Source organism: Electrona antarctica, assembly GCF_951216825.1.
Source record: "Electrona antarctica genome assembly, chromosome: 5".
NCBI lineage: Eukaryota > Metazoa > Chordata > Actinopteri > Myctophiformes > Myctophidae > Electrona > Electrona antarctica.
Window position 1 is genome coordinate 37,117,184 of NC_136810.1, and position 135,978 is coordinate 37,253,161.

General features: G+C 42.7%; 8 protein-coding genes across 18 annotated transcripts in view; 5 read left to right on the forward strand and 3 right to left on the reverse strand.

Annotated features, from left to right (window-relative positions):
* Window positions 1–5,799, forward strand: part of wash1 (WAS protein family homolog 1) — a gene marked incomplete at its 5' end in the record, with an annotated part of 11,240 nt that extends 5,441 nt beyond the window's left edge. For 2 of the 3 annotated variants that reach the window (XM_079501967.1, XM_079501966.1), the window contains 6 exons: window positions 2,437–2,572; window positions 2,713–2,911; window positions 3,053–3,229; window positions 3,555–3,707; window positions 4,500–4,571; window positions 5,377–5,799. In XM_079501967.1, coding sequence (XP_079358093.1) covers window positions 2,437–2,572; window positions 2,713–2,911; window positions 3,053–3,229; window positions 3,555–3,707; window positions 4,500–4,571; window positions 5,377–5,522 — 883 coding nt within the window. In that variant the 3' untranslated portion in view covers window positions 5,523–5,799. The remainder of the gene's footprint in view (window positions 1–2,436; window positions 2,573–2,712; window positions 2,912–3,052; window positions 3,230–3,554; window positions 3,708–4,499; window positions 4,572–5,376) is intronic. The other variant, XM_079501968.1, reaches the window with a different exon arrangement.
* Window positions 5,800–5,982: 183 nt separating this feature from the next.
* ddx11 (DEAD/H (Asp-Glu-Ala-Asp/His) box helicase 11) lies at window positions 5,983–18,591 on the reverse strand. 4 transcript variants are annotated; one of them, XM_079501964.1, is made up of 29 exons: window positions 18,471–18,591; window positions 17,965–18,121; window positions 17,636–17,860; window positions 17,320–17,406; window positions 16,594–16,730; window positions 16,358–16,415; window positions 15,971–16,078; window positions 15,475–15,562; window positions 14,872–15,077; window positions 14,502–14,576; window positions 14,070–14,147; window positions 13,861–13,907; window positions 13,542–13,621; window positions 13,372–13,413; window positions 13,194–13,261; window positions 13,038–13,076; window positions 12,768–12,921; window positions 11,423–11,557; window positions 11,105–11,217; window positions 10,939–11,011; window positions 10,585–10,688; window positions 9,823–9,972; window positions 9,388–9,456; window positions 9,189–9,289; window positions 8,275–8,359; window positions 8,101–8,176; window positions 7,203–7,357; window positions 7,046–7,099; window positions 5,983–6,875 (listed from the first exon to the last, which is right to left on the reverse strand). In XM_079501964.1, exons 2-28 carry the CDS (start codon window positions 18,097–18,099, stop codon window positions 7,064–7,066), a joined length of 2,724 nt encoding a protein of 907 aa, XP_079358090.1. In that variant the 5' UTR covers window positions 18,100–18,121; window positions 18,471–18,591; the 3' UTR covers window positions 5,983–6,875; window positions 7,046–7,063. The 4 variants fall into 4 exon arrangements, with proteins under 4 accessions (XP_079358090.1, XP_079358088.1, XP_079358089.1 ...); XM_079501962.1 differs by having other exon boundaries at window positions 5,983–7,099; XM_079501963.1 differs by lacking the exon at window positions 18,471–18,591 and adding an exon at window positions 18,259–18,292 and having other exon boundaries at window positions 5,983–7,099.
* Window positions 18,592–19,039: 448 nt separating this feature from the next.
* fkbp4 (FKBP prolyl isomerase 4) lies at window positions 19,040–30,136 on the forward strand. Its single transcript, XM_079500552.1, has 11 exons — window positions 19,040–19,591; window positions 20,197–20,341; window positions 20,451–20,593; window positions 21,585–21,705; window positions 24,733–24,889; window positions 25,846–25,936; window positions 26,015–26,098; window positions 26,204–26,389; window positions 26,958–27,101; window positions 27,525–27,620; window positions 28,412–30,136. Exons 1-11 carry the CDS (start codon window positions 19,499–19,501, stop codon window positions 28,484–28,486), a joined length of 1,335 nt encoding a protein of 444 aa, XP_079356678.1. The 5' UTR covers window positions 19,040–19,498; the 3' UTR covers window positions 28,487–30,136.
* An 8,305-nt stretch (window positions 30,137–38,441) lies between these two features.
* Window positions 38,442–63,409, forward strand: b4galnt3b (beta-1,4-N-acetyl-galactosaminyl transferase 3b). The gene is made up of 20 exons (XM_079500473.1): window positions 38,442–38,820; window positions 44,739–44,791; window positions 45,069–45,152; window positions 47,167–47,262; window positions 47,644–47,734; window positions 48,722–48,822; window positions 49,123–49,190; window positions 54,382–54,460; window positions 54,606–54,672; window positions 55,424–55,558; window positions 56,624–56,733; window positions 57,474–57,574; window positions 58,265–58,332; window positions 58,761–60,024; window positions 60,143–60,402; window positions 60,722–60,875; window positions 61,181–61,253; window positions 61,367–61,520; window positions 62,002–62,128; window positions 63,277–63,409. The coding sequence occupies exons 1-20, from the start codon at window positions 38,691–38,693 to the stop codon at window positions 63,392–63,394; spliced, it is 3,333 nt and encodes a 1,110-aa protein (XP_079356599.1). The 5' UTR covers window positions 38,442–38,690; the 3' UTR covers window positions 63,395–63,409.
* Window positions 63,410–72,709: 9,300 nt separating this feature from the next.
* On the reverse strand, window positions 72,710–77,260 carry tnni1c (troponin I, skeletal, slow c; the record flags this gene model as incomplete). Its single annotated transcript, XM_079502305.1, has 8 exons — window positions 77,036–77,260; window positions 76,850–76,892; window positions 76,544–76,582; window positions 74,662–74,703; window positions 73,875–74,006; window positions 73,213–73,302; window positions 72,913–73,092; window positions 72,710–72,805 (listed from the first exon to the last, which is right to left on the reverse strand). The coding sequence occupies exons 1-8, from the start codon at window positions 77,086–77,088 to the stop codon at window positions 72,710–72,712; spliced, it is 675 nt and encodes a 224-aa protein (XP_079358431.1). The 5' UTR covers window positions 77,089–77,260.
* Window positions 77,261–79,955: 2,695 nt separating this feature from the next.
* Window positions 79,956–119,639, forward strand: c2cd5 (C2 calcium dependent domain containing 5). 6 transcript variants are annotated; one of them, XM_079501336.1, is made up of 29 exons: window positions 79,956–80,235; window positions 80,862–80,970; window positions 81,071–81,157; window positions 81,543–81,714; window positions 81,822–81,917; window positions 82,335–82,490; window positions 83,576–83,825; window positions 85,686–85,849; window positions 87,044–87,100; window positions 87,637–87,725; window positions 91,213–91,321; window positions 101,617–101,731; window positions 104,070–104,168; window positions 104,258–104,369; window positions 104,557–104,636; window positions 104,957–105,143; window positions 106,083–106,268; window positions 106,813–106,857; window positions 108,823–108,963; window positions 109,610–109,735; window positions 109,887–109,985; window positions 110,322–110,411; window positions 110,521–110,599; window positions 113,025–113,117; window positions 113,901–113,933; window positions 114,267–114,368; window positions 115,600–115,793; window positions 116,595–116,741; window positions 117,170–119,639. In XM_079501336.1, exons 2-29 carry the CDS (start codon window positions 80,881–80,883, stop codon window positions 117,299–117,301), a joined length of 3,330 nt encoding a protein of 1,109 aa, XP_079357462.1. In that variant the 5' UTR covers window positions 79,956–80,235; window positions 80,862–80,880; the 3' UTR covers window positions 117,302–119,639. The 6 variants fall into 6 exon arrangements, with proteins under 6 accessions (XP_079357462.1, XP_079357461.1, XP_079357466.1 ...); XM_079501335.1 differs by having other exon boundaries at window positions 106,083–106,247; window positions 114,267–114,392; XM_079501340.1 differs by having other exon boundaries at window positions 106,083–106,247.
* Window positions 119,640–123,233: 3,594 nt separating this feature from the next.
* lmf2a (lipase maturation factor 2a) lies at window positions 123,234–132,460 on the forward strand. Its single transcript, XM_079500834.1, has 14 exons — window positions 123,234–123,526; window positions 124,237–124,490; window positions 124,724–124,752; window positions 125,046–125,239; window positions 125,957–126,135; window positions 126,298–126,436; window positions 127,057–127,185; window positions 127,742–127,847; window positions 127,954–128,050; window positions 128,370–128,552; window positions 128,733–128,901; window positions 129,969–130,080; window positions 130,943–131,051; window positions 131,166–132,460. Exons 1-14 carry the CDS (start codon window positions 123,436–123,438, stop codon window positions 131,643–131,645), a joined length of 2,271 nt encoding a protein of 756 aa, XP_079356960.1. The 5' UTR covers window positions 123,234–123,435; the 3' UTR covers window positions 131,646–132,460.
* A 228-nt stretch (window positions 132,461–132,688) lies between these two features.
* miox (myo-inositol oxygenase) overlaps window positions 132,689–135,978 on the reverse strand; it is a gene marked incomplete at both ends in the record, with an annotated part of 3,867 nt that continues 577 nt past the window's right edge. Inside the window, 7 exons of the mRNA XM_079501452.1 lie at window positions 132,689–132,797; window positions 132,887–132,999; window positions 133,228–133,277; window positions 133,466–133,533; window positions 133,934–134,043; window positions 134,298–134,365; window positions 135,155–135,317. Of these exons, the coding sequence (XP_079357578.1) occupies window positions 132,689–132,797; window positions 132,887–132,999; window positions 133,228–133,277; window positions 133,466–133,533; window positions 133,934–134,043; window positions 134,298–134,365; window positions 135,155–135,317 (681 nt within the window). The remainder of the gene's footprint in view (window positions 132,798–132,886; window positions 133,000–133,227; window positions 133,278–133,465; window positions 133,534–133,933; window positions 134,044–134,297; window positions 134,366–135,154; window positions 135,318–135,978) is intronic.

Sequence of the window (135,978 nt, forward strand, 5' to 3'; positions counted from 1 at the left end):
TATTGGGATTAAAATTTGCCTCCAATAAGAGCATTCTTTTTGCTAGAGTACACTAGTCTGTTAAGCTGGGATATTGTTTACCCCACTCCACACCCTCTTACTGCGAACCTGAACTTGATACATGGAAAACGTGATTACAAAAGTATTGCACTCTCTGACAGAGGTAATGTGAAGCTCTGGGCTGCAGCGAGTATAGCAGAGGTGATGTTTGAAAGTGACCTTCACGTGGTCTGTGACTGGTTTCCTCACCATGGATCCCGTGCATGGTCTGACACGAAACTACAAGGATGATTGTTATAAACATTGCCATTCGCCAAAACCATTCAAAATGCAAATCAAATTGGACTGGACGGAAATGACTGACGTTATCTTGCTCTCGGCGGTTGATATGAACCGGTGAATTGGAGATGAAGTCTCACAGGTGCGATATTTCAGGTTTTTAGGTTTTATTTATTAGCATGTAAAACAAATTAAAAACAGAAGAAAGATACATACATGATAATATTGTGCAGGAGAAGTTAGAAGCCAAAAGGCTTATTGAGAACTTCCCCTAAGACACGGGTCTCTATTTTGATGTCACTAATTAACGCCAGACGCTAGTTCTTAGCCCATGAATTAAGACCTGAGTCACCCGAGGCAGATTATATAAATGCCTTCTAAGCCAGTGGTTCTCAAACATTTTAGTGTCAAAGACCCCCAAATTGATATACTATATTTGGCCACGGACTGTGAGCTGCTATTTTTGAGTAGCCAATGCTGGTGGTGGTGTGGCCAGTGCTGTTGGACGGTAAAATGTGACCAAGCCCAGAAACGTATCTGCTGGTCGAAAACGTTGACCAACCACAAGCCTCTTATTTAATTGAATTGAAATATTATACCCCTTCTAGCATGTTGAGGTTTAAAGTTGAGAGATAGAGAAAGTGTTGAGAAATATAAAGGAGAGTAGAACAACGAGTTCTTTCATTTAAGTGTTGCACATTGTTTATATCGGCCATTCTACCGAATCGGTTCAAATTCAGAGTTGGAAATTGTGTGAAATTTGTATGCTATTTTGGAAAAACTTTTACCATATTCATGTTGCACCAGATCTAAGGGACACATATATATATTTGTCTTCTTTTTTTTATCCTTTATTTACCCAGGGTAGTAGCTGAGCACAAGTGCTCATGTTCAGCAACGCCCTGCACATAGAAACACACTGATGAACTGATGTACATGGATAGAAACATCACAATGTATGTGTTTCGGTAGTGACACTCCTTAAAACCACACACTGATTTTCAGACATTGGAAGACATTAATTTCAGACTGAAGTAAACTAGCTACTCATCATTTGGCCATGATGAACTTCTTGGTGAAGAGTGTGGGGGTGTGGCTTAAACCAGGCTCCATCTATGGACTTAAGCTCTTTCTGTTTCGGTAGTGACATGAAAACATGGGACAGCATTTTTTTATATAAAGTTTTTTAATTTAAAATAAATCTACAAAATCTATTTCATTATTTCAACTTCCCTATAAAATAAATCAAATGGGTGTATTAAAAACAATTTTTAGGAAAGTACTTTTTTCATTAATTAAAATGTAGGGGTTAGAGGTTGGGACAGCCACCTTCCAATAGGAAGTGACATATAAAGGATGTTTTTTTTATATATTTAATTTTATATTATCTCAATTAATGTATTGTGATTAATTAGACCATACTATGACTATGATTACTACAGTGTCTGAATGAATACTAAATGTGTTTTTCATTGTGGGACTGCAATTGTAACCGATTCGGTAGAATCATATAATTCACGAGGTGGTTAGAAACCTAAAATTACACTCAGCATTTTTATGTACCTTTTTTATAATTAAATAAATACATTTAATGGACATTGCAGTTCATGGTTTGTTGTATTCGTTATCAGTAGTTTATAACGGTAGATTTTATGGCAAATCATAATATACTAGAGCGGTGCCCGTGGGGCCTCTACAGCGGTGCCCGTGGGGCACTGGTCTACCCAGATATTATGTGTTGGAGCCTCTACAGCGGTACCCGTTGGGCACTGGCCTACTTGGAACGATGCAAGTTGGAAATGCATGCCCCACCCAGATATTATGTCCGTGTCCCTTTTATGCCCATATATGGAGTTCTTTGTCAGGCATGCCCAAATATGGAGTCTGGTCCGGGCAGAGGCCTTTTGTGGCGGCTCAACACCGGGTACTGCACTCCCTGTGGTGGTGTGGAACGCGTGTGTTGAATTTGAAGTCGGTGGGGCGAACAGTTCTCGAGTTACGTGGATTACTCGTACAAACGTACAGAGACTTGGTGCATTTATAGTTAGATATTTGTACATTTGGGCCACACCAAAATTCTCTTTTGGGTCTCGAGCTGAAACTCTATGCTAGAGGACACATTACGTTTAATTTTATTTGATTTCAACCTTTTTGAAGATATAAGAAGTACGTGTTCCTGGATCCTCTGGCAGGAGCCGTGACTAAAACGCAAAACACTCTGGAGACGGAGAAAGCGGAGAAACCATTTGATGCCCCCTTGTCCATCACAAAGAGAGAACAGCTGGAGAGACAGGTTCCTCAAGCACCCCACCCCCTCCCTATCAACTACACCATTAACTGAATACTGAATTAATTGCATTTTATATGAACAGAATAGTCTGTGCTAACTTGTGGTCTTAATGATTTAACCGGTCACCCTCACACCACTGACAGACGGCGGAGAGCTACTTTTACGTACCAGATCTGGGCCAGGTGCCAGAGATAGACGTTCCATCCTACCTGCCTGACCTGCCGGGCATAGCGGACGACCTGTCTTACAGCGCTGATCTGGGGCCAGGCTTTGCTCCCTCAGGAACCACACACAACATCCCTGAGCTGCCCTCCTTCTCCGGGGAGGAGAGCAACGGGCCTGGTAAACCAATTTATTTTCAGTGGAAACACTCACATTCACACTCACATTAGGCCGGATACACTTGTATTTAGGTTTCCTTCTCGTTTGTGGTTTATTCGTTGACATACTCTCCGCCTGTTCTTCCGTTCGTCTGCATTCTAGGATCTCGTTTCCAGGCCGAAGCTCCACCCCCTCCCCCACCTCCACCTCCTCCGCCTCCCCCCCCTGAACCCACCTTTACCCCCACGACCACTTCCCCCGGGGTGCCCCCTCCACCGCCGCCTCCTCCTCCTCCTCCCACGGCCAGCCCTGCTGAAGTCAGCCGAGGGCCAGGCTCAGGTATGACACACATACACACATTCTATATGCCGGTCATACATAATTCATGCCTTACACAAAAGAAGAATTAACTTGACCTTAACGAAATGTAAAGCGTGATTGTGTGCATACATTACACACACACACACACACAGTCGATATAACCCAGGGAACCTGTGTCTCTGCCTGTGAGATATAGCTGCCTGGATCAAGTCAAGCCTGGATGTTCACATTCACACTGCTAGGCTGACAATAATTGTCCTTGAAGGGTGAGAACCCTTCACCGCCCTGTAGGCAGGCCTCTCCTCTCTTTGACCCTGACTCTCCCCGACTGACCCAACCGCAGGATCCGTCTCTGGAGCGTCCAACGAGGTCGGCCAGCCGTCGGATGGCCGTGCCAGCCTGCTGGAGTCCATCCGCAACGCTGGCGGCAAGGCCCAGCTACGCAATGTCAAAGTACGCAAGCTGGAGAAGAAGAAGCAGAAGGAACAGGAGCAAGGTGACTGTGTTTGCTAGCATTGAGCACGACTGCTCAAATACAATTTCTGTTCATTTCACCCACCACCCAAGTATTGAGCTGTGAGCCTCATCATGTATGTTATCTAGTTTACTCTGGTGTGAATGTATGTTCTGTTATGTCACATGATGCAAATGTGTTGTGTGTGTCTGATCAGATAAGACACAACTACTTTTTTCAGTATTCCTGTCTTATGTTGGGTGGGGTGAGGTAATAATTGAGGTGAGGTAATAATTGAGGTGAGGTAATAATTGTAAATTCTTTACTCTACCCCACAATTGGCAATTAATTGTCATCTGATTACAATTCTGATGCTAAACAGACACAGGATACGTTGAGTTGAACAGTCCTATTTTGCTTTCACCTATAACTGGTTATTGTGTAGTACAGAGGCACGGCCTGTTAAGTCACATCTCGGTACACCTCGCTTTGATTCACAGTGTGCTCAGCATCAGAACAGCCCATATCTCCCTGATGATCTCTTTCATAAATACTAATAATAATGCAGCAACTGAACACTTTACAGTACACCGTCCCCATAATATTTTCTGGTGGGCTGGGACAGGTCACGTCCTAACATTTCACTTTTGGGGAGCGGAGAGCCGTTACGTGCCAGGGCTGACATCTTAATTAGCAAAACATAACAGGAGCTGTGTAATTAATGCACTCCGCTGCAAAGCACAGGCCTCAGGAGGTCTCGGGAACAGGAGTTGGAGAGTTATACAACCTGATTGCATGTTTTATAATTTACAAGTGACAATCTCTCTCTCTCAGCAGTGGGAGCAGCAGCCAGTGGTGGAGACTTTATGTCCGATCTCTTCAATAAGCTGGCCATGCGTAGGAAAGGTGAGCATCCGCTTTAAAATAGGAATACTGTATTCAGATACTGCTGAGTCAGGGAACTACACATTTTCTGTATAACATCCTATTCTTACCATGCGTACAGTATACCCTAGACACATCATCCATTCTTTCCATACATATACTGTCATGTATAATATCCTTTATATTCTTACTGTGCATATATCGTAGCGGATAACATACTCTCTACTCTTATCATGCTTAATCCATTAAGACCTGGAATGCATCTATGTTGCCATAGCGTTTAACCACTTTAACCATTATTTTACCGTGCTATGAGCTTGTAGATCTGCCATTTTAGAAAAATCATGAAAAAGTGTGCAAATCTTTGAATATATATTCTTTCAAATTTTTGCTTCTGGGGGTCCCTGGAAAATATTTTGAGATGGGGGTCTGTGGCCAAATACATATCATTCTGGGGGTCCTTGACATGAAAATGTTTGAGAACCACTAACAAACTCTGCAACAAAAGTTTGGAAACTTAAGTTTGGTCCATTATTTCTCCACTTTAATAATACCAATTGGTATTGTATTTTATATCATTTTAATCGTTGATTAGTCACCTTTACAACGAGGTAGATTGTAAGAATCGGGCCTTCATGGAATGAACGATTAATCAACGATTAAAATGATAGAACATACAATACCAATTGGTATTATTAAAGTGGAGAAATAATGGACCAAAGTTAAGTTTCCAAACTTTTGTTGCTGAGTTTAGAAACTGGATTTAGAAGATTTGTAGAATCGGGTCCTCAGGGCTTCAATAGAACATCCTCTGTACTCTTTCCAGGTATCTCTGGCAAGGGTCCAGGCGGGGAGTCAGCTGAAGCGCCCAGCGGCACCGGCAGTGCGTTTGCCCGCATGTCAGACGTCATCCCGCCTCTCCCTGCCCCCACAGCCGATCGCATGGAGGATGAGGCAGACTGGGAAGCTTAAGCCACTGATCGATTTTGATGCTGAAGGGGACTTGTATTTCCTCAGATCTAGCAGCCTGTATACATTAATCATGAACACTGCCTCGAGTACCAGCAGACTGTATTGGTGGTCAAATATAGGCAAGATCAGGCCAGATGATGCCTTGAATGAACTTTATATGTACAGAAAATCCTGACACTAGACTGAACATTAAGTGCAGTGTCAAGGGTCTACCTACCAACTATTGTTAAAAGTTACATTAACTGTTTCATTGGAATAAACCAAGAGCAAGAAACCATTGGGTTATGTTTCCATGTACAGCATATGGAAGGTTTATATTGGTATGTGCCAGTGGAAATGGTTGAAACAACTTGACTGGTATTGTCTGAATTGGTTTATAGAACCTATTAATTGTGTAATGTATTTGCTAAAATGGGTAGGTTAGTTTTGTCATTCAACTTGTGCCAAACAAATATGTACTTGGAAAAACAACAAAGGGTACATGCCATGGTTACATTTTATTATTTTAAACTGAACTGAAAGACTGTACAGAGATTGCACAATGGGATGAAACCACTTTCTTGTGAAGGGTTTAACTCCAGCCTCTTTGATATCTGCTATAATCCAGCAAATGCAGCCTAAAGCGTTGTATTTCACCTTTGAAGGTATTTCTGTGATGCTTAACATGACAGAAATCAAGCCTCAGGGAGCCAGTCATTGAACTGCAAAATACATTTTTAAATCCATCATTAAACCGGTGTGCTGTTCAGTGCTGCCATCCCTAATAGGTAGAAAGTAATGGCAACACTATACTAGGAGAACTGGACACAGGTTGCCTAAATGGTGGCTTTAGATTTTGCACTTAATTGACCGTAATAGTCCCTCCAGCTTATTTTCCGATATACAGTATTAAACAGCTGAGTCATATCCTTTACAGTAGGACCACTTATTAAACTGCTGAGTCATATATTTTATAGTAGGACCACTTATTAAACTGCCGAGTCATATATTTTACAGTAGGACCACTTATTTCTCTATCGGGTACACCCTGTCCTTCACAAATTGTACATAAAATAAATCAATATAATTTTGTGATAGTTCTTCTCACAAATGCAAAAGGATGTACATAACTACTCCAAACGAAGTGGCACAATCTCAACTGGGTTCCACAGTCACACACAGATTCTCTAATCATATTATTGCTGTCAGTCAAACTGTTTTTCTTAAATTGATGCCCTACTTTGTCGTACAAAAAGATCGAATCTACAAGCTCAATGCGTTAGGATGTGATGCCTTGTAAGCTTGTAGATCTATTTCAGATTCTAAAGAATGAACAAGGGCTTGTGAGTCACAAGTTGTGACAAATGTTGGATCAATTGGAACACAGGTTCTTTTTTTCCATTTCCTGATGTCAAATATATAGTACATTTTTATCATTATGCATTCCCAGTCTATCCTCACTTGATCCTGACATGGCACGGCTTATGTGCCACTTAACTGGGAAGTTTCCTCCTCACTCAAAGCTTAAACTTGTGATGAGTTGAAATTCAATGGCTCTCGAACTATGCCTGCTGCTGTTTTCTCTTGTCCATGAAGAACTGAGCAAAGAACACAAAAGAAAGAAGAAATGTTAAATGAACCCATCATCTGTCATAAGTAATGCATTGTTTGCCGTTTACATACAGTGCTCGTGGCCCTCACCTTTCGCAAACTGGCGAACGCAGGTCCGAATGCTGTGTGCGTTCTGACTTGAGCTCGGATCCAGCTGGGGAGTTTGGAGAGAGTCGCAGGCCGAGAGTAACGCTTGTCACACAACACGACGGCGGCGTAGTCACCGCGGTGACGGATCGCTCTCCCTGTGGAAACCAGGAGGTGAAGTGTGTGTTAACCCATTTAGGACGGGAACGCATCTGTGTCGCTTTAGCGTTTAATCACTTTAACCATTATTTAAAACTTTAGCTGTTGAAGTAGCAGATCTACAAGCTCTTAGCATGCCACGCTATACGAGCATGTAGATCTGCTGTTTTTGAAAAATCTTGAAAATGTGACGCAAATCTTTGAATATATGCTTTCACAGCTGGGGGTCGGCACTCGGCAGCCAATTACATGTCATTTCTCGGGTCTCGGGTCTTAATGCTTGTTAATACTTACTTAATACATTACATTATTTATAGTTTATGACGGTGGTTCTCAACCTGTGGCACATGACTTTGGGGCGTCGTCAGATGACAGTGGTTCTAAACCTGTGGCACATGACTTTGGGGGGGGGGGGGGGGGGGGTCGCCAGATGACAGTGAAGTGACAATTTAAGGACATTTAAGACCTTTTTAATAAGCAAAAGAAAAAAACATGGCATCAAACATTGGCCAAATTGTCAATATAAGAAAGAGCCAAACTACAAGCTCAGATTTTTGTGAAGAAAAGTATTGAGAGATTTGGAAAAAAGTGATTAAAACTAAGAAAAGACCTTAATACGATGTCCAAAATCATATTGTACGTTATATTGTGATTATGTACTAGCAGTTTTCAGTTGTCTGCCTAGAGGTGAGCCCCTGGTTATTGACTAGTAATACATTACACCATTATTATTATTAGTTACCTATGGATTGATTGACTGCCTTCATGCAAAGGTTTTCTATTAGGGATTGGCCGGGGCTCCTCCCACCAGTGTGAGGCTGAAATACAAGAACACAAAGTCAGCTACGTCTAAATATGGAATCGGCAGTGGTTCCAAGCAGTGAGAATGAGCTTGAAAGAAGACAGGCAGGTTTACCAGGTGCTTGTCCAGATAGGACATCTTCTCCTGTAATTCTGGAGACTTTATGTTGGGATACGGCATTCCCACCATCACTATACACCTGCCATCATGTGGGCACACACACAGAGGTTATTAGATCATGGGGGGGACGGGGGGGGGGGGACGAGACTACTTGCCTTTGCGACACAAAAAGGAATAAATTACATACATAAAAACATGAAGACAAGAGCGAAACGGGGTCGAAATGTTGATTCCTGATCCCTTAATGATTCCTGATGAAGACCCGGAGGGGTCGAAACGTTGATTCCTGATCCCTTAATGATTCCTGATGAAGACCCGGAGGGATCGAAACGTTGATTCCTGATCCCTTAATAAAATTGATGGGAGCTTAAAGAACGGTGTGCAGACTTCCTACCTTCTTCCTGTATGTATATTTTTGTCCTGCACCCGTCGACATTTTTTAGATGTGCGTGCTTCCCGTGTGGATGTTCTCTCAGATTCTTATTCATGATGAATGATTCTGCCAAAGTCAATCAATCTTTCCCTCAAGCGTAACGTCAATTGATTCTTTCAAATTTGTATCCCACAATTTTGCAACCCATTTTTTCACCCAGTGTCAATTGATTCTGTTAAAAGCGGTGGGGCGAACGGCTTTCGAGTTACGTGGATTACACATGTACAGAGACTTGGTGCATTTAGGTTCTCGAGTTACGTGGATTACACACGTACAGAGACTTGGTGCATTTATAGATAGATAAACATAGAAACAGGCTGAGAAGGACAAACAGAGTAACAAAAACAAAAAATACTAAAAACCAACAACAAACAATTATTTATCTTAGCGTGTCTACCCATGTACTGTGTGTACAACCCTCCAACACTGATTTATAAGCAACAGTGTACGGCGTGTTACACATACTGTACAGTACCTGCCAAGTTCATCTGAGAAATTGATGCCCTCGCTCATCTTTCCTCCAACCACAGAAAACAGCAATGCTCCCGACAGTCCACTGCCATCCACAGCACACCTCTAACCAAACATGGGATGGAGGGTAAGCACGGTGAGGATATGATCACTTGTGCCCAGGTGGCAGATACTGTAGTAGATATTATTAGATTTATTTTCACCTGGATGCAGCGGGAGAACTCGCTCAGCACCTGTTCCACCTGACTGGCCTTCTTTGGCTCCTGAAATATCTGAACAGACACGCAAACTGATCTCAATCCAGTCATACTGGCTACAGTTCATAGTGCCTGTTACAGTTAAGTCAGTAACAACCCTAAACATTAACCACTTAAACTCTATTTTACTTAACTAATGCTGTACCGAAACGCAACATTAGTTGCCCAGGGTCGGCTATGTACTTGGTTCACGCTTTCCCCAGCCTCTGCACCAAATCTCGGAAAATAGCCGATCTGCCAGCTCACACGACGCATTGTGAGCTTTAAGATCTGTATTTTCAGCAATTGTTCCCCCCAGAATAGGGTTCAAGTGGTTACGTCTCAATTTGAGTCTAAGTTTGGTTTATTTAGTTATTGGGTTTGCATCCTGTCTTGTCCTACCTTCTTCTTGCTGGACAGGCGGGCGAGGACTCCACTGGTCTCCCAGTGTGCTGTAATCCTCCTGGAGTACTCGTACGAGGGGAAAAAGCACACCACACCGCCTGGAACCACGTTACACAAGTTGGAGAGGACACGGCCCGTCTCGTCCATCTGTCAAACAAAAAAAAACAGATGCTAGAGCATTTAGCTAGTCTGTTTTCAGTGGTGAGAAAAGTACTCAAACGTTTAACTTAGTAAAAGTACTAATACTGAATACTAATACTAATTTAGAAATACTCTGTTACAAGTAAAAGTCCGGAATTCAACATATACTTGAGTACAAAAGTATTCCCATCAAAATATACTTAAAGTACCACAAGTAAAATTATTCATTATGAAACTTGAAATGTCTCATTTCAAGTTTTCAATTTTAAAATAATCTTTTGAAAATAGCCGATCTACGAGTGAGTGAATGAGTGAGTGAGTGAGTGAGTGAGTGAGTGAGTGAGTGCACTCGCTTCGAATGTTATCAACTGATAATCACCAGTATGTTCTTATCAAGGTCATGCAATGCAGCCAGTATGAACATTTCCACATACTGCCTACCGCGAGTAGGCGACTAGGAAATACGGAAGTGAAATTTTGCTGCCGAGGCGAAAATATCATGAAACTGACTTACAGTACATGACCGGTGGGAATTATGTGGCCGGTTAAGACTGGTTAGATTTAGCCGTTACGATTAGTAATAGTCGGACAACATCCGAAGCCGCTAGTGAGTGTTACCATCCGTGGTGCATCTCTGTTCTGGTAGGTAAACTCCAGCTCCTGGCCAGATGGTCCACTACACAGCACCAGGGGTAGAATGTTCTCAGGAGGGATCACATGCCCTACAGACAGACAGAGCAACAGATGAGTACAGCCTGCAATGGGCTACAGATCAAGAAAAAGGCTGTGCCAAGCTTTTCAACATTTTTTGTTAATAAATAAATCATACAGAACTAATACAATGTTAAGTGTTAACAATTGCCCAAATCTGCATTTTGAACACTCAATTAACATAAAATTATATATATATATATTTATTTTTTTGGCAGCTCAGCTACCGCTCAATTTAGTGTTTTCCAGGTGGCCACTCACCACAGGAAAACTCAGTGATGCGCTCCTCTCCCACTCCAGCTGAAAACAGCAGCTCCTGTTTGAAGTCTGACACCTGCACAAGCATTGATTTATTTCTTTATATTTACAAACTGACACACCGTGAAAGAGCTGTTTATCTGCTGTAAGAGGAATCCAATTTACTCACAGGCTGCATGGTTCCTCCGGCGACGATGACTGCCCTGCACTCTTTGAGCACTTGGGCAAAATAGACAGCTGGATTCAACAGCAGGAACTTGATGCTGCTCTCTGACAACGTGCCTAAGAAAGCGAAAACATAAACATAAGACTGTAGCCTGTATTGTGCCGTTTCAGATGTTTATACGGTAGTTTGGTTTTTATCTTCTTCATCTTATAAAGTGGAGAGGAGTTAGCCTGGCTAATAAGCCAGACCGAATCAGCCGTTGGCAAAACACACGACAGTGTGATTTGAGTCTGGCTTATTAGCCAGGCTAGAGAGGAGTACCTTGTGTGTTCACCACCACTCTGCCATCAGTGTTGCTGTTGGTGAGAGCCATGAGGAAGCCCTCCACCTGCATCATAGGAGACGCCGACACCACCTTCTCTGCCTCTAACGACCCCTGCTGGTCTGCTGGAGGAACTGCACACATAAGAATAGACGGTATGTAAAAAGAGGACTAGTCCGGAGCCAGTCAGACACATGGTAAGACATGTCTATCCCAGAACGTTGGTGGGATTCATAATCACGCGTCAAGGCAAAGGAGCAGTGTTCTTACATCAGGAAGTTTTAGTTTTAGTCCTGCTACCAACAGGGCTCTAAGGATGGAAATGTTGGGGTGACTGTCCAACACTTTAAATCAGTGGCTTTTCATTTCAAGGGCCATACTTTATTCAGCATTTGAGCCATGGACCACCATTTGATGAGATTTAACCTTTCAGACCCAAAATATGAATATTTTGTTGTCATTGAGTACGATTTTGTCCACAATTTCATGCTGTATTGATGTGGTTAATAGGAGCGATAACAGGCAAATGATTAAAAAAAAATATATATTTTACATTCTCTAATTGTGTAGACATCTTGTAAATTAAATGATGCAGATGTTTAACAGCTTAAAATAATAACTTTGATTCTTTCTTTAAGCCTCACTAAAAAGGCACAGGGCACCACTTGAGTGTAGTTGGGTGTCTGGAGAAGCAAGGCCGCTAGGCTAGTGGGGACTCTTATTTGTATTTTTCAATGTTTTGCTTATTATTATTTTTAGACGATAATATAATGTCAAAATCAATGAAGTACAAATTATAGTAGTGCTCTAATATCTGAATCCAAACATCTTCAAATATAAATTCACCCAGCAGCCAAAAGTCAAAACAATACGTTTTAATTTCATAATATGTAACTAAAGGGATAGTTCACCCCCAAATAAAATGACTTTTTTTCTATCGATTACTCACCCCATGATATTTTTTTGTTATTGTCGCATCCCTAAGCCAATAATTTGATGACCAGTTCCCTATCTTCCCTATGGAGACACAAAGGAGATTATTTGTGTCTCCATAGGGAGCCAGTGTTGGTCATCACATAAACAAAGACGACAAAAAAGAAATTGAATTCCAGTATCCATGGGATGAGTAATCGATAGAATTAGATAGTTTTGGGGTAAACTATCCCTTTAAGTCACATTTTTGTGCAGTTGTAAATAACACAATAGAAACTTCTGCATGATGCATCACTAACTGAAATTATTGCCGATTGATTAATAAATTGGTTATTCAACTGTATATTATTATATCCTCCAAATGTCTTGACCACGCGCAACATGCCCTAGAAAGATAATAATTGCACAGACCTGTAGAGCTCTGGTTGCTCTGTAGAGTTTGGAGGTATCGGCCGAGACCCTCAGTGCGTCGGTTCTCTTTGGTGGAGCTGGGTGCAGGAGAAGGGGTGTGGGTGCTGTGCACGGTCACGCCCGTCCCTGCGTACTTTTCCACAAAACCAGACAACTACAGAGACAAGAACGCATGAGTGATGCAACATTTCATCTTGAGGCATAATCACACACATTTAAAGGTCACGTTGCCAACATCGGAAACAAATGCAGAAACATTCTCCACTTAACTTTTCTGCTGATCATGCTCTTCTCAAAGTATTTCTGCAGCTTTAGTGGGAATATAAGAATCAATAGAGGAGACAAGACAAAATACATGTTTATGTGGTTGTCCTGTGGCATGGAACTGCAGTTATAAATAGTCATTATTGTTGTTATGCTGGTTACCTTGAACATGTTGATATTGTCGATTTGGGCTTTGAAGAGGAAGTTGTTAATAGTAAGCATCACTGCTCCTGTAGGGACAGGGAGAACACTTTCAACTGGACGTGTGTGTGTGTGTGTGTGCGTGTGCGTGAGTGCGTGCGTGCATGTGTGCATGCGTGCGTGCGTGCGTAATGCAGACCTGGTTGTGTTGTCTGGCGCTGTGGATTCTGCCTCACCGTACCTGTGTAATTACAGTAGTATGTGACCATAAATGTCACATGGTCAACAATTATAGTGACATTTGGTGAACAATGAGCAGAAACCAACAATGAGCTGAAACCATAACAACTGTAACCCAAACACACTCACCTCCCAGTACACGGACAAAGCCCTCAAGGACAAACACAATCTGTTTAATGTACATCAGGTTCTTGGCCTTCAATCTGCTCCTGATTGCACACACACACACACACACACACACACACACACACACACACACACACACACACACACACACACACACACACACACACACACACACACACACACACACACACACACACACACACACACACACACACACACACACACACACACACACACACACACACACACACACACAGCATTAACAGTCAGTGTAGGGTGATGTTTACTATGTGAATGCATCTGTTTTTCTGTCCCCACTCACTTGTAGCGTTCTTGATATTGAGTGAGCTGAGAATGGGCACGACAAAGCTGCAGAAAAGACAATCTTTTAGCTTATAGTATCCTAATTTGACATCTTACACAAGGTGTGTGTGTGTTTGTGTGTGTGTGTGTGTGTGTGTGTGTGTGTGTGTGTGTGTGTGTGTGTGTGTGTGTGTGTGTGTGCGCTGTGTGTGTGTGTTGTATACACACCTGTGCTCCTGTGAGTTCTGTGCTGTGTATACAAGAAAGAGTGTCACTGAGGTTGTGCGCTTCATCTATGATCAGCACCTGTTAAACAAGACCATCATTATGGACCAATAAGACCAGAAGCATTCGACTCACAAGCACACAAAATAGTACACACCTTCGTCCATGTCTGTAAAATAATTAAAAATACATTCAAATATGTTCCTTAATAAGAAAGCAATGCAATTGTATTGATAAAGAAACATCTGAATGAACAGTGGACTGTAATTGTGACTTTGTTCAGTCATATACATTTGCTAATTAGACAGAAAACTCTTAGATTTGAATCGGGGGGAAACAACACTGAACCAAACAAATAATTTCCGCCAACAATTACTACCGTAGTCGTTAGTAGACGATTAATATAAATCCATTCTACGGACAGAACATTCACACCTGTCCCTTGAGCTGAATCCCTGATGCCCGCCTTGTGCCTTCATGAAGCACCATCTGGTACGGCAACACCACCAGCTAACACACACACACACACACACACACACACACACACACACACACACACACACACACACACACACACACACACACACACACACACACACACACACACACACACACACACACACACACACACACACACACACACACACACACACACACACACACACACACACATTTCAACAGCACTTGAAAAGATGTGTAGTGTACACCGTAATGTATTTTATGGAATAATTCAAGTTTATAGAAGCCGTTTTTTTTATTAGAATTCTGTTTTCAATACAATCCAGTGCCTGTGGTGTTACAGTACCTGGGCGGGGGGGATGGCGAGGCGTGAAGCATAGTAAGGACATGCGTGGTTTTTCTTGCCCAGAGTTAACAGATGCTCTATGTCATGCACTGCACCCAGTACTTCATCCCTCAGGTGCTGAAGTGACGTGGCCCCGACGTAGGGACACACACTCTTGGCAGGCCCACGTTTACGTTTCGCACCCTCCTCCTGATGTTGCTGCTTCTCTGTGGGATCGAAGAATATAGTCTGCTTGGATTCCGGCAAAACACTTGATAAGCTGCTTCGCGGCTGGGGAACTCACTTCAGTAACATTGGGTATCCGTTTGTGAGCAGATGTTACGTTATTGTGCTCTTGCCAAATTTAAGACAGCAGGTAGAGTAGCTCTGGTAGAGGTGTGGTTAGTGGTATCTGTCAAAGTGAGCCACTTAAAAAAAGGGGACTCTGTGAACAACTTAAACTTGACCCATTGCACTTTTACAGGGTACCACACTAGCTGTGTGGTACCCTGTTTAAGTGTGGGACTTTGATGCTTGAATGTCACAGTATATTTATTATTTAAGCCAGTTTATCACACAGCACTAAACCAAGCAGACAAAGTTCTCCATTTTCTGGACTCTCACCATGTTTGTTCTTCTGCATCTCCATGCAGCGGTCATTAATGCGCTGAGTGCTGCCCAGGCTAAGCACTTCCTTGTTGATGCACAGATTCTACAAAAGAAAACACACACACACACACACACACAAGAAAGTGGTTAACTGTTGCAGCCATATTGACTTCAGTCCATTTATGCTACTCAATCGATTATTTTATTAAAATATTTTCTTTTCTAAGACTGTAAATGTAGAATCTGTATGTATGTCTGTATGTCTGTATGATGAATTCCTGTTCTGTCTATAGAAGTGTCTATTTGTACGTCTCTAAATGTTTTGATGATTTTAACATGGTGGACCCTATTGGAAACAAGTGTAATGCTTAATTGGGTCGTCCACTCACAGTTAACAACCTTTGTATTGAGTTTGTGCTTGAAATGTACTGTAATTCTGCAAACTGTTAATAAATTCTTCAATCAATCAATCAATCAATGTGCAGTCACTATTCACTAACATATACTTTACCTGCCGTGAGCCCAGTGTGACAAGACTTATGTCCTTGCTGAAGGGGCTCTTTTGAACCTCATGGACAAACTGCGCCAGTTGGGAGTGAGTGCGACTGCAGTAGTAGATCTGACAACATGACCACACACAGAGTTTTACATCCATGCATTATACACAACGCTCATTGCCTTTGGACCTATACTTGAGAGTAAGTGACAACTGACAAACCAATTCTCGCTTAGCCAGACGATCAGAAATTTCTCTCTAAATTCAATGAATGGAATAAAACTGGGTGGAAACTAGTTGGGGGGAAAAAAACAGTCATAATATAAAAAGAAACCAGACATAATCAGAACGGAGAACTCTGATAGTCTGGCTACGCGAGACTAGTGACAGATGCGAGCTCACCTTTGTCACGTGTTCTTCAACAAGGTCTGCATCGTCATCATCTTCACCTGCATAAAATCTGTTGATGCGGGGAAAAATAAATGCTACAAAAATGTCCTAATCTAAAATAAATTATAATAAATGCCCTCATATAAAATATATGTTCATAAAAGTTCTCATAGCCTGCCCCTTAATAAATTACAATCCTTACTCTGCTGGTAGCAGATTACTGACACCTATTACTGGCCTCTCCTTACTTGCTCTTGGTTTTTGACTCATCGTCGCTCTCGTAATCTGCAATGATAAGCTCTTCCTCCTCTGGGTCTCCTGTCGCCTCCGTCGGGCCCTGTTTGCTGAGCTGGAGCAACTTGAACGCCTCATCCTCTTCACAGCTCTACACACCGACGCACACACGCAAACATGTGCTGATATGATGTGAACCAAATCATGACAATCGAGATGGGTAAGCTTTAAGTTATTTATTGGTTGAGCCGTGCAAAGCTGTACAATACATGATAATTCTAAGATCTATCGCAAGTCAGCTCTGGATTGACATCTTCAGAGATCCATTTAACTGACTGGTTGTCTCTTCCCACTCGGACATGTTGACCATTCATAAAGTAGCTCACTATTCTTGCTACCTTTAATATCTGTAAACAAGATGTGACTTTCCTGTCTATTAGGGTTGCTGACCTTTAGCCATTGCGATGGCTGGACATATCATGTCTGTCTTCATGTTTCAATTTGTCTTAATATTGCCTTACTAACTGACTATTGACTGACTACTGACTATTCAATGGGCAGTGGACAACTCTCAGTTCTGTCTAGGCAATACAGTATGTTTCTGACTTCATATGAAATGTTCACAGTATTAGCATAAACGCATAATGTATAATAACTGATAATTCTTATCAGTACAAACCCACGTCAGTTGCTGTAGTGTTGTAGGGCTTCATAAAGCAGCAGTGTGCGTGACACCTCACCTTTCTTTTCCCTGCATACTTGAGTTGAACATTGTTCCGGATCAGTTGTAAGCGTTCCTCCCGCTTCTGCCTTTTAATTTCATCCTCCTAATGTGTTACACACACACACCGCGCGCGTGGCACGCAGGCACGCAGTCAGGCACGCAGTCACACACGCAGTCACACACACACACACACACACACACACACACACACACACACACACACACACACACACACACAGTCCAGGCTATAATACAGTGAAGTATAATTCGCAGGGATACAAATGGGTGTCACATCACATCTAAAACTCCCTGGTGCTAAACACTCACTCTACCTTTAGTTTGGACACCAAGTCCCGCTCTTCCTTCTTCTGCACAAAGTCTGTGATCCAGTCGGGCTCTGCCGAGGAGGTCTGAGAGGAAACTGTGGAAGAGGAATTTGTAGAAGTGGGGAGGGCTGTTTCTTCTCTCTGTAGCAGAGCGGCTGTCTCCCGTATTCTCCTCTCTTCATAATCTCTTAGCCAGCTCAGTGCTCCACATATCAGACTCAGAGACTTGCCCTGGAATTACACGCAGGTTTGTATCTAGACTCCATCTATCAAAAACATACCAAATTCCCACACGGGCATTTATGATAATGTTATTACTTATTACACATACACACCGTTCCAGTAGGACTCTCAAAGATGCCAACCTTGCCCTGTTCAAGTGTGCCATACAGGGCTTTCATAAAGTCTTCCTGGATGGTATATGGTTGGTAGGGAAATGGAAACTGGGGGCTGTCATTACCATCCTCCATCCCAATGAACGGAGAAGTGTACCTATAGTGGAGATGATACAACATTGGACTTTGGAGTGAGTAAATCTAACACTTTAGGAATGTATTTAACTTAAGGTCAGACTGCGCAATCTTCATGTAGAATAGTAATGTTACGCTGATTCAACAATACATGATTACCGGTATTATAAAAGAGCCTTCATCAAGTTGAGCTATAACCTTAACCTAGCTAACGTCCCCACTATAAAAAATTTCATCTCGATGCTAATGCTAAACCATTCAAAACCAACGGTATCCCATGATGACAGTTCCGATCAGCGGATCAGGTATCAAGGCAAGCAATGCGTATAGCAATGAGTTAACAACGATACGATATGTATCTATATACTCACCCAAATATTTTTTTAAATGCACTTTCTTTGTCTAGTATTTTTTTTACAATAATTGTTCAGTCAGTGTTCAACAAGCGCGCCAACACACATCAACAAACCCAGAAACTGTCCAATGAGAAGCCACACAACTCATGGAGCTGCATGTTTTATCACACCGACCGCTCCGTATATGTTACAGTGCAGTGCATAGTTATAAATTAATCTACCTGTGTAGTGTGTAGTGTATGTAATATGACCTCTTCTCCTCCTCCTGGCGTTTAAATATATGGCTATTTACGCTCAATTCAATCTGACATAGTAGTTAACATAAATCAAGTTAGTGGCGTGGTTTAATGGTTTTACTGCATCACCTCGTAGCCCCTTTCGGAACCCAGAACCCTGTATACTTTGTTTTTGTATAATTACCAAGGAAGATAATTAGATAATAAGAGGACACATTCGCAATTTCGCATGTGCCTGCCGTATGGAAGTAATACTGCCGGGTACGCGTCGTTTGAGCGCCGCCCGCCCGGGGCATGTGAGTCGGCATAAGCACCGCCACCACGCTCCTCTCCTCCCCGTGGATCCTCCCCCCATGTCTGGAAAGTTCTGTGCCCTTCCTTCCTTCAAGCAGCAGCAGGCTGGCTAGCAGCAGGCGGATGGATTTAGAAGTCCCTTAATCAGCAAGCAGACTAGAGCAACGTGGATCTCTTGTCAGCTTCAGCTAGAAGACACTAGAAGGCTGTGACTGACTGGAGCATGTGCTGATCAGTGATTTATAAACGACGCTAGCGGCAGCAACAAAAAGTGTGTGTGTGTGTGTGTGCGTTCATCCACTAGTAACAGTGGAGTAAACTAACTGTTGATACTAGACAGCTAACGCCAGTTAGCCACTATAGCTGAGGACTGCTTGTGCATTAGTAGTGGTTGGCAACCGGTAACGTTTAACAAGCGTTTAGTTTCATTTATATTTGTGGCACAGTCAGTCTCACGGATCGAAGCCCGCGAGAGAGGAACGGGTTTTTTGTTCCACCACAATCCGAACGGCAATGACTGCAGAGGAACAGACAAGTGAAGGACAACACAGCATCCCCATGGAGGGAGAGGATATCACGCCGAAGAAAGATGGGGGTGTTTTGAAGGTAAATGCACTTGGCATTGCCCTTTAATCGCTACCCTGCGGAATGCTTTTCATGTTGGCTGGCTGTTTGTTACTGGCCTATTATAATTTCTGGCTAAGCTAACGCTAGCACCGGGGTGCTAAACAAGCTCGTAAAGCTGTACACATGCACCCCAGCTAGGTTAGCGCTAGTCGCTAGCATACTACTATCATGAAAACACGTGTTCATTCATAGTTTCGCCACGCTATTTCATTAGAAAATATCCCGGTTGAAGTTATACTTGTTCAGTTTGCAATTTGACATTCGATATCTGCCCAGGACACACACTATCCAATGCCTATCTGATCACTATCAGTTACCCAGCTTCCTCATAATTCTAGAAGGCTGAGGAATCAGTCGTGCAACACACACACGCACGCACACAGTCTCACACACACACACACACACACACTACCCCGTATTGATCTCTTGAACACGCCATGGAGTGGAACAAAAACAATAACCCTATTAATTAATCTGGAGAATGAATATTAATGCTAGTTATATTGAGTGAATTAAGCGTGTATTACTGTAGAAAAGTGTCATCATTGTTTGTTTACTCTCTTCCTCTTTCTGTCTTTCTCCAGCTGGCGAAAAGGGAAGGAACAGGCACAGAGCTGCCTATGACAGGTGACAAAGTGTTTGTACACTATGTGGGCACACTTCTCGACGGAACTCCATTCGACTCGAGCAGGGACAGGGGGGAGAAGTTCTCTTTTGAGTTGGGCAAAGGTTAGTTCATGCCGTTGACCCAAACACCAACACCTCTCTATCGCCTAATTGTATGCATTGTGTGTTCACGCCCACCACCTATACATTCTTCTTTGTGTTTGCACTGCAGGCCAAGTAATAAAAGCATGGGATATTGGTGTAGCCACGATGAAAGTGGGAGAGCTGAGTCAACTTATTTGTAAGCCAGAGTATGCTTATGGATCTGCAGGCAGTCCGCCCAAGATACCTCCCAACGCCACACTTGTGTTCCAGGTAAGACCGATCGGTTTACGATATGCTACATTACAGCTTCTCGTTTGTATACATTGTGCTTTACCACGGTGGTGGAGTCGGTAGAGATGTCGCCTCACAGCTAGAAGGTCCTGCGTTCGATTCCCGCTGGGGATGCTGTGGGTGCCGGGGGTGTGTTCTCCTCCGCGTCATCAGTGCCCATACCCTGGGTGGGGTTGGCAAAAGGGCCTTTCTGTGTGGAGTTTGCATGTCCTCCCCATGTCCCCTAGGGTCACAAAATACATTGTTGCTGTCCGGAGGAAACCTCATAACTCAATTTTTGAGGTTTTTGATTTTTTTTTTCCATAAATCAGTGCTATTGAACACCCTTTATGTCTGTGTGTTTTGAAAATATTGAACCAATGGAAAGTAACGCACGGGACAAAACCTCTTAACTCCATTGGGCCCTCAAACTATCTGCTTAAACAGCTAACTCCACCACCTCCGGACAGCAGAGACATGCAGTAATCCTGGTCTCTATACTGCCTCCCCCTGGTCAGCCGGGGCACCTGATGGAGGGGAAAGAAACCGGTTGGAATAACGTGTTGTGTTCATTCCACATGATACATCCAACCGGGGAAACTTGGCTACATCCAACCGGGGAAACCCTGTCGGGTGAAAAGAAGCGGCTTGGACTCCTCATGCATTGAAGAAAGCATGAGGTCAGACCGTTGCTCTCCCCAGGTTGGCAGAGGGAGTGTAGCGCCCAGGATTACATTTGAAACTGGGTGGAAAAAAAACTGTTGCAAAAATTGATAAAAAAAAAAAAAAAGAACCATGAACCCTGGCCTGGCCTCTATTTTATCATTATAGGTAAAAAAAGAAAATAGCAGACATACAACCTCACAACGTGTCTCATCACAACACGTTATGAGCTTGTAGAGGTGCTATTTTCATTGTACGACCGTGTCAGGCTTAAGTGGTTGGTGCACTGCATGCGTTAATTTTTTCCTCATTCTGATACATATTACAGGTAGAGCTGTTTGAGTTCCATGGGGAAGATATTACCGAGGAAGAGAATGGTGGAATCATTCGTCGTATTGTCACCAAAGGCGAGGGCTACAACAAGCCCAATGAAGGAGCTTCTGTTGAAGGTAGCCATCCACACAACTAGAGCTGCACCCAACCATTCTTAACAATTATTGTGTTCATTATTTAATTGAATAATCAAGAAACATATATATATATATATATATATATATATTAAGGCTGTCAAAATTATCACGTTAACAGCGTTAATCAATTGCGTTAAAATATTTTAACGCATGCACGGTCTTGACCCGCAGTGTTGTCCCTGAACTTGTGTGAACATCAGTCTCTTGACAGTTCACACTTCATACAACAGTGTCCCAGATTTCCATAGTCTTCTAGGCTAAAACACACCCTAAACAGGCCTTAATATAAGGCGGATAAAATGCCAATCTGTCCCATCTCCTGACAACAAATTAAACGCAATCACATTCTGATGCGCGCAGCTCAGAGTCACAACTCTATGATGATGTGCATGCCGCTCGCGCTGATCCAAGACGCAGAAGTAGAACATGTCGTCATGTCTAGACCCAAAAACAGAGGTAAACTTGAAGTTGTTTGATTAAACACAACCATAGTGTATAATTAGCTTAGCTTATTATTTCTGCATCGAGTAGTGCTGTGTAACGTCGCCTCGGCCAACAAAACACAGCTCTCAAGTGGTTGAAGTGAAGCCTGACTTGTGCTTCATCGTACGATGTGTTGCATGCTGAGAATGGTTGATCTGCAAGCTCACAACCCGTCGCACCCGGAACACGTTGTGAGCTTGTACATCGGCTATTTGCAGGTACGCGGAAATATTCAGGATGTGAGACGTTTAGAAACTTTTGCCTTCACAATAAAAGCATTTCAGCTTTCACAAGTTGAAAAGAGCTATTATTACAGTATCAGCATATATGGGCATATTTCACATAGCCCATATATGATGAGACAGAAGCAAAGTGGAAATGGATTAGGCCTACTGATTCGGTGGAATTGCACATTGCAAAGGGAAGAGTGGGCACCTCAGTGTTAAATTGGCTTTTTTTTCCTCCAAAATGTAAAATAAATAAGGAATTAATTTGTGTAATGGATGGACATATTGGAAGAATTTCTAGATACTAAATAGTTCGAATGGTGACTAATCATAATTTTGAAGCTGTGATTAATCTGATTAAAACCTTTAATCATTTGGCAGCCCATATATATATATATATATATATATATATATATATATATATATCTCTAAAGGTCCCTTCAGACTGGTGTGTTTTTCAGATGTATTTTTATTTTATTTTTCCTCAGTGTTATTTTACAACAGTGTTGTGCAAAAAGAGTGACGTTGGCACATAAAAACAAGGCAGCTCATGTGTTGGTGATGTGACACGTGAGGATATATGGCTGTTTCTTTTTTAAGACATTTTGCAATAGTAGGCTGCAGCCAGAGGCTGTGGCTATTTAGGGGTGCTTGGCATGGAAAAGTTTGGGAACCCCTGGCATGGCTGTCATTGAAACAGATTATTATTCATGTAAGACTAGACATAAATGTAAAGCAGCTTTACTTATTTTCAGACATGGAGACATGACTACAATCATATTTGAAATCAGGTCCTCGTGACTCACAAGGAGCTTATAGTTGTCTGTGCATTAGCTGGCTGTGTCACCACTCACCAGGCATCCCCATTACAATCTTATTGGATAATTCAATGTCTCCCAACACTAGGAGACTTTTATCACCTGTTTACAGCTGTTGAAGTAGCATATATCTTTCTTGGCCGTGTGTGAGTATAAAGCTACATATGCCTAATGTATCATCTGTAGTACATACGAAAAATAACTAGTGGGTACATTGCGATAACGGCGCCTGTAAAAGAACCCAGTGTGAAGTCACTCGAGGGGCGCTCTTATCATCATACATCATCTCATTTCGGCCAATGAGAATTTGCGTCCTCACCTTCGTCTGTGTTTACACAAACACTCAAAACTGGCCATTCATTGTTTGTTAGGACAAACACTCAATACTGCCATTCATTGTCAATGGCTGGCATTCATTGTTTGTGTTAGGACAATGTTTGTGCTTACACCAACCCTCAAAGCTGGTCATTAGAGGGTCTAGTGCCCCTCAAATATGGTCATTCATCCGTGCAATCGCCAATGCGCTATCCCGTCGCAAGTCAGCCCAACCCTAGTTACGTTAAAAATATACAGGCAACTGATGCGTTATTGCATGTGGTCTCTGGCCATGCATTTAGTAATGTAGGAATTGTTGATTTAAAAAAATTATAATCTTTCCACTACTTGAGAAACTGTGAACTGAATGACCTGATCGTAATCATTTACTGACAAGTTGGAGGTCAAGAAATTCTACAGAAAAGGCGAGTTACAAGAGGGGGAAGAGCACTCGACACACACACAGTAACGTCTAGTCCCCGACACACACGGGCTGCTTCCATGTTACCCTCACTTTACATCCTAACTATTACTCAAAGTATAATTTTAACACTATATATTTTACTGTGTAGTTTGTGAATTGAACACATTGATAAAGTTCCCGGCCTGCTGCGGTTAACAGTGCAGTTTGAACACCAAACACAGCAAATTAAAAATGCAACAATGACACAATTTCACCCAATCGCACAAGTCTACTGAACTACAGATGTGAATGCGACCTTAATGTGAGTTCACTAATCAAAACAATAAGAACAGTAATGAATGTATTTATAAAAGTGCAGATGCTTATGCTACTACACATTTTCAACAAGTGCAATAAGTTTGGGTAATAGCAGCCATAGTATATATTGTACAGTATATTGTCACAGTCGGGACGGAAACCTTGTATTATGTTTAGTCACAAGCTCTTGTTAATAGATAGATAGGCATCCATATGTCCATTATATGGGGGCAAAAGAACAAAAGTAAAATATTGAGAATATATGGTTTCTTCCTGTTGGAGACGATATCACATCGTTGGTATGTTTATTTTTTATAAAATGTGCAAATAATATATATATATATATATATATATAATGATCCAAGACGCAGAAGTCTTGGGTTCAGAATTTGTTCTGTTTCAGTCCCTAACTTCCATTGCTTTTCTAATTTTCCTTTTGTAGTGGTTGTTCAGGGGACTTACGAGGGCCGGGTGTTTGACGAGAGAGAGATGAAGTTTGACATTGGAGACGGAGAGGGCCTGGGTTTGCCAACCGGAGTTGAGAAAGCCATCATGGCCATGGAACAGGGAGAGGAGTCCCTATTCACTATTAAGCCCAAGTATGCTCAGTGTATTATGCTAATTACTAGAATTAACCATTTTCTCCTAACTTTGGGTGCCTGATGGCCCCAAGATATATATATTTTCACAAAATCCTGTATTTTTTTGTCGTTTTAGCACTATGATATAGATAGCATAGGAGTGGGTGGTGTTTTCTGGACCCACTGAAAACTCCCAATTATGTTTTCCCATAGAGAGAAAATTAATATTTAATTATATACTGTCAGTAGAAGGAAACCACCTAACTCCATGTTTGAGGTTTTTGATATATTTTATTTTTTGTTGCATAAATCAGTGCTATTGAACACCCTTTGTGTTGTTTTGAAAATATTGAACCAGTGAAAAGTAGTAAAAAGTGCTTTGGGCAAAACCTCTTAACTCCATTGGACCCTCAAACTGTCTGCCACCTCTCCCGCTCTCGTGGAAGTATGGTAATTGACAATATATAAAGTCACAACACCAATTTTTATGCGGCAGTATTGCTTTGTTAATTTCCTGAAAAATTTGTTATTTTTCAAGTGGTTTCTGTCGGGAAGAAACCACTTACTCCAAAATGTTAATAATAAATACCCTTTGTTTAGCGGTTTTCATTTTTTCACAGAATCCAGGATCCTGGATGTCTTGATACTAGGCTTAAAATTATTGATATAAATATTTTAGTAAATCTCTATGGGAAGAATGAATGGCCGGTTTTTCAGTGGGTCCAGAAAACCACGCCCACTGCTATGCTCTCTATAACATGTTATTATTTTATTGGGATTTAATTTAGCTTTAAGGGAAATGCTAATAAATGTTGTTATAATTAACATTAATGCGAATATCCCTTTAATACTTAAAGAGATATTGCACTTAAAAATGTATCATCTACTCTGGCTTTTGAGAACATCCCAGGCAGTTCTTTTTTATGTTTATTTAATAATTTATTAAATTTTATTTTCTATTTTCTTGTTCACAGGTATGGCTTTGGAAAAGCAGGACGTGCAGGGTACAAAATTCCTGGTGAAGCTATATTGGAGTACAGGATCCAGCTGACTAAATTTGAGAAGGTGCGTTGCAATTACATCTCCGCTTCAGTCAACTGATGAACACAAACTGCTCAGACTAAATTATTTTCTGTCCTTTAGTCCAAGGAAGCATGGGAGATGAGCACGCTAGAGAAACTGGAACAAAGTGCCATCGTCAAAGAGAAGGGAACACAATACTTTAAGGTATGTGGTTGTGTGTTTAAAAGATGCAGACCGTAATAAATACTGAGCAATTTCAAGACCATGTGTATTTTGTGTGTGTGTGTGTGTGTGTGTGTGTGTGTTTAGGATGGGAAGTACAAGCAGGCATCAGTGGCATACAAGAGGATTGTGTCATGGCTGGAACACGAGTCTGCTTTGTTGCCAGACGATGAGCCGATAGCCAAAGCACTGCGACTGGCTGCGCATCTGAACCTGGCCATGTGCTACCTCAAAATGCAGGAGCCAAGTCAAGCTCTGGAGAACTGTGACAAGGTAACGCCTGAGAGCTAAATCCAGGGAAATATTGTAAAGGTTTAAAGATATCGGACAATGCATTTATAATTGAGGTTAGAAGCCCTCTTACACAGATACAATTCAGAACATATTTATTTTTTCAAATGGTGTTTTAAGTACCAATCTGTGAGGTAGGTATGTTATAACTAGTATGTATATAACTAGGTTGACAATGTTGGTACATTTGAAGCTATTGTATTTCAGATATTGTTGAAATTGCGTCTGTCGAGGGAGGGAGACAATTAATGCTTATGTTTCAGCCTTGATAAGCTAAACACAGATGGTTCATCAATGCATTCATAATAATAATATATATACGATTTATATAGCGCTTTTCAAGGTACCCAAAGTCGCTTTACAGAACAGAAGTCAATTCTATTAGATTTTATTAGAAAACTAGTTAAAAGGTTAAAAAACTAGAAAACAAAATCAATCTGTCTCTCCTTGTTTCCCGTCTCTCTTCTGTGTACTATCAATAAAGGCAGCAGAAGCCCCAAAAGATATTTTAAAAAGAAGTGTGTACCCAACGCTTTGTACCCAACTGTAGGCTCTGGATCTGGATGAATCCAACGAGAAGGCTCTATTCCGAAGGGGAGAGTCACGGTTTGCCATGAAAGAGTTTGAACGAGCAAGAGGTGACTTCCAGCGAGTCGTTCAGCTGTATCCGGCCAACAAAGCAGCCAAGAGTCAGGTGAAACACACCGAGCCTTTAAATACGATGCAGGGTCAATTCATCTAGGACAGTGGTTTTCAACCCTTTTCATATCAAGGCCCATTATTTATTGTGCATTTGAGCCACGGACCACCATTTGATGACATTTAGCCTCTCACCCAAGACGTAAAATATCAATTCTTCTACAATCACTGTGTAGACTTCTTGGAAAGATTTTAAACAATGTTTAACTCTTGAGAGTAAAATGAAACCAAATGGATCTATTAGGGACCATTTGGTTACCAACTCTATCATTTAGCTGGAACCCCCTCAAGGACCACTGGTGGTCACCGGACCACTGGTTGAAAACCACTGATCTTATCTAGGAATGTAGAGTGAATACTGAATTTAATGAATGAACAGCAAAACTCATGACATGTCATATATTCCCTATCCCGTCAGGTTGCTCTTTGTCAGAAACAGATCAAGGAGCAGCATGAGAAGGATAAGCGCCTCTATGCCAACATGTTCCAGAAGTTTGCTGAGGCAGATGCCAAGGTGAGACTTGACTGTCCTTTTTAGTTCTCTACAGCAACCATAAGGGGGCAGGATAACCATCATATTGGCAAGGCAGACAAAAGGAACTGTGAGGTGACAACTGCCCAAGAGGAAAATTAGCAAGAGAGGCCAACTTTGCTTTACTTCGAGACTGTATCTGCGTGAGGTGGGCGGTGACGTTATTAGGAGACAGGAAGAATGTTGGAGTCTATTCATTTCCAATGGGAGAGTGAACGTGAACACGGCTTATGAACCATTCCTTAACTCCATGGTCACTAAACTAAATACTGGACCCAATCATCACAAGGCACACAATATTTACAATATATTCATAGTAAAATGGCTTCTTTTAGCGAGACAAATCAGGAGAAAATCTACTTTGTTAATGACATTTCTTTATCCCAGCAACATACTCTCGCAAGATTTGAGATGAGTCCGGAAGCCTCTCTCTGTCCATCTGCAATTTGACGGACAACACATAGGGGTCTCTGGCCCCATATTTAAGATGACAATATGTGAAATGAATGGATATTAAAAGTCAAATAAAATGTGTGTTCCAATGCTTAATAATATAATTTTCCATAATTGTCTTAGACTCTTGGTTGATGGGGGGTCGGGTGGAGAAGCAAACCATGCCTACTATATTTAGGAGACCATTTGTAGGCTTTGTGTACCATTTCACCTATAGTGGCTCCAATGAAGATGGCCCATCTTCATAAATAGACCATCTTTGCAACTGCTAATGTGTGACTTCCTGTCTTTCCTTCTTCCCCTTCTCTTTTGATGGACAGAAAGAGGAAGGCAAGGATGAGGTGAAAGACACCATTGGCAGCATGGACGTTGAGAACGGTGGAGCACAGGAGTAGATGTTTCAGATGCTGATCTGACTGTGTTACAGTCTGTATTTACTTCAGACTTTATAACTTCAGCCATTTTGTGTTTTTAAGGTGTGATTGTCTGTGTGAGAATGAGTGTACCAATGAGAGCACTGACTTCGCTGGCTTTCTCTTGCTGTTTCCACACTAAGGCATCTAGGCGCGGCAATTTTACGCTCAGAGCAGGCATCTCTTCTTGGTTTTTAGACAGCTGGTGGATGGAAATGAAGCTCCACCCATGCGGCTGAATGCCGCGACGCCCAGATTCCCGAAACGCTTGCCTCCGCGGCATTCAGCCGCACGGGTGGGGCTTCATTTCCATCCACCAGCTGTCTAAAAACCAGGAAGAGCCTGCTCTGAGTGGAAAATTGCCACGCCTAGACGTTTAAGTGTGGAAACAGCTTATGTCTCTCTGCTTTCGCCATAGCAGCTGGCTGGCTGGGCGGGACTTCTCTAACTGGTGGCTACCCTAAAGGGGAGGGGGTTGTGGCGCAAGTGTGTTAGCCAACCCTAACCCTGTGTATCCATCCAATCCACAGCTTGGAGCTGTGCATGTGTTTTCACTGCTTGTCTGTAAGATGTGTGTTAAAAAAAAAAGGAAAATAAAAATCGACCCTCATCCCTCACCCGTCAAGGGCTAGATTCACCTTGCACTCCCCCCTGCCCCCTCTTGTCTGTGTTCTCTCTCCTCCTCTCCTGATGAACCTGTTCAGCACCAATTAAGATGGCTTTACGTGTGTTATGTGTTGAGTTTTGAATGATAGGGTGCCTGTCTTAAAAGTATGTAAGTAGCAGCACTGCAGACATGAGATGTTGGCCTGGTAAACCCCTCAGAGTTCAAGCTTCTTTCTTCGACCTAAGTGGAGTTGCACCACTATAGCAGCCAGGATAACAAGACTGTTCCTCTTCACTTTTATAATTACCCTGTTTTTTTTGTTTTGTTAGTTTCTTTTTCATATTTTTTGTGCTTGTAATTTCTGTATTAATTAATGTTATGAATACAACAATGAATTACCTAACTGGAAAATGTGTGTGAAAGCAAGTAAGCTTCTCCTGGGCATACTAAAAAAATAACTAAAGTAAATGAGTTCACTTTTAGTCTTTGCTGTAAAGAAATATTGAAATAATGATGTGCACATAAAGAATATCGGACCCACCACTCTAAGCTCTAAACTAGAAGGAAATAAGGGCTCTAATTCATTTGGAGTCGCCAAGACAACTGGAAGGCAGGTTCACCTGTCTTAACTTAAACATGAATTACTTAATTGAGCATTATTGGAGCTTTTTAGCAGAGGTTCAGGAGCAGGACCACACCTCCAATCAAGTCACTTCCAGTCACCTGTAAATGCTCACCTAACCCTCTTTGATATCACATTCATTCATTTTGTTTTATTTCAATAAATCTGTTGACCACATTCTGATTGAAGGTGTGGTCCTTGCTAGTGCATTTGTAGTTTAAACTTAAGTTTTGATCATGTTGGCTTTAGCAACTTAGAGGAAGTGTTTGGGGACTAATTTGAAACAGACCAGGCAAAGTGGGGTGGATTTGTAGTGTATACTAGTTCTTTGTTGGAATGGTCACTCCTTGCCCTGACTGAAGGATCCAAAATATAACTAATAAAATGCATCAATTTGACTTGATTTGTTTGTTTTGGCCTTTTCTTGACTTCAGTCAGTTGTGTTTAGTTTCTGGCTGTGTCCCTCTGTAATTTTAGTTAACAGACATCTCATATTTTACTTTGAAACAAATGTACCCATTAACTGCCTCTTTTTAGACGAGTAGCTGCCTTTGTGGTTCATACACCTACAAAGTGTATTGATTTGTCTAACTTTTTGATCAAAACATGCTGATGCGAATATTAAATTGGAAAGTAGGACCCATGGCAGAGTTAACTTTGGGGTTGTTTGATGTTCATAACCTCTGGTTGCCAGGAAGCACCTGGCCTATTGTAGGCCTACTGTCCCTCCTGGATTGTGTCGATGTGTTCTATCCCAGGGCCATCGGTGTCAGTTTACGGATGAGAGCTCTTGCGTAATTAGGGTTTCATGCTGCACTGTTTAACTCTATTTTTGTATTTTGTTTTTAAAAAGCTTATAGTATAAGGTTATGGTTATAGATTAGATGGAACGAAAAAATGGTTGAATTCGAAATCTAGTCCTTGGATATACATTTATCTTATCTCATCGTATTGCTTCTACAGAGACAATAAAAACATTTTAACTGCATGTCCTGAGTGTTGTAGATCGCAGATGAGTAAGCCATGATGGGACCGAGGCTAGTTGCAGATGCTTTCCTTAGCTAGGGAGGCTAATTGAGGGGCCAAATGTAATTGAGGGGCCAAATGTCGTTTTTTGCAAAACTTGGCTATAGTAGAGGGCTATGCCAAACGGTGAAGACGCGAAGACCACAACCATTGGCCAAAGGGTGGTGCTATAGCACTCAATTGAAAATGCAAACTTTTCGTTTCTTTTGACCTCTGACCTTTTAGATCACCCACAATTTTGAATTATGAATAATTTCTTCTGTTGGCACTCCAGGGCAAACTGTGCTTGTTTTTTAACGAAATGCGGCAATATGGTCGAGGGCTATGTCACCCTGCTTAGACAGGAAGCCCATAACTCATGAAATGTTTAACTTCAATAAACTGCATCTCCTCACGAGGAACAAATGTGGTATGGGCATTGGGGACCTGTGACCCTTAGATCTCCCACCATTTTGAATTTCATGAAAAACAGTTCAAATCTATCTACTCCTGGGATTTTTTAGCAAAATGTCCAAAACTTTCTACACATGAACTTTAGACCAATATCGAATGAAAATGTTGGGCTTTTGTTTTTAAGTTTAAAAATTAAGCTTTTAGTTTTATTATTTTATTTTCTATTTTTATTATTTTGCCACTAACATACATGCACATCTGTCTGTCTCTGTCTGTCTGTCTGTCTGTGGTGCAAACAGCTGCAATACCGCTGGGTGACCTAAAGTGGCACTGTTGAGCAGCCTAAAAGGGCCATTCACACTGACCTCACTGTGGCCTGTTCACAAAGGGAGTGCTCTCTATAAACTAGAAGACATGGTGCCTGGCTGCCTTGTCTTGATCTAACTGAGACTGAAAAATGCAGTGAGCTTGTGGTAACCAGCTTGTGGTAGAAAAAAGGTATGTATAATGTACATGCGAAATATCTATCTTCATTTTTCATACATACCAAACTATATACGATCCGCAGTCCGCACAAACTATGGAATGAACTAACCTCGTTACCAGTTATCTTCGGTCTGATAAAGTTTGAAATATAATTATTAACTAGAAAAAGTGCCCTTCTGGGCACAGGTCTCCACCAGGAGGATAGGACTGTGTGAGATGTTTGACAAAATGTTTAGGAGTAATATAAACATGTTTGCCTTTGATGGCAATTGGATGATTTGAGGCATTTTGTTCCAAAAATGTGTTTTTGTGTTGCAAAAATCAACCTGTTGGTGGCGCTATAACAGGCCAATGTGAAAAGGGTGGGATATATTCCTCAGCCTAGTAAGAAAATGTGTGAAAGATTTCACGTAAATTGCATGCTGCGTTCATGATTTAAGGCTTTTGTTCAAAACGGGGCAATCTTGCAAACTGTGAAAGCCAATTATAGCCAATCAGGATGGAATATGAAATATCGGACAGATCCGACTTGAGCACATGACCATAGAGATACTGTGTAACGATTTGTGAGATTTTTGGACAGAATCTGGAGGAGTAATATCAAAAAATGTGTTTTACAAAAGTCGGCCTCCTGGTGGCGCTATAAAAGGCAGATGCGGAAAATGCAGGTCAAAGGTTTGTCCTTGGCCTCTAGGGAGTGTGCATGCAACGTTTCACGCAGATCGGTGCAGTTTTAGGTAAAAAAATTGAAAAGCTGCCTCATGGTGGCGCTATAACAGGCCGTTCTGGAAAATGCGGGGCAGAGGTTCATCGTTGGCATCCAGGGAGTGTGTGTGCAAAGTTTGGCATCGACCGGGTTAACGGTGCCGGAGATTAGCTGGTAACAGACGGACGGAAGGACACACACACACACGGACACACGGACACACACACGGACAGAGTGCAAAACATACTCTCTCCCCATGCCTTCGGCCTGGTGGAGACAATTAAGTGTCTAAACCTGAAGTACAGCTCTACATGTTATCCAGCCTATTGGAACTTGCTGTACGTCTTGTACACTTGGTTAAAAACTTTATAGTTGATTCTGCCCTTTCCTGAGGTGCAGTGTCCAAAAAACCATCTACATCCAAAGACAAATATGTTCTTCTCAACTGATTCGTACCATGCTGACTCCATCATCAAGGTCCTATCCTCGCCCATTCCCTCATTGATTTGTGTATTGTGCTGTGGCTTCTCCCAGCAGTACAGTATATCTGTAACACGGAAGCTGATAGTGACTTCAAACTATTCCTGGCAAATAATATGACAAAACCTGTGGGGGGGAGCAAGGCATTAGGCATCTCAGCTGGAGAAATGTGGAACAGTGGTGGATGGCAAAGCGTATCTGTAGACTCTGAATGCAATGTGTATATTGAAACGTATAGGGGTGGATTGGCCACGGGACGTTCCAGGCATATGCCCGGTGGGCCGGTCTGGGCCAAATGTTAAATTAGTTGTCTGGTGGTTGTGTATCATTTATGTTGTACTGTAAATGTGGTAGTGTTAAGGGCTTGTATTTCAAGTATTTGTATGGGCCTCGACCCGAAAGGTATCTGTGCGTTGGTTGTGGTGGGCCAGTCTGGGCCAAATTCCGTGCATCATGCAGCCCTGCATGATGCACTTTTAAGCCTCACCATGTGCTTTTTAATTTAACAATGGGAACCATGTTTGTCTGAAGTTGGTCAAGCATGAGAAGAAACTGACAATATAAATTCATTGTGTGCTATAGTACAACTGATACAAGGGAAGCTGGGAAGCTGGAAGTACCTTCACTAAAAACGCCGGGACAACGCTCCACACGTCCCAAACTCTTCTCCCTTCTGGCTCCAAAACTATGGAATGCACTTCCCATTGCAATCAGAACTGCAGCCTCACTCCCAATCTTCCGCCGTAGTCTGAAAACCCACCTTTTCAGACTCCATCATGGCCCGTAGCACTTGCCCTATAGCCCCTTAGATAGCACTTTATGTAGACTTAGATAGCATTTTATACAATACAGACTTATAGCATGTTACGTAGACAGCACTAGAATTGCATTTTATGTAGTCATAGCACTTTATAGTACATATGTATAGTATAATATAGTAGCCTATAGTATGTATAGTTTATATATAGTTTCATTATATAGATACTCCACTGTTACGTTCTTAGCTTACCGGTACACGTTTCATGATAACTACTTTTTATGTATGTGATGTATGCCATGCTTTTTGTTATTGCTTAATGTAAGTCGCTCTGGATTAAGAGCGTCTGCTAAATGCCTAAATTGTAAATTGTATACAGGTGACCACATGTGAGTACGGCCACGGAGCCGACTTGGGGACCCAACGCAGCTCCTCCAAGGAAAACAAACAAATGAACGGAGCTGAACGTGAATCCCCCCCACCGCCCACCCCTTTTTTTCCCTCACTGTATATGTTTCTTTTCCCTTTTTACCTCCTTTATGATGAATTCCTGTTCTGTCCTTTGTCTATATAGAAGTGTCTATTTGTACGTCTCTAAATGTTTTTGATGAATTGAACATTGTGGACCCTATTGGAAACAAGTGTAATGCTTAATTGGGTCGTCCACTCACAGTTAACAGCCTTTGTATTGAGTTTGTGCTTGAAATGTACTGTAATTCTGCAAACTGTTAATAAATCTTTTCAATCAATCAATCAAAAACCATGAGGTGCTGTCAAATCAGGAGTAGACAGTCACTTGTTCTCTACCTCAGGCTCCTCAGCCAATACTGCTTTGCCAAGCTGGTGTACATGTCACTCAGCTGTGGTGAGATCGCTTGCCTTTCAAGTTACACCGGTATTTTCTTTATGCTCCTTTTTTCCAAGTTCAATGTGACATAGCTCTGTTTAGGGCTCCAGACTAACATTTTTCACCAACGTCCCGGAACCGTCCCAAAATACAATTTGAACCGTCCCAAAGTGAATGTATACAGTCCCATTTATTTTTGAGTGGTGCAACCACTCCCTTACAGAGCTATATGTGTATGGCTGCCTGGGTGCCTGCCTGGGTGGGTATGAGCACGAAAATAGCATGGTTGTTTTTCACCACCTGTGCGCAACCTAACACGCACACAAACACACACATTAACTGTATATATGATGATTTTGGGTGTGCCAGTACAGTACAGTACAGTACAGTACAGTACAGTACAGTACAGTACAGTACAGTACAGTACAGTACAGTACAGTACAGTACAGTACAGTACAGTACAGTACAGGGACCCCCACACGGTAACTCTGTCATTTCTCAACCGTTTTGGACGTGGGGCGGCTTGCCGGAATCTGTCCGGCCCCCTTGGCACGTTCCTGCGGGTCTGGATGTTCCGAGGACCCCCCGGGGACTCCCCGGGGACCCCCGGAGACCTGCATGGTAACTGTCATTTCTCTACCGTTTCGGACGTGGGGTGGCTCGCTGGAACCGAGCCGGCACCCTGGCCGTGGTCCTGTGGGTCTGGAACTTCCAGGGACCCCCACACGGAGTTGCACCACTCACTTCACACTGGTGTGATTTTTCTTTTTTTTATGTCATTCTAACCATTCATACTAATGTGAGGGCAGAACATATAACAGTTATTTAAAGACTTCCAGCATTGCTTTGAAAGTTGCAAGGAATCATAATAGGTATCAAGGTATCATAAATGCATCAATCCTTGAAGTAAATGCCTTCTTTAGAGGGGTAACATTTTGGAGGGGTCGCCAGTTGCATTTCTGAATATGTGCAAAGTAATGAAAATCTGAATAAAAATATAAATCCATGTTTTCTAAGTTCATATTTTAGTAAAAGCACAGTCACAATACAGAATATTTAGGTAATTAGTAGGTAAAAGCTTTCGGATGCACACGTCTGTGTGTGGGGCACTGAAAACTTAGTTTTTCACTGACATGCATCAGAACCTCAGGCTCAGACACATAGGGCCGATCAATACACAGCCTCAACTTGCCCACTGTGATCTTCTCACTTGCGGGTCAAAGTTGTCATTGTGGGGTGTTAGGGTAACACCCCCGGTGTTAGGTGTGTGATATCTTTGTATGGATCTGCTTACCTACAGCAGGATGCAATGCCACCCCATTGTTCCATCCACCGTCCACAGGCTGTTGAGAGGCTTTCCACACGAGGACGGCTCGGGCTGTTCCCCGCGCAAGTTTGTGAACGATATAAAACTGAGAGCCACTGTTTCATGTACAGTATTAATTTGCAACAGTTTCCTTAATCCTTACATATATTAACTTTTGGCTGTTGTCATATGAAAATTGTACATCTCCTTGTACTGCAGCCCTGAGCCTGTGTGAATGGTCCGTCTCTGTCTGTTCTTTTCTCTCGTTTTATTTTATTTATTTATTGTTTTATAAAAATGTTCTGCTGCAACATTTATGCGGCGCTGATAGTCTCATACTGCCCGTAGGTGCGCACAATATGCACATTTTCAGTGCAAAAACTCCTCTAGTCCCGAAACTGTCCCGGCTGAGATCAATTTAAGTCCCAAATATATATATTTTATAGTCCCTGGGACGTAGGGACCCCCTTAGTCTGGAGCCTTGTTTTACACATTGCTGTAACTGTACATTTCTTCGTTTTTAATTGTTTTTATTTTGACACTTGCTTGGCAACCTCCCTTTCTCGAGGAGGTCCAGTGAATGGAATTGAATTGAACTGAATATTGGTTCAGTGTGTTGCAGTTGCTTGAGCACACTTTGACACACAGCCAAGAGTAACTGGGGATCGAACAGGAAACATATATGATTCCAAGACAGCCGCTCTACCTCCAGAGCCACTGCTGCCCCGGTTGATGATGGAGAGATTCTTAATGATGATTCTTTGTATTGCTTACGGCTTATCATGCTAGATGAATATAGTAGAACTTTCATTGTTATTTTGACTTATTGAGTTAATTTACCTTGATTCCAGAGTATGTGGATCATATAGTTTGTAATGTAGACAGATCATGATGTAATTATACAGTGATGTGATTATATGTACCTTTTAAATATTTTTCAAATCATGACAATAACCCTCTCAATCAATTCCTCCTCATGCAAAAATCATTTGTCTCTATATATGTACAAAGGCTACTTTTCAGTTTTCATTGGACAATTGACAATAGTTTGAGTTGGGAACATCAATCTTCATATGACCACCGCGCTCTGACTATAGGTGCACCACCCGTTCAAAACATATCAAATTGAAACAGATGGACAAACGTTTCAGCTATCCAGCCTCATCAGTGTGACACTGATGAAGACACTGATGTGACACTGATGAAGGCTGGATAGCCGAAACGTTTGTCCATCTGTTTCAAATATGAAATAAACTATTTGAACTGCAGTCTTGGTGTGTGCGACCCACTACCCTTTATTTTGAGTTGGGAACATCAACATTTGTTTATCTTGTGGATTACACAAATGTAAGTGAAGAATATATCCATGGGGACTACAACTTCCACCAGACTATGTTGGAATGCAACCATGCTGTGAACTCTCAAAGGTTCCTGTCCTCTGCTCTGTTTTGGTTCATTTTTGTGCCAGTAAAAATGTCAGTGTCTCCCAAGTTGTGGATTCTACCACACCCCCCACAGTTGTGTTGACATGTTTGACAGCATGGCACTCATTCACACATTTAGCTTGCACTTATTGGTCAGCTGCTGTATCAGTCCTATAGGGCCAATGATATTATTTAGTTATGATCACTCTCTGCCCCGCCCCACCCGGGGTAAATAATTGGCTGGGTATGTGACGAAAATTCATTATACACAGATGTTGTTATAGCAGTGAGTTGTCTGCTTACAGACTACATTTTAATAAAACTGAATGGGCATGGGGACTATATCTGATGTCTGATGACATTAATGCATACAGAAGGATATACAATTGAACGACAATGGTGTTGACTAATGGCAATATGCTGTGTGGAGCTGCTGATGATGATCATGTTGCAAAATGTAGGCTATGGCATGCAGGCTATGGGTTAAAAAAAACCCAGATAGGCCTAGTTTGATCTGAGTTATTGAATATGAGATGAGATTATGATTTACAACTTAATATCTATGTCATAACATGTGCCTAAAGGTTTTGTGGAAAAACACAGCTTAGTCTATTAATACATCAAAATTATCCAACAGTCAGACCATAATGAAAGTATACAATAACTTTAAAAAACTGAGTCATATACTGAGTCATATACTGAGTCATATAGCCTAATCAGACAAGTTGATTCTTTCATTGCTTTGCAAGCATCGTGACAGAAATTAATCTAGCCATTGGCCCCTTACTGTAAGCATTGCATAGGTCTACAGTAAAGGTCAAGGACTAGACTAGATTCATGTCAGACTTCCTCCAACCTACAAGTTCCCACATCATCACCACCACCACAGCACCACTTCTTCTTGTGTGTATGACTCATTTCCATACTGTCATACAGTGTACAGTATGACACAGACACACCGTGTGAAAACAAATCAGCTATATCAAGTTACTGCCAAATGGGACGGGTGAAGTGGGGCCCGGTTGAATATTGAATAACAATGGCTCGGAATTAAGACCAAGCTCTCCCTTTTACCTGTTACAAGGTAAATCAGTTGTAATGGCTGGTGGTAATGGGTGCGGCCATGTCTAACCCCTCCTCTAAAGCCTAAAGCTCCTCAGTCCCTCGACAGAGAGAGGGGGAGAAAGAAGGGTGAGTGATTCCTCTGGGCACTGCTGCAGCTTATTCACTTGTTTGTGCCGCCTGTGCGCTGAGGCGAGACGAGTGCATGGGTCATTGCGGTGGCAGGACGACAAGGCTCGATCCTTCTGGCAAACCCCGTTCAAAGTTTTAGATGATCGGAGGGTGTTTCGTTTGGATTTACCACTTTTTCACGATGGAAGAAGGATTACTTGTGCAGCGATGAGAGCTACAGGTTTTGCGCCCACATTACCAGAGTAGCGGGATACGGGTTCCACTCGTCGGTCCGTCCTGCGTGACAAAGCGGCCACCCGAATGAATGCGCCCGGAGATCTCGCTGCTGCAGAACGAAAATGATCACCTCGTTTTTCCCCCTGAAGAAACTACGACGCAGTGGCAAATGGCTCCTCTTTGTGGCAATTCTGGTGTTTGGGGCTTTCGCCGTGTACCAGGAGTTTGCACGGACTACTACTACACACACCCGTAAGTTGTGGTGGCCAGCAGCAGCAGCCGCTGACCAGCAAGCATCAGCTTGTGTGCTTTATTTATAATTCAACAGACACATGCGTTGCTTATTAAGCAATAAGCAACGCATGTGTCTGCTGAATTATATTCAAGCAATGCTTAATCACCATGTTAATAATATTTGATGCGATTGTGAATAATCGTACTGTTACATGATATCAACGTGGATGCCGGCAGGCAGTCGCAGTGGAAAACATGATAGCCTCTTAACAGGTGAAGCAACAGGTTGGTTGCTTATCCGGAAGCCTTGGGGATACTGTGTGTGTGTGTGTGTCAGTGTGTGTGTGTGTGTGTGTGTGTGAGAGAGTGTGTGTGAGGGAGTGTGTGTGAGAGAGTCAGAGTGATACTTTGATGGGGGAAGGGGCCATGGGGTCAGATCACAAGTTTTTACACTCAGAAGGATGTGTAGATTCACACTGTCTCTCCAAACTTCCTGTCCTCACCAGTCTCTGCCACATCTACACCTCCTAGGCTCCTACCATTCCTCTCACACCCCAGTAGAACAGCAAAATGACACCACACTGCCATTAAACAAAGGGACAACAAATTGTCCGGAGTGTGTGCGTGTGCTACTGTGCTCGCGTGCATGTGTGTGTGATTGAGTAAACAACAAAAACATGATGCACACACACACATTGACACACACACACACACACACACACTCACACACACACACACACACACACACACACACACTAACACACATTGACACACATACTGTATTACATTGAGAACAGAGCCTGACGTGTAAACACATGCCATTGTTAAGGACCTACATTACAGGCCTAACCTATTTACACACAATCCGCACACACACACACACACACACACACACACACACACACACACACACACACACACACACACACACACATTCCTGGCCTATAGCCCCCTCATCACAATGAGGCTTTTCTCAAGACTCTACATACCCCCAGAAAAGGAAAGAGGAGAGGTGTGTGTGTGTGTGTGTGTGTGTGTGTGTGTGTGTGCGCGCGCACGCTCGTGCGTGCGCGCGCGCGTGTGCGTGTGTGTATGTATGTATGTATTATATATAAGCTTAGAGTTTGTAAAAGAAGTGTGTCAACTCTGTCTAGTTTCCAGGAATGCAGAAGTAGAATACCAACGAATGACATAATAATGATGATGGTAGTAGTAGTAGTAGTAGTAGTAATAACAATAATAATAATAATAATAATAATAATAATAATTATTATTATTATTATTATTTAGTATTAGTATTTTCTCAAAATGTGTGTAAACACAGACCAGGTGGCAGGTACAGTATTTACTTACAAGTGAAGAGTACTGCCAAGGCAGACAACCTGGAACACTCCAGGTTAGGGAAACAAATCCTTATACTGTAGGTGCCAGGCTCGATGATGCATAATAGAATGAAGAAAATGCCAGCACTCAATATATGTCCTTTTTCACATGATATTTTTTATAGAGGGACAGACAGTAGACTGACAGGAAATGGGGAGAGAGATGGGGGGTGACATGCAGTAAAGGCCGTCGGGATCGGGAGTCGAACCCGCGGCACACTGCCACACTTGGGCTACCGGCCAAGGTGCCTGGACCACTGAGCCACGGCCCAGGCCGAGTGCTGGCATCTTCTTCTTATTTCTTAATAATAATAATAATAATTATTATTATTATTATTATTACTACTACTACTACCATCATCATTATATTCACTTTTCCACAAGACTGCCTTGGTCTCATCCTTTTTTGCATTTACTTACTCTGTTACATCATTTACCTTTTGGAAAGGGTTCAGTCCACACACATGGATTAGTGCCAACATATTTTTAAGGTAAATCATAGTTCTCAACCAGTTGCACTTGAAGAACTGTTTTTTTTCTCACTCTACTCATGTAGTGTTGTACCGTACTTTCTACTTTGATGACACTGATAAAACATATAGTCCTATACAGTGCATGATACGTACGTACGCCAGTGGTTCTCAACCTGTGGGTCTATCCCCCAGGGAGATCCCCACATGATTTTGGACCTTTTTAATACCTAAATAGAAGGAAGAAAGAAAATAAATGAAAAAAGGACATTGCTGCATCAAAGGTAATCAACAAACTAATACTATAAAAACTGGTCAAACATTGTCCAGTTTTCTTTTTCTTAAATAATATAAGAAAAGGGTTTTTCTTTTTATAGTTCATCTACGAGCTCTGAGCTTGTTATTTTTCAAAATGTTTATCTGTGCTAAAAAAAAGAATTGCATGGATGCACCTGGGATGTATCCTCAGTGATGTATCCAGGTCTAGCAACATCATACCCCTTACTCGGGTGATCCAGCTGGGGTGATCAAGTCCCGACTTACATTCCAGTAGCTACCCTCGATCATTCCCATTAGGGAAAAACCAGGGACACACAATCCGCTGCTCCAGAACTACTGGGCGGGCCATCCGGCGCGTGGAGGGACTAGGCACTGTGGGTTGACTCCTGGCCGGGCACCGCCTACGCCTCACCAGGTCCACTCCTGCCCTCACCAGGTGCAGCCAGGACCTGTGCGTTGCACCAGATTCCCAACACCAGACACTTCATTCGGGAGTGGTGGATTCTGCAGGCTCCACCGGCAGGGAAACGGTGCCGCAGGCTCCACTTGTGGCTTTAATGGCCCTTCTAAAGGCCTCACATGGGTTTTTTGGGCTTCCTCCTCACGGCGGACACAGGCTGGGGCGCTAACCCACACTCTTAAATAATATAAGAAAGGGGTTTTTCTTTTTTTAATAGCTATAGCTCTGAGCTTGTAGATTGGCTATTTTTCAAACTAAATGTAATCTGAGAACCCCTAGGTTGCAGACTTTTCATGTTTCTATTTCATTCTAAATTTGACCACTTTAGTCTTGAACACTCTAGCTATATACTTCATGGTATATCAAAAAGAGAATATAGTTACATTACATTACATTGCGTTGTGAACTAGTTTGGCTACTAGATTGGCTATTTTTTGCACAATTTGAATTGTAATTCACCTATTTTATCTAAAGTTCGCCTATTTTGGCTGAATTATTGCCTCTTGTGCCCAGAATAGGGACGCTAGGGTTCATCCATGTGGTTAACTACATCCGACGCACCTGTCCTTTGTAGGTGTGCAGAAGGACTTTTTCGTATAGTTAACTACACTGTAAAATTGTCTGTTGATTTAGTAGTGTACACATTTTGAACTAAACTCCCAGGTTTTGGCTGTGTGAGCCAAGCTGCATGCACTGTCTGTCAGCACCACACAGTGTTGCATGAAGTGGGTGAAGAGGAGAGGAATGAAGCAGTGTGAGCGGGAGATGAATCAGGTGCAGTACTTAGTTTAGACATTACTTGGTTTAGACTAGTCTAGTAGTCATTGGTCATTAGTCCTACAACTACAACCTATCTCCAACCCTCACCCACCCCGATGAATCTCCTCTCAGTTAAAAATATCTCTGTTTTTCCTTTTCTCAACCACCGCTCTAGAATTACTGTGTGTTTCCAAAATTGGCCCTGTGTCACAAGGGAGTATACATTTGAGGATCTCCACCCATGTGATAATGACAGACTTCCAGACCACCAGTACTTTGGTGTTTCAACCATAGCACACACACTCTCATATGCACTCCACACACACACACACACACACACACACACACACACACACACACACAGCTGTGCTAGAAACTGCATTGCGCAGTGTGTAATTTAAAAAATGACAGAAGGGAATTGAAAAAAGTAAACTTATGTATCTCCTGACAGTCAGTGTGTGTCTGTATGGTTTAGGATCTGCCAGGCTATGTCTGCCAATACCATTTCAAGAATAGCAGAAACTTTCCAGCCATACAGACTAAGCCCAGGCTAGGTAGCCGTGGCTGAGTGAGTTGGGTTACATCTTGCTGACAGCAGCAGTGCAGCACAGAGGCTTAGAACAGTGCACGGTTTCCAGTAGCACTTTATAGCCAAAGCCATGGAAGGAAGGCTGATACATTTCTGCAAAAAGTTATTATTTGATTGTCATCATGAATTTCATTTGAACCAAAGTATTCAGAACTGGATTGTAATTGTTACACATTTCTTCTTTCTTCTGGACTAGTTGTTTCAAGAGGTTACCAGATAGCATAAGTGATCCATGTATTTGTCAGAGAGCGTCGACCACCTAAATTATGGATTTTCCTGTGGGAAATAATGCAGTGTGTGTGTGTGTGTGTGTGTGTGTGTGTGTGTGTGTGTGTGTGTGTGTGTGTGTGTGTGTGTGTGTGTGTGTGTGTGTGTGTGTGTGTTCAGTGGAACATTAAACATAAATGTATGTCAAAAAAGTGTCATGTCACTTGATAAAAATGAAATGAAATGCACCTTTCACAGACATCAGAGTCACAAAGTGCTGAAAAATTGCATTTCTGTCACACGAAGGGACATGGATGGATGGTATGCAGATGCAAAATATATTGCATATTATGGAGTATGGACCACTGATTACTTCTGTAGCTTTACTGCTGAAGCTGAACATGTAATCATTGTTGAGTTGATGACCGCATCTGTAACAATGAAGTAGGTCTCAGTATAGTATTGAGACACATTAGTAGGCTATTCTTTCACACTAGTATAGACACGTGAACGTGATGTGAAAAAAAATAATTTCAGTAGGATGGTAGGACAATTATCATTCATTGAAGGCTTTAGGTCTGTGTATTACTGTATTTACTATTTACTAGATGTGTAGCAGAAGGGTGGCCAACCTTTCTTTGGTAGCATTTTGAGACTCCAGTTTGTCATTAGTCATTACCAGGCTATGTCATATGTTTGTGCAGGACTAGCCTCTCCCTTTCTAAACCCTTTATTTTACTATGATTGTTCACCTACCATGCAAATCAGAAACAAATCAGAATGCAATGCAAATGCCCAGAACTTCACACTGCAGGAAAAGTCTATGTAAATATGGATTTTATTTTATTTATTTATTTATTTTGACATTTCATTAGAAGAGGATAGGCCCCTTGAGTAGCAGCGACTCGTTTCCGAGGGGGTCCTCATATATTAGCCATGCATTCGTTGTTGCGTGAACAGTGAATGCTTACATATCGTCTTATTTATTCACAAGAAAATGGCATCGGATCAACATTTTACGGTAACAGATTAACATTACTGTCAATGAGAACCAAGCAGCGAACAAATTTCTATAGTCCCGCTGGGATTCACCAACAGTTTGGGGAGAGAGTTGGCTCAGAACACAGAAGGTGTGTTGCTGGCGTGCCTTGTTCGTACACAGCCATTCTATGAACTGTCCGGACCCAGACCCAGTCTCCTTACCAAAGACTGTGTCCGGACCAGGACCCAGTCTCCTTACCAAAGACTGTGTCCGGACCCGGACCCAGTCTCCTTACCAAAGACTGTGTCCGGACCCGGACCCAGACCCAGTCTCCTTACCAAAGACTGTGTCCGGACCCAGACCCAGTCTCCTTACCAAAGACTGTGTCCGGACCAGGACCCAGTCTCCTTACCAAACACTGTGTCCGGACCCAGACCCAGTCTCCTTACCAAAGACCCATTAGTTTACTCTGGCCCCCACAGCATATCTTTCATGTGCTGCATATATTTATATAGTTTTATTTTCTTGTTTCTCTTATTTTTGTTTTCCTCTGTTTTAATTTTCTTTCTCTTTTCTTGCCTGTCTGTATATTATATGCTTTGTAAAGCACTTTGGTTCGACCTTGGTTGGAAATGTGCTATACAAATAAAGTTTGATTTGATTTGACAAATCAGCACAAGCGTATCACCATCACCATTTTATCACTCCCCTCTACCATTACAAATAAAGACTGACTTTATCTCGGCACCGTCACTGCATTCGGGAATTTCAGATTGAGTTCTGACTGAGTGTTTTCTGTTATCCTAAGGTGTGAATTCTTCACGTGAAGGAAGCATCTGGAGGAGGCCCGCATCAGAAGTGGTAAGGATAGACAGGGAAAGAAGTAGATCACATTAGATGATCAGATCAGAAGGAATATACTGTATATGTCAATCATTTATTTTCGTATGTATGCTGGAGAGAATCAACACAATAAAGTTACGTTAATAGATCTGTATCAGAGCAGACATACAACATACACACATAGCACACATACATAAAGTATGAACAGTAAGTTTATTGTTTATTGTCATATGCATTGAAAAGTTGTGCATTCCAATGCAATGAAATACATGAGTTTTGCTTGCGTGTTTTCCAGGCTGGAGGGGACTACCAACCTGATTCAGGGGAGGATTCAGCTTCTTGGCGTTCTAGCTATACTCCACAAGCTTGGAAACCAGAGGTGTGTGTGTGTGTGTGTGTGTGTGTGTGTGTGTGTGTGTGTGTGTGTGTGTGTGTGTGTGTGTGTGTGTGTGTGTGTGTGTGTGTGTGTGTGTGTGTGTGTGTGTGTGTGTGTGTGTGTGTGTGTGTGTGTGTGTGTGTGTGTGTGTGTGTGTGTGTGCCATCAAAAGCTCAGCTCGTCTCACCTCTGCTGAACTCTAAATAACCTGTTCGGGCTTGCCCAGTTCCCTTCTGTGTCTGTGTGTATCCTTAGTATGTGCTGGAGCGGCATTTATTTCTCTGCATTGGAGTCATCATGTTTCCACTATATTAAGAGGGCCTGCTCAGGGCTCATGTTAGCTGCTAGCTCCTCTTGTTTCATGTTTAGGGTGGTTGTCAGTTGTCACAAGTGTGTCTCTGTCCTTAAAGAGCCAGTCTAGTTTAACCTACTCCCAGCATTATGACTAATTGTGATGCAAGGAGAAAAGCAAAAAACATAAAACAAAAACATCAACCAACAGCATACATGATTTAAGTTATATGCTCTTAATATGCAACTACCGGTAAGTCAGGCATCAAACTTTTGATATAACGTGATGTAAATTTTATATGCGGCGATGCCAGGCTAGTAAAATACATCCCTATTTTTAATTGTGTTGTTGATGAAATTACTGATACAATTCTGCTCAGAGATCCAGCTTATAGTTCCCCATGCCTGCATTTAGTAAAAGATTCAATACTAAGGACTCAGTACAAGACCTGGCACCAAACGGTGTTCCTCATCTTGTTACACAAGCGCCCTTTGAGCTATCCTCAGAAAGCTTCGGATGCATAGTGAGGCGAAAGGCTTGTTAAATAATTACAGCTGCACTCCTCAGTGCCTGTGAAGATTTCTTAGTCATCATTTACAGCCCTCCCCTTCACCCCCCTGTTTTGGACTGGAGCCACGGTTTACCTAATGCTTAACTGGCTTGTGATGACAACAGTTAATTGGAGGCACTCTACAACTCTGGTTATACCAAACTTTGGCTCTGACCTACTCCGCTCTAACCTCGCCCACCAGGCTTTCCACCACCTCGGAGGAAAGCCTGGTCTCTGTTTCATTTTGGTATATGATCCGCTCGGGAGCGGAGGATATCGTTACGTCATGTTGTAGTATTGTTTTGTAGTCGACAGGCAGGAACTACAAACACGAACATCCTTTTCCCTCAAACCGGAAGAATAACAATAAAAGCTCTCGTAGCCTGCAGCTTTTATTGAGAAAAATAGGTTTGAGGGAAAAGGAAGTTCGGGTTTGTTGTTCCTGCCTGTCGACTACAAAACAATACTACAACATGACGTAACGATATCATCCGCTCCCGCCCGGATCATATACCGAAATGAAATGGTGCCCAGGCTAACTCCGCTCTGGGTCTCCTACAATCAACACACACACATGCGCGCACGCACGCACGCACGCACGCACGCACCCACGCACGCACGCACGCACACACACACACACGCGCGCGCGCACACACACACACACACACACACACACACACACAGTCAAGTCACTGAGGTGTAGATTTACAGGGCATCTGGGCTTCTCCTGAAATTCAAGTGTTTGTTTGTTTTGGTCTGTGTGGATGGTCCAGTGTTTCCTCGAGACCTTTTAAGAGAGTGGTGTGGATGGCAACAGGGTAGTGGGGTCCAGTTTCACCCCATATTCTGTTTCTGTCAATTTATTCATGACCTTAAAGTACCTTTTTATTCTGTTGCTTATTATTTCAAATTATTCGATTTTTGTGTGTGATATTATGAACCTTACTTCACTATTAAATTTCCCTTTATATCACAAAACAGCTAATTTCTTGTGTAAGCTCTTTGAAATCATTTAATATTTGGAACGCAAGGGATTTTAGAGCAAGTGTGAAGACGATTGGATGAACGGTTCTTGAGATATGAGAAGGACACAGACTCCAAAACTCCTGGAATTTATAGATAGCTAATAATAATTATTATTAATACTTATTATTTTAATGCCTTTTGTCTCGCAGTTCCAGGGACAGGCCAACCTGCATGTGTTTGAGGACTGGTGTGGCAGCTCTACGGCTCAACTTCGCAACAACCTGCACTACCCACTGTACCCCCACGTGAGTCAGACCAAACACAGACATGCCACAGTTTGCATTAGAAGACAATAGACATTTCCCCACATTTCAACACGGTATAGAAGTCATACGCATAACATTTGTCTCTGTCACGAACACACATTGCTCAGAGATAAGACTACCATTTGTCAGGGGGAAATGCTAAGTACGATTGGTGCCTGCTGCGAAACATAGCTTGCTTGTGAACTCTGACCGGCCCCACCTCTTACACACGCTCACGCTCACACAAACAGACTGTTGTGCTGGCTGGGACCTGCATTCTGCACCCACATGCTAGATCCTGATGTCCCTTGAGATACATTTTCACTCAGAGCAGCAGACTTCATGATAAAACTTTGTCTGTTTTCCTCTTCCATCCTCCAGTCCAGAACAACGGTGCAGAAGTTGGCGGTCTCTCCTCAGTGGACTAACTACGGCCTGAGGATCTTTGGCTACCTGCATCCGTACACCGATGGTACTTTGGTTCCTTGCTTCTCTTTTGTTTGCTTTTTTTCTGCTCCACTCATCATAGTATACACCACATGTTTCATTCCCAATCTATGTTTCTTTCAGTTCAATGCAATTCAAAGATGTTTGTTGGCATTGTTGATAAACCAATACATTATTGAAATAATTAGAGGTGCTACGATCAGGTTTTTTGGGACCGATCCCGATCACCGATTGTTTTTCTCATGATCAGCCGATACCGATCTTGTGTGTAACGGGAAACTTTTAATATTTCCAATTTTATTATAGCCTATTATATAGCCTAAAACTGTTCCTGTGTGTGTGTGGCAAGGAAGGGGAGAATGTTTAGGCCTGTCACAAAGATGCAAAATGATATTATACTATATATCTCATTGACTTTTATACCACTGAAATGGTATAAAAGATCAGTTTCTCCAGATCAGTTAAATTGCAGATCACCGATCTAGTCATTTGGAGAGAAAATAGTCCGATGGCTGATCGATCGGAGCACCTCTAGAAATAATTCATATCACGATTTCCCCAGTGGACCCAATAAAGATCTTATCTTAATATGTTTACTATATAGAATATGAATGAATGTGGAAACATTACAGAGAAACTGCTTCCTCAAATCTCAGAAGTGGCAGATCTACCGGTATTCATTGTGTTGAAACAAACAGTGGTTTGTGTCAACACAAGGCCCATAAACATCTGCCCTGTCATTGCTTCAGTCGCTCAAACCACCCTTTACTGTCTCTCACAATCTCTCACTGTGTCTGTGTCTGTGTCTGTGTCCTGTGTCTGTGTCTGTGTCCTGTGTCTGTGTCCTTTACTGTCTCTCACAATCTCTCACTGTGTCTGTGTCTGTGTCTGTGTCCTTTACTGTCTCTCACAATCTCTCACTGTGTCTGTGTCTGTGTCTGTGTCTGTGTCTGTGTCTGTGTCTGTGTCTGTGTCCTTTACTGTCTCTCACTATCTCTCACTGTGTCTGTAGGAGAGTTTGTTTTCGCTGTGAGCTCGGATGACAACTCAGAGTTCTGGCTCAGCCACGACGATTCCCCCCTGAACTTGCAACTCTTGTCCTGGGTGGGCAAGGTATGTGCATGTCCTCCAAGTCTATCCATAATACTGCTACACTGGTACACTGCCAGACAGCATCTGATTATATTTGTATTTGGATCAACACTTTTATCTGCAGGGTGTGGCATAGTTATATTTATCTGTCTATCCCTAGCTGCCAGGACGTTGGGCACCATTAACGACGTGTGTGTGTGTGTGTGTGTGTGTGTGTGTGTGTGTGTGTGTGTGTGTGTGTGTGTGTGTGTGTGTGTGTGTGTGTGTGTGTGTGTGTGTGTGCGTGTGCGTGTGCGTGTGCGTGTGTGTGTACCTTTTTAGGCTGGCACTGAATGGACAGCCCCTGGCGAGTTTGAGAAGTATGCCAGTCAAACCTCTACACCAATTTTGTGAGTTTGCAGTTCATGTCAATTACAGATTAGCCTTCAACATTGTATATAATTATATATGTAATCTCTCAAGACAGAATTTCTATTTGGAATGAACATCTGTCCGCACGATTGTTAGATAGTTGGATATTAAGCTCATAGGGGCTGATGATTATTGAGATCATTATTTTTTTACCAAATGGTTTCCCAGATTGGTAGTGTAATATAAAGGGGTACAATTTACAATTTACAATTTAGGCATTTAGCAGACGCTCTTAATCCAGAGCGATTTACAATAGGCAAGAACAAAAAGCATGGGAATACATCACATATGTAACAAAATGCATTTATCGCGAAACATGCGTAAGCTAAGACCGTGACTAGAACATATCTATATAATGACACTATACATATAAACTATAACTAGAACATATCTATATAATGACACTATACATATAAACTACACATATGTGCTATACTATGCTGTACATATATACTATGAAGTGCTATGACTACATACAATGCACTTATTGTGCTGTCTACATGACATGCTATAAGTCTGTTTCAAATGCTATATAAGTCTAAGAAGTGCTGTCTAAGGGGGTAGGGTAAGTGCTATGGGCCATGATGGAGTCTGAAAAGGTGGGTTTTCAGACTACGGCGGAAGATCGGGAGTGATGCTGCAGTTCTGATTGCAACGGGAAGTGCATTCCACAGTTTTGGGGCCAGAAGGTAGTGAGAGGAAATATGATGAAATATGAAATATGATGAATCCATATAATGTTGTGTGGTTCTGGCCAAATATGTACTTTGAAATGCAGGACAAGTGGCAACATGAATGAGGTAGATTGTCATACCTTCCTGATGTTCTGATTTTGGCACTGAGCCATCACACACGCATACACACACACAGACACACATACACAGGCACACACGTGCACACACACTACCACAGACACACTCGTGCTAATTTGACGAAGATAAATGCTTGTACAAGATGTTGGCTTGAGTCTGACGGCTTGAGGAATCCTGTCACTAAATGGAGAGAGAGAGAGAGAGAGAGAGAGAGAGAGAGAGAGAGAGAGAGAGAGAGAGAGAGAGAGAGAGAGATAAATAGAAATGAAGGGAGACCAGGGGCCCGTTCCACGAAACTTGGATTAGAGATTAAACCGGGATTTAACAGATATCCTGGCTTAATATATCCTGGATCAGCGATTAACCGGTTTCATGAAAGCTGGTTAATCTTGCCAGATTAAGTTAACCAGTTAACCTGGATATTTTGAGGCTTGATTCGGTTTCATGAAAGTGATGCTACATTAGTTACCATGGAAACTAATGCTTTGGACTTAGCCTGCTCCGGACCAGGCTAACAGCCAGGTTTAACCTAATCCTGATGTCTTTACTGTTCATTAAGCAGTCAAACTGATCACAAACCAATGATGTTTTCCACACTTATTCAATTATTATAGGTTTATGTTGCCTTATTTTTATCGGTCTGAGTTAAAGGACTAATTTAAGCACTATATAAAATCAAAAAAACAAAATCTATAGGCTGCACAACATCATGACAGCTTGTGAGCTTGTAGATCAGCTGCTTTTGGTGAATGTTCCCCAGAATAGGTTTGCTGTCGTGCAAGTGTACGTTTAAGAAGAATTATTATATTATATTATATTATATTATATTATATTATATTATATTATATTATATTATATTATATTATATTATATTATATTATATTATATATTTTTTTTTGTAAAAGTGAAAACCACTAAATATTACCATTACTCATTGTTTTACAACATATTACCATTGTAACGTTTCACCCACTATTGAACCCATGACCCACAGTTCAACAGTCTTCCCCAAAGGTAGCTCCCTCAGAGGAGGGAGTTATGGCCAAATATCACAATGCGACAATATCATTATGCTTACAATATTAAGAATTCTGTTTTAAGTTAATAGTAGTGGTAAAATGTAAACTATATTTTTGGGGTAGTTAATCATTCAGTCTATCCACTGTTGAGAGTATGTTCTCTCTTTAATTACAGCAGCAGTATTTATTTTAGAAGCTTAAGTCCTTGTATCAGTAAGTCTTGAATAGATTAGTAATGATACTGAGATATACAGAAGGGGGCAGTAATGCAACTATTAATGATGCAAACTGCCATAATACCCCATGAAGAAGAAGGATCAGTAAATCTGTGTTCCACCAAATGGGTCTAGAAACAAAAAGCCAGGCTCTGCATTCAGCCAGGCTTTATGATCCTGGCTCGATAAATCCGCCCATTCTAAGCCTCGCTTGGCTTTAGTGGAACAGAATAAACCAGGCTGTAAAGACCAGGATTTAAAAAGCCTGGTTTTGGCCTAAATCCTGGATTAGTTAATCCAAGTTTCGTGGAACAGGCCCCAGGAAGAGAGGTGAGGTGAAACCAGGCAACAGTGACAGGAAAGTTGGACAAGGTGTTGGAGAGAAAGTGGTAGAGAGGGAAGGCAGGTTTCAGGGACAAGTTTGTGGCCTCAGCTGGCAGATTGGTGACACAGCCAGGAGGGGATCATGTGTTAGTGTTGCAAGAGAATGTGCTCAACACTAAGATCTCTGGTTAACTAACACAGGATATTTACTGTGACCAATGTTTTGAATACCTATATACAAAAAATAATAAGGGTACAGATGTGCCGTTTGAGAACTTCACGTCCTGCCGTTGACAATTCAGTAGATTGTCAGGGCATTGTGGGAACATTTGCCAAGGTGTTATATGTTAATTCTATTCAGATTCCCTGAAAAGATAGAGTTTCTCTGCTGGCACTTATTTTCAATAGCAAAGCAGTAGAATTAGCAAGGCTAATCAGTGAATACAATCTGCAGGGAAAACATGCATTTTCAGACATTTTTTTAATAGTTCACCTTACTAGCTGATGTACATCGACACGTTGTAAGCTTGTAGACTGGCTATTTTAACTATTCAAAAATGTTTTTCAAAATAGGTATAAAAAAAAGTAGTTTAGGGATAAGGAGTCTAGCATGGAGGAAAATATAGCCCAAGGATTGCAACAATATTAATGGCAATACTTTTTTTTACCAGCTGCGAAGCAGGCTGGTCTGCTTTCTATCAGGTTGGTAGTGGCAACTTATCATTGCATTGGCTGCCGTAGTCACCTAGTGGCAACTTATAGGTGCCGTAGTCACCTATCTTTCTGATTGGCTGCCTCGTCTCTAGGCAACCAGACACTTTTTGCTTCTAGTCGACCTCTCAGCCAATGGGATAGTATTGCATTGCAGCCAGCTGTTGCAACAACCCACTAGTAACACTAGTTATTTCACCCACAATTCTGCAGATATAATAAAGCAGCTGGTAATTATGACTATGTCATCAATTCTTGTTTTATATAATTTGTTTTAACCAAATAAGCCTTCATCTTACAACAGTGTCACACAAAAATAGCGTTGTAGATCTGCTATTGTTGCCATTTCTAAAAAAAATAATGTTCACCCCCCCCAATTGATTCTTTTAAATTAACATTGATTATTCATTTTTTAATATAATAAATTAGTTTGATTAACTGTTGCACCCTACAGGGTTTATATTTGCCTTTCTTTTCTCAAAATGAGGTTGGCCAGGCCATTCCACGGTATGTTGTTTTTATTGAGATAGACATTATGAAGGGGGGGGGGGGGGGGGGGGGGGAGCATTGACGAGGTACAGGTAGAGGAGTGTTCTGTCGCATAAAACAGGGAGATGAATCTAATGAATATTATTGCAAGTAGGATAACTGACTGTAGTATTAATAATGTGCAGCCAGGGAGCAGTGTAATACCCAAGCAATTATGTTTGTTTATATATAGTTTTTCAAATAGTTTTCCCTTTGTCTTTGTCCTTCAAGTCATTTTTGGGGTAAACTACCGCTTTAATGTTTTCTGTGCTCTGGTGAGAAAGTGTTGGGAGAAGAGACAGAAAAAACGTCCCCCCCCCCCCTGCAATCTCAGTCACTGGCATGTGATTGTCAATAGTCGTAAAGTTGAGCGTGGGCCTGTTGAGTGCAGCAGAAGCAAACCTTTGTGCCACTGCCTACGCCTTCTGTCTGCCAACCATGTGCCAACTGGTTTAAACAAGCTTTGAATCAGAATTGTAATTGCTACTAAATTGAATAATGTGGATCTCTGTATTCATGTGGGAACATTCAGTTGTGGCTCTTATGTGGTTCTCAGCCTTCATGTGGCCAGCCTATCATCTATGACATATTTATGATGTATCTATGATGTATATGACTCCATATAAGGATTCAGTCTGATCTGAGCCCCATTGGCTTCCGTTATCACATTTTATTAAAGTGAATTATTTCAAAAAAATCACACCCGTGTGAACTGAGTGGTGCAAGGTCTTATATAGCCTGATCAGCTGTGGTCTGACGTAATGTCAGTGACCATAGTAACCATGGTAACCATTCTTGTGGGCCCCACGTACAGGTACACACAAACATGGATACAAACAAACTAAGCTGGTTGTTGGAGTGGTTTGCACCACTCAAAAAGTATCAAACATTTTTTTGAGTGGTGCTAACCGCTCCAACCTGTGGCTTTGTGTGCATTTCTGCCCTCCCATGACGTCATGTGTGTATGTCTCTTTCCCCTGTGACGTCCTGTATCAATACATGTGGCAAATCAAATACATCATCACCATACATCATCATCATGATAAAAGGCACACAAGTGTTGATTCTATTTTTCTAGTGTGCAAATGAAACGTTTGAGCCGAGGGTGGTGCAAGCGTCACTGGCCATGGAGAGAGCAAAACTAGTAGCATTCATCCTCTGCAGAGCAAGAAGGTGGCGGTGCACACATTGCATGGCAATCCAGTCATCTGTTTGTGTTGGGTGGATGGACTGACCGACCGATCTGGGGCTAAAAAAAGAGAGGCTTTACACTTTAACAATTGAGAAGAGCAGCAAACAAAAGCTGTGTTGTCGTGGCAACCACTTCTTAGTCCAATTAACAACTGTTACAGTTTGCTATGGTGACATGCCGTTTAATGTATCATGAACGTTGGTTTAGAACAGTGATTAAACTGTTGACTGGGACCGTGTTTGAGGTATCCTGATATCAGACATTAACAGACACCTGCCAGCCAAATGAGTATTTTCAGTGACCATGTTATAATAAAACATGTCATTTGCAGAGCTCATATTAACTTAACTAATATTGCCCACCAACAGGCTGTCTGCCCAGAAGAGGTACTTCTTTGAAGTGATTCTCAAACAGAATGACCGAGGGACAGACCACGTGGCAGTAGCTGTGAGTATTTCAGACAACTGCATCATATTCCTTGCTTCCCCTCATCATGCAATTACTGTTGCAGCGACTGTACTGTAATCCTTGGTGTTGATTTAACTGTGAGAGTGTACAAGTGTAACCCTCGTATTTGTTTTTGTTTACACAGTGGCATCTCAAACATGATGGTCTGAGGTTTATGGTTATTGAATCCAAGCACATCTCTCTCTACACTAGTAAGTACACACACATGCAAGGTTCAAGGTTGTGCTGGTTTAAATTAAACTGAGCCCAGTATGTCAAGTTGTCAACATATTTTGATTTCAGACCATATATCAGTTATTACTACACTAGGGGCCCTATTTTCGCCAGTGCCTTACCCCTTAACTTCTTTGCCTTTTTTATTTTTTTATTTTTTATTTTGACAAACGTTTTTGAATAGTTCAAATAGCTGATCTACAAGCTCACAACATGTTGATGTAGATCGGCTAGTTGAATAATTTTAAAATATTTTTCAAAATAGTCAAAAAAAGGCAAAGGGATAAGGGGTAAGTTACTGATGAAAATAGGGCCCATCGTGTTCAATGTTGCATTGTCACAACACAAGCCGAAGTGGTTTACCCATAATTAACCACAACATTTGTGAGAAACATAGTTTTTCACATGCTGACACACCCACAAGTGTTGGTTCCTATTTGAAATGTGATCACCCATGTCCATGTGTTTCCTAGAAATCTAGAGCGTTCGTTCCTGGCACTGCTATTCAAAATCAGGTCACCTATTATTATTATAACTATTACCTGCTATAAGTAATCAGATCAGTTCCTGCTGTCATGGAGGAGGTGTGTGATAGTATTGTATCCAAAGTCGGATATCAGCCTTAACTGCCAATCTTTCAGTACCAGAGGCATGCCAATGGTTGGTTTTGTGGCTCAGTCTGTGCCAAGTCTCTTGGCCTCATGATAACCCTGTGGCTTCTTCCCACAGACGAGACTGCCTTGTTGATGAGCGACGTGGCACACATACCTCAGACAGCTGCCAGTCACACGTCTACTCTGGGCGGGCCACTCGGCGTCGAGGCTGACATGCTGAAGGATGACCCTCGAGATACCTTCTACCACGGTAAGGCCATGTTCTGAAGTGTTGTTCTGCTACGTCTGCTACAACTACCACACTTTACAGTGACAGATTGGCTGGCAGTGAGTTTATAGGCATACAAAAGACAAATAAAAATACCGGTACAACTACAGTTCTCCATCGTGCACTAAAGGTGTAGGAACCAACTCGCAGTCAAATGTGATTAGCTTTGGCCCCGGGCGGCTGCCATAGCCATCTGGGCACCTGACAGCGCGTTGCGGGTTCGACTCACGCTCCCGACGACCTTTGCTGCGTGTCACCCCCCATCTCTCTCCTCATTTCCTGTCAACCTACTAGCCTAGTAGCCAAAAAGTGAACCCGGACATGTTGAGTACAACAAGGTTTTATGTTAGAAATGTTTAGTATGGGTCCCCAGCATGTAGAAACTGCCGGATGCTAACTTGCATATGTTGAGCAATTTTCATAATTGGCATAATATGTGACCATACCATTAACAACCTATAGAAGGCAAAATATTCAAAATTTCATCATGCTTTATCTAGCATGTGATGTGTCAAACTAGGGGGTTTTCATGACGCTGAATCCATTCCAAGCATTAGTTTTATATATTATGCCAATTAGGAAAATTGTTCAACATATGCAAGTTAGCATCCGGCAGTTTCTACATGCTGGGGATCCATACTAAACATTTCTAACATAAAACCTTGGTGTACTCAACATGTCCGGGTTCACAATGGGGCTCTATGGGCTGGCTACTAGACTATACTGTAAATCTATCAATAAAAAACAGGCTCCACCAAAATAAAGGAAAAAAAAGTGATTACCGGTAGGTTGTCTTTGAGACCCCTTGTAGTGATGTTGCACTATAAATAAATCAAACACTGAAACTCGTACAGTACCACAGGCTCACTACAAGAGAGCCAGTCAAGAGAGTGACAGACAGACAGACAGACAGACAGGAAGAGAAAATAAACCACAGTGTAAGAGAGGTATCTACACAGACAAACACTTTGTGGTTAAAGCATGCAACGTGCTCGCTTAAATGCATGCAATCATCTCTTCTCTGTTTGTGTTTTGTTGTGTGTGCAGTTCCCTTCATCAAAAACAAGTACCTACAAGGCGTGTTGCCTGACTGCTCCTACAATCCCAGTTACATCATCAAAGGCTTCCCTCTTATGCGGTACCAGGGATTGCAGTTCGTAAGTACTCTTCTTAAACCACTGTTCAACTTTACTCCCTGGGCCTGCCCTTAAATGAGAGTTCCGCACAATCCCGTTTTTTTTACAGAATTGTGATGATAATGTATATGAACCCCTGTTAGTGGCGAAAAAAAGAAAAATATTTATATATATAACGACGTAAAGCATAAGCAGGAAGCAATATGGCCACAAGTTATTCCCCACAACAACAGATGGAAAGATAAAATAATACTTTTCGTGCGATTGAAGAAGAGATCTAGCATTTGACCGGCCGTGCATGGAGTTGTTGTTTTTTTTTTGTTTGTTTTTTTCAGTGATCAATGGATTATCATCATCATATTACAGTAAGAAAACGGCTTGGGCGGAATTCGCCTTTAACTAGCTGAGACTAAACTAATGCTAACCTTATGCGCTCACCCTAACCCTGAATATGTTTTAAATATGTTAAATGACCTCAGAACAAGTTGAATTATTTCTGGTTTCAATAACCTCATGAGGATACCACACCCTGCTGCTTTCTCTTTTACCTGTACAGTACCCTGAATCTCAATGTTTACATCCTGGGCCTTTGTTCCCTTTTGTTGTCACAGGCTAATCCTCATGAGCAGAACACCTAGCTCGTATTACACGGCCACTTAGGGCTCATCTCTTTGTATTATCCACTAGTGTCATGTATCAATTATGTATTATAGTGTGTTGATTCTATTCTGTTTTTTGTTTTGTTTTGCTTTTTTACCCAGATCCACATGTCCTACATTTACCCAAATGACTACACCCGACTCACGCACATGGAGACGGAGAACAGCTGCTTCTACCACGAGAGCCCTTACTACCTGGAGAGGTGATTCCTCAGTCAGGGGGGAGTGGGTGGAGGGTGCAAGGATAACAATGTCCTAAGAGTTATTATGATAAACATTTGTATGTTTGAGAGCGCACAATCATTGTTTATTAGCCATCCATGGCTGTGAGTGAGTGAGGTAGTTCATATTCTGGGGCAGAGGCATAGTGTGTGATTTATTATGTTGGTTACTGTTTTCGTAGTCTAAATGAAATTTGAGTCCTGGCTGGGAACCAGTTCACAGCACTGATATACAGTAAGGGCAAAGATGGCTGTGCACTGTGTGCAGTTATTCCTAGTTTTGCCAATAGAGGGTGCTGCTTGATCACATGTACAGTAATCTGGGAACTGTGGCTGGGAAGTTGGGAACCCATCTGCAAAAAAAGGAAATAACAGCACCTGTCTATTATCTGTTCTTGAGAGATTACATAGTACAGAGGTTCTGCTGTGCAAAAGGCTGGTATAGTTTCTATTTCTATATTATTTACATTCTATAAAAAAAGATGCACTTAAGATATCCTTACAATAATTATCTAGCTTATGTTGACTTATGAGTAAATTATAATTGATAAGAATGCCGTTATTGATTTTCTGTATAATGATGTATATTTTTATTTTCGAACCTCAGGCATATAGAACTGCTCCAATGTAATTTTTACAAAGTCAAACCAGTTTACTGTTGTCTTTCTCCAGATATGGATTCTCTAGATACATAAGACTGGACCATCCAGAAAGGCTGGAGACAGAGGACAGAGTTATGGGTAGGCAGCACACAAAGCCAACACAGCATACCGGTAGGCTTCTCATCCATAGTCCATACTTTTACAGGTTCATTAAATTGCAGAAATATTAACTGACATTTTTTGTATTTGTTTAATAGATAATTATTATCATTTCATTCATATCATTAGAAACATAGAAATGTCTACAGTTTTAAATGTGCAAAAAAATGTATCTCATATGTAGTAGTTATGGTAGACTACAATAACCATAGTCCCCTCCTCTGCAAATAGAAAATGTCAACATTCCAACCAAACACAAAAACGCTAATATAGCACAACCTCTCTCTCTCTCTCTCTCTCTCTCTCTCTCTCTCTAACTCTCTAACTCTCTCTAACTCTCTCACACACACAATCCCTCCCTCTGTCTCTCGCTCTCTGGCACCCTTGCCAAATCTGTTGAAATTTAGATTTTGGTTTCCAGCGCAATGACATGCTGGAAGAAGATGAAGAGGGGGAAGTGATCCCCCGTGGTGACGCAGCCAAACCGCGGCCGGCGTTGGACGACGGCATTCTGCAAGACTACGGCGACGACTATGATGACTATATCCGGAATCGCAAGCGCAAGCTCTTCTCTTTAGGCGAACAGGGAGCCGTAGGTGCAAACAAGAACACTTCTAATACACGCTCACGTAAGAGGAAGAAGGGAAGAGGCATAAGCCTGAAGAGAGGAGATGTCTCAGATCTCCGACTGGAGAAAAAGGCATCCGCAGTGGTAACCTTGGTACCCAACAGGCTCCGGGAACAGAATGGGAAAGACTGGGCGCTAGAGAAGCAGGTGTTGCCAGCAGTACAGATCAAACAACCAGCAGCACGTAGACCGATCAAGAGACGGAAGGTCAGGCAAGGGGTGACAGATGTCAGACCAAAACAGAGGAACTCAGGGCCACCGGTGGAGAAGGAGCGACCCAGACCAGAAGTGGGAGGGCACGCCCGGGTAAAAGAAAGCCCCACGGACCCGTCACAGCAGCCCCAGGTGCATTCTGAACAGAGTCTCACCCAGAAGCCTGTACAAGGAAGTGAAGACAACCAAGTGCAGAGGCCGAAATACGTACAAACCCAAGTGCCAGACCAGGTTGATTCCTTCCCCAACAAGGGCACAGTCAACCAGCAACGGAGCTACATGAACCGGACTATAGAACTCCAGCCAGCCGTCACCAGGAACTCCACCTCTACACCGAAACTACAGCCGAACCAGCAGGAGGAAGTGAACCGGATGAACCTCAGGGAGCTGGAGATGCAGCTGAACGTGCCTTTACCGCTGGAGAGGGACAATGCCATCCACAAAGCTAGAATGACCACCAAGGACAGAGTCGTGGCCAGAGAATGGCTGGACACCGGAGGAGAGGAGGAGGAGGAGTCAGACAAGAAGGGAGAGGCGAGAAAGAAGAATGGCAGGGAGGGCGAGAAAGACCCTGTGTGGGACACTGGAAGAGAGATCGATGGAGGCGATGAGGAGGAGATGGAGAACTACGAGATTTCACCTCCTCCGGTGTTTGACCCCACGGTCAACTGGAGGCAGACCTTTCATGTCAACCACCTGGATCTACAGTCGCTGCGGTCCGATTGGATAGACCTCCGCTGCAATGTCTCGGGCAACATCATCCTTTCCTCCAGCGAAGTTCAACTCCTCGTCAACGCCTTCATGGAGAAACTCAACCTCAAGCACCACGGGTACGTGCTTTTTTCCGTCACTAAATATGTCTTTAAGAAACATAATTTTATTCGTGGGCAGCATGTCTTTTCTATGGACTTGCAAACAGTAGCCATTTGTGTTCCTCTCTCCTTCCAGGCGGTTCTCTCTTGTTCGGGTCATTAATGTGGAGAAGAGAGCCGACGCGGTCCAGGGCAACCGGTACCTCCTGGAGCTGGAGCTGAAGGACCTGAATGGCCAGCTGCTCCGTCTGTCGCGCTACATCTACGTTCTGATTCGCCGCAAAAGGAAGCGCTCCAGGGAGTTCATGCTTAAGCGCTCTGTCCCCGAAACGGTACTCTGTAACCCGGTGGGCCTTCATTGGAACCCTCTTGCTACCGTGCATTTCATAGTGCCAGGTAATATACACACACACACACTTGTGCACACATTTGTTTTAGTTGATTTGCAATTCAATACACTGGGGAAACTTTGCTTTTTAGAATGAATGACTTAAATTTATAAAAACAAAGAAAACACTATTATATAACACAATAAAAGGAACACACATACAAAGTAAGCTCTACTAACACTCGAAGGTTCAACCTTTCCAGTCACTGAACTACCCAGTCTGTATCTCTGTTAAGATTCAGAGATGTTTTTTGTGTCCTTCTCTTTACTGACTTATTATCAGGTTTTTTTTAACATAAGGATTATTTTCCCCCACATGTGTCTCAGTGAAGAACCAGGCCCGCTGGGTAAAGCAGCTGATCGTAGACATGGAGACTTTGTACAGAGAGACAGGAGACGCCAACTTTAACCTCATCATCACCGACTACAACAGCACAGATATGGACGTGGAGCAAGCTCTGCAAGCCTCCACACTCCCTAGGTACTATTTGTTGGATTTGTCTTCGAATCAGTTTAGCGTATATGCATCACCTATATCCATATGACTGACTGAGAGACTGTGTGTGTGTGTGTGTGTGTGTGTGTGTGTGTGTGTGTGTGTGTGTGTGTGTGTGTGTGTGTGTGTGTGTGTGTGTGTGTGTGTGTGTGTGTGTGTGTGTGTGTGTGTGTGTGTGTGTGTGTGTGTGTGTGTGTGTGTGTGTGTGTGTGTGTGTGTGTGTGTGTGTGTGTGTGTGTGTGTGTGTGTGTGTGTGTGTGTGTGTGCGCGTTTGACGGGTGCTCTTCCAGGCACCAGTATGTGAAGCTGAGCGGGAACTTTGAGCGCTCTGCTGGGCTACAGGCAGGCATCAACCTCATCACTGTGAGTGTCACATCATTACAGGCATCAAACCTGGGCCTTTAATCAAGCACTGACACGAGATACATTGTATTTCATCCCTATACCTACCCTCCGTCTCTCCCTCTGTCTTATAGGAAGACCACAGCATTGTGTTTCTGTGCGACCTGCACATCCACTTTCCTCCCTCTATCATAGACACCATCAGGAAACACTGTGTGGAGGGCCACTTGGCCTTTGCCCCCATAGTGATGAGACTGGACTGTGGTGCTACACCGAGGCAGCCCCGAGGTACTGACACACGCCATGAGAATACTAATACTGCGTGCAGCATCTCACTATTCAGTGTTTCTCAAAGTGTGCATCCCCCTTGAGGGGGTTCTAAGGCGTCCCCAGCTAAATCACTTTAATTACTCCTGTGTGTGTGTGTGTGTGTGTGTGTGTGTGTGTGTGTGTGTGTGTGTGTGTGTGTGTGTGTGTGTGTGTGTGTGTGTGTGTGTGTGTGTGTGTGTGTGTGTGTGTGTGTGTGTGTGTGTGTGTGTGTGTGTGTGTGTGTGTGTGTGTATATACACATACATATATATATATATATATATATATATATATATATACATAATTAACGACACAAATCTTGTATGGGGGTCCATGACACAAAATATTTTCAGTGTGTGGCCAAATACATTAATTTGGCGGTCCATGACATGAAGAAGTTTGAGAACCACTGCACTACATACAGTAAGTGCACACACTTATAAAAAGCATCATGTTGCAGGTTACTGGGAAGTCAATGGCTTTGGCCTGCTGGGGCTCTACAAGACCGATTTAGATGCCGCCGGAGGCATGAACACCAGGGAGTTCACGGACCGCTGGGGAGGAGAGGACTGGGAGTTACTGGACAGGTAAAGGGCCTGGATATTTGAATGCAATGCAACACACCGGATATAGTTTTGAGTTGTTTTTTTTCATTCCATTAGTTCATTACATGTTGCCTGTATTAGTCTGTGTTTTGAAAAGGGATTGAGCATCGACGGGGGCAAAGCTGGGAGTGATACAACATAGGGGAGGCACGGGACAGAATGCTCTGGGTGTGATGCAGCCGTTCATTAGCAGCAGGCGTACATGTGATCTACAACTACTGATGAAGTGGATTGAAACAATAGGCCTGTCACAATAGTTACATAATCGCCTAATCGCAATTATTTGAGATAATCGCCACCACGAGAATTCCATGCTAGAAGGCATTACCTTTATTTGTAGTTGTTACATCCCCAACAAAGACGTCCAGGTGTTATTTTGTGCAAAAGTGCATTATTGGCTATTTCCCCTAATATAAGCCCTCAATGGGGGTTGGGTTTTTGTGCTAATTTGCTTATTTCCATCGAAATAAGTAGTAAAGTGTGCCGCTTGGGATACTATTTACATTATGAAGAGAGGATATATAAAAAAATATATATTTTTGAACACCCCATAGCCCCATTCAATTCAATGCAATTCAATGCAATTCATTGCGGGCTTATGGTAGGGGAAATAGCCAATAACGCTTTTGCACAAAATAACACCTGGACATCTTTGGTGGGGACGTAACAACTACAAATAAAGGTAAGAAAGCCTTCTAGTATGGAATTCTCCTTTAATGCGGCCCGCAGGTTAATTCCGGAATATTGATATATTATTGATTTGTGCTGTTACAATTTCAAACATGCAAACATGACCCGCGTTTATTACTTCAGTCCATATTATGCTTTGTCATTGGTCGATTTGCCTGTCTACTTCCTGATTGGTTAGTCATTTCGACCGGGTTTTTTTTCGACCAATGACAAAGCTTCTAGGAACATATTTGAATGCAGATTGTGGCCCCTAGATGTGTGGAGACTACATTTTTAGGGGCGTTTTTAGTGTCAAAAAATAAAATTGAAAAAGGTCATTAAAATGTTGACATATTATTGCTTATAGCAGCTTTAATTGCAATTATTTGTATGACAATTTTAATCCTTCAAGTAAAATGCCATGGTTGGGACCAGCTGATCAGAACTCTCTCTCACTCTAGGCTTCTCCAGTCGGGTTTGGAGGTTGAGAGGATCTTCCTGAGGAACTTCTTTCATCACTACCACTCCAAGCGTGGAATGTGGAACCGGCGCACACAGTCCGACTCCGACTCCAGGTAACCCTGCATTCGTGTCTACCTTGACCATTGCCATGGCCACGGTGAACAGAGCACTTTAAAAAAGAAAATGGAAAAAAGGAAACCCTACCATTCTAATTGACGGTAATGCCTCTGGACCGACTGAGAATGCGGGATCGGATGTTGTCTCCAGTCCGTTGAGTTCTCCGAGATGGCGGCTCCAGCCGCAAGTGGAAAACATAGTGTTGAACGCATAGAAGATACTACTGACTAACCGTCACTGCTATGCTGAGATTAATTTGTGCAAGACCGTCAAGACGTTACCAATGTAACTCTGGATGTACTACTGAGTACTATTAAAGTACTGGCAGATATTTGCCATCGACTACACAGTGCTGTGTCTGACGATACTACTGCGAACTCTTGCTGAGTGGAGCTGTGAGGATGTGCACTAAATGCTGCTGTATCATTCATCCAAAGAAATATACTCTCCAAGACGCCAGATACCTACAGTACTGCTATTGCTCGCTTACACACACACACACACACACACACACACACACACACACACACACACACACACACACACACACACACACACACACACACACACACACACACACAAGCACAAGCACAAGCACAAGCACATACTGAAGATAGATATATACACTCCAACCAACCTGAAACTGAAACTGGAGAACTGAGATTTTTAGGTCTTGTCGACATAATTACCATTATGTCTATTTCATTGTTATGTATGAATTGTGTCATATATCATAAATGATGGAAGCCTTATATTTATTACTCCTATGACAATAGGGTTGTTTTTTATGTTACTCTAAATGAGAAAAAATACTGTAGTGTAGACATACCTCGGCTCTCCCGACTGAGGATTTCCATGTCTTTACATCAGAACTCGAAGTTAATTGTGCCTTCTGCAAAACATGGACTAAAGTTTTGCCCTGTTAGACTGGAAGAACAGCATCGCACTGCACAGCGAGATATTATGGACACCTTGAGGTGTTGACAATGATGACAGTTGGATTAAGACAGATAGACCTTAATCAGATAACAATAAGATGCCGTTTTTTTATTAATAACATTTCAGCAGATTTCTCTTCTCTGAGGGGTGTGGAGTTCAATGGTGCAACCCGGATGTGAATCTGTTCACTTCCGTTTTGACCAGGAAGTTGTCGCAGAGACTTGAAACTCTGACTAACCCCCCATTTTTGACAATAACTGACCATTGCTCTGATTGGCGCATTTGAAGGCTGCGTAGCGGCCTTTAAATCTAGTTGTGTAAACCGCCGCTGTCCAAAAATAATGAATGAATGAGTTAAACCCTGCTCTTGGATTATTTGACAATTTTGCTCCGAAGGTAACTCCATTCCAGTTCATTCATGAAGCCATTTGTTCTTTTCCACTAGTCTTTATCCAGGTCTGTGGCACCACCAGCCCCAAGTATTCATACTGTTCAGACCTTTTTGAATTTGTAGGTTTGCTATCAAAAGATCCTGTCCTGATAAACACTCAAGCTTTTGTGCCTTCCCTAGTTTTATGTCAGATTGTAGGTTCACAGAAAGGCAGTACTCCTGTCACTCCATCTCTTTGCACTCTTTTATAAAGTAAAACAGGAAGGTTTTAAATAAGCCGCTTTTTGTTTTTAATTTTACTTCTCAAGTTGCCCAGTCCCATAATAGGAAATGCTGTTCTGAATGTTGAAATAATATAAAAGAGAATGAAAATAGCATTGTGTTGCTAGTTGTGAAGAAAATGAGATCTCGTGTATTTATCAAATTGTTTTTATTGTTACTGTTATTTAAGTCTCGTGGCAGCTTTCTCTGAATATTCACATTCCTCTCTATTATTTGTTTTCTCAGATTCATGGGTAATCGCAGTAAGCCAAATCATTTTAGTTGACAAAACACTACTCATTTAGGCTTGTCTCAAGTTTTGTCTGCAGCTGAACATTCTGATTGAAGTTAGCCTGAAAGTGGTATCATCTCATGAGCTCTACAAACAAACCTAACAAACAAACAAAAGTCAGTACAGTATGTCTGCACCGTAGCACAGAAGTCAGAACTGTCCCATCGGGTTTGGAGTTCTGCTCTGAGACTCTCAGTCAGTGTGTGTACCGCATGTAATGCCTGACATTTGGTTGTGCACCGGTGCAGTGCACTGAAAATAGCTGATCTGCAAGATCACAAAGCTTGTAGATCTTCTATTTTCGGTGCACGACATCGCCGTGCAACCACGTATAAATCACCCTTATATGGTTTTCCATCACATTTGCCTTTAGATTCAATAAAGCCCTTTATGGGCTATTTGAAAGCTCATGCTGCTATGAACATTCTGTAGTGTTTTTTTTGTGATTTGTTTGTTTGTTTTGTCCTCCCTATTGCCTTCATAAACCAAAGTATTCGGGGTTCTGCAATCTACGATTTATAATATCTCAAAGGATTTATGTTTTCTTCTATTGTATTTATTTATTTAGTTCACGGGCTCATCACTGTATGATCTGTGTGTCTTGTCTCTGTCAACACTTCAGTTCAAAGGGTTGATGTTGAGCTCTCTGCAAGAAAGAGTGCCTCTCTTCTCTTTTTATATACAGTATATGTTTTCTTTTACAGAGTTGTGCTTTGATTTCAATGCTCTTGGTTCTATATCTTTCATCTTAATTCTCTCGGTCACCCATTGCCTTTCATGAGATGTACGTCATCCCTCTCTGTGTAAGGGGGATAATCTCACTGCCTCTGCCTACTGTACGTGTTATGGTTTAGGTGTCTTTCTTCTCTCAGGGAAAGCTATTTCACTCCGCTGCCTTGATGAATCTGAGAAATAAATGACTCTTAAAAAATCATATTGTTTCATTCCATCACTTTGTCCATTTTTACATAGACCCTTACATACGGTATATGTAAAGTTAAAATAGTACATAGCACAGTTGCCAACGGCTTATTAAATTGTGTGTGTGTGTGTGTGTGTGTGTGTGTGTGTGTGTGTGTGTGTGTGTGTGTGTGTGTGTGTGTGTTTGTTTAGTCACAAGTCATAATGTGTAATTCATTTTAGTAGTCTTTTTAGTGACACCTACTGGTAGCTCCATGTCATCTTGAAACATTTGTCAGAAACGATTTATTCTCCTTAAGATGAAACAGCGCTCCTTTAAGGTATCAGTGGCAGACACACAAATAAAGGTAGTGTTTATATTAATCGTGTTATAGAGAAGTTGTTGAAAACACAATAGTTTTTGTGAAAAATATTGAAAGATTATTTTATATATTATTTATTATATTATTTTAATTGAAAAGGTACGGTATGACTGAACTTGAAGTGATTGTCATTCTGAATTGATTGTCATTCTGTTTTCATAGATTTAATTTTTAACTGCACAAATTCATTAAAAAGAGCAGAGCTCATCACACAAAAAAGAAAACAACTTGTTTTTACTTTTACTGTAATTATACAACAGAGACAGAAATGAGGATTAACAGTTGACAAACAATCAAGACAGTTACTGACATGGCACTGTCTGCAACAACACATTCATGGTTTGAGACTTTGAGTGACAAGTTATTGATCAGCTCTGGAGGCTGATGCATGTTGACTGAGGCTGGCCAAGTCCTGGGCCACTCTCCTCAGCTTCATACTGCTGTCCGCAGGCTGCAGCATGGCCTTGAGGCTGCTCCAGAACAGCCTGCGCTTCTGCTCCTCCGCTGGCCACTCCAGGTAGGTCTGCAGCCTCAGGAGCCTCTGCAGACACAGAAACCTTTTGGGCAGGGAGTTGACAGGGATGGGCTCCAGCAGCACAAACACCATAGAGTCTCGTTGCTCGCTCAGGGCCTGGTGCTGAGAAAAGAACAGCTCGTATTTGCACCATTCACTTTGCACAAAGTTCTGAGACAGCACAAAGATTGTCTTGTAGCTTGCTTCCACACCGTTGATGATGTTGTCAATGATCCAGTGGCCGGGGACAAAGTCACGCTCATGAATGCAGAGGCTGAAGTGTGCTCTCTCCAGGTGGGGTATAAGCTGGGACTCCACCCAATAGCTGTCCTTCTGACTGTAGGAGATGAAGGCATGGTATTGTAAGTTGGCTTGGAGGAGGTGCTCTGTCTCGTTCCGGCCCCGGCGCTTAACATTCAACCACATCCACAGCATACGCAGGTACCAAGCTCCACCCACAGTGCGGATTGCGGAATAGCAATAGCAGAGCAGCACATACACACACAACCATGGGCAGAAACACAGCCATCATGGGATCACAGGACAATCTGCCTGGGTGAAAGTCTTTCAGTGGTGTTCCATACAAACTGACCGGAGATGCGCATGTGTAGTCAGAAGGCCAGTCCAATAACAGTGACTTATCGAAACTGCTCAGAAACCAGTAAAGCTTACAGTCACAAATGAAAGGGTTTTTTCCAGCTTTGAGTCTCTTCAGTTTCGGCAGTCCTGTGAAGGATTCTTTGTGGAGAGAGTTTATGCTGTTGTTATCCAAGTGCAGTTCTTCCAGGTTTAAATTGAGTTTTAGAGGCAAATGGGTGATTTTGTTAAAGCTCAGAAAGAGGGCTTTCAGATTCTTCAGAGACCCAAGTGTTTGGTTGAGACTGTCAATTGTATTCATTGACAGGTTGAGACTAAGGAAGTGTGGAGAGAGGTGATGAAACACATGATTGTCTAATTGATTCTCACTCAGAGAAACGTGTGTGTGATACTTGAGGGCCAAGAGGGTTTCTCCTTCGGTATGATTCTGTTGGCACTGAGGTCTAGACACTCTAAATGCTTCATCTGATGGGTGTTTTTGGCAATAACGTCCAAATGATTAAAGCTGTGGGATTAGTTTTCTGAGAGCTGGGAAAATGGGGCCTGGCCCGCTGTCGACTGTCAGAATACTTTATATAAGACAGGGAAGAGATTACATTTACATTGACTAAAAGCTTTGGCAAACCTTCCTGATAGGAATTGGAAATGAAACCTTCCAAATGTATGGCCCTTAAGTTTGGAGTCTTGAATCCTGGAATGTCTTTGATCACAACAGGGCTATCCTCTTCGTATAAGATGTCTTTAAAGAACACTGAATCAATTGAAGAATTTAAAATGTCAGGAATAAGCTTTGAGAATAACGAGCTTCTCAAATCGGAATTAGTGAGAGTAAATTTCCTCAGGTCACTCATGTATTTCAGCTCCTCAAATGGATCCACACCTGAAAGGTTGCAGAGGTGTGGATGCACTAAGGTCAAATGAACCACATTGCTGCCACGTAGATCTCGCAGGATGTCTTGCAGCACTGTGGGTTTTTTACAGAAAGACATGTTCAAGGTGAGCTCTTGAAGCGAAGTCAGCTGAGATATGGAAACAGCTTGATACTCTTCCATCTCAGCTCCAGAACCCAGATACAGCATCTTCAGAGGAGACGATCTCACAGCAGAGAAGTCTTTATTCTTTATAGACACGACGATCGGACTTCCCAGAGACAGATAGGACAGATTGTGAAGGCTGCTGTAGCTGGTCCCAAGGCTGTAAGATGCATAGTAATTTCCTGATATGTCCAAGACGCTCAGGGACGGCAGAACACCCAGATCAGGCAGAACATTAAGCGTATCGGAGAACAGGTGTAGTATCCGGAGGCTGGGATTGTCCTGAAAGGTCTGGGCTTGGATGGAGTTCAGATGGTTGTTGCTGAGGCTGAGTAAGTGGAGGTCATGGAGGTTGTGCAGGTCTCCTCTGTCTAAGGAGGTGATGCTGTTGAAGGAGAGATCCAGGGAGCATGTTTCTTTCGGCAGGTCTCCAGGAACTCTAGTGAGGTTGCAGTGGGAGAGGTAGGCACTGGTCTCTCTGATGGCACCACACGACATCTCCAGATATCTTGGTATCACCTCTGATCTTAAAGCAACAAGCAGCGGCAAAAGAGCGGTGAAGAAAGAAGTGGCAGCCTCCCAATAAACTGTAGGATTTCCTGCTCGTTTCTCTTTATATCACTACAACTCTGCATGTTCATAAATCACAGAAGACACGTGTCTTTGTCAGTTTTTGTCACACGTCTTTGTCAGTTGTGTGGCTTCTATAGTGTGACCCATAAAGCAGGTAATAAAATTATTTCTATAATGATTTACTACTGTTAACATTACCTCCACTGCACTAACTAAGAATGCACCATGTTCATCTTAGATTTACATTATGGACCTGGTACAGTATTAGCTAGTTTCTTAGTTTCTTCACAATAAACTGCTTCTGTACACCGTATTACCGGCCATGACCACCTTTTACAAACTATTGTGGGTAGGGAGCCCCATATCAAGTGGTTCTTTTAATTCATATTTCGCTTCAGTGTCTCGCTATGGGATAGCGCCCTCACAGAAGCATTACATAATAAACTCCCAGACAATTTGATTGGCTGGGTCTGACCGCCTGATCTGCATGGCCCTGCCCGTCTCACTCTGTGACACCTGGGAGCAGTGTGGTTGACCCTGCCACCCTGCTGCAGGGCTCCATGACCGAGCAGTTCAAGGCGGCAGGAGTCGGGACACACACACACACACCATCGCTCGACATGATCCAGAGGCTCTACAACGAGACCCTCCAGCTGTCCAAGTCTGCAATGGAGCTCATGGGGCGAGCCATGGTCCACCACAGGGGTTCTCAACATGGGGGTCGCGACCCCTCGGGGGGTCCCCAAATTATAAAAAAAAGGTTTTTTTGCAACTGAATGTCTGGAAAAGATTTTATATAGTACACATGCATAAACTTTCCTTAATGATTATATCTGGTTTCAGTATTTATTTATGATGTAATTTCTCTATTATTAAGGTTATTGTATAGCGGTCAATTTGTATTGGTTGTGGGGGTCGCGAGACATGGCCAAAGCATTTTTGGGGGTCCTCCTCCTCAGGGTCCTCCTCAGCCAAAAACATTGAGAACGACAATGTCTCGGGAACCGAGAGGACGTCCGTCCTGTACCAACCCATCCTCCAGGAAGGCCTGTTTAGTGTCGCCATGGCCATAATGACCAGTCGCTGGGAGGAGAGGGAAAAGAGAGGGAGAGGCACTATAAATGTGTCTCCCAACCAGGAGAACACATCAGTCCTCCTCTACCTCTCACTGCACCTACGCCCAAACAACCGTGCCACGTGGACGGTTCAGGACACCGGTGGCAGCGAGGGCCCCTCCACCAAGCCAGGCCAGCCCCCGTTGTGCGGCAGGAACCGAGGTGGAGGCCTCCGCAGGGCCGACAATAAGAAACGCCTGGGCACATAGTTAGGACCACAGTGCCTAGGAGAGACGCTGGACACCGTCTCTCCCACCACTCCCTCTCAGCCAAGTTCTGGACACCGGGTGGAATGTAATGGCCACGGGCCTCACACTCGGCAGCTGGAGGAAAGGTTCACAGATACGTTGTAGAAATGTAAATAGTGTGACTGTTTTTGTACCTCCTGTATTGTTCCTGTTGTTTAAATTAAAAAAATTGGAACAAAACCAGAACCAAATGGGCATGAGCCCACAGCCATGGGGTTCGAGCAGACGCCCCATGGCTTGCAGTCCAACAGCATTCAGAATGTTTTCTGTAAAGGGACATTCCTAAGGGAACTTGGGAAGGCGTTATCTATCCCTACCATACAAAGCAAATGACTATAGTAAATAACACTGTTTCATAGTCATAGGAAGAATGAGGAAAACTACATTTGAACCACAATATTTCTGCGTTTGCGGTTTCATAAAACTTGGTCAATAGAATAGTGTAATTTCTTATCTTCAAACAGTCTCAAAATACCAAGATTTACATACTAAAATAAAATGTTATTTCTCATTCATATGGAGAAGAATGGAAGTCACACTGATCTGTAGTTCCCAGTATAAAGTTTTTATTAAGGCGACTACTGGAAGCTACAGATCAGAGTGTGGACTCTACTTCTCACTATTAGACACACAAATCAAACAAGGTCGCAAGGTCTTTCTTCGGAAATCCTTTTGGACCAAATGCCTGACTGCATCTTGTGCTGTTTGCATTTTTATATTGTCTAATAAAATATTCAATCAATCAATCAGAAATGTGACTCTGTTTGTCTCAACAATTGACACAGAATTCCTCAACAATAGTATTTTTGAATACAATAATTACCATTCACTTCAAGGTGCTCCATACAGTATGAGTTTAGGCTTGACTGTTCAAATGCCTTCATGGGACACATACACACATGTACATACAGTAGGCCTACATGTCATGCATGCACAGATGTATGGCAACACTTGTGTATTCTTCAAAGGTTTTCTGACACTGTCCTGTCCGTCCAAGTAACCAGAAAAGGAAAAACCCCGCCCAGTAGGGGAGTGGTAAGAAATGCCCTCCCCATCCCCTCCCATATTTCTCAGAGATATAGCTGAGGGCTGATTTTACCCAACACACACGCACTGTGTGTGTGCGTGTGTGTGACTGTGCGTGTGCGCACGTGCGTGTGATGTCCCTCCAAGGACAGTAACCAGCTAAGGGTGTGTGTGTGCGCGTGTGTGTGTACGTGCATGTGTGCAAGGCAAGCGTGCATGCGTGTGATGTCCCTCCAAGGACAGTAACCAGCTAAGGGTGTGTGTGTGTGTGTGTGTGTGTGTGTGTGTGTGTGCAGGCGTGCGGGTGGGTGGTTTGGGTGGCTGCTCACTGTTTATTCTTGGAGTGGAATTTGTTCCAGTGAATAATAAAGACAAACATATCTTGGCTCCTACAGTAATACCTCTAAGTACAAAGACAAAGGCATTGAAATACTATACACAAATAACCTACCGTACCGTCTCTCTTGTTGTATGTTTATAGGTCTGTGCCAATTGTTGATTTCTCCAAATAACTGCTGGCTGTTATTTGCCGTGTACTGTATGTATTCACACCCTTTTGAGTAGATATGCTCCTTTTGAAACTGTCTGTTACCATACATTATGTTGATTATCTATATGTCTCACCAATGGAAATGTGAAATTCAACTTGCAACTCACTCAACGTTCACTCACTCTGGTATCTGGGGAAAAAGGTTGTTGATCCATCATACAGTCACTGTGTGAGTAAAGAATGAATGGAGTGGAATCAAAACTTACACATTTTATTGCATTTCTATACATGAGAGCACCTAAATATTCATGTAAAAATATTCTCTGTAAAAAGAGAGATCAGCTGCAATATGCAGCAACAAGTTTACTGCACAAACATGGACACATCAATTCTAACACTTTCTGCTAAACATCCTGATTTTAAGTTCCTTGACTGGCCTCATATTTCAGCTCTAATTTCCTGTCAAACCAAACGACATGTTCTCTTCTACTTTCTTTGTCATCCCGACCTCTTCTGTACATGGTGACAGACGCAGTGGTGAGTCTCATTACCCTAAACACCACTGGCATCAAACATCTTCTTCCTGCCCTCCATGCCGGACATGGCCTCCACATTCTTACGCCAGTCATTCACCTCATTGGTCAGCTCCTGAACACCAGAAAATCCCACATTAAATTGAACAAAAAACACGTATCTGGCAGAGTTTGTGTTTCATTAGTTTAGCTAGCTGTGTGTCTGCTCATGTGAGGGCCTACCTCATGTTTGATGTCCTCCTTCTTGACAGACTTGAGATTAGCTTTGAGGTCCATGACGCCCTTGTGTTTGGAGCCCAGCAGAGCTCTCATCATCTCATCGGCAGACACCCTCACCTTCCTCAGAGCAGGCTTCTTGAACTTCCCTCCTAGGTCATGTATTTTCAGCTTCAAATCACGGATCTATACATGGATAAGAAAACATATAATATTTCAAACTTCATTGTGGAAATAGAAACTTGGTTCATTTTGGTGCCACGGTATACACCAATAGTCCACAAAGTATATTACAGGCATACATACATCTTTGTTGTTCTTCAGAACTTTGGCCTCACAGTCATAGCGCTCCTCATCCACCGCGTCAGTCTGTGCATGGATCTGCTTACACAGTTTCTAGGAGAGAAACACAAACCACAGCAACGGTAGCCCTTAGGATAATGCATAAACAATCCACAATGTTGGTAAATGTCTGTGATTGGTAACCGTGAGAGCCAGGGAACTAGAGGTATTTGGTTGCATACTCAAGTTATATGAGGTTGTATCTCTTTGCTTGCTTGTAAATCAACACTCTGAGCTTCACTTCCTCCCAATAGTTTTGGGGCAGCGGTGGCCTAAGGGTTAGAGGAGCGCCCTTGTTGCCGAAAGGTTGCCGGTTCAATTCCCCGGACGGGCAGGAGAAATATGGGTGGGGAAGTGATTGTCATCACTCGCCCAACACCGCTGAAGTGCCCTTGAGCAAGGCACTGAACCCCCAAATGCTCCCCCTGGAGCTGCTTAGTGGCCAACAGTATAAGACTGTGGTTGTACTGGTCAGCTCCCAGGTTTTAATGTGTGTGTGCGTGTGTGTGTGTGTGTGTGTGTTTCTATGTGCAGGGCGTTGCTGAAAATGAGCACCTGTGCTCAGCTACTTCCCTGGGTAAATAAAGAATAAAAAAATAATGGTTGTTTTAGTTTGTGTCGCTCACTTGCAGCTCGTCAATTTTCAGCCCAGACAGCTGCAGTGGTGCAACCTTTTCTCCCAGGTAACGAACTTTCTCGTCTTCTCTCGACACTTTCTCTGCCTCCAGCTCTTCCACTGCGCGGGTGAGCAGGAGGATCTGGGGAATGCAAAAAAAAGGAGACATGGAGATATTGTAGGCCACAGAAAAATTCAAAATCAGAGGGCCTAAGATTTTGATGCTAATATATTTCCTGGAGGATTCCTTTTCCATCAACTTGAGGTTTACTGATAATTTGTTGTCGAAGTATAACTTTGCCTTTAGCACTACTTGTTTCTCCCCCAAATATGTACAGATTGACTTGACATCGTCTTTGTCTATTGTATTATCTTGCCTTGCACTAAATGTGTGGCCTTTGTCACACAATTTGTCATGTGTTCAATTTCATCCAAGTATATAAATAAGGGTTATGTTGACAGTGCCCACACTATTGTCACCAAGTTCAAGGTTCAAGGTCGTACTTTATTGTTACATCTTGTGTACAGCTACATAAGAGTCAAACTTATTTTGGTTTGGTTTCCTTCAAACAATGCAGCAACATAGACAATAACAACAGTAGAATAGTGATTTAAACGTAAAAATAGTGTTTTCCCTTTGTGTGCAAATAAAGTGATTCTGATTCTGATAAGAAATACATTTACTGTGAACATATCATTAACCATTACAGGCTACTTCTTAGTTTGTAAATGCACACTTTAAACAGAAGTCATAAACACTTACAGTCTACTTTAAATGTTACTGTGTTTTTCTTTACCTTCAGTGAGAGCTTGCGGGAGGCTGAAATCTTGGATTTTGGCTAAAATGGTAACGACAAAATTGATTAAACCAAAACCACACTGTTTACAGTTGATGTCATTTGAAAATGGAATACATTCAGGTTCAGAGAAGGGCTACTAAATTAATACCAGTGTCATATGAAGAAAGGTTAAGACACTTACAGTTACCAACGTTAGTGTACAGGAGGCACAGAGCAGATATGATCGAGATCTATAAACTTGTTCACCAGATATATGACTTTACAGCCGAGCAGGTATGAGTTAAGGGGGAATTCTCTTAAACTCTTACCACTAAATTGTCATTCAGAAAAGAGAAAGAATTTCTTTACACTTAGAGCTGTCAGAGCATGGAATAAACTTCCGGAGGAAGTGGTCCAGGCTCCAGGCCCGGTTCTTCCTACAGGCCGACGAAGCAGCAGCTTCGAGCTGCTGTTTTTTTTTAACATTTTTTTTTTTTTTTTTTTAACTCTGTCCCAACTCTGTCTGCCCAGTGTCCCCCCAGTGCCCCCCCAGTGCCTCCCCAGTACCTCCCCAGTGTCTCCCCAGTGCCAGTGTCCCGCCAGTGCCTCCACAGAGCCTCCCCAGTGTCCCCACAGTGCCTCCCCAATGGACCCCCAGTGCCTCCACAGTGTCCCCACTGTGTCCCCAGTGCCTCCACAGTGTCTCCTCATTTTTTGGGACAGAGTAAAAAAACAAAAAACAAAACACTTTTTTTATTTTTTTATTTTTTGAGGGGGGGGGGGGGGGGGGGTGGGGGGGAGCACCGGCCCTGCCAGGCTCCCTCAGTCAACACTTTTAAGAATAGACTTTTGGTCAACAAAAGATTTTTTGTATAACTATAGGGCTGGCTTGTAAGGTCATAAACTGGTAAATACGGGACTTGAAACTGTATTATGTATAGATAGATAGAAAACAAAGAGCGGGTCTACATGAACTTTTTTTTTTTTTTTAAGTGTAAAAAAAAAGAAAAAGAAAAATATGAATGTATATGTATGTACTGGAAATCTTTTCAATAAATTTCAATTTCAATAAATGTATTTTCCTATACTATAGTTTACAATTGGATTTGATGTTTGAAATAAATGGTAAAACGGTGCATTTATATTTATCCAAGGTGTATAGATTGTGCATTACATTCACCCATTCACACACACATTCACACACCAATGGCAGATGAAACCATGCAAGGCACCAACCTGCACATCGGGAGCAATTAGGGGTTCAGCGTCTTGCTCAAGGACACTTCGACACCAACTGTTATTGGCAGCAGTTTTCTTTGCCATGCATCTTTTTGTAAGTAACAGACATATTAGGAACAACCAACCTACATGCTCGCATTTGGCCACATCATTCAATTAAGTACAATATCTCACTTACATGTGAAAATAATATCAAGTTATGTTGAGCCATACAATTTTGTGAACTCAACAACATAGGAACTCTCAAAGTTAACTTTACAGATATGATGTAATCATCTCATTGTTAACAAAAGTTTAAAAAATATAAAATTGGTTTAATTATCAGCATTGTTTGATGCTTGATTTAATATAATGCACAAGTCAATTAAGAAGACAGATTTTCCATTCAATCTCGTATATAGAGATACTTATGTATTTATCATTGTATTTTGTTTGTTTGGATCCTAGTACATTTTTAAAGAAATAATTACCACAGATTTAATCTCTAGTGTTTATATATTTTCAGTATAAGGGCTATACACTTCAAATCATGCAAACAATACAGCAGCTGTGATCAGTGAAGTGGAATAGCCAACACAATCCATATGAACCGAAAGGAAAACGCTACCAGTTGTAAGTTGTAACATTAGAATGAAAATGTGATTCAAAGCGATTACACTACCTTGGGTTCTGACTTGGGATGCATGGGCTTTGGTTCACCCTGAGAAGGAAGGAATAAAGAGAGGTATAAGCTATAAAAACAGTCTAGGTTTGTGTTTTCAGTCACCTTCAGTCGGTCTACTACTAGATTATATAAGAAGAACTCAAGACATGCATGTTAAAACTCACATCATCACTGTAGGACCATGAAGAGAAATCAAAGGAAAAAGAGGAAAGTGCAAAGCGGAAAAAAGATCATCTTTAGAGATCAAAATCACAACAATCGAATCAATGAGTGAAATTGTGAACAATAAAACATAATACTTACTCTGCCATTGTTGAAGCTTTGAGAGAATTGTCTGTTAACTGTACTGCAGGAAACAAAAAACAAGCATACAAAAAAAAGAAAGAACAATGAATGTTGCTGCCAGGGAATAAATCAACCCAAAAAAGTGCTGCAGTAATCGTTACATTGATGCATTGAATGATGATAACAAATGTAACATAACCTGACCTGAGTTGTGCTTCAGATGTCTTTATTACTTCAGTAGACTTTTTAACTGCCATGGGTTTTTATATGGCTCATCTTACACCACCAGTCATAAATCATGCCGGTCACATGATTCTTCTATTATTCTTCTATTGCAGTGAAGGTTCTGATTAATACTGAGAAAAATATCCCATTAAAGAAGGCCACAGAATGAAATAGGTTTCAATCTGTGAATAAAAAACATTTGTCTAATGTTCAGACAAGAAATCCAAACAACAAATAACGTAGTGTGTGTGTGTGTGTGTGTGTGTGTGTGTGTGTGTGTGTGTGTGTGTGTGTGTGTGTGTGTGTGTGTGTGTGTGTGTGTGTGTGTGTGTGCGTGTGTGTGTGTGTGAGAGAGAGAGAGAGAGAGAGAGAGAGAGAGAGAGAGAGCTTAGCGGCCAAGTTTTGGGGTGTATGGGTGTTCCACAGCAGATGTCATTGTGCTATTTATTGAGTAACCTTTGTACTGCTATGTCTGTCTTCCACACAATGCTCAAGTGCTGCCATTGTTAAACAGGAGCTGCTGCAGTGCTGTTTGCACTGGGTTCGGGTGAGGTTTTTGCAATAATAAAAAATGAATTGCAATAATTTGATGCCAAATTCACAAGCAAAGTTATATCAAATACAAAGCATAAAGGAGAAGATCACTTATAAACTTGGTGTTTTATTGTTGTTTAATTATAGCCTCTATAACTACTAGCCTAGAATAAAGCCTAAATAGTCTATAACTACTGAGATACTACTGAATGACATGGTCAAGAGTTCCAAATCCAAAAACCATTTTTGCAACCTATATCATGGCTATGTATATACTTACAGTATATATTTGCATTGGGATGTGTATGATATATTTTTGCATGGAACATGTGTTTGAAATTATATGCCCTTTCTAGTGGTGACATGAGGATAATCCTTAGGTCAGACTGCACTCTGGATACTTTAAAAAACCTGCTCTTCTGTCTCCTTCTCTCTAGGCTCAGGCAGGGGGAAAGTGGCTGGTTCGATCCAGGGCTCTCCCAGAGTTAGTGTCGATGTGTCCTTGAGCAAGACTCTGAATCCCTAATTGCTCCTGATGTGCAGGTTTGCCTTGCATGGTTTCCTCTGCCATCGGTGTGTGTGTGTGTGTGTGTGACTGTGTGTGTGTGCGTGCGTGCGTGCGTGCGTGCGTGCGTGCGTGCGTGTGTGAATGGGTGAATGTAATAGGCCTACACATAACACAATCTATGTAAAGCACTTTGGATTAAAGTGGTATATGAATGTACCACTTACCATTTACGTAGTACGGAGCCCCTGAATGGCCATGCATTCAAAATATATTTGATCTTGTCCGTACAAGATAATATCTCGTTCGTACAAGATATTATCTTGTACGTACAAGATATTATCTTGTCCGTACAAGATCATTATTATCTTGTACGGACAAGATAATAATTAGCCTATCTTGTACGGACAAGATCTTGTAGCCTACGTACAAGATAATATCTTGTCCGTACAAGTTAAATATATTTTGAATGCATGGCCATTCAGGGGCTCCGTAATACGGGACCCAAAGCGTATTCACTATATTTTGCCATGACAATTTAGTTTAAGGTGTTTAAGGTCTCCTTTGACCTGCTGCATTTCTCATGAGAGTGATGACACTTTTAATAAGCTGGCCTCCATAAACAAAATGTAGTTTCTTCAGTCACACTTGGCTCCAGACAGGATGCAACTGATCTTCTTTCATTGGTCTGTATCCATTTTAGGATCAACCCGGCCTCCCCCCTGTCCTTCTATACAATCTAGTGTTTACAAATTCCAGAGTATCAGAAAGACTAGAACAGGGGTGGGATCATTGCTTAATTTGGGCAATACTCTGTAGCATTTAAAGTAGGTAAAAGTAAATTAATTCAATATTGCTTCCTCAATGGGAAATTACAACACAAACACAATAGTGTTGTAATACATAATAGTAATGTTTTAACCTTCAGACAGAATGGAACATTGTTATGGCCACTCAAAAGTGGAGCCCTAACCTTGTCCTTGACTGATGCCAGTAGAGGGAGGCTATGGATATTTGTGCTATGGTATGCACTGCTCAAAATGCCAGCCTATCGTCTCACTTTCTCCCCTGGGACAAAGGAGCAGGTGACAATCTCTGGACTCAGTGATTTAATTCACACAAATCCACTTGGCAGAAGAGGGCTCAGCAGCAGGGGACAGGGGCAACAGGGGACAGGGGCAACAGGGGTTGGGGAGAAATGTCTTTCTCACTTATAGTTCATACCATACCTTAACCAGCTTGGTCACCAAGGTTAAGGTATGGTATGAAGTGAGAAACTGTAAATAACTTTTTTTTGTCCATGGGACAAATTGTAGGCCTATATTATGTGTTAATGTTATATGCATATGTGCCTTTATTTTATTTTTTATCTCACCCACAGTAGACCACAGACAGCTGTAGTCCGACGACTCCGACCCACCCACACATTTGAGCATCAAACTCCTATGCACATTGCACAGGTCATGATGCGCATGCCCTACCAATCAACACCGGGAGAGAGAGGGGGGTAGTCAAGATCCTATCACTTGGACTCGGAGGGATTTCCGCGCTATGATTGGCCAACAACAGATTGCCATGGCTAGGAAACCAATGTTGTACTTGTAAGTAAATTAAAGTAATGCAGATGTATCCTGTTTTTGGCTTTTCTGTGCGACATCTATGAAGAATAGCTTATCTACCTCTAATATTACGAGATATTAACTGTAAACAAACGCTGAAACTGATTCCTTCATAAAGTTGACAGCCAATTACGTTGCCTGACGAATTCGGGCTATGGGATCTAACCATAGAGTATGGGATCCTAACCTCTTGCATCACGAGCCTTCTCAAGCTAGCAACTAGCCGTTGGTCTGATGTCAACTGAAAGGCACCCATGACCGGCTAAACGTGCCATAAATTAGCTGTTCAGTTTGTAATGTTAGCTAGCTGTACAGCCATAACAGCGTTTAAAGGTAGAGGGCATTGGCAGTAAATAACAGGCCGTTTATTTATGTATTTGTTTTAATTTTGGGGCACATCTCTCCTGGTTCCGTCTTCTGTTATGGGGAGATACTCGGAGGACAGACGGGCGCGCTGTCAGCAATGTCTGACTGAAAGCACCCTGACGGATGACTTGTGACTGAGTGACTTTGCAGCAGCGGTAAGGATGGATGGAAGTAGATGCAGCAGCAGTGACACATTGAGCATGTTGCGCCAACACCACACCAGTTAACCATTAGCTACTATTTAGACATATGAAAACATGGCCGTTCAGGGTAATGATGATGAGACGAACACACTGACTGACTGCAATGCAGTGTAATGAGCTTTTCCTGCTGCTAGCGAGCCATGTGTTGCAGTTGCTAACATTAGCCTCTTCACTAAATGCTGACTGACAGCCTCTGATGTTTACTAGGCTAACTGGCATGTTAACTGTCCAGTTCGTACTAGAGCCGATTAGCTATTTAAGTTGCTCACATAAAGCTAACGTAATAGCTAGTTGTTGAGACGGCGTGAAGTGCGTCTCTGTGTGTCTTGATTGGATCACAGCCCTCCATTCTGTCAGCAGCATATGTTGCCACCTAACCAAGTGCCCCCCGACTGTTGATGTTATGTTAGTCTCTGGCTAACCAGCAGCACTGCAGCAATACTTGTCATTTAACATAAACATTCCGATGCATTATGGTGATGGCATTCATTGCCTTTATTTCCCCCCCCCCTTCCCCACTGTTACATGTACATCTAATAAAGTATTCAATCAATCAATCAACCAATGTATTTTTACAGATCAACTTAAAATTGAATCATGCCAGGAAAGTTGAAGGCGAAAATTGTGGCAGGGCGCCACTTGCCAGTAATGGACAGAGCCAGTGACCTCACTGATGCTTTTGTAGAGGTGGGTTAATAACATGTGTGTTACTAGAAAGAAATGGTTGCTTTGTCTAAATGAAACTACGTGCTGGTTCTCTTTGCTATTAATGAATTGTATCTTCCAGGTCAAGTTTGGGAACGTAACGTTTAAAACAGACGTTTATCCCAAATCCCTCAACCCACAGTGGAACTCCGAGTGGTTTAAATTTGAGGTAAACTGTCTTGAGCTTTGCTCTGTCTGCATACAAGGTGCTTGTTGTGATATAACATGATTGAAGCTTTTGTTGCTTTATTTATTTATTCTATAACAGATTACACCGTGAGTGAATAACGTGTGTGTGTGTGTGTGTGTGTGTAACGCCCGGGATTCTAACTCGGGTCTCCCCTGTGAAAGTCCAATATCTTAACCACTAGACCAAAGGGATAACCCTATGGACCGGGGGAGATATTAGACTTTTAAGTCCTCAGGCTGAGGTCGTGAGCCACTTTACTACACATGCCTTAGCACTCCCTCCCCGCACCTGTCTCCTGTTGTTTTATTCCTCTTTATGTAATCATTATACTTCACGACTCCCTCCTGCGCTGCCTTCGCTATAGGTTGACGATGAAGACCTGCAGGATGAGCCGTTGCAGATCACCGTGTTGGACCATGACACCTACAGTGCCAACGATGCCATAGGGAAGGTGTACATCGACATTGACCCGCTGTTGTGCAGTGAGGCCGCCTCTGTCATCTCAGGCTGGTTCCCCATCTATGACACCATTCACGGTACAAGAACAAACCCATAATCTAACCATTGTTATCATCATATAGCCATCATCATCTGTCGGTTCCTGATTATGAATGTGGCGGCTGCCTGTCTCTTTTGCTGCCAGGTATCCGAGGGGAGATCAACGTGCTGGTGAAAGTGGACCTTTTCAATGACTTGAACCGTTTCCGCCAGTCCTCCTGTGGGGTCAAGTTCTTTTGCAGTGAGTCAGACACTCCTTTCCGTACACATACTGTAACTACTACTACGGTAGTGTTTGTGAATTGATGTGCAATAAGCACAAGTGATATTGACAGATAAACCTTTGATTATAAAATAGTTCAGGAATCATTTACTGTTTTGGAATGAAACCCTTACATATTATTTACAGACCAAATGTTGAACTGAACCATTGATACTTGAGTTCACTGGCTTCCCACATTGCATTGAGAATAGCATGCACATAACACAAAGCATAGTCCATGTCATGGAAACAATCCATAGCACATTGATAAGTATGAAATCCACTGGGGACAATGCATTGTGCATATATACAGAGTAGCACATTTACACTAAGTAGGCTTTTATTATGTCAAGTGATTTGATGTTCATGGCATTTGTGCCACTTGTTTTGTATTAGCTACATGTGTTCCGCGCTGCTACCGGGCAGCGCTGGTCCATGGGTTTGTGGAGGAGCTGGTGGTGAATGAGGATCCAGAGTACCAGTGGATCGACCGCATCCGAACGCCCCGAGCTTCCAATGAGGCCCGCCAAAGACTCATCTCTCTCATGTCTGGTAGGCTCAGCAAATCACAGTCCACATCCACAACACCAGAGGGAGTTCAACAAACCATGTGCAACCCAGATTCAGCACTAACAAGGGACTAAATTAATTTAGCTTTGATGCCACAAAAATGTGGAACGCATGTCATTAAGACATGCGAATACCTTGACTCCTTCAAAACTGCTCTCAAAGGGCACCTACGGACGGCTGAAATTCGAAACCGACCCTCGTAAAATCTGAATCCCCACCCACCCCTTTTCCCCCTCACTGTATATGTTTTTTTCCCCTTTTTACCTCCTCTATGATGACTTCTTGTTTTTGGCTATATAGAAGTGTATATTTGTACGTCTCTAAATGTTATGATGAATTGAACATGGTGGACCCTATTGTAAACAAGTGTAATGCTTTATGGTGTCGTCCACAGTTAACAGTTAACATATTTTACCCGATATAATAAATTCCATAAAAAATACTTAATACAAAATTGAAGCTGATAAACGGGTACTCTTACCTGACTGGATGAAATTAGCAACCCACCAGAAAATGTATTTTCAGTTTATTATAGAGCTGGGGAGACCCATGTTATTGAACTCTATATATATATATATAGCATGAGTACTACCTAAAAATATCACGTGCACTACCTTAGAAGGTAGAAATTTGAATTGTGCAATTCTAATAATAATATCTCAGATTTACAGTATATAGTGCAGTACTCAAATTTGCTTTACATTGGGGAGAGAAGAAAAAAACTCCACATCCCCATCAATGCTTCATGGGAAAACGGTCTGTACTGATGCAGCGTTTCCATCCAGCATATTTGGCCGATTATATTAATAACCGCTGTAAATATGGTTTGTCCATATTATCATATCTGGGGTGTGGCCTGGTTGAGTGAAAAGTATTCCAAATGTTTATGACATATGTTTCCGCTAGACAGAAAGGTATTTTTTGTTGAGTGACCGGGTATTGACCAGAGCATATTTGAGATGCTTGAATTTGGACGGGTTGGCTAGCTTTTGTCAGTGGCCATAGGGCGTAGGCAGTAGGCACTATAAAGGCGCTATATAAATGCACCATTTGCCATTTATCATTAGGGGAGCTGCAGAGGAAGATCGGTGTGAAGGTGTTGGAGATGGGCGGCAACGCAGTGGTGGGCTACCTGCAGTGCTTCGACCTGGAGGGAGAGTCTGGCATAGTGGTCCGGGCCATAGGCACCGCCTGCACACTGGACAAACTCAGCTCTGGGACTGCCCCCAACAGCGCCCCCAACAGCAACACACACATGCATCCTAACACAGCACCCGCATCCAACGCCTGTAATTCCCCCTCTAAGGACTGCAAGGAGTGAGTATGATCCAGCAACACCAAGGCATGGGCCATTGCATCTTATGTGTGTTTGAGTAGCATTGATGTGTGTGTGTATATATATTATGTGTATCTATTCCTTGTATTAAGTCCTGTGTGTGTCTCAGTATCTTTGGATCTGCATGTCCACTGCACTGTTACATTACGCAACTAACCGCGCAGTCGCGCACACGTCTGTATCCTGAGACACACAGTCCTACACACAGACATTCCCCTCCCCACCTCCCCCCCTTCCCTTCCCTGTCTGCCTCTCTCGCTCTGATTGCTCTTGCATGGCTCTTTGCTCTGCATGATCAGACACTGCGTTAATATTTTAGTTGTCGTTTGCCTTTGAGCCTTCTACCATCTGTGAAACTCTTTCTAGTCACAGCGTGATTATTCGATACCATACCACTGGATTAGTTTTTGTGAACTTAGTCCAGCTAACGTAGGTCAAACTAGAGGTGCCCAGGGCATGTGCACCTCTGCAGAGCTTAGTTTGAATATTTTGTTTGTGCATCAGTGTGTTTGAGATGGCGTGCATGAATCGGAGACGGGAGTTCTTCAGCCGAGAGCTGCTGTGCATGAGTTTGTTGTTGTAAATGAATGGCTTTAATTCGACTAACAGCCGAGGCAGTTAAAAAGACAAGCTATATCTTTTCGTCTTCTTCTCTATACTTTGTTGCAAAGTGCAGTGTGTTGTGTTGTGATGTGATGTGTGTCTGTGTGTGTGTGTTTCTCTCTCTCTTCCTCTCCGGCTACTGCTGCGTTTGGATTGGTTCGTTTCTTGCTACCCGTGTCCCAATTTGGTACTCTCTCTCTTCCCCTCGGCGTGCTGATTGGCCCAGGTCCCCCCTGGCCCACGGATGTCGCTCCACCCACAACAGCCCTGTGCACTCGGCCTGCAGCGCCCAGAGGCTGTCCCAGAACTTCTCTGTCTCTGTTCCCACTCTCATCTTCACTGGTATGCAGAGACAGGGAAGGGTAACGGTTTAGCCAGCCAAGGATGTTACTGTTAGTCAGAGCAACCAGGAGAGCAGTCTTAAAATATTGACACTGGCTGTTGACAGACACAGGCATGCTGTAGAAACAGAGATCTCGTAGCAACGTTTTGTGACAAAGAAGAGAAATGGGCTCTTGTCCGGACTTACCGGTGTGAGGTATTAAAAAGGCATGGACAACCCCCAACCCCCTCTCCCCCTGACCTACCCAAAACCCACAGAGTCATGATACAACAAGCCCCATATGCCCCAGCCTCTACTATTTCAGCGGTCCTCCTGTACTGTGTGTACTTTAGACACTTAACTCCGATCCAGCGTGGTAGATCATCTGCATTTTCCGGTGGTTTCTTGAAGGATAGGAGAGGGGGATCTTTTTGCCCTAAAGAAGGGTCTGCGATATCCATATGGCCACAGTGGCCTGGTCTGGCTTCACCCTACTGGGACACATGCTTCTGTTCATCCTCCCTCTTGTGTTCACTGATCCACCCCTTCTTTTTGTGTGCGCTTTCTTTCTGTTTTTTGCCACAATGCTTTTTTCGTCTTGATTTGTTACCTTGGTTGATTGTTTGTTTTTTGTGTACAGTACATTTTTGTTTTTATGTTTTTTTTTTTTTACTTCATACAGTTGTCTTTTTGTTTTGCAGCCCAGCCAACTGTAGCACCTCAAACACATGTCAGATACGGCAAACAAGTCACACATACCCTAAAACTATATACCTAACCTCACAACTACACAACTACACACACACACACACACACACACACACACACACACACACACACACACAGAGGGCGAGGTGGTGGTGACTGACGTGTGCATGTGTGTATATGTATATATGTGTGTGTTCTCCCCTGGCAGGCCGGTGTTCAGTGAGGACCTCCCCTCATCCTCTGGCCCCACCACCCCTTTCAGAGCCCTCCCCACCTCCTCCTCCCCTCCCCCCTTCTCTCCCTCCGGCTCCAAGCCATGCAGCCGCCAGTCCTCCTCATCAGACACTGAACTCAGTCTGACGCCCAAGACGGGTAAGATGCCCACCCCCACAGCCCCTCCCCCCCATCATCCCTCCCAACCACACACACCTTGTTTACCAAATCTCACTGTGGTGCTGCTCCCTGGTTGTGGTTGTCCAACCTATGATTTCCAGTCTCATACATTTTTCACACTTTGTATATATTATTTTTTTTACGTGGCGTGTATTCTTGGTTTGCTCCAGCCTCCCACCATTTCGTCAGTGGCCTCATGTGTCTTCATCAGAGCTATATTGGCTTTTGTTTGGCCCAACACCATTGTATATGAATGCTTGTGTATTACTACACTCTGTCGCTAGGGCTTTTCTCGTTAAACCTGCACGCTGGTAGGGACGTGTGCACGCCAGTGAGTCCTTATCCTGAAAAGGAGGTTCAGCATGCTCTTGCAACCCCCAGTCTAGGCTAAAATGCTTTCATATTGTAATTGCCAAAACACAACGGGATGGCAGTGAATCAGAAGAAATGCTTCTACTGATACCAGGCAACGCAATGTGATATTCTTATTGTATTATCGAACGGAACCGCGCCCCCCAATAAAAGCTAGCAATTCTGTACAGTCGCTGTAGTAAGAAGACACACTGGGTCTCTAATGGTTTATTCCCCTCCACACCTAGAAGCACTGTGTCTCAAAAGGGCCCATTGTCAATCTGTCACTTCATCATTAGCAGCACTTATGGTTAATGATTGGAGAAAGGGACGCTTGCTCAAACTTTGTTCCCAAGGACAACCTGTCAACACATTAACCCAGTTCAGCCTCAAACGCCAATACAGTGCCTGCTGAATAAGGAAAGGACCCCCATACACATACACTTTATCTACCGCCATCATTTCCAGAAGGCATATCCAGCAGCCCCGACTGCCCCTCTTTTGTTCTGCTTCCGGAATGATTCTCGCCCTTGTGAACTTGTGACTCTATTTTCCCCCTTCTCTGTTTCTTCCTTAGCCTCTTGCTTTTCATCTCTCCTTCCCTTTCTATTCTATAATTTCCTCTGCTTGCTCACAACATTTCTTAACTCTATCTGCATATCTCTATTATCTCCTGTGTCCTTTCTCATCTTCTCACCTCCCCTGTCTTTAGACCCCCCCCCCCCCCTTTTTTTTTTCTTCCTATCCCCTCCTCACAATTCCTCTCCCTTTGTATTCTCCTTCTCTCATTTCCGTTTCTCTCCTTTGCTCACTTTCCATCAGTCTCTTTGCTGAGAAAGAGCGTGTCCTTCAGTGAGGACCTGCAGCTGGCATCCTCCGGTACAGTAGGACCGCTGTGTGCGTCAAGCCATCACAACCCAATTGCACATTTTGAAAAGAGTTCCTTGTTGCAGTGCAATAATCAATACCTCTAACAAGGAGGGTGGCTGAAAAAGAGGATTAATAATGTGATGATTTGCAACTTTATTGGTGTGAACTCTATGGTTCGGGAGTAGCGACACTAACCCACTCCTGTCCTGTTGCTCTGCCCCTGACGTGAATCTAATCTATACTACAAACAATCTGACCTGGAATCCTACTGACACGTCTCTACTCCCGGCATGATGTGGTTGGATGCGTTTTGTTAGGCATGTCCAGATCTTAGGCATATTTTATACTATATCTTTAGGCAGTGTAGAAGAATGCAGGGAGGGTAGACTAGTCGATAGACAAAGATATTTATTGGTACAAGCATAGGAACACTAACATCGACGATCTTACATGCATGAATTTTCTAAAAGAGTTCCTGTAAGCAGTGTCATAGTCAGCTGCGCTTTGTGTGTGAGGTGATTGAAGTGGCTCTCTTGTGTGATCAGGAATGGGAAGTGGGGGCAGTGCTGGGAAGGAGGCGGGGCCTCTGAAGACGCTCCTCAGACAACAAACGCAGACGGCTCTGGAACAGAGGGTATGACACACACGCACGCACGCACACACACACACACACACACACACACACACACACACACACACACACACACACACACACACACACACACACACACACACACACACACACACACATAGGGAGTGATGATTCTGCCCATGACATTTCCTTAATTGTAATGGGATTACCATATGATACACTGTTATCCACAGAATCAAGCACGGCTATTTAAGACGACTACTTAATCTGTGCTCAACTGCAAACTCACTAATAGTTCTGAAATTCTTATATGGACAGAGATTGTGCGACTGTGCGTGGGCGAATGTGTGTGCATCTACATTAAGAGCGAATAATCCCTATTTTTCTGTCCTCTCAATCATTGGTGCTACTCAGGGAGCGTCCTCCTCTGGTTTGTTATTAAACACTGCGGTATGTCTCGGCAGACACACTGCTGTGAACATTCTCTGATTCTCTCTCTCTCTCTCTCTTGCCACTTGTCCCCCTTACATCTTCACCGGCTGACAGCCACACACAGTCACGCTCAACTCCTCAGCCCTCCCTCTTTCCCTGGGTGTTTGTAGATCCAAGATGGGCGTGGGGGTTGAGCAACATGGCAACACGTAACCTTTTGCTTCCTGGTTGCTTTGCACCCCACCTCACTCCAAAAGATCCACAAACCTTTTAATTGGGGTGGTTGGGAGTTAGAAGTTGGTCCCCTCAGCTTGGGAGGGGTGTAAGTGTGTGTGTGTGTTGTGTATGCTTTTGTTGAATGCCTTCCTCTACTTGACGGAACTAATTTAACACTCTTTTGGGTGCCTCCCTGTCAACAATGCTTACCAGCACGCTTATCATTTCACCATTGTCTTTTCTTCCCAAGTCTAACAACGACAGTAGCTATAGGCTTCCTGGCACAAATGGTAACTCTGGAGAGAAAGGAGGACTACTGTAGTTCTACCTTCTCTCAACCTGCTTGATCCAGGCAGTTCATACTGTATAAATACATCCATACACTTGCATGGCTAAAAAACCCACAAACGAGTTATTCCTCAGACAGCTGTCTGGTTCTTTGCAGTCCTAGATGTTTATTACTTGGAGTGCATAGAAACCAGTCCTGGATGTTTTTAACTTGGAGTGCATAGAAACGCATCTCGGGCTTCATTCATAAAAAGTTATTGAATTTATGCTTAAACTTAATGTTAAGATGATTCCTCATGATACACTTAGCCTGACTCATACAAAACACTTGAGAGGCAGTGCCACGATTTCGTTACTTTTTCGGTTTTGAATGCGCCAATGAAGTTGACATTGCACCCAGTGTGGATAATATGTGCAAAGAAGTTCTCTTCCTTGTGTATTTTTGTTTGCATTTTGTATGCTGCAAGCTTCTCTGTCAAACTTGTGACGCAACCAAGGTCACATACTGACACTGTATACCTCGTATCACATTCATATTAACATAACGTCATCCAAAATAACAGAATGTTTTGCCGCATGTGAATGTGCCTCAAAATCCAGTAAATGAAGAGAATGAGGAATGTCTTAATTATCTGTGTACTCAAAGCATGTAAAGCACTTGTTGCAGCTCATCTAACAGTGTGTTTAAAAACATAGCTATTGCTCGCTCCTGGACAGTTGATGAGCAAGTTGAGCATGCATAGCCACATATCATATATGATCATAATCTATGATCAGCACCAGATTCTGAATGTTTACCTCGCCATACAACGTATACACTGCACACTGAACGGTAACCGGAGAACCTGCCGCTTTTCCGACTCGCCGCGGTTTAGTGCATTTTAGTTTTACTTCACCTTTATTTAAATTGCATTGAATTGAGAGAGAGGATAGTTGTTTAGAGTTTACACTAGATGAAGTACGAATGCTAAAGTAAGTATAAACACCAAAGTACCGAAACAATGTAATTCATTAGTAAGCAATATTCTGAAATATCATTGGTACTATCATTGGTATTCACATACATTCATCATTATCTAGCTGACCATTTAATTGATCACTTTGGAAATGAACTATAACATATGTGGGTTTGACATACTATACTGATGAAGACAGCATGTTAGCATAACGATGAAGACATTGAAACTTTCTCTCCACTTGGTTGGTAAACCGGCGAGTTCTCCGTTATTCCACTGAACAGGCTGTACGCCTATACAAAACGAGATGGGGAAATAGAAGTGACTTAAAAACAACCCACGTAGTTATACTAAAGATGAAATGTGATCTTAAGACCATTTTATGAATGAGGCCCCTGGACATGGTTTATATATTCCCAACTCTCCTTGTCTTCTGTGTGAATGCATGGACTTGTCTTGCACATCTGACTGGAGATGATAGACCAGCTGCCCCATTAGCATGAAAGTCTGAATTCTGGAACTCAGCCAGGACCAGGAGCCAGTTGCACCACCTCACACTAAAGGTGGCCTTACACTAGCCGATAATCGGGCATTTTTGACGCTCGGGGGGTGCCCGTCTCAATCGGGCACCCCCTGCGCGCGATCGGGATCGGCCCGATCAACATCAAGAATGTTTGATATTTGCTCGGCCCCGCTCCGATTATCCTGTAGTGTGTGGTGCTGTCAGATTTCAAATGCCCGATTATCGGCTAGTGTAAGGCCACCTTAAGTTCAAACTTAGCCTACTTATAGCTCTTAAATGACTTAAGTCAAGCCATTTAAGCTATAACTAGGCTAAGTTTGAGTCAAGCCATTTATTTCTTCAGTTTCAGTCCGTACCCTTCATATCTCTTTTTTAATGCTTTAGTTCCAGGTTACACTTTTCCCATTTGATAAACTTAGGCTACAGTGGAGCAAGTGGAGTAGTCTTGGTTGCATGGGAATGTTCAGTAGTACCATTCCACTCAACCCTTGATGCACGTGGGCCTTTTTCCTCATTTAGGGATAATGTAACTCCACCTTGCTCTTAATCATACAGCATTGCTGATTTTGTTTTGCATTTTGACAAGACAAAATGACTTAATTTGTATATTGTATTTGACATGCTTGTAGATCTAAGACATTGGTGTTCAAGTGACTAGACACTTTGTTTTTCAAATAGACAAAGGACATTGGCTGGAGCCTACTCACTTTTGAGCCTTAAGGAACATTTTTCAACATTTTCCACACCTCCAAAACCGATAAAAGATACATCCCAAAAAAGCTTTTTTCTGTCTTTTTTCCCCAACGAGTTAGATGTGTATTAGGCTGGTGAACTATACTAGTAAATTAGCACACACATATGACATTCAAAATAGCTATTCAATCAACACAAATGAAAAACAACATGAGAACAGATGTGTTGGGCTTAGGTATTCTGCCAATGTAATGTCGGTTGTCATGAAATATGCCAGAGAATTAGATGAACTCCTGTTCTCTGAAGAAACCCCTTTTAGGCAGGGAGACAGAGTAGATCTCTGCTAAAGCACTGATGTTGACCCCTTACAATAATATGATATGAATATATAATATGTGGTGTTGGACATTTCTGTCTACAGGAATTCCCCTTCTTCACCTTGACATCATTTCCGCCTGGCTTCCTCGTTCATGTCGGTGGAGTGGTCAGCGCTCGCTCCGTCAAACTGCTGGACCGCATACACAACCCTGGTGAGTCAACGCAAACAACACAGCCTCACTAGGTGGCTGGTCCATTTACCTAGGAGGTCTGGAGCAAGTGAAAGTTGTTCCTAGTTCCACATTCAATGTACAGTAGCACATAAATTATCTGTCTGGAGCAAGTGAAAGTTGTTCCTAGTTCCACATTCAATGTACAGTAGCACATAAATTATCTGTCTGGAGCAAGTGAAAGTTGTTCCTAGTTCCACATTCAATGTACAGTAGCACATAAATTATCTGTCTGGAGCAAGTGAAAGTTGTTCCTAGTTCCACATTCAATGTACAGTAGCACATAAATTATCTGTCTGGAGCAGTTGAAAGTTGTTCCTAGTTCCACATTCAATGTAGCACCTAAATTATCTGTCTGGCAAAAAACAGTTGGCACTGCTGTAGCAGAAAACTATAATTTTTGGACAGTATAGTTTGGAAGTAGACATGGGCAACTTCCACCGCATGTGACCGACTAGCATTTATTTATGTCGTCACTCAACTGTATGTGCCATTGTGCCATTATGTGGTATAGCTGTCTTTTGTGTCAAATATTGCATACTATGGTGCTGCCCTCTGGAGGTCAGGTGTGGTAGGAGTGCATGGCTCTGGTTCGCTGCTGCTTCTGCTGTGTTGTGTCATTGGCTGCAGGTGGTGCTCTGATGAGGTCCTACATGTGGTGTCTCTAAATGCCTTTTCCAGTGGAATGCCATAATATTGCTGGATAATAACTGTGCCTAAATTGCCAGCATAGGCAGTGGAGAGCCATTCCCACATTGCCCCTTTATGTGTAAATGCCATCATGTCACTGTTCCCACATTAGATGAATGTTTGTAACAGGTATAATATGTAATGCTTGGCATTTGAGGATGATTAAAACATGTAATTGGGATGAAAAAAATAACATACCAATTCTGCAGGCTCGCAGACTGACTAATTTAACTCTGCTATGAACACAAAGCACAAAGTGCTACTTGTATAACACCTGGAAATGCAAACTTGCATCGTAGTTACTCCATGAAAGTAAAAAATATCTTATGGACCAGTAGTATGAGGCATTTTGTCAACAATTTTGCAACAACAGTATGCTCACATAACTACTGTAACGGTTTCCTTATGATGCTACCGGTAAACGGATGCTTTTCATTCCCAATCCAGCTGCAGAAGAACATTTGTGGTAATAAGTCATGGTAGAGAGTTTGGTGGTGTGAAATGTACCGGCATTTTAAATCTGCGCCACTACCACTTCAGAGTGAACATTTCCAACAGATTACTGGCTTTATATGTGAGTGGGAAATGGGTTTTAGTGTCTACTGCGGCCCTGTTTGGTACAGTAGGGTTCATCATTCCTGTCTTGAAATCCAACTGTTGCTATTATTATTCAGGCTTTTATTAAAGACTTCCATTAAAGCTAGCAGGACATTTTCATGTGACGTTAAGCGCTTGTCTTGAGCAAGAATTAGGAGTTAGCTCAGTAACATTTGCATGATAATAGACTAAACACTGATACACAACAATCCCCCATACCTGGACAACAGACAAAAGTACCCATTAATAGGTTGTCATGCTCTTGAGACCATATTTTATGGAGAATGCTGTGAAGGGGTTGTGCTGATGGATGGGCTGGGTTCAAATGAGCAGGGTTTTTTTCAGGGATGAACAGTGATGGCCACTGAAAATCAGTTCATTCTGTGCCCATTCTTCTCCCTGAGATCCATGGATTTGACCAAAAGTATGGCCTCTGCTGCCTTCTTTTTAACCCACACACTCCTGTTTCTCTTGCATAGTTGCCACTCCCTAATCCCAAATGGCAGGTTTGGCTAGTTACCACTCCGTGATGTGTATATACAATCTACAACAGTTTTAGGATAATTTACGATTCCGTCCGTATCAGTACATAACTCGGACGGCGCTGAGTCGACTCTAGTGGACTTCGCACCGTTCGGCACGGAGGCTCGCTCGCCTGCGGGCTGCGGCTCGCTCGGCGGTGTTTCTCGACGATGCTCAAGTCCGCTCGAGACGGCGCGCCTCCGTCGTTCTGTTTTTTGCCCTGGGACGACAAATGCAACCTTAATCCTAATAATTTGCGATGCATTTAGATAAGATAAATAAACGGCGTCGTGACGGGTTTCGATCCTGAGGCGCTGGGATTGGAAGTCTAATGCTTAATGTTTACATGTCACGGTGCCATCTGGTATTACAGGGTTTGGGGAGTTATTTTCCTCGCAATGTGTAAGGTCAAGTTTAGTCGCTTGTCTGCCACACTTTTCAGCCGTGAGGTCTTATTTTGAAGAGCCCAAAAGCTGATTCAGCAAACTGGAAGTAAAAATATTTCATTTCCGGGGCAGCCGCTAGTTACTTTCGCTTTCATCAGAAGCGCTCATATAGTAACCGCAAGGTTGCGGGGATTTTTTATTGAGCTCCTAAAACATTGATGTTCTGTATGATCACCTCAATCTGAGAAAAACGCTGCTAAAGATCGTCTCTAAAGATAGTGTGGACGGGGACAAAATATTCAATGTCGTCACAAAGCGGGAGCAAAGCGTTGCCAGGCGACGGAGACGCCAAGAACAGCTAAATATTAGACTGGCGGTTCTGGATTAATATTAATAACCTAATAAGTCGTCCAGTGTTAAACTTGGCGATATGTGACTTTTAATAAAACTCCAATGTCGTCTTTAGCAGAAAAGGACTAAGGTTGTCCGCTCATGTGAGAGGCACTTCTGCGTGCGTCACACAAGGGTGTGTCTGACCAATCGGAGGTAGGCAGGGTGTTTCTAAGGGCGTGTGTTTTCGTAACACAGTCATAGAATGTATATACAGTACACCTCCCTAATGGCAGGTTTGGCTCACAGAGACCCCCCCCATAGAGTATATAAAAGGATAGAGACTGAACTGGCGCGAAGCTCCGCCCCCCCCAGCTATTCATGTCAGTGGAAGTTGCTCAGTGGCGTTTTGAAGCACCCGGAAGACTGCCGGAAGTCCCTCCTCCGGACACGTTGGAGTGATGGTCCTACGTCACGACACAATGTTAAAGCCCAGCTGCACGGGGTTTCCCGGTCATGAATCCACGGGTCCGCCTGTAGTCCCTCTTCCTACCACTAGGGCCCAGAGCTTCAACGTTGAATAGCCTCACTGGCCCCTTGACGCTTGACCCCCCCCCCCAACCAGAGAGCAGCCCTTGATTGATTGATTGATTGAAGAATTTATTAACAGTTTGCAGAATTACAGTACATTTCAAGCACAAACTCAATACAAAGGCTGTTAACTGTGAGTGGACGACCCAATTAAGCATTACACTTGTTTCCAATAGGGTCCACCATGTTCAAATCATCAAAACATTTAGAGACGTACAAATAGAAACTTCTATAGACAGAACAGAAATTCATCATAAAGGAGGTAAAAAGGGAAAAGAAACATATACAGTGAGGGAAAAAAAGGGGTGGGCGGTGGGGGGGATTCACGTGCTGTGTGGCCGCGACCGTCTCTTGTGTTGTCCTTGCGTTCGTGTTTGAGGGATTCCGATTTTACAGGGGCCAGTTTCGAATTGCAGCCGTCCGTACTCCGTAGGTGCCCTTTGAGAGCGGTTTTGAAGGAGTCAAGGGATTCGCATGTCTTAATGACAGTTGGTAGGGCGTTCCACATTTTGGTGGCATAGGAGCGAAAAGAATTTAGTCCCTTGTTTGTGCCGAATCTGGGTTGTACATGGTTCGTTGCACTCCCTCTGGTGTTGTGGGTGTGGACTTCGTTAACATTAAGGAATTATCTAGACAGGTACATGGGTATCTTGGTGGTGTATCGAATCTTGTGGACCAGACCCATTGCAAGATGCTGTACTCTGTCGTCGACCCTAAGCCATTCCAGCCTGTCGAAGTGGGCAGGGGTGAGGTGGGTTCGGGGGGCGAGGTCAAGTAGGAGCCTGACCAGTTTGTTTTGGGAAGTCTGGAGCCTGGTTTTAAGGGCCTTTGAGGTGCTGTGGTACCAGGAGGTGCATGCATAGTCAAAGAAACCCTGTACAAGGGCTCCTGTTAAGGTCTTCAAGGTGTTTTTGTTGACCAGTGAGGAGATCCTGTAAAGGAATCTTGTTCTATGGTTGACCTTTTTGATTACGTTGGTGGCCATTTTATCACCGGAAAGATTAGCCTCCAGGATGGAACCTAGGTAGGTAATTTCATCTTTACGTGTGATAACATTGTCACCCACTCTAACCAAGAAGCCATTTGCCTTGCTGAGATTACTATTAGAGCCAAAGAGAATGGATTCAGTTTTTCCCAGGTGTAAAGATAGTTTGTTATCAGCGAGCCAGGTGCAGATTCTACCGAGTTCAGAGCTGAGGGCCTTTTCAACCTGCAGTTTGTTCCTGTCCGAGACTAGCAGTGCCGAGTCATCTGCGAACAGGAACAAGTTGCAGTCACAAGCTGAAGTCATGTCGTTAACATATATTAGGAACAGTAAAGGTCCCAGTATGCTCCCTTGTGGAACGCCACAGCTCACTGGGAGGGGGGGGGGCAGTGTTCCATTCACCTCCACCATCTGTTCTCTCCCCTCCAGGTAGGATTGCATCCAGCTCACTGATGTGCTATCGAAACCAATTGCCTTTAGCTTGTTAACCAGTATGGAGTGGTTCACGGTGTCAAAAGCCTTTTGGAGGTCCAGCATGACCATGCCGCAGTATTTGCCAGCATCCACCTCATGTTTGATGTGGTCGCTCAAATAGAGAAGGCATGTGTCAGTGGAGTGGGACGTTCTGAAGCCAGATTGGAACTCGTACATTAATTTATTAGTGGCAAGATACTTTTCAACCTGTTCATAGACTATTTTTTCCATCACTTTCGAGATGGAGCTAAGAATAGAAATAGGGCGGTAGTTGCCGGGGTCTAATTTACTCCCTTTCTTGTGCAAGGGGGTTACTTTGGCCAGTTTGAAATATTGGGGGACCTGTCCCTGTTTGATGGAGAGGTTTACTATGTGGGTGATGATTGGAGCTATAGAGATGGCTGAGTCTCTGAGAAATTTGGAGGGAATATTGTCATGGCCTGTGGCCTTGTGGGGTTGGAGGGCACTCAGTTTCTTAATTACCTCATCAGTTGTTACCATAACTAGTTTAAAATCGTCTTTACAAACACCTAGGTTTCTGTAGAAGGTTGTAATGTGCTCTACACCAAAGAGCCCAGAGTGGGAGGGCAGTTTGTTAACCAGAGTTGTTGCTATGTTTGTAAAGAAGATATTCAAGTAGTTGGCCACATCAAGGTTGTCAGTGATGAGAGTGTTGTCCGATTTGATGTTTATGTTTGAAAACCTGGTTTTTAGTTTCTGACCGCTGCCTAGTTGATTGTTTAGTAGCTTCCAGAGCTCACAAGGATTGTTTTTGTTTTCCTGTGCTTTATCATTGATGAAGTTACTTTTAGCTGATTTGGTCATGGCAGTTACACTGTTTCTTAGCTTGATTCGTTGGGTATTTAGGTTGTTCAAACGAGCTTGGCGAACACTGTCGAAGCGCTTGGCTAGCTTTGACTTGCATTTTAGAAATTCAGAGCATTTTTTGTCTCTGGCTTTCATTGCAGCCAGTATGTCCGAATTCATCCATGGTTCCGAGCGGGTTTTGCCCCTGGTGGTTCTCAAAGGAGCCATGTTGTTCAGTACTGATGTATATTTGGTTTTGAAGCCAAGCCAAGCTTCTTCGACAAGTGTGCTTTTAAGCTCATCGGACCAATCCAGACTCTCCAATACTTGGTTAAAGACCTCACTAGAGTAGGTTTTGAGGTCCCTTGATATGACTGTTTTGTGGCAGTCCTTGCTCCTCCTTGTTGCTGTCTTGCATTGATTGTGTCAGCCATAGAATAACATGAGTGTAGACTCATGCATGCTCCTTCTATCCCCCTTAGTAGTATATAGCTTTTTTTCCCTCGCTCAGGCTTTCTTAAAGCCTGTATATTTTATTTGTTCTCATCTCTTTCCCTTTCCTTTCTGTTTGTTTTCTGTTTGTTTTTTAGATTCAGTCAGTAGGCCTGACTGTCTTCACGTAGTGACCTTACTTTATGAGTGCTGTCGTCCTGTAGCGTTGTGCTCGTTTGTTAGTCTGTCTGTTCTTTTCTTCTTCTCTTTTCTCTGTACTAACGGTGTGTTCTGGCACAGCCTTGGGTAACACACGCTCATACAAACTGCTAGACTGGAATAGTGTCACCGCAGGTATTCCCCCCCCCCCTCTTCCAAGATTATTTTAATTTATTTTTTATTTTTGTATTGCTCTCATCCTGAAGAGACGGCAGCTCAGTGAAATGGGGGTTGGGGGGCTATACACAGTCAGAAAGCAAACAAGTGAGCGGGGCTTTCCCTTTCTCAGCCCTCAGTGGTAGTACATCCACTAAGAAACCTCAATACGACGTGGCGGACGCTTGGCTTAATCGCTGAACATTGTTCGATTCAGTGAGCTGCCATTCTCCTCTTGCTGATCCATGTGTGTGTGAGCGATGTGCTGAGCTGAAGTGGAGCATGCGCTGTTGTGTCCCCCCCGCCCCATCCTGCTTGCAGACGCATCTAAACTCTACCCCCCACCTGCACTGCAGCTATCACCTGACACCTGCTGCCCCCACCCAAGAGCTGTCCCTAAAACGCTTTCACCCTCCAAACATCTGCATCGTGATCCAAAGTTTATCCTGCCTAGACCAGAGAAGGTTTAGGAGGTTTACGCTCTTACAAGAAGAGCCACACTAACCAGGATGTACATCCCTGACTCACACACGTATTTATACTGGAGGGAGAGAGACGGAGAGAATGGTGTACATTAGAGTTGGGCGGTGTTTTTCAAACCGTCAAAAAGTCCCTCAAAACATGGTTTAATTGGGTGATTAAAGGAATACTTCAATACCCGGTGAAGTATTCCTTTAAAACAAAAACACATTTTATGGGGCTAGACACGGCTGATCTACAAAGTTCCTGCAGTACCACACAGCACCGCAAACTCAAACTGCATTTCCAGGACCCTAGTTGATGTCTTGAGTCTTAATTCCTTGAAATGTAGGTTAGAACACTAAATCACTGAACAGAAGGTTGAACAGTACCCTTTACAACAGACGTGTCTGTTAACGACCGTCTTGATGTTCTCCATCCAAAGGTTTTCTGCATCCAGACACGCTATATTTAACAACTTGATGGATACTACTGCAACGCTTAATTATGCGTTATGCCGCAAAAGAAAGAGGCGCGGCCTTTGCGCTTAGAGGCAGGCCCACGGCCGTCTTGAGTGACAGGCTGTCAGCCAGGCAGACACCGCTGTTAAGAACACAAGCACAATGCGTTTTAACAGAATAGCGTTACTTCGTATTTTAACGCGTTTTTAATAGAATATAGTTGTTACTTCGTATTTTAACGCGAATAGTAACGCCAAAGTGATTTCTTGATTTCCTCGTATGAGAAGCATTGGTTGGAACATGGAAGTGACATTACACAAGCTTCCGTTTTTAATGTGTATTAGTTTTAATATATTAGTTCGTATTTTAACTCTTGGGATATTTCAATAACATGCTAAGGTAGCCTACCTCAATTCAGAATTTGAGCCACGGACCACCATTTGATGAGATTTAGACCCCAAACGTACAATTTTGTCCACAATTCCATGCTGTATTGATGTGGTACCATAGGAGAGAGACACAAACGTTGATCAATAATAACAGTATAACACTCTTGAGTGAAAGATCTATATAAGGGTCCATTTGCTTACCAACTCTCCATCATTTACTGTAGCTGGGAACCACCTGAAACCCAATACGAACGCTATTCTGTTAAAAAGTGCATCGTGCTTGTGTTCTTAACAGCAGGCTGCCTGCCTGCCTGGCCTGGCTGACAGCCTGTCACTCAAGACGGCCGTGGGCCTGCCTCTAAGCGCAAAGGCCGTGCCTCCTTGTTCTTTTGCGGCAGGATCCATAATCAAGCTACTGCAACAGGTTGAACCATGTTGTACTACCTACTATGTCTCTGATCAAAGATAAAAATGTAATCCACAATGGAAACAAGATTGTCCTTTGAAATACAACTTGACATATGAATATGCGTCATAGTTTAATCCATTTTGAACTTCATATTGCATCTCTCAGCAATGCTAATGTTGCTAATTGTATATGCTCTGCTGCTGTTCTAGTGCAACTGAAGCATGGCTCTAGAAGCATGGCTCTAGACTAGCCGTAACCTCGCTCTATATGCTCTGCTGCTGTTCTAGTGAAACTGAAGCATGGCTCTAGAAGCATGGCTCTAGACTAGCCGTAACCTCGCTCTATATGCTCTGCTGCTGTTCTAGTGAAACTGAAGCATGGGCTCTAGAAGCATGGCTCTAGACGTAACCTTGCATCACCACATTTTCCACCTCGGAGGAAAGCTTGGTATTCGTTTCCAAACCGTGTGATCCGGTCTCGGCCATGGAAAATGGAAAAAACTGTGGTTCAGATTAGCTGGTTCCGTTATTTTTGGTGCTGCTTTGTTTTTGTTCTCCCAATCCCCATGCTGAATCGAGTATAACTACTAGTCTCGCCAGTCGCTACGAGTTGGAATAGAAGATGGATATACCAAACAAACTATTCCTATAAGCTAAACTACGCTGCATCAAGGGCTTTAGTGGGTAGGCCCTAAAATTATGATGCACTTGATCGCGGGGAATTATTTTGCGTAATTCAGGTTCCGGTTTGGTGGTTCCGGCCTGATGACTACAAACCAGTGACTACAAGATGTTTTCCGCGCCCGACCGGATCAGAAATCCGAAAATGGTATTGATCGCAGGCTAGACTTGCCGTAGGTTCTACCGTAAAGAACCCTAAGGGGCTTGTATGAAATAATATGACTGTTTTGAAACTAACCCGTTGCAAGCAAACAAACAAGGTATATGGTTTTACCGTCAGATCGCCCAACCCTAGTGTACATGATGTACATCGCTGACTCACCAGGCTCTATTCATACTGGAGGGAGAGGGAGACAGAAGAAGGTGGAGCACCGTGGAGGGAATCTGTGATTGGGGGGAATTATCACGGTGGCTGCAATTTAAAAACCTAAACGAAGCCCTATGGACTCTGGGGTGAATGAGATGAGCATGTGCATAGTCATGCGCCTGGCCTGTGTGACATGCCACTTCTGTTTTTTCAAAGGAGCCCAACCAAGACCATGGTGGGTCTTTAATACGCCTGACCATTATTACTCATGTTTAGGTTTTTTTATTCCCCTCTCCTTATCCACTCACTCCCTCTCTCACAAACAGCCCAATTTGTCTGTCTGTCTGTATTTCTCTCTCACTATCTTTGTCTGTCTGTGGCTCTGTCAGCATGTAGCCTACTTGGAGAAACATGGGGCACAGCTCAATACTCTAATGTGGCTTCCTCACAATCTTTTCTACGCACTGATGCAGCACGACATGAGCAAGTGAATATACAAACCTTTGCAAGATCCTGGTTGAGTAAAATCCTTACAACCAGTGTGAAATCAGACGGATGGCGTTTTGGAACAGCGCCTCGTTTGAATATTGAGATACGCCCATGTTTTAGCCTTCACGAGTATGTCCATGACTATGATGAAGGCTGAATGCCAACAAACTATGAAACATCCTCTTAGTTGTCTCTTCACCTCATCAGCCGGGCTGAAAACATACCTAATTTGTCTCACTATTTTAACGAGCTACCATATTTTCAGAATAGGACCTCCAAATGTTGACCTAGCCTAGTATCCTTCCTTCCAGCCACCGTTGTATTTGTTACCATTTGTCTGTTGGCTGACATGCATTTTACACCCTGATGTTACGTGCCTGTTAGGCCACAATGACGAAAGGAGACAAGGAGAGGAGACTTTCAATAATGAAGGAGAATCCATTTGGGCTGGTGATTAACATGCACATGCGGAATGCCAATAAAATCCAATGCACACTAACCTAACCACTGACTTTGCCTTCATCATTACCATTGTTTTAAGTCAACTCTTTCCCCATTATCATGTTTTATTTACAAGCTGATAATTGGTTAAGTGGTTTTGGCTTGCTATGATGCCCCATTTAATCACTTGCAAACGTTTTGTGTATTTGCTGGTAAGTCAAGGTAGCTAGATTAGTACGACACTGTTATGTAGGAGAGTTTTCACATAGTCACTGTCAGTCTGAGCACTACTTAGATTGGGGAACACCTCATTGTGTCAGAAATAGTGTATAATGCTGTCGGTTTATCATGACAGTTAGTTTTTAATCGGCTTATTTTCAGTCAGATGTGGAAGTCAATCAGAGAGTTGAGGTGAGAACACGTTTGACACAGTGTCGTGTGTGTGTGTTTCAGACGAGCCAGAGACTCGGGATGCATGGTGGGAGGAAATTCGCCAGGAGATCAAATCTCATGCCAAAGCTCTGGGGTGCCATGCTGTGGTGGGATACAGTGAGAACACCAGCATCTGGTATGTAGACACACACACAATTATGGCATATGGGTCATTCTACGAAAACGTGACATTTTGTCGCCGCCCCGCGTCCGAAGCGGTTGAGAAATGACAGAGTTACTGTGTGGGGGATTTTCGTGCCCGGACAGACGGACCCAGACAGAGACCCAGGGACAAACATAGCTCCGTAATGGAGTGGTTGCACCACTCAAAAAATCTAAATTATAAAAATCATAATTTAGTTTCCTTGATGTGTTTTCATAACATAAGAACAATTGTTTATTTTATTGTTTTATAGGGTTATTTACACACTGCATAAGTTGTTCAACTTTGACTAGATATTGAGCCCAATTTTTTTATGATCTTAAAGAAAATCAATATCTCATATAAAGCCTCACGTGTCTTTTCAAGACTCTTAAAGTTTTCTTTTTAATTTGTTTACAATTGCGTAAAAAAAATATATTTTAGTTGTGTCCCCCTGTTTAAGTCAACCCTGTTACTGTTAAAAGAAAACATGGAGTGTTCCAAAAGTCCATCCTTTCCAGGACGTGACATCACTTTCATGAAGTTGCTGGAAAAAAGTCAGCCAAGTGTGCTCTTCTTTTAATTAATTTTCTTTGAGTTTCATAATGTTTGACATAGGGGGATAATCACTCTACGCCTACCCTGTTAAAACTGAGTTAAAAGCAATTGTTTAATTAATTTAAAAAAAAAATCACACAAACACATTGGACACCTGATGAATGCATGCCCATGTGGTGCCATTTACATGCACCACATAGCTAGCAATGTCTAACTTTAGCATTTTTTGTCAACCCTGTTACTGACAATCCTGTCAGCCTCAGAACGAAAATGCATTGCATGGATGCAACTGGGACGTATCCTCAGTGATGTGTCCCAAGGTCATCGGGGTTTCGGGTCTCGCGAACATCATACCCCTCACTCGGGTGACCCAGCCGGGGTGATCAAGTCCCGACTTACGTCCCAGTAGCTACCCTCGATCAGACCCACTAGGGAAAGACCAGGGCCACACAATCCGTTGGAACCACTCCGGAACTACTATGCTGGGACTGAGAGGTACAATTCTGGCATGTGGAGGGACTAGGCTCTGTGGGTTGCCTCCTGTCCGGGCCCCTCCTACGTCTCACCAGGTCCACGCCTGCTCTCACCAGGAGTACAGCGAGGACCAGCGAGGACCAGACTCCCAGCACCAGACACTTCATTCAGGAGTGGTGGATTGGATTCCTGAGCCGCAATGGTTCTGCAAGCTCCACCGCTGGGCAACGGTAGTACTGCAGGCTCCACTTGCGTGCCTATAAGAGTATACGACATGCCTACCCAGAACACAGTCCAATTAGCCCTTCCGCCCTTCGCTAAACCACAACCCAAAAGCAACCTTTGCTAAGGATGGCAAGTAGGGTTGATCCGATCATGTGATTGGAAATCTGGGCCGATCACATGAATTTTCAAATTATCGGAATCGGATCGGGAGCTAAAAAACGTGATCGGGACATCACTATTATCAATATTATATTCATACTATGATATTAGACTGGATATTGTCTGGGACTTTGGATATTGTACTATTGTGGTACGGCATATGTGTCCTATAAAAATGTAAAAAATCGGTATCGGCAGATACTCAAAATCAAATGATCGGAATCGGATCGGATCAGATCGTCATCGGGACATCCCTAATGGCAAGCTTACGTCACCTCACGGCTGTCAGTGTTATTTTGCATGGCTGTGTTGTTGAACACATACCGTTGGGACAGTTACACGACTGACCCATCCAGGTGATGGCAAAATGGCAATAATACTATTCACTGTAGTCTACCGTGCATTACTCACAATTCACCTGTGGTCGTTGATTGAGTTGGATACTGTTTCTCCCTCTAACATTTCCTCACATTTATAGTTTATTGAAATAATGTCATGCACATTTGTCCAGTGCATAGTCTAGATTTAGAAGACATTTTGAAGGTCTTGCTTTATATGGAGAAATCCCGTCATTTAACATGCATCTCAATAGGTGAGAAGGACAGCTTGCCATCGCAAAGTGGAGTGGGTGGGTCTTAGCGAAGGGCTAATTGTGTTCGTATAGACAAAGTGTTTGTATCGACAAAGCCAGATGCACCACGGTGGATTCGAACCCAGAACCTCTGTGGTGGTGGGCAAGCAGTTCACCTGAGCGCCCCTGTTTTTTACACTGAAAAGGACTAAACCCATTTCAATAAACTTGACTTAAATGCCATAGAGTAGAGTAGACCTTCTCTCCTGACCTTCTCTCCTGACCTTCTCTCCTCCTCTCACCATTTTCTCTCCGCTTCTCTTCCTCTTCTCATCCTCTACACAGCGAGGAGGTGTGCATCCTGTCGGCAGCGGGCACAGCGGCCATCTTGAATCCTCGGTACATGCGTGAAGGGTGTCTGGATATTGGGAGCGGCGATAATAGGTGTGTGTGGATGAATACATTTTGAACACAATCCCTTAGTATGTGTGGCTGATAATGGGCAGCAAGGACCCTGTCTGTGTTCTTTCCAGGTTTGAGGACCCGTCTCCTCCCTCCTGTGGGTTTTGTCACATTCCATACGACGAGCTCAACATGCCGTTCCCCGCCCAGCTCACCTACTGCTACCACTGCCGACGACAGAAGGTCTAGCACGCACACACACACACACACACACACACACACACACACACACACACGCTCTCGCTCTCGCTCTCGCTCTCTCTCTCACACACACACACACACACACACACACACACACATACAGTATATGCACGTACACACACACACCGAACACACACCGGTGAATAAAGTGTGAATTTCTCTGTGAAAGGTTCCTGATGTGCTGTTCACAACCATTGACTTGCCACAAGAAGCAGCTGTCACAGGGAAAGGCTGCCTCATCCAGGCCAGGTGAGATATTCAAACAAGACAGGCACATGTACAGTTTCTACACGTGTAAAGACTTGGTTACATTCATTTCAGTTTTGTGAGCGATAACTAAACACTCAAAATATACAATTTAAATTATATCACGTATGATTACTTATTCTCTAGAACATTTCCTCTAAATGAGCACATTCTACAATTGTAAGCGGCTTAGTATTGAATAGAATAACATCGGCATAAAAAGTTAAAGAGAAAACGTAATGCACAACTGCGTGACTCCGTGACTGCGTCCGTATCTTCCTCTTTGGCACTGCCCTGAAGTCTGTGTGCGTGTTGTCTCCCAGACTGTGCCGGTTAAAGAAGAAAGCCCAGGGAGAGGTTAATGCCACTGCCATCTCCAACCTGCTGCCCTTCATGGAGTATGAGCTGCACACGCAGCTGATGAACAAACTGAAGTTGCGGTGCATGAACGCTCTGTTTGGACTCCGCATCCAGATCAGCATCGGAGAGAACATGCTGCTGGGCCTTGCTGTGAGTTAACCCATTTTGACCTGAGATCAGATTCTAAAAATGTCTTCTACATCCTGACAGTTTTCTGAAAAAGCTATGTTTCTATGTCAGTCGTTCTTCGATTTTTCAAAAATAGCAGACCTACAAGCTCGTAGCGCGCCACTCGGTGGCGCGCTATGAGCTTGTAGATCTGCTATTTTTCAATAGCTAAAGCATAACATAATGCTAACACCAAAAGGGGTTCCCGCCCAAAATGGCTTAATGTGTTGTTGTATTGTGCTATCATGGTGATGGTAGATTCACCTTTAAAGTTGTTGGCATTTTGCTAACGTTTTTTAGAAAGAGTGGGTGAAGGTTAAATGGTGCATTTATATACTGTAGCGCTTTTATCCAAAGCGCTTTACATAGATTGTGCATTACATTCACCCATTCAAATACACAGGAAACCATGCAAGCTGGTTGGTGCAAGGCAGCAATTAGGGGTTCAGTTGCTCAAGGACACTTCGACTCTGGGGGAGCCCGGGTTTGAACTGGGAACCTCACGGTTTTCCCAGCCTGCTGTTCTCCCGGCCACTCTACCCCTGAGCCACTGCCGCCCAGTCCAATATCCTGCTTAACCCATTTAGACCTGAGGACGCATCTGTGTCATATTATAGCTTTTAACCAATTTTTGGGGCGGGAACCCCTTTTGGTGTTTTAACTAAGCATTATGTTATACTTTAGCTATTGAAAAATAGCAGATCTACAAGCTTGTAGGTCTGCTATTTTTGAAAAATCGTAAAAATGCGGCACAAATCTTTGAATATATATTCTTTCAGAGCAAACGTTTTTTTTATTTCGACGTCAGGCCTGAATGGGTTAAGGACATTTCAACAGCTCACTGCAATCGGGAAGTCAGTAATGGATGCATTTCATACGTTGTGTGTGTGTGTGTGTGTGTGTGTGTGTGTGTGTGTTCAGTCTGCTACAGGTGTGTATCTGACAGCCCTGCCTGCACCAGGAGGGATCCAGATTGCCGGCAAAACCCCCAGTGACTTGGCCAATGAGCAGCACATCTCCACCATCCAGAAGCGTATCAATGACACCATCGCCAAGAACAAAGAGCTGTACCACATCAACCCACCGGTGAGAGACGAGAGATGTGTGGTGAGAAGGATGATATGATTTTTAACAATACACACATACACACTATTTTGGAAAGAACTTGGGCCCCTACCCTACTTCCTTCACAGGTCTTACTGATGATACTAATGAAGGCTCTGTTCCATTCTGGTCAAACAGAGTCAGGGTGCTGCTATCGTGCATGTTGGCTCACTGGAAACACTCTGCTACACCAGTGGGTCTCAAAGTGTCCTTGAGTTTCTTCTAAATGGACCTGTACGGGTCTGTAACTCTGAGAGTGTACACATGGAACCAAATGGACCCTTATGGGTCCATTTGTACTAGAGTTATAGGGTTAATTGAAATTTAAACGTTTGAGAACCGCAGTACACTAAATGGAACAGAGCCCAGTATCATTAGTAACACCTGTGAAGGAAGTAGGGAAGCGGCCTGGAAGTATCAATAGTTATTCTGTGTGCATAAAGCCCATTGAGCCATCAATAATCTGTTGAAGTCTTCTTTTATACACACGATGTGCTGTATACACGTCGTGATGAATCTCTCCCTCTTCTCCCTCCTTCCATTAAAGAAAATATTTGCCTTGGACCCCGATGTGTTCCGCGGCATAAACATGGTACTGAGCATGACTGGGTTCGGCTGTGAGGCACAGCCACGCATGACTCCTTCGTCCGCTCTTATTAATCACATTTCTACACTGACTACACTGTTCATAGTCTCGCGTGGCCAGACTGTTGCCTCTCGCAATTTTCAAATGCTTCCGTCATACAGTCTGGAGAACAGAAGCTCTTTCCATGAGTAAGCGATAAAGCGGATGTGACGCATCCCGTCACTTGGTGCAGCGGCAAAAACAGTTACTGTTGATTGTTGAAGCTAAGATAGCTAGCTAATTTCCGCTGTTATTTCTTTCACTAGTTTATGTTAATTTCATGATACTTTTCTGTGTTAAACTATCCGCGTACAAATAACATAAATCTCCCGCTCGTATGACTCTATGTTCCCGTCTCGCATAGCAGTGGGCATGGTTTTCTGGACCCACTGAAAAATTGGCCATTAATATTTCACATAGAGATTTACAAAAATATTTATATCAAATATTTTAAGCCTAGAATCCTGCGGCCAGCCATCCAAGGATCCTGGTGAGTCATGACCATACACCTTTGATTCTGTGAAGAAAGAAAAATGAAAACCGCTAAACAAAGGGTATTTATTAAATGGGGTAATTAATTATTAAAACATTTCTTTTCACAGAATCAGGTTTTATGGTCATGATTCATCAGGATCCTGGATGACTGGATTCTAGACTTAAAATAATTGTTATTACCGGTAATATTTTTGTATTGATGAATGAATGGCCGATTTTTCAGTGAGTCCAGAAAACCATGCCCTATAGCACTACAGTTCTGTGAGCACCGCGTCGTGATTGGTCGAATATCTTTCCGGTCTGAGCAGCAGAGACGCTTTCGTTACTCAGCTCTTGGGAGCTGTAGTTCCAGACTCTATAGCATTCGGAGATTGTGGAATAGTTGTCTGGCTACGTGAGACTACACTGTTCATAACACAGCTAGCTCAATGTGGGGCGAACAAGGGACAATGAGTGCAACCCACCACAGATTCACCTGTCGACAGCAAACCCACCACCACACAATCCTAATTGATAGCCTTCTGTCTGTGTTCTAATCCCTGTGATACAACCATCTCACCCTCACATGTGTACATTTTCATGGTGTGTGTGTTCTCTCTGCTGTTTATCCATTCCAGATCCTTCTTCAAATTAACAATTGGTTTGTGGCCAACAATGGTGTCACCGTTTTTGGGGAACTTTTTGGGCACCTGAGAAAGTGATGTTTTTAATGGCCGTTCAGTCCGGCCAGACAGAGGATGCAGATGTGCGTGTTAGAGATGCGTGGATTGCGGTTTTATCCGCGGTTTCCGTGGGTAGCCACAGTTTGGGTTGATTTGGGTAAAATCAAATATAATTATGAATTACTATTGGATAAACCACATGTGAAATAATGTCTATAAATAATCTATCTATAGGCCTATGAAGGCAGCTGTAGTAAGCTAGAAACTTAAAATAAAATTAAAAAAAGGAGGAATAAAAGTTTGGCTTGGGAGTGATTTAGTTAAAGTTCTTAACCCTGCCGACGAGTCGATGACAGGATATTCCTTATGGAAAGTTTGATGTGAGAAAGTGAATGAAGACCGAGTGGAGGGCTTGTTGTTACCATGGATATACTGTATACATTCGCTACGTAACATCGGTAACCTCGGCTGTGTTGAGTGAGTGACATTATTTATTATTTGTACATTTATTTGTACAAATACGTACCATATATAGAATCCCATGTGCATCCCAGCGGTGAGCGGTGCCTGTTGGTGTGAATAATATAAATAGGATGATATAATTAATGCCACTGCGGTTGGATAACGGATGGATAATGTCAAATGAACATGTACATGCGGTTTCGGGTGACAAAAAAGTCCATCCACGCATCTCTAGTGTGCGTGAAGAGGGTAGTGTTGTGGTCTTCCTGCATTTATCCAGTCCTCAGCTGCTTGTGTCGCTCGCTTCCTGCAGGAGCCGACGGAAGAGGCGGTGGGTTCTCCCATCCCCGAGCCCAGGCAGCGCACCAGACTGTTTCGCTCGCACTCGGAGAGCTCTGATGAGCTATCAGAACTGGACCTCTCCCACGGCAAGAAGGATGCCTTCGTGCTGGAGGTACAGTATACTGTATGTGTGTGTGTGCTGTTTCTGTGAAAGATTATTTAGTTTTTGTTTCATTGTTATTTTTTGTTTGAAGTTCAAATGACAAGTCTAAATCAAAATTGTCTGTGGTAGTTAGGCATGTAACGATTCACTCAACTCACGATACGATTCGTATCACAATATGAGGTTCACAATACGATTTTTCACGATATTAAAAAATATACATATTTTAATGAGAAATTACCGTTTTAATTTTATATAATTTATCTTCCCCCCTGAGATTTTTTATATAACTACATTGCAAAAGAAGTAGCATTACTTTTGACAGTGCAGAAACATAATTGCCTTCCTTGATGAGCATCAACGACCATCATCACCTGGGCACAGACACACACACAGCTCCCCTCTACAGTGCTCTACTACTGAAAGTGACTATCATTTCTCTCCAAAAGCACTTGAATATGATGGAATATGACTAAAGCTCACATTTCACATCACACACTAGCACCCCCTAAAAAAAATATATATATATATCGTCGGGATTAATATCGATATATATCGATATACGATATATCGTTACATGCCTAGTGGTAGTACAACAATACTGCCACATACAAGCCCATCACATTACCAATCGCTTTGCTTTTCTTATGTATAGATTGACGACACAGACGCTGTGGAGGACATCCACTCTCTACTGATGGATGCTCCCGCACCTGCAGGCTTCTACAGCTGTAACACTGAAATCATGCCTGGGATTTATAACTGGACCACAGGATTACAGGTCACTCTTGCACAGAATATGAATACATTACACGTCCATTCATCGTCCCATTATTCCAACCAGTACTGTTTTTTTCCCTCTCTCCATCAATGCTACCCTTCATCTTCATGAATGTTCTCTGGTAACGTTGCGTACTGTCACTGTATTTCAGATGTTTACATCAGTGCGGGTGTTTAGACTGACCAATGCCAGTCTTACCAATCAAGGCCTGAACAAGATCTTTACTGACCTGTGTGAGAACCTGCTAAAGGTGAGCCACTTCCAGGATGGCCAACCAGTATTAATGTTGTATATGGTCGGTGGTGGTGGTAGAGGACATGATACAACAAAGAGTACAATATTAGGGATGGAAAAAGGCATATCACAGTATTTTTAGACATTGCAATTGTGTATTACAAGTTTACAACTGCACAACAACTTGAATTATTGAAAATGACACACTCCGAGTCAGAGCTATATGAATCATTACAGCTGGGTTAGAAATACTGGACATAACTGAATTGTTTTTGATTTAGACACGAGGCTTATATTTGAATCTGCCTTTGGATGGATCAGACTGCAGTGCCATGTGTTTTGTCTGTTCCAGAGTTTGTACTTCAAGCTGCGCTCCATGGTCCCTTGCTGTCTCTGTCATGTCAACTTTGCCGTAGCAGTGCCAGAAGATGAACTCATACAGGTTGTACACATGAATAACTGCATTGGAAACAATGGCCCTCCTTGACGTTTTGACCACTCCCCCTACCCTGTCATGAATCTCACTCTTTGTCTCTCTCCTTCTCCCCCAGGTTGCAGTGACTGCCGTAGCAATGAGTTATGATAAAGAGCACTTTCCGGAGAAGCTGGTAGGCAGGATACTAAACAAAGGTTAGTTTGTTTAAAATTAAATCCTCCACATCCTTTAAGTTAAATCCATAATTTCCATGGACTTTAAAATCATTGTTCTATTTGATGGCCTTCCTGCCATGTTATTTGGCCTTTGTGCTCTCACAAAATGAACATCACCAAAGACCAAGTGGTCTTGACCCTAAAATAACAAAATTCAAAATGCACTCTAGAAATACCGCGCCAGACAGCACTGTACTTTAGACCAGGTCTGAGCTGGTGTAAGGTGCAATCACTTTCTGACTTTTCTCAGCCTCCCGATGGCAATGGTCCTCCTTACCACACCTCATTTACAGGCACCAGGTTTAAGATATAGCCCTGGATGTCTTAATATAATGCAGTATAATCAGTGAAATCTTTATTTCACAAAATAATGTATTGGAAAATTACCAATATTTGTACAAAGTCATATTGGTCTCATATTTTGTCACATTCAGCCTTGGACTTCACTGTCAACATTCACAGTTTAGAGACGTTATAAAAGTTATTTTCATTCATGGTTATTAATTTTATTGGACATGCAATAATTTAGTTGGTTTTACACAATTAAAAATATAGTGTTTCTTAATAATACGATTAACTTCATTTATCATTCATTTGATTAATACACATTAATGTTATCATCAATTAATTGTCTCTGTACTCTCTCACGCACGTGCCGTGTCGTCGGGTAAACAACAGTTATGTTTCAGTGTAAAGCTCCATGATTACCGCAAGAGATGTTGGAAGTCAATAAGATGTGTTGACCCTTGCTGCACATTTTTTTTCCCGGCATGTTAGACTATTTCGGTCGATACAAATCACATTACTATTTGGCAAAGCAGAGCTATGTAGCTCACTCCCCCTCAAACATACCTGTGTCACTCTCATGGACTTATAACACCCACATACAGGTAGGCTACAGTCTAAATTCCTGTCGGTTACAATTGTTTAATTTAACTAAGCTGGTAACGTTAAACAAACAGAACCTCCCTCTCTCTCGCTCTCTCTTACTCTCTCTCTCTCTCTCTCTCTCTCTCTCTCTCTCTCTCTCTCTCTCTCTCTCTATCTGTCTTTCTCTCGCTCTATCTGGCCGTCTGTCCCAGACGGACAGAGTATCCAGTATACTATACACAGTATCCTGAGATACCAAAGTCAAAAGTATCACTTGGCTTACACCATTTGAAGCTGTGCGCGATTCATATCGGCCTCGAAATCAAACCTACTACTGGTTATAAGTAGGGATGGATCTCATTAATTTTTGAGTGGTGCAACCACTCCCTTACGGAGCTGTGTGTGTGTGTGTGTGGGTGGGTGGGTGGGTGCGTCTGAGCACGAAAACAGCATGGTTGTTTTTCACCACCTGTGCACACACACAAACACACACGCACATATTAACTGTATAGTAATTTCGAGTGTGCCAGACAGTACAGTACAGTACAGTAGAGGGTACAGTAGAGGGACCCCCACACGGTTACTATGTAATTTTTCAACCGTTTCGGACGCGGGGCGGCTCGCCGGAATCGGGCAGGCACCCTGGGTGCGTTCCTGTGGGTCTGGAACTCCCAAACTTATTGATAACGGGTACTCGATAAGCTTGTTATCAGGTTTTTTCGGGTATCGGTTATCGAGCTCTATCCCTAGATCAGGGGTGGGCAACTGGCGGCCCGGGGGCCACATGCGGCCCCCACCTTCACTTAGTGCGGCCCGCAGGTTAATATCAGAATACTGATATAGTATTGATTTCAGCTGTTGCAATTCCAAACATGCAAACATGACCTGCTTTAATTATACTTAATGACTAGTATTAAATGACTAGCACTTAACGACTAGTATTAGTAGTATTGTCTTTTTGTGTACAATTTGTATTTAGTTCATAAAGTTATCATAACTAAAACTAAATCCATTTGAAAATCAATAAAAAGGTTACTTTTCAGGATTCTAATAAAAAAAGGAAAAATGTATTCAGTATTTCAATTCAAATATAGCAAAAATAGCTGATCTACAAGCTCAAAACGCGTCGCAGCGCGACGCGTTTTGAGCTTGTAGATCAGCTATTTTTGCTACGACAGTAATATGCAATGCGGCCCTCTGGAGTGAGTGTGGAAATATAGTGGCTCTCTCCATCGTCAAAGTTGCCCACCCCTGCCCTAGATATAAATGTAGGCAGCAACTAAATGGAACAGAACCTTAATTGGTATCATCGGTAACACCTGCAAAGGAAGTAGGGAAGCGGCCCGGAAGTTGCAGCTGGTGGATGGAAATGAAGCTCCACCCACGCTGCAATGTGCAGCGTCGCCCAAAAAACACGGAAACACTTTGCCGAGCTAAATTTCCATCCACCAGGTGTCTAATAACCAGGAAGGGACTCCCGCCACTTGCAGCATATCTGGATGTACCCATTGTAACCAGCCTGTGTATGTTTCAGGAGGTGGTGAAACGGAGGAACAGCTGCAGTTTCCCATGGAGCTTTGCGCCGATTCAACGTCTGCCAACAACCAACAGTCAGCCAAAATCTCAGGTACCCTTAGTTTCAAATCTTCTCTGATCCCCCCCTCCACTCCCTCCTCCCGTCACTTCTGCCCTATGTCCCGTCCTTTATGAACAGGAAGTGTTACTAACACCTCAGGTACAGTCTCTTTACTCACACCCGCTGCAAAAATCTGCCATAATCGCCTCCTAATGGTACAGCGAACAGGTAAAGAGATGGCCATTATCTTGTAGCACGCTGTGTATTCTATAGCTCTAGTACTAGTGAATGCATAGTGAATTATCTGACTCTGAAATGCCATGTGAGAGACAAATGAACACTCAATGTTTTATTGTGTGTAGGACATAGTGGCATGTCACAGGGGAACAATTGTCTCTCAGCAAGTTCATTTATTTTCTTTTGTTGGGGACAGCAGTACAAAACACCATATAACACAGAAGTACATTTCTGATTATTTATTTATTTATTTATTATCATTAAGAAAACCACATTGTGACAATATCGTAGTCTGGTATCCTAAGTATCCCAAAGATGCTTGTCCTGATATATCCCAGCTCTAGATAGTCTATCCTATAGGATATTGCTAATCCTACAGACAGTATAGGTCCATGTGAGCAAATCGAATAGTGTTAATATGAGGTAGTGTTAATATGAGGTGTGTGTGTGTGTGTGTGTGTGTGTGTGTGTGTGTGTGTGTGTGTGTGTGTGTGTGTGTGTGTGTGTGTGTGTGTGTGTGTGTGTGTGTGTGTGTGTGTGTGTGTGTGTGTGTGTGTGTGTGTGTGTGTGTGTGTGTGTGTGTGTGTGTGCGTGCAGGTATTCCGGAGAGTGCCAACATTTCATCCAGAGGTAAGCACCTTCTCGCCCTCGTCTCCCCCTCCCCTCGTCCCACCACCTCCCTGCCACCATGACTACAACACTGCCCTTTTGTTTTAATTTCTCATCCTTTTCATCTCGGAGTGACAGTGAGTTTTATCACTCCCTTACCTCATCCTCTTATGTTTTTCTTTCTTTCTGTTCTTCTTTTGTTTGTTTGTTTGTTGTCGTTCGTCGTCTTTTTTTTGTGTGTGCGTATGTGTTTTTTCCACTTGTCTTGTTTGTCCGTGTGTGTGTGGTGTGCGTGGTGGATTGGTGTGCGTATGCCTGTGTTTTGTGGTGTGTGTGTGTGTGTGTTCTCTCCAGCTCCTTCCGTTGATTACGGTTCCTTTGCAGACAGATGCAGCACCTGGCTAGAGCTACTTAGGCTGAAAGCTCACACCATAAGACGGGGATCAGTTAAGACAAGTAGGAGGACACTAGCGCACATCGGTGAACTTCCTCACTGACATGGCAACAACACGCTCGCACACACACACACACACACCCCTCCCCTGCATGCTGCTGGGGGGCGGAGCATCCTTAATAAAAAAAAGCACTGGCTTATTGGCTAGAGTGTGAAAGTTGAAGCCCCGCCCCTCAGAGGGATCTCCAATGGGCAGCTTGGCTCTGAAATCTCCATATCTCTGGTTAATTCAAACTGTGATGACGGACACGGTAGATGGAATTTGATTTCTCAGGCCGATGTCCGATCTCCTAGTTTTTCTTTTGATCCCTTTCCAACTGTAAGCTAGCTTGTTTGCAGCAAAGTAGCGACGGTGTTTATGGAACGCCTTGCTCTTTACCTCTGCATTAGAGGATTATTACTGCTACATGTAGATTGGTTTGTTGAATGTGTTCTGGTGCCTAGAGGTCTATACAAACCCCCCAACATTTAACATCCAAATTCTGTAACCCTGACCACATCTGGGTGAAAACTGGAGGAGGATGCTGTCAGATTGTTGTACTATTCCTAATGCATGCTCTTTGACAAACCGTAAGTGAAGTCACCAATCTAATGTGTCTGAAGAATGGGCACTGGAGGTTTTCTCGAAGTGTCAGCCACTTTTGCAGCAGGACAGATCATCTTTCACACTCTTTGCTGTTGTACATGTGCCCAGCCCAGCTCACACAGCTGTCTCTGTCCTTTCACGTTTTCCCTCAAAAAGCTCTCAGGAACTCACTGTACTGTAAACCCTTTGCCCAAACATACACTTCTTCATCAGCAGACCACCAGGTACATGTCAGCCTATGCACAGCTGTGCCCAGGTCTGTCCGTCTGTCTGCAGACACTATGTGGCTGTCTCTTTGTCCGCCTTCATCGCATGCGATGCATGGCTGCATGCCAAGTGATTACGCCGTCAACGTGGCCAACCATGCTGCAAACTCACTGCTGTATCTACAGTAACAAAGTATTTCCTCGCTCGCACACGGCAAAAAACGCGAACAGACACGTGCATTGACGCTTTTGCAAAAGACCCTTTGCAATCCACACACTGTACACATGCATTTCTGCTTCCGCTGGATTTTATACAATTGTGAAACTTCTCCAATATCTCCATTCTCTCTTGTCTTCTTTCCCCCTGGTATTGTTTCCTCATCCCCAATGCCATCACCCCCCCCCCCCCCCCCCTCCCTCCCCACAACAATTTGTCTACAGCCTCGTCATCGGAACGTTGCAGTCCATTACCCGAAGGCCGCTCGCGCTCCCTGCGCTCCAACCGCTCGTTTGGGGGAAGCTCTGTCGCTGTGGTGAAGATGACACCTCTGTCCTTCCTGCCGGGCACACGCATCATTAAATACCTGGGAATCATCAACATGTTCTTCATCCGAGAGACGACCTCTCTGCGGGAGGTAGGAACAAAATGACCACAGAATAACCCATTGTGTAGTGTTGAAATTCCAATATAGAGGCCATGCACATGGCCTCATCATCATACCTGGAAGTTATGCAGTTAGAACACCTGAGTGGCAAAAAACGACTTCCCTCTATACTCTGATTATCTGATATATTTATACTCTGATGAAGATATCTACTATATATAACTATATATATAATGGTTCTCCAGAAGCACCACAAAAGGCTCTGGTCAGGCTCTGCCAGTGGGCCTAATGAGGCCAACTCCTTTCACCTGTGCAATTTCCAGCCTCTCAACCAATCAGGCTCTGCCAGTGGGCCGAATTGATTGCCAAGTCTTCACACAGGCACATACACAGATCTCCATGTGGGACACTCTTTGCTGTTGTACATGTGCCCAGCCCAGCTCACACAGCTGTCTCTGTCCTTTCACGTTTTCCCTCAAAAATCTCTCAGGAACTCACTGTACTGTAAACACTTTGCCCAAACAGACTACACAATGTGTTATTCTGTGGTCATTAGGCCTCTAGTTAGCTGACAGTTAAAACGGGTGCTATGACAACATATCATTAGGTTCCCAAGTTGCATCGTTCCCAAGTAGGCCGGTGGCCGACTGCGACAGGCACGTACAGGACCAGGTCTAGTATAGAGAAAATAGGACATGATCAAGCCATGTTGATTATTGTCATTTTTGTCCATAGGTTATAATCAAAAGTCATACCCAAGATCAGCTTATGCAAGGTACTCATACTCTGTGTGTGTGTGTGTGTGTGTGTTTGTGTGTGTGTTCTCTGCAGGAAGGGGGTGTGAGTGGTTTCCTCCACACATTCATAGCGGAGGTGTTTGCGATGGTGCGTGCACACGTAGCAGCCCTGGGCGGCAACGCCGTAGTCTCTTACAGCATGAAGGAATGTGTGTTCATGGAAAACCCAAACAAAAACCAGGTACCCAGCCACAGACGTACATGCAGCATTCATAAAATGTTTTAAAAAATACAAAATTAAAGAAAAGAACACATACATGCGCACACAGCTTTTATTCTACTGAAAGTCACTCTACTTTCAATGTGGTGGAAGCTTACAATAATTAACCTGTTTATCACATTCAGGACGGGAACCCCTTTTGGTGTGTTAAGCATTATGTTGTACTTTGGCTCCGAGCTTGTAGATCTGCTATTTTTGAAAAATGTGGCACAAATCTTTGAATATGTATTCATTCAATATATATTCATTTGAGCACCACTGACATAGAAACATGTTTTTCTGAAAACTGTCATGATTTGGGACAGAGCTGGGGCAATTTTGAACATTTATGAGTTTTGTTTAAAGGCATCAAGAGGCACTTAACCTATGTGTGCACAATCAATTTCCAGGCTCAGTGTCTCATCAATGTGAGCGGAGACCCTGTCATCTTTGTCAGGGATAACGACCAGGACACTATCCCTCCTCTCTCCAACAGCGGACAGGCGAGCAGCAGTGGAATAGACGGGACCACATTAAACTGAAGCACACACACTTGCAGGACACACTTTTCTTGACATACGTACACTCTTCTAGCTGCCCAAATAAGAGTGTCAAAACCAGAGGGTCCGCCATAGAATACTTCCAAAGGTTGGGTCATTTCGAACAAGTAGACAGTGCTCAAAACCATGTGACACACACACGCACACTATCTGTGACTAGTTAAATTTCTCTTTTGGACCTGAAGCAGCTGTGGTACTAACATGGAAGTGTTGCAATTCAGTCATATTTAAAGTATTAACATGATTTGGTTAAATCCACCTCAGCCAAACTAGCCCTGATGCATCTAAACGTCTTCCTATGTCATTTTGCCGTCCATGCGGGGTCTCACACAGAGCTGTGTTGTCATCCTTTTGTCTGCAGGTTGTGTTGTATATTGTCATTCCATTAATGAAGCTTTAGGGCAGCTATAAATAAACACAGTCCATCCTTAGGCCACAGACTCACACTGAAAAGGACACAGTGGTGCTCTGTCCTAACTGATTTCACTTGGACAAGATAACTTAAGTCATTTTAAACTTGCCTGATAGACGACTGAGTCCGTCAAGTGTTTGTTTTGTCATGGCTTGGGCTATTAGAAAAAGAAAATCAACCCTTAAAGTTGAGCTGAATTGAAATGTAGTGGGTATCTACTACGTGACATATTTTCTAGTGAAACAGGATAGGTTTGCGGGACATAACTTTGAACAGAGATCTGTGCATGTCTCAGCCAGTCACAGTGATTGGGTGTTTCCAGATCAACTGCAGCATACAGCACTGTCCTCTGGTGTCTGTAACATAATGAAACTTCATTCCGTGTCTGAGGTTGATTGACCGGTCCATGTTATGGTATTGGAATTGTTTGGTACTTGCTGACATAAGCATGGCGTGTGTCATATTTTGTTTTACTGGAAGAAATCATGATGGATCTCAATGAAAAAGATACAAAGGGATTTTACGGTGTGGCATCTATGGGGTGAGTTGTGCCAAATTAGGCCATGGACATAAATCCCAAAATATTTTTCACATATTGTGAATATTTTTTATGAATATTATTCACATGTTGTGCATTCATAGTCTCAGATCCAGCGCAGCGTCCTGTCATCCGTCCATATATTTGGCAGGAACGACATTGTCAATATGACTTCAGAAATCCCCAGGGAAGCCATGTCATTATTGCCATATATTTTTAAATAGAAGCACAATATGACCAAGGATGTGATCATCCTTTCAGCTCGGCTTTAGGGGGGAATTTACATTATCTAATGCTATTCTTTGGATGTCCAGATTCATTTTTATAAGAAGTCCAAAAAGTATATGTTCATGGAAAATCTCTGCCTTATGCATTGTCAATTAAACTATTCTAGAAAATAGCTGCAGATTCAAAACTCAAATGGAATAGAGAGCTGTTTCACATGGGTTTATTTTAGAGTTTGATATTGTTTTGGGGGGAATAGCACACATTGCAACACCTTGTATTGAAATTATTTTTTAACTTCATTATTCTTTAGCATTTATAATTTCCCATCAGTGTGTAGATAGACAGGAACCCAATGCCAGAGAGGAGAGGCATGAGAGGCAAATGTCATTTACTTATCAGTAACACTTAACCAAAATGGTTATTGTCTATGCCTGTATTCACTCATGACTGCAGTGAGTGGGGGAGTATTGCATGAAAATAAGACACAGAACAGTTATCTAATGTCTAATGTTGCCTTTTTGCGTCTAGTACCAGGGATATAGGATAATGTTCATTATATCTCTGTCCCTCTTCTATGTAATAAAGAAAGAGGATCAGTTCTTCCTCAATTCTATACATTAAGGGAGAAATGTAAAAACAAATACAAAAGTGAGCATATATTAGTATTTATTCTCCTTTGCCAGCCAGAACTGTCAATTATGGCACTATTATAACTGGCATCCCCACCTCTTACTACTGAAACATTCATTTCTAATATCTATGTCCAATGCTGGAAAGAAATGACATCTAGTGTAGGTGCCACAAGAAAATTTGTATTTGTGTAAATGTTCTCCAGAATCATATTTTAGTATTTTTGTAACATGAAATTATAATGGCAAACCTAACCGCTCAGTCTTGCATGTGCAATGAAATCCTGAAATGTTGACTCATATTGTGTCAGAGGAGTCGAGGTACTCGTATGTTTGATCAGTTTCCTATCTTTGTGTATAAAACTTGAATGTATATAATGAACTTAGTCCCAGTTGCTTTGTGACTAGCAGCAGCATGCAGACCCACTTGCATTGCCATGATTCTGTATGGTTGCCTAATGAGGCTTGCTAAGTAAACTATACATTCAGAATAAAGATATCCTTGTTCCTGTTGTGTTATGTTTTCGTTGAAGGCTAATGAATTTAGGCAACACAACAATATTAACACTAATGAAGTATAGCATGATTGATGTCAGTTTAGTTAGAAGTCAGTCAATTGTCTCATATAAAGTTGTCTACCGGTATACAGTATGTCCAATTTTGTCCATACATGGACGTTCCTGACGTACTGACAGCATCACTATTGTGCAACGGTTTTCTTAAGCGGAAATCAGAATTGTTAAACACTGAAGCAATGGTTGACGCCCACACAAATTGGGATTATCTGGGGAAATGTCAGTGCACTCATGCAATAACCTGCCAATGCTGGGTACCGAAACTTGAATGTGCAGCACAATAACCCTGGCAATGCTGGGCAAGATTATCAGTTTATATAAAATGCAAGACATTTTGTTTCAACTAGACACACTAAAGCCTTGATAGCGGCACTTTAAATCGATTAATTCATACAGTAGCACTGTAGCAGTCTTTATCGGGGGTTTGGTAAATGCTGTACTACTTTGTGATACAAGAGTGTCACACAAAAGTAGCAAAAAATATGTCTGGGTTTTATAAGATTTGGACATAGGTTTTGCCCGTCAACCACAATATATTTTCTCTTTGCAAATTGATATGTCCAGGAAACAATGTGACTAGTCAATAAAATGTACAGTCTACTCTAGGCCTACTAGAAAAAAATGTGTTTGCTTTTTGTTATTCACGAATATGCCATAAAAATGAGCATTGGGTTTGTCTTGTTTATTTTTCTTTCATAGAAAAAAAGGAACCGCTAAATTATTTATAAAATAGCCAAAACCCTGAAGCGTTGAGAGTGTATGAGAGATTATTTTTCCTATATTTCTGTTATGACATGCCCCAAATGGTCTGACCTCCCATTTGTCAGACCATTACTAACCTAACCTCAGTCTTAACAAGTGCTGCACGATTCTTGCTCAAATGTGAATCTCGATTTGCCTCCACAATTGAGATCACGATTAAAAAATATTACACGAAAATATTACAAAAACATTGTACAAGAGTAACTCAAATCTATTGGACAGCCAACTAGTGCTGCAGGATTCTTCACAACATGAGATTGCATAGGTGTCTGAATCCAGATCTCGTTATTTTTGTTGATGAATTGTGCCGTCTTAATTAACTGGCCACGCATGAGTCTTGAACAGCCAAGTATGAGTCTTGAACACCCACACGTGTCTTAACTGGCCGCGCATGTTGTAGCCACAAGTGAGTCTTAACCGGCCACGCAGGTCTGACTAACGGGATGTCTGACTTATGGGCAGTCCAGTCCTCCCCAAATTGGGTTGCCAGATATAAACATGTACACACGACCTTACAGACCATTGCTCTGTTGACGAAATTCTCTTCAGTGACTCATTGCAGATATTGCAAAGAAGGCAGTATAAGACACTCGCATTAGTAACTGCACAACTGTATATTTAAAAACAAAATGGTTCACTCCAGCTCTTGGTTAACATCTGATATCTGCAGCAATGTAATGCAGTACAAAACTAAAACAAAAAGCCTCAAAACAAATCTTTAACAACTGAAATATCTCAAAATGACTCTAGAAACAGCAGGTTTGCGCAAAAACTAAGTTACGTACAGTCTACACTTGAAAAGATGAGGCTGTATTAGCCTAATACTATTAGGCTAGTATAGCCTATGTGTTTTCATTCAAAACAATAAAGATTTGTAACCCATAGGTGCATCGCTCAGAGTCTGCCAACACTAAAATAATAATAAATAAAAAACAGCAATGACTTCAATATAAATAATAATCGTGCATCTCTAGTTTTCAACAGTCTGCACATTTCAAACATGGTTTCTCTCTCTGCCGCCAGGTGGAAACCCAACATTTATTGACGTATAGGGCTACACAAATATACAGTAGCCTACTATAGCCTATGCAAAAACATTGTGTAAACGGTTAGAAATCAAAATAAATAAAAGGGTTTTACTTGTGTTTTTCATTTTGTTTTTTACTGGGGCAAGTTTTATTGCAGCCACCCCCCAAGTGCCCTTTGAGAGTGGATTTGACTGAGGGAGAGTATGGATTCACATTCATAATAAAGGATAGCCCCATATGTGCCCTCTCCCTACGCTCATTCTGTAGCTCCGAGATGAGGTCACAGACAGAAACCCCTCCCACCCCGTTCAGAAACGGCGCATGTTTCCACAATTCCCCATTGCTTACCCTTTTCTTAACAATGCACCAAAACCTTGAAGTGACGTTCCGGGTTTACACTAATTTACCGTCAACAACGCCAAAGAAAATCCAACTAGCGATTTGAACCGAGCCTTTACGAAGCGAATTTTGTCAGTCGCTTCCGTGTTTATCAAGGGATTGGTGCGTGTGCGCGGGCATGTCGAGTGAACTGAAGTCAGTTGGACATTTTCGACCAGGGGAGGCGCCGGGGAGGCGCTAAAGCTTTTCAACTTCCTTGAAAAACATGCTAAACAACCGCTGTAACGCTCGTGTAACCGTTTAAAGTTGGATTTTCTTTGGCGTTGTTGACGGTAAATTAGTGTAAACCCGGAACGTCACTTCAAGGTTTTGGTGCATTGTTAAGAAAAGGGTAAGCAATGGGGAATTGTGGAAACATGCGCCGTTTCTGAACGGGGTGGGAGGGGTTTCTGTCTGTGACCTCATCTCGGAGCTACAGAATGAGCGTAGGGAGAGGGCACATATGGGGCTAAATAAAGGAATGTGAACTGCCCAGATTTCCGTACGGGCCGATTCATACTCCTATTTTACCGTACAGCGCCGAAATGATTTCGGCTCGTCAGAAATTTTCAGTTGCACCGAAGAGCCGACTTTAGGACGGTACCCGCCCCCCCCGAACCTTAAATGACGTCACATTGTAGGCTCTACAGAGCCGAACCGACTTTTATTCGGCTCTAAAATAGGAGTATGAATCGTCTTCTGTAATGTGTAGGCTATAATTCAGCTATTAAAATTCTACAAAAATAAGTGAAATGATCTGCTGTTACCCCGTTGCTTCTCCATCCCACCCATAGATGGCTCTATAGCTCCCACCAGAGCAGAGTTACGACATTGAGGGGGCAGAAAACAGCCTGGTCACGTGGTTCATGTACTCGCGCGAGCGCAATGCTGCATGCCGTAAACCTCCGGTATGTAGAAGAGCCTGGGCCATAGAGTATATAGCAAGGGGGCAGGCAGGCTTTCCAACGTTGAAGCTCTCCTCCCTAGTGGTAGGAGGAGGGACTACAGGCGGACCCGTGGATTCATGACCGGGAAACCCCGTGCAGCTGGGCTTTAACATTGAGCGCTCGGTTGCACTTCCGCATTTGACCACCAAAATTTGGTGGTCAAATGCGGAAGTAGACGTTCTCAGACGGTACTTCCGGCAGTCTTCCGGGTGCTTCAAAACGCCACTGAGCAACTTCCACTGACATGAATAGCTGGGGGGGCGGAGCTTCGCGCCAGTTCAGTCTCTATTATATATATACTCTATGGTATATAGGCCTGGGCCCGTAGCCTGGTTAATAAACCAGACCGAATCAGCCGTTGGCAAAAAAAAGTGTTGTGTGATATTAGTCTGGCTTATTAGCCAGGCTACTGGGCCCGGCCCCTGAAGTGAACGAAGTTGTCGTAACTCTGTCTACTCTATGGATCTGGCTCCCTCCGCAGACGACGTAGTGCAGGAAGAAGGAGCACGTGACACGCGTACACGTCCCACTGGAAGTCAATGCTGGAAGTCCTGCAGGGACAGAGTGAGCACTTAGTGATAACTCCTCTCCACATCCACAAGCAATATTGAGGACAATCATGGGGTACATACTGCCTCAACGCATGTTTCTGTGGTGCATGGCGGTCATCTACATGATCGCTTTTGTTTCCCTCTTCGTGCAGATACCAGGTGAGAGACAGACTGACATCGACATTTTATCTATCCAGACTGACTGTACTGTACCCCGGCCCGGTCCGGCCGGTGTATCAGATTTAATGAAATCGGTTGGTTAGCCTGTTAGCATGCCTGCCCTGTGGGCGTCCGCCTTTTTGGATGCTCCCAAAATGCCTGGAACGTTTCTGAAGCTTGCCGATAACTTGAGTAGTTAAGTTAACCTGTTGCTGCTTGCCAAGTATGCCAACACAATGAACAGATCCCCTGTCTGACAGGTTTTACACTAACAGGATCCTCGGGTCCTGTTTATTTTTTTTTGGACTTGCAGATAAGTTGTAGCCTGGTGCTAAAATATTTATAAATGAGAAAGACAGAGTTGATTTTTTGATTACCCGGTATTTTAAATAAAATTAGCTGTTCTTCAGCCACCAGATGCGAATCTTCCACTAAATAAAAAGAACAGCTTTCATAACGCCAGTTCAACTTTTTCAGAGGACGGTTTTCTCTCTCCATCACACAAACAGCTGGCTGTGTGTGTGTGTGTGTGTGTGTGCGTGCGCAGTGTTGATACAAGGAATGACTTCTTGATATAGTTCTTTACACACAATAAATAGTGGATCTTCATCAGAGTTGATATATATATATATATTTAGTATTATTTTTGTTTTTTTAATTATTTATTTTTTACATGTACCTACATTTTCTTTACACATGTTCATTTGTAGGCCTGTATGGAAATGAGGGGCTTTTACCTGCACGGAGGCAGCTGCGTTACAGCGGCAAACCTCTGTGGGACCAGCTACTGTCCTCTCCCACCCTGCTGTGGCTAGGACCATATCTGGGCCTCGACACGCACACCACCATGGAGTTTCTGTGCCTTGTCGGGGCAGCACTGAGTCTGGCTGCAACACTGGTGGAGAGACTCCGAGACAGCCTGGTGTTTCTGTGTCTGTGGGTGTTGTACCTGTCTCTGCAACAGGTGAGGTAGCAGCACTGTGCGCTGTAATACAATATGCTGTATTTGTCACAAATAGTATAAAACATTCATGTTGGGACTGGATAACAGTAATGTTAAGTTGTAGTCAAAGAGCTAAACATGACAGACCACCAGTAGGGTCATTTTACATGGTATTGTAGCCTTCAACTGTCTTGTCACACCAGCAGCACCATAATTCCTGTATCCAGCTCTCACGCCCTTTCTGTGTGTTTCAGGTGGGCCAGGTCTTCCTCTACTTCCAGTGGTGAGTGAGTGCAGTGGACAATATGACAGGCAGGATGATTGAGAGTTTTGAATGATGTTTATTAATTAACATCACTATGGATGAATAATTGAATGAGCCCAAGATGTTGGTCAGGGTTATGTCATTCCCAGACCAGTAGGTCTGTGTTATCATCACTGCCATGTTTGTTTATGCTGCCATGCAACGCGCCAGTGTATCGACAAAAAAACAATACCAGAGTGTGAAATTACATGGTCACGTTTAGATGTAACTTTCTCTATTTGTCACCTTCGCGATCCTTTCTGTCTATTCAGGGACAGCCTGCTGCTAGAGACCGGGTTCATCTGTGTCCTCGTTGCTCCATTAACGATGGTGAGGGGGTCACGCGGGGTCAGAGAACACGATCAGGTGACCTTCTGGCTGGCCCGCTGGCTGTTGTTCAGACTCATGTTTGCCTCAGGAGTGGTAAAACTCACCTCGCGCTGTCCTACCTGGTGGGGTCTTACAGGTGTGTATGCACTTAACTCTACTGTTTGTGCATCATATGTTAGGAGGAATTAACTAAGTACCTTATTTCTGGTGCCTAGTTTTCCGCCGCTATTTACATACATTTTCTGTGCGCTCTTTCTTGAGTTAAATAATGCTTAATTGGGATGGATGAGAGGGTTGCAGTTGGAAGCTATGGTGTCATGCAAATGCAAAGAATGTTGCAGAAATAGGAGTATGTTTCCTCCGGGCCGGATTATAGCAATTCCTCATTATCAGATGAGACTGCCCCAACATGTCTCTAAAGACTTCCAGTTGATTCAGAATGCTGCTGTGCATGTTCTGACAAGAACTGATATGAACGTCTCTGTGCTGACTCCCTGTAAAAACCAGAATATATGTTTAAAGGTCAGGCACCATCATAAAAGGTCAGGCACCATCAATCATCACAGTCTTACAATTAGAAAGTTAAAATTCAGGTATTATCATCAAAGGTCAGGCACCATCAAGATGGTTCCACAGTTTTGATTTGAGAAGCAGAAATAACGTACTTGTTGTTGCGTCTTCTCTTTTAGCAGCCCCATGTTTAGCTTTAAACTTACTAGTTAACGTCATTTGAATCTTACTTAAATTATAATTGAATAGTCTTCATGTTGTTATTAACCTACCAAGTCCAAATCTGCCAAAATGGAGTTTGGCGGATAAAGAATTTGAAACCTTCTTTTCTCTTCCTTGACAGCTCTGACATATCACTATGAGACCCAGTGCATCCCCATGCCGTTAGCCTGGTTTGCCCAGCAGCTGCCGGTGTGGTGGCATAAGCTCAGTGTTGTGGCAACCTTCGTCATAGAGATTGCTCTTCCCTTCCTCTTCTTCAGTCCCCTGCGCCGCCTCCGACTTGGGGCTTTCTACATGCAGGTGTGCCTGATGTCTATTGTTTTTCTTATTTACCTTTTGTTCACCAGTTGATTACACTACCATTTCATGTATTTTAATACTGGACTTTTTAACTCTTCAGAAAATCTGTTATGGGTGTCAGTTTGTATAGTAGATGTTAATCTCTGTGTTTGGATGGTGCAGGTGCTACTGCAGGTGCTCATCCTCTTGTCTGGCAACTACAACTTTTTCAACCTACTGACCCTGGCCCTCTGTCTGTCTCTACTGGATGACGAGCATGTTAATTTCTGGCTAAGCAAGACACAGAAAAGCAATGACAATGGTATGATACAGATACACACTCACTGATATATCGATTTAGAGCTGAACAGATTGTAGCCTGGGGTCCACCTATGCTTTCTATGGCATAGGCAGCTCCCGGCAGGATCCGCCGGGAGAATCTAGACGCAGCTGTGTGACATGAGACTAATTAATTAGAGTGACAGAGAGAGAGAGAGGAGTGTGTGTGTGTGTGTGTGTGTGCGTGTGTGCGTCAATTTAACAAAGGTGCAGACCCCCAAAACTATATGTAATTGGCCGCTGACCCCCATCTGAAAATATGTTGTTCCAGGGACCCAGCAGAAGCAAAGATTTTAGTTAAAAACGTTCACTCTGAAAGAATATATATTCAAAGATTTGCGCCACATTTTCAGGATTTAAAATAACTAAAGTATAACATAATGCTTAAAACACCAAATGGGTTCCCATCCTGAATGGGTTAATGTCAGTTTTATTTGCCGCTACCGATATTGTATTGACCGATAATGGCAAATATCGTCCGACACCGATATGTGGCGGATACATCAGATGCGGTACATTCCTAGTTTCAACGCAAGCATCTTGCTTAGAAAGGGAAGGACGGGTCTGTAAATTGCTCAGAACTCCTGTCTTGGCTCCAATCAGGTTCCAGGCTGTGGGCATGGCTATCTTACCTGGTGGAGGTGGCAGTCTGGTCTCTGATCATCGCTGCAACCATCGTCTGCTTCGACCTGCAGCTGGACTGGGGGAGGAAGAGCATCTCCTCCCGGACAGGTTTGATCATATTAGTTGATTAGGGATGCATGCATGGAGGAAAGGTCTCCAACTACTATGTTGGAGACAGTACTCTCATTTTATGAGAGTACTACCGTATGTCAAAATGTAATTTCACCTCATTGGGTGTACACGTCCACATTCCACAGAGAAAAAAACACTAAAGACATATATTTCTTCCACCGTATTATCCATATAAGATCTCCTCACATAATCAGCAATGTGTGCAGAATTGTCTTCCATAAACCTGTAATGGTCTCGTATATTTGATAAAAGCGATGGTCAAAACATCAATATGTGATTTTTACTACTGATTGTGGGTTGGCTGTATGTAGAACAGCAGGAACTTGTGATTAGAACGATTATACCGAAAACCGTAATTTTACATAAAATTGTGCACTGAAACTGCAGTATTGTTGGGGGTGGTATTGTATGTTGCTTATGTGCTTACATATAATTGCATAAGGATACTGTATTGTGGCAGTGTATATACAGTATTGACAAGTTATTGAATATATTTCTCTCTTTTTAATTTATTTTGCATTCTGTGTGACAGCGTTCACATACCACCAATTTAATAATTTCCTGAAGAGCGTCACCATTCCTTCTGTCTGGATGGGTGTCCTCTCTCTCACCTGGGAGATGGTGTCTGCCATGTTCAGGTATGGGCCTGGCTGTGTAAGTGTATGCACATTTGTATTATCATTATGTGTGAATTAACTGGTTACATTAACCAGAGGATATTGGTCTGTGATGTCTGTCTTTTAGGTGTGCGTGTGTCCCTGGCCTCTTGCGGAGGTTCTGGGGAACTCTCCAGTGGACAGTGTTTGGAGCTGCCACTGTCGCCATGTTCACTGTCAGTCTGGTGGGTTACTGTTGGAAATATCAATGTAAAAATATTATCATTTTTTAGGAGTTCCTAGTTGTATTTGACAGTAAGAAAGTGACAATGATATGCCCCAAATACTTTGGCAGCATCTTGACTGTGAAGAAGATGGCACATATCATCAATGACCATATTCGCATGATGGCCATTTTGGCCATGCACTCTTACTCACCCAGAGTAAGATGTACCTGTAGGAGCGAAATGGCCATTGTGTGAATGTGTTTCAGTACCATGAATTGTAATTTGTAGACGACAAACCTTCAGAAACAAGTTACAATTATAAATCTGTCCTCCACAGGTTCCATTCACCTATATAGAATATGACTCCAATGCCAGTCTGTGGCCAGGAGTACGCCGGGTCTACGAGAAGGTGGATCGCTACCAGCTGGTCAATTCATATGGTCTGTTCAGGAGGATGACGGGTGTGGGTGGACGGCCGGAGGTGGTCATCGAGGGAAGCAACGACAGGGACACATGGACGGTGAGATTAAATCGTGGGAGAGAAAGAGATTCTATTGGGTTTTCACACTGGGACCTGAATTTCCATTTTGACCATGAAGTCGTGGTCAAAAAATGTAATAGTGGTCAAATTTGTTAAATGTCTGTATCCCACAGTGCAGTTAGGTATCTAATGTCTCGTTTTGCTTCTCCCAACGTGTAGGAGATAGAGTTCATGTATAAGCCAGGCAACAGGAGTGCGTCCCCTGCTGTGGTGACACCCCACCAGCCCAGGTTGGACTGGCAGATGTGGTTCGCTGCTCTGGGGCCCCATACTCAGGCCCCGTGGTTCACAAGCCTCATCTACAGACTGCTGCAGGGCAAAACAGATGGTACCTAGTGCAACGTACTACCTACAGTACAAAGTTAGCGTAATCATCTCTGTCGGGCAGAAACCTTGCATGTCTTTTCAGGAAATCTGAAAAATAATTTGTATTCCAGTGGATCTGATGTAATGAAATAAGTTTAATTGGTTAAATATTTTATAAAACCCAGAGATAGACTAAATAACTAACTTTCAAAATGTGTCAAAGTAGAGGAAATAGCCGATCTACAAGCTCACAGCGTATCGCAATGTGAGTTTAATAGATTGGACATTTTTGTTACTTTTACACGTTACTCTTGCACATCAAAGTAGGGCATTCATTTACGAAAAACAAAGTTGAAATATGGAGATACAAGGTTTGTGCCAGACAGCGACGATGCATACTGCACATTCATTTCCTCTCATATGGCCTCAGAACATCAGAGACAGTGATGGGATTTGTGTTCAAAGAGGGAGAACGAACACTCGAACAGGAGTCTCTTTTTGTTTATAGTGTGTACCAAAATCTCCTGGAGGGGGCGTCAACATATGTGTCACGTGGTAGCGGCCGCCATACTCATTGGCTTGTCTGGTTTGTTTACATTGAGCGACTATCCAGTGTGCTTGTATACGTTCTTTTTTAAACTGACCTCACAGTGGTGCAGACTTGCTCAGTAAATAAGTGCCACAGCTGGTCACGTCGAGGGAATGAGCCAGAAAACGGAATTAGATTTTCAGCTTTCCAGCATGGAGACAGCACCAAGGAACCCAGATTGACGAGTTTACAAAAAGACGTAGACTGGCTTGGATCTCGGCTGTACGGCGCACGGGCGCAGAGACATAACGTTCAACAAAGTATCTAAGCACAGCCGTGTTTGTTCACAACAACTGACGTTCTTTCTATCCATCCTGGTGTTGGTTCACTATGTTGTCGCCAAGAACGAGCTCAATATTTACAAAAACATACCACCGTCACTCTATTCTGAGTGATGTGGGCTAGAATTGAATGCCCACGAGAGGGCCGTCCCTAGCTTTTCAGACGCCGCCCTCCTCTTGGTGACGTACACGTTTTCACACGCTATAATGTCTCTCCAGTGATAGAGCTCATTCAGACGGACGTCTCTCAATATCCGTTCCAGCAGCAGCCACCTGCCTACATCAGAGCACATCGCTACAAGTACTGGTTCACTGAGCCCAAGGATGACGGGTCAGTACTGTCCTGTACCAATTATTACATCATCGTCTAATCAGTTATTTGAGATAATCGCAATTATATTGTCATAATCGAATAGAAATAGCAGATCTACATTACAAGCTTACATTACATCGCATCACAAAGTTTGAGATATGTTTACCTTTTGTTTTCGTTTCGAGGAAGCAATCTGATTGGTTGAAACAGCCTTCTAGCCGTGCTTCAAACCAGCATCATGGAACGGCTAATCAAAATAAAGAATTCAGCTGCTCTGTTCTCCCAGAGCGCAGCATACTCGGTGGCTAGGCTAGTTAGTTTCTTGGGACATTTGTGGTTGTAGTGGCTACATCTGTCATTAAAAAAAGTTTTTCCAGCGATTCTCTTAGTTTTAAGGGTAACTGTTGTATAATTGCAATATTACACTCGAGGGGGTGGTTTCACATCATTAATGCACTTCTGCGCTGCTTTTGGAAATCGCCATGCGGGGGAGTTCCTGCAGCATCGCAGGCGTGCATTAATGACGTTAAACCACCCCCTCAGTAATGTTTTTGTATTTCAGTTATTTGTCATATCTGACCTGTGCATTTTTTTTATTACGAACCTAAAAGACAGGCAGAAATGAATTTGATGTTAAAATGTTCATAAATCATTCATTCAAATGTCTAATCGTGACAGCCATGTTTATCTTGATTCTCTATGATCTGTCTCTGCCGATGTCTTTCAATGTCTCTATCTCTGCCGCTCTACCCATCCCTTTATTTTTTTATCTGTTGATCTAGTCTCTTTTCCTGTCTTTCCCTTTCAGTTTGTCCTCCCTTTCTCTCTCTCTCGGCATGTACACAGGAGAATGTTGACCCTGTGGTTTGTGTGTTGTCAGTTCCTACCCCGAACGGTGGTGGAGGAGGGTCTATGTGGAGGAGTTCTATCCCACAGTGCACCTGGGTGACTCCTTCTTGAACAGCATGCTCAATCAGTACGGACTCAAGGTAAACACATTACATGGATTAGGGTGACGGACATCATTGATTTGCTTCCATGAGAAACGTTATGGGAAAACCATGCCGAGCCCGGTATTGATAGACACTTCTTTCTGTCTGCAGGACAATTCGGCACCACGGCGTACATCCAACGCAACCATTGCCCGTGGCGTGAGGTGGGTGCGTTCTCAGGTGAGGGGCATTCCTGCTCCTGAGCTTATCTGGAGCCTGTTTATCTGCAGCGCCACCCTGTGTCTGCTCCGGGGAATGAGAAACACTAGCAAGCGCGTAGACATTGGAGAAAAGAGCTTGGCATCTCACGAGCCTGCTACAGCTGCCGACCACGTGAAGGAATACCTCTACTCTGGCGTAAGTGGAATGTCTGACAAACAGAATGCGGAGAGTACTGAGGAGGAAGAGACGATACTGAGAGACGAGGAGGAGGCATGCGACGAGGATGAACAGGAGGATACAGGAAAGGAAAAGTGCAACGCTAGCGAGGGAGAGGATGCTAGTGAGGTAGAGGATGCTAGCGAGGGAGAGGATGAGCCAGAGGAAGAGGCAGGAAAGGATGACGATGATGGCCTCAGGATAAGGGAATGACGGTTTGACCTTTTATGAAGGTGATATGAACAATTCAAAAATGCCACCTCAGTGACCTGTGATTTCTACTGCCTTTTCAGATGGTTACCAAAGTTAACCTTTATTTCCTAATTAGCCAGTCATGGAAAATATACTTGAACACTTTATTTGCCCAAAACATTGATTTGATAACATACAATCCTTTAGTTTATATTACAGAGTTAAATTAATGTGCCACATAGCCCGAGTTGTTCAGATATGAAATCCCCTCTCCATGACTTGATTGATCTTTCGCTCACTTTTGTCGTGTGTGTGTGTGTGTGTGTGTGTGTGTGTGTGTGTGTGTGTGTGTGTGTGTGTGTGTGTGTGTGTGTGTGTGTGTGTGTGTGTGTGTGTGTGTGTGTGTGTGTGTGTGTGTGTGTGTGTGTGTGTGTGTGTGTGTGTGTGTGTGTGTGTGTGTGTGTGTGTGTCACTTATTGCTCACTTAATGTTTTCTTGAATCCACTCTTTTACTTAACTGTCATTTTGTAAAGGTTAAAAGAATACAAAAAAAAAGTTGCTGTTGAGTATTGTGGTCAACGGCGAGAGCATACAGTATATTGTTCACATTTAAATGTCCATACTGGTCCTTGGATTTAGTGAATGTGTGCGTATATTTTTACAAGGTTTAATGTGCCCCGTTAGCTCTGCCACATGAATATCTACCTAAACAACAACGCACTTTCCCCGTTACATTTCTTGCCTGCGTTTGTAATGTTACATCATGCACAAATGTATGATTTAAATGTTTTTATATATATATTTTGTAACATTCATAATAAAATAGATAAAATATACATTTGCCATTGACAATCATTTTGGTCCCTGATTTGAAAACTATTGGTACACAATACTCAATGTACAATCAAGGCAATAATCCTATACTTATGGGTACTGTATGGATTTTGGTATGGTTTTATGCATGAAGCTCAGAAAATATAGTGTGTCAAGAGTCCAACCATAAAGTATTAGGTTCTCAATCATTGTGATGATTATTATGATTCTATAATTTCTGTTATGCTCTGTCACCACTTAAGTATTCCAGGACAGTACTTGTTGATCAGTGACTGGTAATAAGGTTTCAGCAGTTCCACATCAGGCAGGTCAGTGGTCTTGGTGTACAGGTCAAATTTACTGCGGAGAGGGCAAAGGTCAGGTCGTCAGACAAGAGGTTGAACTGTCTATATATATTTTACTATATTGAAAGGAGAAAAGAAACATACTTGAACTCGCGGACCCAGGGCAGCATTTGCAGGTCTTTCTCATTGCACAGATGCATGTAGTCTCCATGGGAATGCCAAGGGTAGAAGGAATGGAATCGGATCATGTTCAAACCCTGAAGCGAGAAAGGGGAGACCTATAACGCCTATAAAGACCTATATTAATGAATCCATAAAGCTGTATTTCGACTGCAGCTTTAGCACCACCTACAGTAAGTAGTCGTCATAGTGCCAAAGGAGTGAGGAGTGCCAAAAACCAAAGTTATCTTCTCCTTGGCACAAAATGTCATAATGTGGTCATCTTATATTATAATGGTTCATGTGGTTTATTACCACTCACTCACCTCCTCTGGGATGGAGGATTTGTTGAACTTCATGACCCGGTAGAGATACTCTATAGAGAATAAAACAGGACATCAAGACGCACATTAAACGCACACCTTCAATAGTATTATGTTAACTATATTGATTTTGGAACAGTGTATTATTTAGGGAATAATTTATTCCCTCCAGACCGGAACGCCCAAATGTTGAGGGATTATTATTTTATGTATTTAATTACATTTCAGAGGATGCTCTTACCATCGTGGCCCCAAGACACGAGGATGTTGTCCAGTCCACAGTTTGGTTCATAGATTCCACACTCGGTGCTAAAGAAAGATAAACCAAATAAATCAATCTTCACTGGACATAACTGAATTCCCCTGTATTCTTGATGATAATGCTACTGAACCACATAATTATTCAATAGCTTTAATAAGTTTTACCAGATCAGTGGCCTTGTGGTTGAGTGTCCACCCTGGGACTGGGAGGCTGGGGTTCAATCCCCAGACTCTAAACAATGGGACCCAGTGCCTCCCTGCTTGGCACTCAGCATCAAGGGTTGGATTGGGGGTAAGTCCCTGCGACATACTAGCGTCATGTCCAGGGGGTGTACTTGTACATCAAGCTGCCTCACGCTACAGAAACAGGAGATAGGCTCCTGCCCTATGGGCCCCATGGCTCGGCAAGGCTACTTACTTACTTTAATAAGTTTACATTTCTGCGTACTTGTAAGCAGGGTTTTTCTCATCTGGGTTATTCAGGAAGGTGTTCTCTCTGAACACGATGCCATTCTGGAACTTACAGCCCACAGGGAAGGTATCGCCCACCACCGCCCACTGTGGGAGAGATGCACCGGCAGCTTTTTAAAATACAAGAGTAGTACAAAACCTGTCCTGATACAACATGAAATATGGAACTGAAATCAGAGAAAATGTTGTCATGTCAATTGCCCCCAATTATTTCTAAACGTGATTTTTATATTCTGGTACAAACTCTCGTAAAAACAATGGTAGAGTTATATTGGACAATTTGTATTACCCAAGCCCTTCATTATGCATTAAATGTTATGTTATAGCTATCTGTCTCTCACCTGGGGTTCTCCCCAAAGAGCCATGATCTTTCCAATGTCATGGATCAGACCCACCAGTTGGAACCAGTCTGGAAAACCACAATGCATGCTGTAGATGTTTTCTGGACATTGTGTGTCGGTGCGCTACTGTATTTACTGAACTTTCTGTATTTACTGATTGTATGAGTGCTATCTATCCCTGTCATCTAAACCTGTTTGTACCTTTGTCACCTTTGTACTGTATGTACTGTATGTATGTAAGTACCTTTGTCAGGGTGTACTCTGCAGTATCTCCAGATTGAATTTGGTTTGTTTTTCCCCCCATAAATGAATACCCTACATCGTCATACTACAGTGTCATATGCAAAAAAATAGCCAATCTACAAGCTCACTGCTATTCTCACTGTTTCAGATTGTGTTTATGTGAAAGGTGTGTGAGGGACAGGGTTTTATAATTATTGAACCAATGGAAAAGTGTTAACAAGAGCTTGTGACTAAATAACTGCATTGTATTTGGATCCATTGGATTGGTTATTCTTTTCCTTTTTTGGAAAAGTAACAGTTTTGGACATACACGACGATACTAATGTACAGTATACATGTATGTATGTATGTATGTATGTATGTATGTATGTATGTGTGGCACTGTTCACTCACTGTATCTAGGTAACATTGTCATGGTGTACTGTATGTATGTATGTATGTATGTATGCATGTGTATGCATGCATGCATGCATGCATGTATGCATGTATGCATGTATGTATGTATGTATGTTCACTGTTCACTCACTGTATATCTAGGTAACTTTGTCATGGTGTACTGTATGTATGTGTGCAGTGTGTGTACCTTTGGCACCGGCTGTACAATATGTACCTACCGTTGTCTGGATGCTCTTTCCGGATGCCCTCTGCAGTCTGGAAGGCGTGAAACGAGTTGGGAAAATCCACATCTGGATCAGATTCATCCACCAGTTGGTCCAGAGACATTATGGCGTCCATCACACTCATCTCAGCGTGGCTACAGCCTGACCACTCAGAGTGCTGCAGGGGCGAGCAGCATCAAGGTATTATTGAAAATGTGCAGCCTAACATTTGCAAATATGTCATCACATTTGCATAACGTGTTCTTCTCGGATACTGTATGTATCATTCTGCACACTGGAATTAAAGCTCCCTTTTTCAATAGCCATGTTTTGACCAAGCTGGTCTTCTTATGATCAAATGCTTGATCATAGTTCCACACAAGCTCATTACATCAGTGAGGAGACAGTGGGAGGAGAATACCTGAAAAATATATACTTTGCCAAAATGCCTGTGAGGTTTTGGGGCATGACAATTGGTGTGTTTTGAATTATATGGACCTCTAAAAAAGAACCAAATTAACAATAAACTATATTGATGACCGAAATCCAACATAATTCCCAGAGTAGGTGACCATGGCTGGCGTTTCACCTTTAATAAACCTAAGTGTCCCTGTATGACCTATCAGAGGTCTGTTGATTGTCGGTCGGTCTGGTCGGTTAATCTATTGATTGTCCTGTGGACGCTTTTGGCTTGGATATCAAGTCACCGGGCCCTGGTTCATTGAGAATGGAAGGTCAAATTGTTATGCAATTACACTATTGCATAACAACTCAGCAATTTGTTTTGGACCATACCTGCATTTTTTAAATTCATTTGAACACAGAGTACATTTTTGGTA

Coding starts and splice junctions, on each gene's coding strand:
- lmf2a (XM_079500834.1), top strand. CDS start 123,436: ATGGGGTACATACTGCCTCAACGCATGTTTCTGTGGTGCATGGCGGTC. Junction 123,527..124,236: donor CCTCTTCGTGCAGATACCAG/GTGAGAGACAGA, acceptor GTTCATTTGTAG/GCCTGTATGGAAATGAGGGG. Junction 124,753..125,045: donor GTCTTCCTCTACTTCCAGTG/GTGAGTGAGTGC, acceptor CTGTCTATTCAG/GGACAGCCTGCTGCTAGAGA.
- ddx11 (XM_079501964.1), bottom strand. CDS start 18,099: ATGGAGGATGGTAATGACAGCCCCCAGTTTCCATTTCCCTACCAACCA. Junction 17,861..17,964: donor TTGAGAGTCCTACTGGAACG/GTGTGTATGTGT, acceptor GTGTAATTCCAG/GGCAAGTCTCTGAGTCTGAT. Junction 13,908..14,069: donor CAGAACTCACAGGAGCACAG/GTGTGTATACAA, acceptor TCTTTTCTGCAG/CTTTGTCGTGCCCATTCTCA.
- fkbp4 (XM_079500552.1), top strand. CDS start 19,499: ATGACTGCAGAGGAACAGACAAGTGAAGGACAACACAGCATCCCCATG. Junction 21,706..24,732: donor TGAAGGAGCTTCTGTTGAAG/GTAGCCATCCAC, acceptor TTCCTTTTGTAG/TGGTTGTTCAGGGGACTTAC. Junction 24,890..25,845: donor CTATTCACTATTAAGCCCAA/GTATGCTCAGTG, acceptor TCTTGTTCACAG/GTATGGCTTTGGAAAAGCAG.
- c2cd5 (XM_079501335.1), top strand. CDS start 80,881: ATGCCAGGAAAGTTGAAGGCGAAAATTGTGGCAGGGCGCCACTTGCCA. Junction 81,918..82,334: donor TGGGGTCAAGTTCTTTTGCA/GTGAGTCAGACA, acceptor GTTTTGTATTAG/CTACATGTGTTCCGCGCTGC. Junction 104,370..104,556: donor ACCACTGCCGACGACAGAAG/GTCTAGCACGCA, acceptor TCTCTGTGAAAG/GTTCCTGATGTGCTGTTCAC.
- b4galnt3b (XM_079500473.1), top strand. CDS start 38,691: ATGATCACCTCGTTTTTCCCCCTGAAGAAACTACGACGCAGTGGCAAA. Junction 58,333..58,760: donor GACAGAGGACAGAGTTATGG/GTAGGCAGCACA, acceptor GTTGAAATTTAG/ATTTTGGTTTCCAGCGCAAT. Junction 61,254..61,366: donor CAGGCATCAACCTCATCACT/GTGAGTGTCACA, acceptor TCTGTCTTATAG/GAAGACCACAGCATTGTGTT.